At 39.3% G+C, this 122,015-nt stretch overlaps 4 protein-coding genes across 21 annotated transcripts in view; 1 reads left to right on the plus strand and 3 right to left on the minus strand.

Moving 5' to 3' along the window:
• LOC122835273 (copine-8-like) overlaps nucleotides 1-10,353 on the minus strand; it is a 98,053-nt gene extending 87,700 nt beyond the window's left edge. For all 4 annotated transcript variants that reach the window (XM_044124192.1, XM_044124191.1, XM_044124193.1 and 1 more), the window contains exons 1-2: nucleotides 10,312-10,353; nucleotides 6,040-6,216 (exon numbers count right to left, since the gene is read on the minus strand). In XM_044124192.1, coding sequence (XP_043980127.1) covers nucleotides 6,040-6,122 — 83 coding nt within the window. In that variant the 5' untranslated portion in view covers nucleotides 6,123-6,216; nucleotides 10,312-10,353. The remainder of the gene's footprint in view (nucleotides 1-6,039; nucleotides 6,217-10,311) is intronic.
• A 3,218-nt stretch (nucleotides 10,354-13,571) lies between these two features.
• Nucleotides 13,572-64,858, minus strand: kif21a (kinesin family member 21A). 6 transcript variants are annotated; one of them, XM_044124337.1, is made up of 35 exons: nucleotides 64,390-64,858; nucleotides 48,599-48,821; nucleotides 45,634-45,816; nucleotides 44,400-44,540; nucleotides 43,585-43,716; nucleotides 43,278-43,448; nucleotides 41,919-42,034; nucleotides 41,060-41,255; nucleotides 40,787-40,976; nucleotides 40,647-40,713; nucleotides 39,656-39,859; nucleotides 38,657-38,725; nucleotides 37,092-37,167; nucleotides 36,877-36,991; nucleotides 35,055-35,243; nucleotides 33,168-33,367; nucleotides 32,982-33,089; nucleotides 32,794-32,862; nucleotides 31,847-31,992; nucleotides 31,390-31,534; nucleotides 30,131-30,325; nucleotides 29,866-29,967; nucleotides 29,302-29,467; nucleotides 28,841-28,861; nucleotides 26,409-26,466; nucleotides 26,104-26,158; nucleotides 25,818-26,020; nucleotides 24,272-24,397; nucleotides 20,802-20,938; nucleotides 20,209-20,383; nucleotides 19,305-19,469; nucleotides 18,304-18,421; nucleotides 17,987-18,157; nucleotides 17,668-17,867; nucleotides 13,572-16,694 (listed from the first exon to the last, which is right to left on the minus strand). In XM_044124337.1, the coding sequence occupies exons 1-35, from the start codon at nucleotides 64,431-64,433 to the stop codon at nucleotides 16,604-16,606; spliced, it is 4,767 nt and encodes a 1,588-aa protein (XP_043980272.1). In that variant the 5' UTR covers nucleotides 64,434-64,858; the 3' UTR covers nucleotides 13,572-16,603. The 6 variants fall into 6 exon arrangements, with proteins under 6 accessions (XP_043980272.1, XP_043980274.1, XP_043980273.1 ...); XM_044124339.1 differs by lacking the exon at nucleotides 38,657-38,725 and having other exon boundaries at nucleotides 64,390-64,830; XM_044124338.1 differs by lacking the exon at nucleotides 28,841-28,861 and having other exon boundaries at nucleotides 64,390-64,830.
• A 1,610-nt stretch (nucleotides 64,859-66,468) lies between these two features.
• Nucleotides 66,469-75,603, minus strand: LOC122835619 (proton myo-inositol cotransporter-like). 9 transcript variants are annotated; one of them, XM_044124800.1, is made up of 13 exons: nucleotides 75,343-75,602; nucleotides 73,711-74,170; nucleotides 72,805-72,964; nucleotides 72,511-72,719; nucleotides 71,344-71,452; nucleotides 71,085-71,248; nucleotides 70,375-70,489; nucleotides 69,450-69,575; nucleotides 69,230-69,348; nucleotides 68,504-68,656; nucleotides 68,145-68,317; nucleotides 66,875-66,943; nucleotides 66,469-66,789 (listed from the first exon to the last, which is right to left on the minus strand). In XM_044124800.1, the coding sequence occupies exons 2-13, from the start codon at nucleotides 74,153-74,155 to the stop codon at nucleotides 66,781-66,783; spliced, it is 1,851 nt and encodes a 616-aa protein (XP_043980735.1). In that variant the 5' UTR covers nucleotides 74,156-74,170; nucleotides 75,343-75,602; the 3' UTR covers nucleotides 66,469-66,780. The 9 variants fall into 9 exon arrangements, with proteins under 9 accessions (XP_043980735.1, XP_043980731.1, XP_043980730.1 ...); XM_044124796.1 differs by having other exon boundaries at nucleotides 66,469-66,943; nucleotides 73,711-74,167; nucleotides 75,343-75,603; XM_044124795.1 differs by having other exon boundaries at nucleotides 66,469-66,943.
• A 1,584-nt stretch (nucleotides 75,604-77,187) lies between these two features.
• Nucleotides 77,188-120,487, plus strand: lrrk2 (leucine-rich repeat kinase 2). Of its 2 annotated transcripts, XM_044124484.1 has the most exons (53): nucleotides 77,188-77,544; nucleotides 77,666-77,832; nucleotides 79,934-80,019; nucleotides 80,386-80,495; nucleotides 82,579-82,667; nucleotides 83,101-83,235; nucleotides 83,512-83,646; nucleotides 85,098-85,229; nucleotides 86,239-86,358; nucleotides 86,995-87,152; nucleotides 87,231-87,310; nucleotides 87,394-87,500; nucleotides 88,192-88,321; nucleotides 89,453-89,577; nucleotides 90,661-90,788; nucleotides 90,904-91,048; nucleotides 91,374-91,513; nucleotides 93,672-93,797; nucleotides 94,318-94,488; nucleotides 94,592-94,853; nucleotides 94,980-95,168; nucleotides 95,738-95,853; nucleotides 95,976-96,045; nucleotides 96,216-96,412; nucleotides 96,511-96,761; nucleotides 97,265-97,413; nucleotides 98,247-98,340; nucleotides 98,433-98,619; nucleotides 98,705-98,886; nucleotides 99,897-100,111; nucleotides 101,232-101,359; nucleotides 101,448-101,666; nucleotides 102,355-102,556; nucleotides 102,741-102,829; nucleotides 104,145-104,332; nucleotides 104,424-104,578; nucleotides 105,166-105,312; nucleotides 105,514-105,705; nucleotides 105,899-106,045; nucleotides 106,135-106,247; nucleotides 106,427-106,617; nucleotides 107,869-108,029; nucleotides 108,107-108,277; nucleotides 108,380-108,480; nucleotides 109,600-109,809; nucleotides 109,898-110,091; nucleotides 116,702-116,774; nucleotides 116,849-117,039; nucleotides 117,360-117,512; nucleotides 117,579-117,781; nucleotides 118,659-118,727; nucleotides 118,885-119,016; nucleotides 119,796-120,487. In XM_044124484.1, the coding sequence occupies exons 2-52, from the start codon at nucleotides 77,697-77,699 to the stop codon at nucleotides 119,007-119,009; spliced, it is 7,587 nt and encodes a 2,528-aa protein (XP_043980419.1). In that variant the 5' UTR covers nucleotides 77,188-77,544; nucleotides 77,666-77,696; the 3' UTR covers nucleotides 119,010-119,016; nucleotides 119,796-120,487. The 2 variants fall into 2 exon arrangements, with proteins under 2 accessions (XP_043980419.1, XP_043980418.1); XM_044124483.1 differs by having other exon boundaries at nucleotides 77,188-77,832.
• The last annotated feature ends 1,528 nt before the right edge of the window (nucleotides 120,488-122,015 follow it).

Raw genomic sequence — 122,015 nt, forward strand, 5'->3', positions numbered from 1 at the left:
CCTTCAAATCCCCGCGCTGCAATCAGAGAGATGCAGGTAAGTGGCTATACAAAAGATGAAAGCCGGGGGAGCGGAGAGGCACACGGGGCGAGGCGGTCAGTAACGTAATGGAGCCGCCGCGGCTCTCTGGGGTAGCCAGGGGAAGCTCCAGCAGCAGGGTGGTGCATTAATTACACCAAATGACTGCTTCAAAAAAAAAAAAAAAACTCATTAATGTAACCACTTAGAGTGACTTCTGCTGAGCCTTGAAGTGGTTCACAATTCCCAACTGGGGCTGATCAGATCTGAAGACTTTGTTGCTATTGCTCTACTCCAGCTCTGTGCTAGCAATTTATTTGTGTGCATAAAAGTTATTACTGGGTTCAAGGACTTGGAAGACCTTGTTTTTCTTGTTAGTTTCTTTATGTTTCAGTCTGAAACGGTTTGGCAAATTAGAGTGTTTCTGGTGGTCGAGTTGATTCTATAAAAAACACAAAAACAATCAGTTTGATTTCTCAAAGCCAGCAGCTTTGGGAAATCAATTATTTTATTTTTATAGATTCAACAGTAACTATAAAAACAGAGATTTAAAAAAAAAAATTAGCAATTCTACTACAAACTGCAAATGTAAAGACATCTACACTGTTTTGTCCTGCTTTACAATTAAGGCAAGTATCAAAGGAAGCAACAATACGACAAGAAACAATGAGCTGAAGTTATTTCAAAGATAAGCCAACTACCAATCCATAGGTAGACCTTACTCACATCCTTTAAGACAATGTTCTATGTTCACAGCCTGTAGTCATGTGACTCCAACCCATCTAGCCTGGTAAAACTACCTCCTTGTTCAAAGCTTTGCTTCATCCAGAAGGTCTGGACTCTATCGAGAAACATTGCTTACTGGAGATTTTACATTTTACCCAATCGTTTGTCTGTAATGCGTAATGCACCAGTTCGAAGTTCGACGTTGAAGCTAACCGGAAATTGTCTGCGTTGTAAACAAACATCCTCCACTGTGATGAGGTTAGAATCCATCCAGTCATGGTGGATGTTAATGTCAATTCAATATTTGGATGCGTGGCCAACATGGACTGAACGGCTTCGTTCCTTCACTGCCTTTGCTAAAACGACAGGCGGACTACAATTCTACAACAGCAAAGAAAATCCATGTCATCGTTCACAACCTCTCCCTCTGTTTGCTGATTGGCTCAATTGAGAATCAAGCGAATGGGAGCAAACCCAAAGTGTAGATTTTAATCAAGCAGAATAGCACAGGACGGCAGTACTCAGGCCAGTCATAAGTATAAACATTTGCCTATATTGTGTGAATAGGAAACACATTAAGTGCATTATGACACCCAAACACGTTTGTAAGAGGGACGGGTCTAATTTGGACTGTGTTTTCTCTTTTGAACTACGTTTCTCCAACATAGAAATCTTTAATAAAAATTGCCTTTCGATCCTAATTACCCTGGCTTTATCCTATCACAATGTAAAACTAAACTGCAAACATACCCACATAGTTCAAATTCCCTTTTTCCCATCCATCCATCCATCCATCCATCCATCCATCCATCCATCCATCCATCCATCCATCCATCCATCCATCCATCCATCCATCCGTCCATCCATCTTCTTCCACTTATCCGGGCTCGGGTCACAGGGGTAGCAGCTTCAGAAGGGAGGCCCAGACTTCCCTCTCCCCAGCCATTTGTTCCAGCTCCTCCGGGGGAATCCCAAGGTGTTCCCACGCCAGCCGAGAGACATAGTCCCTCGAGGGTGCCCTGGGTTTTCCCCGGGGTCTCCTCCCGGTAAGATGTGCCCAGAACACCTCACTAGGGAGGCGTCCAGGAGGCATCCTGACCAGATACCCCTTAACTGGCTCCTCTTGAAGTGAAGGAGCAGCAACTCTACTCTGAGTCCCTCCCGGATGACTGAGCTTCTCACCCTATCTCTAAGGGAGAGCCCAGACACCCTACGGAGAAAGCCCATTTCGGCCGCTTGTATCCGCGATCTCGTTCTTTCTGTCACGACCCAAAGCTTATGACCATAGATGAGGGTGGGAACGTAGAACGACCAGTAAATCGAGAGCCTCGCTTTTTCCCATGAATGAAATCTTTTCAGCTCCTTTTTTTTGTGTCTTCCTTTGGGAAAGCGCAGGATTGGCTGTGACACATCGACCAACCTCCCAGCAGGTCAGAGACCAGCTTCAATGTAGCCACATCGGAACGCGTCAATTCTCAGAAAGAATACACTTCCTACCTCTTGTTGTCCAAAGGTCACGGCTATCTCTACGCTGTGCACCACTCAGATCAGTAGACAGTCACACCGCTAGAAGCACTTACGTCTCTCTGCACAAACATCCGCCCTCTGGGCCCCCCCACCACCCTATACGGCCTTCCAGACCCCACGGTTTGCAAGGGTCTTTTGATCCTGCGGCGCTAAATGCCTGCCAAGGTTGCTGTTTATTATCCAGCCAGGATGTATGAAGCAGCTTTGCGTGTGTGGGACCAGAACTGAAAGGTGCTCGTGGGTCAAATGGCCACGTGTTTGTGTAGAAACAGGTTGGAGTTAAATCAGACCGTTAGCTCTGCTGGTTTCGACTAGCAACGAGCCCTGAGACGAGGGACTCTTGATTAATTGAGTGAAGGAGGATGGCATCTATCTAGACCGAACGCCTTAGCGGTTTACAAAGATGTCAGAGTGGGAGAATCACACCGCCCACAAGCTGGGACGGCTAAGAATTATTAGTGCGGTTGTTAGGTGACAACTCGAGAAGCTAAAAATGCTTCTTTCCTCACTGTAAAAAAAAAAAACAAAAAAAAAAGCTACGCAGACGACGTGTCTGTCAAGCAGCTTAACTTATGCAGGTGTGTAGAGGAGAGCGTTGGCATCTACAGTAAACATGTCAACTGAAAGAGGACTGAGAGGATGAATAATAATAATTAAAAAAAAAACAAGTGGAGATTGAATGGTGTTTCACAGCCGTGTCAAGTTAAATGATTCATAGCGTTTCTAACCGCATTCAGGACCAGCTCACATCATTCATCGTGACTGAAACTGATTCTGTTGTTCAGAGCTCAGCGGCTGCTAACTGCACAGTCGCTTTCCACGCTTTCCAATGTCCTGTTAAAAATCTGGAACCTTTAAAGTAGGAATGCAAAGAAACTACTGTCAAAGCTTAGTAAGAGGTGTTCTATAGACAGAGAGCCATTTTAAAAATAAACTTATTATAAAAGCTGAGTTGTAAAAAGACAAAGATTTTGTGTCACACTTTACATTTTCCATTGTAGGAAAATCCTGTCGGTAATAATTTTCCCTCTGATTAGGAAAATTCTCCATCTTCCTCAACCACCTGCACTGGACGATTGTATCAATCTTGATGTTACAAACCGCTAGGGGCCGCAACAAAAAGAAAAAAAAAAAAAACAAGTCCAAGTACCACATATGGCCCTCGGGCCGCACTTTGACAGCCCCTGCTTATAGAACCTGACTGTAAGAAGGTTATTGAATCATTTCTTCCAGGTGTGTTGGACCAGAGAAACCTGGAGTTTGCTAGATTTCTACCCACAATCTCTTTCTCCGGTTTAATTCCCAAGAGCTCGAGCTGCTATGTGTCTCCTCATAACAACAATACATCGCCTAATGACTGTGTGACTCCAAATGCCTTTGCATCCATTAAAACGGCTCGGCTGCTCTTTGTCCATTTTCCGTCAGATCCGTCCTATTAGCTGTCAGGAGGACGTGGAAGCCCGGGCTTATGCATTACACTCGCATGAATAAAAGCAGCGTTTTTTAGAAAACTGAGATGAGTCACAGCTCAGATAAACAGTTTTTCTACTATGCCTTAAAAAACAAAAACAAAGAAAAAACCACCCAGATGGTGCCAGCTCCGTTTCAGGAAGCAGTGTCCACACTGGCTCTCTCAAACCATTAAGATCGTTACCAGGCTGACATTTTTCTGCTCAGACGTTTTCAGGATTAGTTTGGGGTTTTTTTTTCCCCAGAGACGTTACCTCAAGTGATGATTCACAGATTTAATGTCGCTAGAAATAAGATTTACTTTAAAATCTTTTTAGGTTTGATCAGCAAACATCTCACACCTGGCTTGCAGTTAATATTTGTGTGGGGGGCGAAGGGGTTCGATGTTTGTTTAAAAAAAAAAAAGCCAAAACTTATACCTAAACGATGGTGATCAAACCACACAGAAATCCAGACCCAACAGGATTACAGGTTGTTTTGTTTTTTTTTAAGATTGTGTGAAAGAAACATATATTTAAGAACATATCCGTCAGTCGCTCAGTTCAGCCAATAAAATGGCAACAAATGTTCCCTGCTTCCAGCCTTCGCCATAATGAGGCTGAAATTGATTCAGTAAATTGTAACATAATGCAGATTTTTTTTTCCTGACATGTTGTGTTTAGAATAAGACAATTACAGAAGCACAACACATGCTTTTAATTGTAGGTCAAACTCTTAAAGGAAACATGGAGTTGGATAAAATTTTCATGACAGATCAATCGCGATTCTCCTGGGATTTTTTTCTTCTTTCATTTCTTCCCGTCATGGTGATTCCCCCAACCGGTCTCTGTGAGCTCCGGCGTCAGTCGGTCTGCAAAATCCGAGGGAAATGCGTGCAAATATATCACGAAATCTAATGTTTAACAGACTACAACACTGCCCGAACAGCTGTGTTTGAGCGCATGAAGGTTCAGCAGCAAAATGCTGCAACTGTTGCATCTTTGTGCTGCTTCCAGTACAGCGGCAGACACAACCCAGACTTTGATCCAAGTCTGTCTTGGAATCCAGAGCTGCTCCGCCAAAATGTTATTTAGTTGTGCTGAGAAGACACGCAATTTTGGGACAAATCACAGCGATGGTCTGATCGCAGCAGAGCGCCATGTTCTGGTTTTCTTCCTTTCCCATCAAATTCAATTCAAAATTCACTGCTGTTTCTCACTCAGATCAGCTACTAAACCCTGTAGAGGTCTGTTGTTGGGAAGAAAATTATAGATAATCCTGAGTTTCTTCATGAGACTGTCATAGAAAAACAGAGGCTTCTACAGATCACTGTGCTACGGACTGCTACAGGTAATACTTCCTCCCATCACCATCTACAACACCTAGTGACGAATCTTGAATAATGAGTTGCAACAACATAAAGTTTCGCTTTGAGATAAATGAAATATGTTTCCATTGAACTGATGAACTAAACATTGTCCAGCTCTAATCATAACATATTTTATGTAATTATGCTGCTTTCATGAGCTATAAAACCCTGAATAATAAATAAATGTGATTCATTACCCAGCTTTAGCTCCAAGGCTGACTGTATTGTTATTTGCCAGTTCCATACATGAGTTTTCTGTTTGGATCTCACAGGAATCAGAACAGTTCTTCATCACACCTCCACATCTCAGACCCAAACTGGACAGGAAGTGTTTGCAATGACCAGAATCTGAATAGACTCTTCTATTTTTTTTTTTTTTTATTTATTTTTTTTTTTGGCTCTTTGGTTCGAACTGCAAGGTTTTAAAAATAATCTCAGATTTTTATTATTTACAATTTTCCAAGAAATTGATAATTACTCTTGCTTTTCCTCTCTCTTCGTTTTCCAACAGTTATCAATTTATTTGCTCGGCAGGGGGGGGTAAAAAAACAAATAAAACAAAACAAACAAAAAAAAACGATCCTGTCGACTAAACAATTTAGAAACAAAACTCCTTTATGCAGCAGCTGCGTGTTTTGTGCATCGTCAACACCTCGCTGAAACAAACACACACTCGGACTGATGTGTTTCCATGCAATCTCTTCAAGTCTCGATCCTGCTGTCAGCAACACAGCGAGAATATCTGCACGCTCAAAACCTCTTTCCTCACATCCAGCGGCTGATTTAGACCGACGCAAATCTTCCGACAAATGCTAATTTACATCCATTTGCCTCCATAAGCCACAAACCTCTTTCTTCCGCAGCTAGACAGACATGAAGACGTTCCTGTAGTGATGCGTTTACTCGCACAGGGAGTTCCTCCAACACTCCACGCATGGCTTGGCACTCACCTGCAGGAGACAGTCAGCTCAACTTTGGTGGCAGGTATCGCGGCGGTGAAGGGGTCCGCGTCCCCGATGCGCGCCATGTTCATGGAGAAGCCCGCTCGGTCCGTCACAAGTCGCCCCTTCTCCGGAGCCGTAGCGGCGGCATGAGAGGAGTGGGGAGTGGGGGGGGGGGCAGAGGGGCTGGAGGGGACAAAGAGAAGAATCTTTTTGTTCTGTTTAATTACTTTGATAAAAAATATATATATATAAAAATGTTGTAACTAAGCCTAAACGAGACCGCTGTTTTCTTCTGGAAGCGCGGAAATAAAACACCGGAGAGAGAGCGAGAGGGGGGGGGGGAGAGAAAAACACACACACACACACACACACACACGCGGTGCTGCAGCGCGTCTTTGTGCGCCTCCGAGCTCCGGAGGAGAGAGGATGGAGAGGAAGGGGGCGGGAGGACCCACGTGCTGACACACATACACGAGCACGAGAGCGAGACCAGAGACGGAAGAAATTCCCCGTATCCATCTATCAGAGCCGGACTAAAGGCTGGTGCCGGTGCACGGAGCCGGTCAGACTCACGTGTGACTGATTGTCAAGAGAAATGTCCCAACACAATTTCAACTATACAGCAAACATGGCAGTTGTTCAATGATTTTTTTTTTATGATGTTGTTATAAAACTAATTATTTATGTTTCAATTATTTAACCGTGCAGGTCATAGCGCAACACTGAAGAGGAGCGGTAGATATGGTAGGACCGCAAGGAAGTCCCGTTAGACTGTCAGTTCCCAAAATCACGGACAAACACACACTCATAAAAAAAATAATTTAAAAAACCACGTCTGAAAGCTTATGTGGGGTCAGTGGACACGCCAGACAGCAGGGGTGAAAAGTTCACTTTAGGAAGGTTAAATGCTGCAGCATGTAACTCTTTTTTACATTTACCACCATTATGTAATGACAGTGTAAGATATATAATCTGAAAAAAAGGAAAACTTCTGTTCTTCGGCTGTCTTCCAGTGCTCCCAGTGCAAACTGCAGAAATACACCACCATTTCTAAAACAACCAATCAAGAGCCAGGAGGAGGGACTTAATGCTGTCAATCACACTCATGTTCTCACCCTCCCCTTGGTTTCTGCCATGCTACATAGCCTGCTACAAATGCTAAGGCTAGTTCTCCGCCATGAGTAAAATTAGCAGCATAGATTGACAGCTCTAAGACCCTCCTCCCGGCTCTGATTGGTTGATTCTGAAATGGGGTATTTCTTCAAGTGGAATTAAGGGTGGAAGTTGAGGAGATTGATTTTTTCATAGATTATCTGTCTCATATTGTAGTGTCACAGCATGGTGACAGTTTTAAAAAATATGCAATGTTGTGACGAATTCCTGAAGTCGGAGTTTCAGAAAGAGCAGTAGGTTTTAAAGAGACAGAGACCCAATTTCAAAGCGTTAAATTATGAAATCAAATTTCATTTAAGTGGCACTTGCTATATGAAGGAATTTTTAACAACTGAAGCCAGCATAGACACTTGATTGTGCTATAAAATGTCACTATGTCCCAAATAAACACTATGTCCCAAAAGCTTTAGAAATAAAGGAAAAGTTAGTCAAAAGATTTGGTTACAGAGTAAAGTTGAAACCAACTCTGTTAATAGAATCACTTTAACAAACCAGAAAACTTTGAAAGGGATTACACTCCTAGATTTTCTGGAAGTGAAAATTACTGCGCTAATAAAGCAAAAGTAATTAAGGATTTGAAAACACCACACGAGGATCCACGTCCCCTGTAGTTTCCTCTTGCATTCTTCTAAAAAAAAACAAAAACAAAAAACAAAAACAAAAAAAAACATGGAGCTGCTTATCTAATAAAAAGAAAAAGGAAAAGGAAAAAAAAAAAGACAAATGATTGGCCGGTAGAAACAGTCAAACTGTGGCCAAAAGACCAAAGCCGCCTGAGCAAAGCAAACTCAATTAACCAGCCCAGCATGAACCTGAGAGCTAATTATAGGAGTATGGTTGTCATCTTGGATTAGTTAAGAGGATCCAGACAGACAGTTGTCTCAGCAGGTTGAGCACCTGCTTAATTTTTCAAATCAGGGGTTACACGCCCAGCACATGTTGCAGCTCATACTGAGGTAAAGATGGGAAAAAAAAGGAGCAATTTTTCTCAAGTAAAACTAATATTTCGGTAACACTAGTGTATCTTATTTCTGCTTTTATGTCACCAGAAGTCTCCATCAGTATCAATTGGAGACTTATGGGTGGGTGGGGGGGGGTTGAACATGAACTGTGGTCATAAGGTCATCCATACTTTGACTAGACAATTTTAAAATTTTCTTTTGGTCTTTACACTTTCAGAGCAGAACCCTCTGGTGTGCTTTGGATAATTGTCTTGCCACATGACCCAAGCGTGCTTGTGCTTGAGGTCAAATACTAACATTTTCACATGTCACTTGTCATTTGTTTTCCGTGAGTACAAACAAGTTGATGAGAATTAAAATCTTTTGTTAAACAGAATGTTTTGCTTTACAGTGCAGAAGCATAATTCCTTGTTTATTTTCTATTCCATCTGTGCAATCAACATACTTCCTGGTGTTTTCCTTGTAGACATATCTGTTTTGGTCTTTTTTTTTTATCTCTCTTTAAATCCCTCTGTTCTTAAGTGCATAGTAACACAAATGTCCTCGGAGCGATTCAATTTCACATTTGTTCCTGTTTTTCTGTATCTTTCTTGGAAGCCATCAGTTCTGTTTCTCTTCAAGACTCTTCAAAAAGTCATTCCAAGGCTCTCATAGAAACCCGAGTCTCTCCTGATCTCACCGCTGTCGAGATTAAAACGAGGTCGTCTTCACCTTCGATTGAGGGAACGCTGGCAGCAGGATTGATTTAAGGTTTTCTATGTGACTCTAAGTTGTAGTCAATACAGGGAGAGACGCTAACGGTACCTGCCAAAACTGAACTGCTGAGCTGTTCTGAACACTTGTTCATTGAAATAATAATGAGACTGAGTTGAAAAGTTTGGAGTAACTGGGAAGTGCACCAGTGACATGCGTGAAAGCTCAAGTTCTTGACACTTTAAATCGCCTTTTTCGTCCTCAGCAGGTGTTTATTTGTTCAGTTGACATTTAGTCTTCACGTAAGATTCAGCACCTGAGGACTTTGAATGAAATATAAAACGCTTTATTTTATTAACTAAAGTAGACCATCAGGCTGTTTGGGAAATCAACATGGCTAACGAGCCAAAATGAGAAAATTACTGCTGAGTGCTTCTGTCTTAAGAACAAATGCCGTATCAGCGGTCTACAGCATCTCAGGGAGCGATTCAGAGGTGTTGGATGTGGCTAGTTGCAAAATTAAAGTAGCAAGACGACTTAGAGACTGCAAAGTCAGACTCCTTCGGGGTGTAGCGATTTGACAAACGAGCTACATTTCTGGGGAGGCGTTTCATCACTTCCTCTACAGCTATGTCAAATAATTCTTGTTTCTGTTCCAAGAAAGCACAGCTTAAAAAGCACTTTCTTCAATTATCTGCGTGACAATTTTTCTGTTCCTTCCATATATTGCTAGGGTATTCGTGACTTTGCTCCACAAAACAGATCTCAAATGAGCAGGGCACAGAGCTGCTCCAGCTGTTCCTATAATTGTTGCCTCATCAGTTTCCGTCTTGAAGTCAGAACCTCGCTGAGATAAACACGCGCATGTCATTTGTCCTCCATTAACCAGTGCTCAACCTGCAGGACTTTACTCAAATGTAGATACCAAATCTTTAAAAAGTATACTGATAAAACACACTGTTGGAATGTAAAAGCGGCGTAATATTTTGCTTATTTTATTTTGGTGCATTTAAATCAGTTTTTTGAGTGTAAATGATTAAAATTTAGTAGATGAAAGACGGTAGTTAAATTTCAACCAATTTTGAACATATACCGGTACTTGCCTAAATTAAGCAATGGAGACAATTTTGCTTCCCTGGTTTATTTATCCATGGTTTGTGGTAAACTAATATAATATTACCGAAGCACTAAGCTTGATAAAATCTATTTTAACAAGTTGACATGTAAACCTATTGTCGTTGACAACCACAGCTTACGTCAGTTGAAAACTTTAGCTAGTTAGCATGTTTAACTTTAGCATTAGCACTAGCTAAAGCTAAGAAGGTATAAACTCTTTTGTTTTACGCCAACATACATACTTTCTAAAACCACACCTTTCAGAACTTTCCTCAACTTTTTCTAATTTAAAATATTCATTCATATTACAACCCATAGGATATATCCGGCTTACCGTTCTCTGCCTCACAAGACAAGCGACCTGACAGAACTAAAGATGCTACCTAACTGGCATTTAGGATGTCACAAAAATAACAAATGTTACAATTTAACAGTTACATTACATTCACAAACTATGCTAACTGGCTAAACATTCAATAATTTGGATGGATAAATTATAGCGCCCTCCAAAGTTACGAACCTAATTTAGTAAACACAGCATAAAATGTCAAATAAACCTCGGCTTGACTTTACGAAGAATTTAGAGAAACCTGGAGCCTCCAGTTTTGGGAGTCCAAATATTATTTTACATATAAAATAATATTTATATATATATATATATATATATATATATATATATATATATATATATATATATATATATATATATATATATATATATATATATATATATATATATATATATATATATATATATAATATATATAAAAATACAAGCCAGTTCTATTGTGAGACATTTCAATTTATTTGTTCTTTTATAAATGGAAGGAAAGTCTAGAACTAAATACAGTTTCTCTGATGTTCTGTTTCCCCTGTCAAGGCCTCTTCAACTCCAGTTTTTGCTGAGGTAGTTCAGCATCTCTCTCTCTCTATGAGCATCACAACTGGAGGTAAAATGTGCACATCTTTGCATCTTATGAAAAAGCAGCTTATGCTGTTTTTTGGAGAAAAAAAGAGCTATAAATAGACTAGCATCTCAGAAAGATTGCTTGTCATTGCTGAGAACATCAGATATTTGTGTAATGTGTGTCCATAAGGGGTGGAGTGCCTTGATAAACAAGACAAATGTGCAACACAGCCTGTTTTTTGTGAATGTATTGAGGGAAATGATTTTCTGAAGTGTTTAACCCATCAGGTGGCCGGTGATTGGCGCAGTCTGCCAAGCTGAGGATGAAGCTGCAGATCCTGGTGACCTCCTGAGATGTTCATTAAGACTTCAGACTCTGCTGGACATTTTAGAGACAGATTAACCAAATTAGCCACTTTTTTTCTCAGATGGGAGGAAAACTCCTAATTATAAAACCGTAAAGAGAAGAAGGTAAAAAAATATATATACTGTTTATGTGAAACAAACTTTAACTTGGCCCAGACCATAAACAAAATCCTAACTAGATCTGGTAAAAGCCAAACCACTGAAAGAACACAGAAGGAAATGAAATTGCTTAAATTTAGAAGCAGTAAATATTTTGGAATTGATGATTATTCCCAAGGAGCTGAGAGTATAATATTAGTTGATTCAGTTACCAAAATATTCAATCATCAAATTGCTTGAGAAATGTTTCAGAGTTTGTTCTCAAAACTAAAGATACTAACTGGTTTCGCTTTAGGAATGCGCTGATTATGACGGATTGGCCGGTCGCAGATCTTTAAAGTCCCTGATCTGTCGATTCTGATTTTCACTGATACCAATTTGTTTAATATGTTACTGACTCTGACGTGTTATAAGATCACAATTCACAATCCTGTTTTGCTGAAAAACATTGAACATTGCTTTTATGTGTTGTTGACAAAGACTCCAAACAGACTGAAAAAAGTAGATAGTTTTGTCCCAAAGTCACAGGAGGGGTTTGAAGAGTTGCTTTGCAGAGATCGGTTTCACATCGGCCAATCGCCAGTCACCTAAAAATAAAGCCTGAACGATCAGTGTGTACCAACTTCCCTTTATTGTTTTGTTCTCCAGTGTGAAACTAAGTCTTTATGTTTTTCCCACGTTTTGATATGCAACACCCTTAATTTCAGAAAGGATGTACTTTCTTTTTACCACAACTGACGGTGCAAACAATCTGAACAAAGACCAAATGCAAATATTAACTATGAACCTAAATAAACCTGAGGCATGTTTACAATCACTGTGCATCAGCGTTACATGAGCCTGTTTCAAATATATTTGAAAGCTTCGTATTTACTTTGATATTGGCTTAAGTTCTCTTTTACTTCATAATGATGAAACAGTTATTACAAAATAACTTGGCTTATATAAAGCTTTTAAAGAAGGATTTAAAGATTGGGATGTTTCATTCCACTGACTGGAAGTTGAAATCAAGTTAATCATTAATCTCTGGCTCTGTGTAATTCAGTTAACTCAACAAGACGGAATGTTTACAGTGCCAAATGTTTTGTCAGTATAGGTCCAGTGTCTACTTCTGCTTCACATGTTGTGAATAGATGCTAGTCAGTGATGTATGCGGGATGGTTGATGATTTTGTTTTTCGGCTTTCTGATGGGTAGAAGTGTAAAAATACAGTTATTTTTGTAGTTCTCGTCCCGGCTAGCTATGTAGATGTTACTACTGCCACCTTGTGTCCACTTCTTTTATTAGTTCAAACATAGGAAGAAAACAGAACGCGGCCGTGATGAAAGATCAAGCCTTTAGATTCACATTACTGATCTGTAGCTAGCTTTGGTAGCTTAACGTTTATTTTCACTGGAATTTTGAAACAAGTAAGTAAATAAGTATAGTACTTGCATCAATCTACTGAGATTTATGTACTTATATATATATATATAAATAGGTCCATATGCTTAAAACCATTGTCCTCTTATGGTTGTTATTGTTACCTCCAAATATCTCGATAAGGTGAAGTGAACAACAAAATCTCATTGTTGGTAGGTTGTCTGGACAACAACTGTCACGTCCTAAAAGTCACTGACATGACTGTTGGGACATGTCAAGCATCATCCGTGACTGTAACCATGGTGTATTCCTGGGATCATAAGGAACTTATCACAAAGAACAAGTTAAAATACTCCAGGAAGTGACAAAAACAAAACTGCAGGATTTAAGAAAATACGTGAGAACATAATACACTGTAGCCTAATAATATGTATTTAAGCTTAGAAGTATATATACGGTTTCTAATTGAGTTCAATTAGAAAGTGTGTCCAAACTTTTGGTCTGTACTGTATATATTGGTTTTTTTTTACACCAAGACATTTTGTGTGAACCTTCATATCTGTTGATACCGTTGCAGTTGAATTTCCCCTTTGTGGGACAATAAAGGCCATTTTGTATTTTGTGTATTGTCGATAACATTTCCACATTACAATGCGAGATGATCCCCCGCCACATTCCCTTCTAGGTCAACTCACATCCCCCAGACCTTTGCACTGGATCCGTGAACACATCCTGGTTACAAATTTTTACTAGAGCACTTTGAGAAATAAAATATTATACCAAGTTTTAAATCTATACAAGATGTTTGATGTGTTTTTAAGCCTTAAATTAAGCAAGCAGAAAAGTCGCACATGCTTTGGTGTTTTTGACAGATGGCATTTATTCTCATCAGGCATCTGACATTAGAATCGCTACAGTTTGCCATTTGGGGAATGGCTACTAAACTCCCATTTAAGGAACGAAAAGCAGAATAAAATAAAAACGGAAAATAACTGTAGTTGGAGGGAAAACTCCTGCTAATGCTGCCTGTTGGTCTTCCTGCCAAGTCTGGTCCTCTTGGTTCTGCTGTGAGACTGGATTCAGATCAGAGGTCTCACAATGCCAACATTCAGTCACATTTTTACATATGCAAGTCTCACAAACATCAGATATGAAATGCAACAATTCATACAGCTGCTTTTCCACCGAACATTCATAAGTAACGGCGCACAGTCGAGACAGACGGAGAGATTACAACAGAGACCAGAAGTCTTCAGCCACAAGGATCAGAACTGGGAGAGGAATGAGACGGACTCTGAAGTAAAACGGCGTGTTAGGGCCATTGTAGATGAGGCGTAAAAAAAGTAAATTTCTGTCAAAAAGAAAAAAAAAATCTCAAACCATCTAGAAAAACAAGGACATTCTTGAGCACGAGACGTCAAAAAATGCTGGAGAAATTTAGAAATTTAGATTAATCTCCGAAATGTCCTAGAAAAAAGTCTAAAACGTCTCGACTTTCAAAAGTAAGACAGTTACTTGTTTTTTCTGGAAAACGTCTGATTAAACTAAAAAAAATGTTTGAAAGTTTTTAAAGGAAAATTTCAACCTTTAATCTCAGAAATGATACTTTGTTTTTTCTAGAAATCTTCTGAGCTTAAACTCAGATCTTTAGTTTATTTTTTGCAGCAAATGTTAAAATTTTGAAACTCAAATGTCCTTGTGGGTTTTTTTTTTTTAATTTCTGAGAATCTCAAAATTTCTGAGTTTTTGGGGTTTTTTTGCCAGTAATTTGCTAATTTTTTTCCTCTCAAACAATCGCCTTAACATGTCATCGTACTGAAGGCCTCTCTTCTCTAACGAAAACAAAAACATATAGTTAAGTATTTACAGAGAGTGGAGCCGTTATATCAGGTGGAGTTCACCTGTAGCAAAGAGACAACCACTCATAAGGCTAAAGAAAGTGAGCAGCAATAGGACAGAAATCTAGTAGTGCGTGGTTCACAGATTGTCACACAATGACACAAGAACAGGTGGTGTGTTAATAGTTTAAACCTGCTCATATTTAACGATTACATTAGCCTCAAAGCTTAACTGTGTTACTGTTTTTTTTTTTTGTTTTTTTTTACAAGTGCTCAAGTGTTAAAGGACTAGTTCCACAAAGTTGAAGGAGACTTCCACTCTCATTACATTAGGAGGCTAAAACTAAGAGCTTTGCCCTTTAAAAGGTCTGCGGTTTACTTAGAGACGCTCAAAAAAAACGAGGGGCTGACTGGAAGTGAACGATTCTGGATGCTGCAAATGAGTGAAGACTCAAAGTTAGCAGTTTTTCAAATAGTTAGTGTGTTTAAAGTGAGAAGAAGAGGTGGAAGGGTTTTTTTTTTCTTAGGGATAAAACCGAATCTATTTTTCATTGAGGCTGTGGGAAAGCAGAAGTTTCAATAGATAATAGGAAGGCTGACAATTTCATAAAACACATTGTTTTATGTTTACCGTGAGTCAGAACATGCTAGATTTAGAAAATGTTGGCAGCCTTTTGGAGATCTCCATAAACATAAATATCTACATTCTCTAGGATGTATCCATGGAGGCTGGTTTTAGAAACGCTAGCCAAGCTAACGGTGCTGCTGCTAATACATGATGCTAAGTCCAGTTTAAAATGATTTTGTTTTTTGTTTCGTTCTTTGTTACAAGAAAGAAACAAAGACAAAAAAAAAACCCAAAAATAAATGCTGTTTTGTACATTCTTGTTTTGCAGTTCTTCAAAGTAATTAGTTAGCCAAAATCTGGACCGGCAGATTGAAGCTTTAGAAAATTTTAAGACTTAAAATTGGCCACAAATTTCTGAACTTTCACGGTAGGGAGGCATTCTGTAAAAATGGGTTAAAAAAAAAAAAAGGAAGAAAAAGAAACAACCAAAGAAATCGATGCATAAAATCCTGAAAATTCCAAAATTGTACGAGACATAATGACTTGTTTGAAATTAATAACTTAAAAAAAAAAGAAAAGGTTGATGTAGCTTCAGATATCATTCATATTAGTGGTAACATCTTAACTTCACATATGTTGCACAGATTTGCTTGGTGGACTGAAGCTGCTACAACAACAGCAGAGCTGAGATGAGATGAGACAGTGTCCTGTTAGTTTCCCCTCTGGGATTTTCCGTGTGAGAAGTTGGTTCTGATGTGAAAGAAATCTAGTGATCGCTACCAACTCGAAATCTACCAAATTTTTCTCATACAACAGTCTTTCTATCAGTTCTTCCCAAATTTGAGAAGTCTTTTGTTTCTGGGTAAGAGTTCATCTGTTTCCTAGAACAGGATTTACTATGCTGAGTTGAACAGTTACTCTAGAACCTGCATCGTTGTGTCTGTTCTCAAAGTACAAGCTTCTGTGATTACTCTTCTACGGCACAAGCAGAAAAGGCGTTTTTCCTTGAAACTGTAATTGAGAGGGGACAGAGTCAGAGTCTATGGCACGTTTCCACAGCATGGCATGGTGCAGTTCATGCTTGGGTTTTCTCTGCGGTTCAGAATCCTTTCGATGCAGGCCGGGGTCAGGCGGTTACTGTGTCCTTGTTGGACACAGTAACCCCCTTCGAGAGCGTGTGTCAGCGGACTCTTTCGAGAACTGGAATGAACTCGTCGTTTCAATCGACAATCTGGAGAAACTCACGATGCTGCAGTTCGTACAGCGGAAAACCTAAAACGGAGCCGTCCCGAACATTGAAATGAAAGAAATACCTTAAGAGATTATGAGATTACTGAGCGATTACGCTACGATCGTATGGTCAAGACAGTGAGCATATTCAGAGTCAGCGCTGGGTTAAGATGTTTGAGAGCAAAGTGCAAGAGCAGCAGCGTCACAGATTGCAGTTCCATCCTCCTGGAGTCAACACAGGCAGGTGGCGCTGCGCTCAGTTACTGGCCACCTCGTCTGCATTGTCCACGCCCTCTAAGGTGCTGTCCAGTCCGCCGCGGGCGCGCCAGATCTTCACTGTGCGGTCGCTATAACGCAAGAAAGAAGCAAATAAGAATAAATGGAGTTAAAAATTTCTTAGAAAGAAAGAATGCCAAAGTTTATGTTAACCTGATGCAGCTCCATTTCTTATCTTCTGTCATAAAACCACTAAAAGAAAGGTCTTATCTACTAGCTCTACTTAATCAGTGGATGTGGTGTAACCACCATTTTTAACTTTGAAGAGGCAAAACTGAACAGAACTGAATCTTGAATTCAGACTGCAAACATTTGAGGTTTTTCACCTGTTCTGACCTCACAATCCAATATGGCTTCCTTAATGTAACACACACAGTCTATCATACACTCAGACCTATACAAACACCTTAACCCAGGGGTCACCAAACTCGGTCCTCGAGGGCCGGCATCCTGCTCGTTTTAGTTCTCTCCCTGGTGGCACCAACAACCTTTTCAGCAGGTCAATGTTCTTCTTAGGCCTTCTAACGAGCCATCATCTGATTCAGGGGCGTTAAACCAAGGAGAGAACTAAAACATGCAGGAGGCCGGCCCTCGAGGACTGAGTTTGGGGACCCCTGCCTTAAGCTAACATGTTGCTACAGTGTTTGCAGGAGGTTGCAACAGTGAAATGCAGAGAAATCACTATTAGCTTACAGACCGGCTAACAGCTGAGCTAATTTTTCATTTTAGATAACTTTATAATAATAACATTGAAATATATGCAACAAGTTCATGAGGTGGATGCTGTAACATAAAACTAAACCTGATTGTTTGATTTTTTTTCCCCCCGTCCCCCACTCTATAGCTCAGTAGTTTCAGATGTTAAAAACGTGGTTAAAAAAGTGAAACAATCAAAAGTATCAGAATCTAAAATGGAGCAATACTGTGGCAGCTTGAGTTGTATTCCACACAAACTGGCCAAAACTCTTTCACAGAAAACTGACTCTCTAAGCTCACTGCAGCCAAAGCGTGTTTGGAGTGAGTGTGTGTGCGTGCTGGACTTACTCGGAGGCTGTAAACAGGTGGCTGCTGTTTGCAGCGATGCTGTTTATGGGGCTCTCATGACCCTTGAGCTCCCCCAGAGGCCCCAGTGTGTCTGTGTGCCAGAGCTTGAGCACCCCTCCTCTGCAGCCACTCAGCAGGGCCGGGAAGCTGGGGACGATGCCGAGGGCGCAAACCCAGTCACGATGAGCATTTGGGACTTGCTATGAATGACAATGACACATTTTATTATTCTAATGATGCAATTCATAATAACAGCGTTCGGGCAGCCATCTTAAAGCAGCCTCTTGAACAGAATGTTTGAGGGATTGGCGTTGTGTACCTGCAGCAAGTCTTTCCGATCCAGATCCCACTTTTTGATTCCGTTGTCGCGGGAACCGCTAAAGAAAATGTCCCCCTGGACCACCAGTGACTCGATACCATCATAGTGGGGAGGCTCAAAGTTGTGCGCAGGGCTGACGCTCCCCAGAGAGCCTTCACTTACATCGAACAACTGCAACAGCAACAGACGTCTGAACAACTGGCTACTGTTTTGAATTTCTACTGGGGTTTTTTTCCAATAAAATGCTAGATTTCAGAAAGAAAACAAACGCCCATCAGAAGGTCAGATTGTATTATGTTACAAGCAAAGAAACCCACCTTAATGTAATGATCCTTGGAGCCAGTGATCACCAAGTCTTGATTGTTTCCAGACTGATCCACAGTCAGACACATGACAGGACCCAGGTGACCCGTTAGCTTTCCGGTGGAAATGAATCTGAGCAAAAAATGATACGTATTGCCAACAGGAAACCTGATTACATTATTATTCATCATATAACAAAGGGGAAAATGTCACCAACGCAGCAGGAGGTTTATACACCACACTTTGTAAAACGTAGCTTGTTCCAAAAGTTCAGAGAACAAGTCTGGCTGTTTCCTCCCAGAAAATGACAGCATATTTCCATCTTGTGTTGTTTTACTCATCCACAGTGACAGCTATTAACACATTTATTTTTCAACAACGGATAAACAGGCGATCCATCAAAGCCAACAGTGGGCAGCTGACAGTAACTGATGGAGGCTGAAGATTGGATTCCGTCTGGTTTTCAGTCTGAATTAAGTTGCTTAAGCAGTAAAAACAATCAGCCTTCAAGTCTCTTAAGCATCTCCATGTTTTGTCACATTACCACCTGAAACCTTAGAGCACTTTGTTGGGATTATGTGTTACAGGCCAACAGAGAAGGTATAATTGAAGTGGTTAGAAACTGAGGCCAATCTTAATTTTTGGAAAGAAAATCTGAAAAATGTGACATCTATTATGTATTGAGAAAACTTTACAATTCCAGGTGCAAGTCTTTTGGGGCTGCGTCTCGTCTAGAGAAGGAAATTGTTTGAGCCTCAAAACACAAGAGCGCAATAAAGACGCAAACGATTGACAGACAAGTCTGTCGAGAAAAATAAAAAAAACATAGAATATACGAGGTTAAACAGTCCGACCACCATAAAACTTAAGAGCTGGGATTACTTTATTTAAGGCCAAATTAGATTTTTACAAAACAAATGCAAGACATTTTAGATACACAAATGTATGTGGACGTCCTGAGAAGGTAATTCAACATACACCAGTGGTTTAGAGGAGAAGCGTGAAGGCAGCTCACCTCCTCAGATCCCACACCCGAACTGAGTTTCCAGCAGCAGCATAGAGGACCATTCCATTGGGATTGAGAGCAATTTGGTTGATCTGGTTTTCCCCTGACGGGATGGTGACCGTCCGGCTGGTGTTAGATGCACAGATATCCCCAACGTTGACCTGACCAGAGGACCTGGACACAGAGATGGGAACTGGTGAACATCTGTGACCAGAAATGTTTCAGCTCACTGAACAGGGTCTATCAGATTTCGCCCCAACCTTCTTACATGAGATTGTCATGTGAGACGGTTGATATTAAATTCAACTCAGAAATACTTTATTAATCCCAAGGCTAAGTTAAATGTTGCTCTAACTCATTAGCCAAGTTTCTTGGATAATTTCTTAAAACCTTTTGCTGGCAAACGTTCAAATTTTTTCAAGGAGCACAAGGGACAGTGGTAGGCAATCATAAACCTTAGCTCCACCAACACTAAACGGCTGTGTCGCCATAGTATTTTGCAGAAGCTAAAGCACTAAATCGAACCATTTGTCATGAGGAGAACGTGAGAAGACTCTCAAAACAATTCAAATGTGAATTTATGCATGGATTCATTCGTTAGTTATATACTACATGCTATTTGCTTGATAAAAAAGACAGAGGAGGGGAAACAAAACTGCTGAGTAAACAGTTTCCACCCAGTTTACAATAAGAACATGAAGGTAAAAGTCTAACTACTTGAACCATTGTAAACAGTTGATAACCGAGACTTCAGTAGATGTTAAACTTTCTTCACCTGAATGTAAATTACAGTCTTGTAATTTATCTGGAATTTTTTTTTATTTAGGGGAAGTTTAGTGCACTAAATGTTTTCAAAGTTAGCTCCACTATTAGCAGATTAGCGGAAATTGAACACATTGACGATCCTGCTTACGTTAGAGTCCTGATGCATTTGGCCGAGTCCCTGATGTCCCACACTTTGATGTAGGAAGTGGAGACGGTGAAGACTAGACTGGAGCTGTAGCGGACCGACACCACGTTGTTAGGGTGGCCTCCCAGGGACATTATCTCCTGACCCGTAACCAGGTTCCACACTTTACAGGTCCGGTCTGCAAGAGGATCCAAATCTGTTAATGCTGCCACCGTATAAGATCATCAGAACTACAGGATTTAATAAAAAAAATGCAGCAAATATCGATGTTAAGACTGTTAAATGTTCAAAACATTCAACTCTTTTACCTTTAATAATCAGTGGGAAAAGAGTGAGCTGTTCTTTAATAACATGCGTCTCTTTTTATTATGTTGAAAAGCCTCTTCAGGATGAGAATTTTCCTTTTACACAGAAAGTTATATTGTTTCATTACTTCATTTATCCACAGCCTTCAGCCCTGTCAGTCTTTATCTAACAGCTTATCAAGGAGTCAAGCACTAATAAACGAACAGGGGAATAACATGGAGACATGAATGGAGTCTTGATGAGAGATGTGACGGCTACAGCCAAGAGGAGTGAGAACTAGAAGCATTAACCTTTGGATCCGGTGAACAAAAGGTCGTCGGTGCAGTCTACGCACAGCACGGCTTTGCTGTGTCCCTCTGCCACGTGAACGCACTGCAACGTCGCAGAGCGGCTGCTCTTAGTGGACGGCACTGGATTGATAACGCCCCTGAAAAACACATACGTACATCACTATAGCGATCAGTTAACTAGTCACCGTGTAGCCCAATTATCAGAGAGGAGAAGAGAAAGGAAACACACGCAAAAACATGCAAGGTACCGAGCTCTCAGAGCCAATTAACACACAACAAGAGTACAAATATTTGCTGTGCTGAGAGGAAAAACGACTGAAACACAACTCAGCAGAACGAGATAAATGACGTTAATCGCATTAGCTGGTTTGGTGTGGGTCACTGAGACAGAAAGAAACCTGAAAGAGGGCAGTCTGTGTTCAAAGTCCACCTCAAGTGATGGAACATGTTTACTAGATGTTTACATTTGTTTTTTTTAAAAAAGGTGCTACTTTTGTGGGCTGATGGAGAAGGAAAGGAAGAAGGTGGAGGATTCTGTTGGAGAACAGGGTAGGGCATTCGTGCATCCTGGAAAGGAAGGGAGAGTCCAGCATTCCTGAGACGTGATTGGCTGCTGGTTTACTCAGCAACCAATTCAATTTCCTTAAGGTTTGTGACATCATGGTGGCAGCTTACGCTACACTCCATGTCAAACATTAGGAAGCAACTTTAGCTTTCTGTCCTGCTTCATGCTAATAATTTGGCGAGACGATCAGAGATGTTATTTACACACCATGTTGTTTTGGTCTTTGTGTGCATTCAGAGATACACTATGCTTGGTTTGGTCACTAACAGTTTTTGTCACACCATCCGTATGGGGTAAAGTTGACTTTAGCTCGAAGTGAATTGTCCAAGGTTTCCTTCAACTGGATTGCTGCTCGGTGCTTCTCCATGGCAACCTGTTCAACATTTAATTGCCAAATATCTAGAAGTCAGTTCTAGAAACATCTATTTCAGAATACGTAGAATGGTGTTGTTCCGACCTACAAGTTAAAAAAGGTATTATTTTTAGTCAAATTCTTTGTTTCTGTTCAATAAATCAAATAAAGCTGATTCTGCATTCTAGGACAAGTCTTTGTGACAGTTGGACGTTTTTTTTTTTGTGTGTTTTTTTAAAATTTATGTTAAAAGCGTCTGTTCAGATCAGCTGGTTCAAGTCTCTAAGAGCAGAATAAGTGGAATTATTCTGTGTGGTTTACTCAGAAATCTAGTATATTCAGCTCAGGTTTTGTTATATATCTTATTTTAGTTTGCCAAATCTGTCCAAAAAACAACAGTAAATATTTTAGAACATTCTCCATCACCTAAAACAGACCTAAAATCAATTTCAGTACTTGCAGAATTCCATTCTTGATTTTTCTAAAAATGTTTAATCAATAGAAATTAATTAGTGTGAAACAGAGCGACTCAACAAGTGTTCTCCGACTATCCATCCGGTTGTCAATTATACCAAAATAATAAAAAAAAAAAAGTTCTACACTGTTACTGTAATAACATAGAATTTTAACAGTTTAAATGAAATTGTTGCCAATCTGTTTTAAGTCAAAGCTATTAGATAATGTCCTACATTATTTCTGCAAATATTCTCATAAAAAAAGAAAAGACTAAAAAAATAATACTTTTTCAAGGTCCTATAGTCATGCTGTTCCATGCCTACTTCATAATTTGTTATGCAACATACTTATGCTACATTTGACTTGATATTTGCGCACTCCAGTTAAATCTGTTAAAAACATTCACAATTAAATGGGAAATTAGGCACCAAGACAGAGTTGGAAAGGTCAGCAGCACTTCCCAGTTCAGCTGCTGCCTCATTGAAAGGTGTGCGAATCCGTTTACACTCAGGAGGAAAGAGTGGGAAGACTGCAGCAGGGCAGCAGAGAGACACATGAAACAATAACGTCACTTCTAGGATGGGCTCTCAGCCAGCAGTGTCTCTCTACAACACACTTCATGTTTTATTTAAGGTATACAAGGTTTAGTCTGGGTCCAGCAAAACATGAGGTCAACTTCAAATAAATCCATCTTGTATATCTGAATGGTGGTCTGCAACATCTCATGATCTTATCCAATGTTTTCAGATGTGAAATGAAAATCTGAAACCTATCCAAAACCTATCTGAAGCTCTAATGTTTGTTACACACTAAGAAAATTATTAATGATGACAAATAAGAAGATTTGCCATATGAAATGTCAGCGATAGCTTCAGGCTGGTGCCAGTGTAAATGTCATGTTGAAGTCTGGAGGCTTTTTTTTTGGTTGGTGTCCTGCTAGCTTAGTGGTCAAAACACAAACTGTTTAACCGCTTCTGTTCCACGGCAGAAACCTCAGGAGTGGTTATCTATACCCGTGTTGTTATTGGATCACCTTTCTGGAAGTCAGAAAATATTGAATCAAAGCATTTATAAAGGGGCAGGATTATGTAATTTTCTAGCCACATAAGTGTCATTTTATAGCACAATCAAGTAACTATGTTGGAATGGGTGTTAAAAAATGTATATTGCTTTCAAATATGGCTTAGAAGAAATATTACTTTGTAATTTAACACCTTGAAATTGGAGCTCTGTCTCTTTAAGAAATCCCTGTCCTTTCTGAAACCCTGCCTTCCAGAAGTCACATGGTTCCTCTATTAACCCTTTAACAATGTTTTTACCAGAGTTGCACTGATAAGTAGCTCCTATAATTAGCTCAGCAGATACTTGGTTCCACCAGGTGTTTGCTAATTGCTGCTGACTAGTCTGAAGGAGCTGAGAGGGGGAGAGGCACTCTGTGAGGTGAACTCTCGGAATCCTGAATACTGCAGCTCAGAGGAGGAGCTTCGTCCAGGAAGGCGGAGCTAGGTCCTCCCAGGTGTCTTACACAGCTGAATGGTTGCTACAGGAGATTAAAGAATTTTTCAAAAATGTATGAAAGAATCAAAGCAAAACTACAGGTGAGGACATAACATTATAACATGATGTAAAGCTAAAAAAGATTTACTTAATTGTACACAATATTGCCCCTTCAGTAGGGAGTTAGTGTCAATGGATTTTATTTTGGGGTGTCAAATTAGACAAGATTTGATGCAAGTCTGTATAATTTCCTTCCATTTTGAAGCTATGGAATACTTTGTGATTGTTTGAACGTTTAAAAAGAAATCAAGACTCATAAAAGTGAATTCATAAGAAAATATAGATCCAAGGAGTATCAGATGCAAACTGATAGGCCAAAGTCAGAGCCAGCAGGAATGAAAAGAGTCATTATGACTCAAGGAAGAGTCATAAGTTCAAGGTTAGGGAGCAAAATCATGTTGAGTTCAGAGCACAACTGGTTTAGGAAACGCTTCATGCTTCTCGACAGCAGGAAATTGACAGGAGTATTAGTAGAGTTAAGGTACTGTAGCTTCACCTTCTTACAGCTTTCCAGCCAAAAGGCTGGCAACAAGCTCTTACTGTTTATTCTCCTTGACCTTTGCCCTGTCAGCCGCTGCTTGTGCCTTGTCATAGGTCTTCCTGCGAGAGAGTGGGGATGGCTCTGGGGTTCGCTTCTCCAAACCTGACACAGTTCTGGAGCCAGAGCTGAGTGTTCGGTTGGACCAATTGTTCAGAAACACAAACAAGAATATTTACAAAGCAGCATTTGGGACACTTCAATCCAAACAAAACGCCGTAGAGACGGAGCATGCAGCAGTGTACACAGAAACACAGTTACCTGGTACTGTAAGGCCCAATAGAGGGGGTGTTCCTTGCCAAGCCCATGTTTACTAATAAAGACTCTGCAGGTTTTTGTTGTGCTCTAGCAGTCAAAAGTGTAACTAATGTTGTGAAGTAAATGTGCAGCTGGTTTGAAGCGGGGATTTTAAAAAAATAGGAGAAAGCATTCTGGTTAGTATTTTTACAAGAGATGCACCGAGAGATAAGTTGGTGTTTTCACACCTGATAGTCAAGCAGATTTGGTTTGATTGGCGACCAAAATTGCAATATTTGTTACATTTCTAACTAGTGTGTTTCTCTTTCACACCACACTGCATTAAATGATTCAAACCTTTTAAAAAAACCTGTTCCCCTCCTCGCCTGTGTTGGCGCTGCACCAAGAACCACTGAAGAAAACGAAGACACAGAGCACAACTTCCTTCTTCGTGAAACAAACAAAAATGGCGTACCATCAGATTTTAGCGGTTGTAGGATTTCTCTTTTGTCTTTGGCAAAAAGACCTCTAGCCATTTTCCCTGCGAGCGCCAGTTCATTTTGGTTGTATTTACCCAGAATGCCCTGCACTGTCGTCCACTTCCTGCTTATGGAGTGGAGAAGTCTTGTATTAGTTCACTATCTGTATCAGTAAGGTGTTTAAAAATAAAGTTAAAGAAAAAGAGAAAAAACACTACACAGCACAGGAAATACACAAAATGATTGCTGTTGGTAATGCTAACTATGCTAAATGCTAATAAAAAACAGCTTAAGACAAAATATCTAAGATGTCAAGAATTTTATATCTTTGTTTTTGAATATTATTCAAACCCAGAGTGGTGGCAAGCCTCTGCTCCTAATAAAAAATAATTATTGATCAAACGTGATGGAAAGGCTATAAGGCTCCTGTAATGGAAGAGATGAGCAACTAAAAAGTAAGTTGTTAAATATTTTAAATGATCTTACAATAAAAAGTGTATATGTCATGACAAATGGACACATTACGTCACCAAGTTATTATCTATATTCAGCTCTTCCCTGTATTGGAAATCAGCATAAAAATCTCTGACCAGTGCATCTCTATTTTTAGCTCTGATAAAGCCATAAATAGCTTGTTTTTGCATGGGACGTCAAGAAAGCCATGCATTTTATTTTGATTTATAAATCTTTTCATGCTTTTATACCGGCTGGGTGAACAGGTGGTGTTTTAAAAGAGAAACCAAACTAATAAAGCCACAGACTCCACCATGCAGCAGCATAGAAAACTGTAGAGCTGAACCTGTATGTGGAAGAGAGCTGGGCTTGGACTTACATGCTGCCCATTTTAGAGGAAAAGCCAGGGGAAAGAGCTGTGTAGTCTCTGACTGATGGGCCCGACAAGTCCATGTCCACGCCACCTCCATCTGGGGTTTCAGCCAAAGACAGCATGGGGCCGGAGAAGTCAGTGGGCGCATCACCGGCAGATTCACTGTTTGCATACAGGAGCTCCATCTGAGTGGTGGTCCTCCTGCGGGCCTGTATGGAAAAATCCACCCAAAAGATTAAGCCTAGGTAACATTTATAATCAATCAGGCATTATGACTACAATTGAAATGTACCTTGCTCCTTGTTTTGGACTCCCCACAAAGTTTCATAAGGTCGGATGCCAATGTGCTACAGAGGAAATGGAACAAGCATCAAGAAATGCACTTAAGGTTCACTGCAAGTAAAGCGAAAAAGGAACTCATACAAAATAAACCAGGAGAAACTCCAACATCAAAAATCAATTACAGCACACACTGCCACGATAACGTAAAATAGAAAAAGCACAAGAGACATGACAACCCTCAAAATAACCCACAATAATAAAAGCATCTTAAAAAAAAAAAAGCAAGAAGCTGTTTTTCTTGAAACATTAACTCACGTTCCTTCTGCTGAGGGACTCTGGGCTGACTCATCGCTGCTGCTATCATCCCCATTTTCTGTCAAATGAGATCAGTGAAGAACATCAGAGCTCAGTAATAACCATCATCAACTGTGATGACAGGCTTTCTTGGTAAAAATAAGATTCCTGCTTATCTCCATTAACATTGCATTATTTATTGAGTTTTCATATCCCATTTTTTTCTGCTTTTTTTGATGCAGCTGCTGAATTAGGCTTCTAAGCAGATTAGAATATTATGAGAAAAGTTCATTCATTTCAGTACTTCAAGAGTAAAACTTGTTACACAGATTCATTATGCACATAGCGATATATTTCAAGTGTTTGTTTCTGTTGACTTTGTGAATTAGGCTTCTAATCTAGGACCAAAGTCTGAATATTACCAATTTAAAAAAAATCCTAAGAAATCTTAGGACCATGACTGCTGAAGACATGAAAGTCTTCAACAGTCATGTTGAAGACTGGTGACAACTTGGCAGCTGTCCAACAGAGAGTAACAGACAACTTCAACAAGTCACAAAATATTCTGAAAATGTTAAATTCCCTCTGGTATTGGATGTTGTTCACTAGTCTTACTGGATATGATGTCATCAGCTCAGTTGTTGCTAAACAACAGACATAACACCCCCAGTAAGTTTGTTACAGTATCTGGTGATTGTAACAATGCCTCACTCTTTGCCACACTTCCAACAGCTAATCTATTAGGGCAAGTAAGATATCGGATTTGTTTCATGCAAATCTCAAGGATTCAAGCATCTCCAAAGCAAGACCTCTTCCTAGTAAATAAAATGACCAACTTTTGTGTCTTTGCTTGTAGTGTAAGCCCCTTGTTCAGAGGTAATGAAAAAAAACTTTAAGAAGGAGGTCATGGGAAGCTGAAGAAGCCCTGTAAGGTTATTTTGAGGCTACAGATTGGGATGCACTGTGCCAGCCACATGGAGAGGACAACACCACGACTGAGTGTGTGACTATCTAAAGATCTGTCTGGACAGCACCCTCCCCTCTAGAACAGTGAGGTGATTTCCCAATAACAAACACTACGACAAACCATATGGCATTCTATTTCCCCAAGTGCTGTAACATTTTATTTATGTCTGGGATTAATGGAATATTTCTGGATTGAAAAAGGAAGTTGTTAAAAAGATGCACAAACGACAGAAATATCAGCAGCTTTCACAGGTTTATGAAGCAAAGCACAGTCAACAGTTTGGAGGGGTTGTGGACAGTGGATGGAGTCAGTGCTTCAGGAAAACACCACACACACACACACACACACATGTATCCGAGAAATGGGCCTCAGCAGTCACCCTCCTTGTGACAACACTAGGAACTTTGACTACACCACAGCAGAGGCACAGGATGATTGTCTCCATGCCACGACACATGCAAACAGAGCCGTCCATTGATCGTCTGTCAGGTCATCCTTGTGAAGTGGCCCCCCAAACAAGTACTGGTAGCATGTTCTGTGTAGTACATAGACATACTTTCAGCAGGCCGACATTTCTATATTAAAAATTTAGTTTTAAAATTGTTTGTATGCAAAACAATTTTTCTGGTAAACGGAAATTTTGATTTTGATTTCATACAAGTCATTAAATTTTGTCACTTTCCAAAAATAATGACCTAAATCTTTTTTTTGCCTAAAGTTGTCTGGGCAAAAAATAAATAAATAAATAAATAAATAAATCAGCTATTTCTTGTCAACAGATATATTTATGCAAAAATAATAATAATAAAAAAAACACTTTTAGAAAAAATGATTAAGGCCAATATTTTAGGAAGGTGACATTATTAACTGCAGTAATGCTTGAAATATATCACTCTTATCACAATGAATTTAAGATTTGAAATACATTTTGTTTACTGAAATAAATCAACTTTTAATAATATTTTAATTCATGGAGAGGTACCAGCAAAATGTGAAAAGAAAAGAAATAATCGCCATGCTTTTTTTTGATAGTCAACCTTGTTACTTGCTGGATCCACTGGGATCAACGAGCAGGAAAAGATGTGAGGTCGGGGGTCAGAGTGTGACCCGGTGTGTGAGGGCTGGGATGGAGGTAAGAGGTCAGAAAGGTTATGAGTGTGAGAAATTATTAGGTTGTCCTGCTGTTGAGACCGGAGAGATCTGAAAAAATCCACGTAGTTATTCCTGTAAAAAGTGTTTGTACCGGGGTTAGCAGGTGCTAAAGCATGGAGGCCGTAGCACATATCAGCTGGAAGGGAGGCGGAGGGGAGGAGGAGTGTTTCTGAATTAACAGGGGTAGGAGGGTCAGCTGACAACTGGAGGGAAGCATGGCTGCACTGCACCTCATGCACCTGCTTCTGTTAAGTTTAGTTAGTTCAAAAAAAGTGCCGAAAGTAGGAACCATGCATTCATGAGGAGCATTAAGGTCTAATGTGATTTCACTTACCAACTGGGAAGTTACCTAGCTCTGTGAAAACATGAGAAAGCAAAAAAGAAAAACATGGGGGAAAACAAAAGTGCACAAATCAAAAAACAATCCCCCAGTAAAAAACAAAAGGAAAATTCAGGAGTAAAAATGGCTAGACTAAATATATCATACTACTGAACAGGCTGGCGAAATACAAACATGAAAAAAACAATAGGTAGAGCAGTGCAGAAATGTTTTTTCTGCTGTAGTATCAGTCGTAAATATAGAAACTAGTAAGACCAGCTTCTGTTCAGCAGATGGCAACAAGCAAGAGCATCTCTCCAACGGTTCAAACATGCAGCTGACCAGCAACCCAATCCTCTTCCTGAAAGCACAGAAGGCTTTCTAAAACTAAACTGAGAAATGAACAAACGTGTCAGCGTCCTACTTTCTAAGATGAAATTGGATATTGTCAGATTAAAGGTGAGGATTTGTTGTACCTTGCAGAGCGTTTCCCAGCAGCGCGTCCAGCTCCGGGTTGAACTCGGCCTTCTCCTTCAGCATGTGAAACAGCAGCTGGTTCTGTGTGGCACTGGTGATTTCAGTCTGCTTCAGGCGGCCCTCCATCACCTTCACCTGAGACTCCCGCTGAGCCGCCTGCAGACCCTGAAAAGTTCACACCCTTTACATTAACCACCGTTTTTTATTTACCCTTAAAAAAAATAAAAACCTATTGATTTGTCTTTAGAAATCCCTGGTTCTTTCGTAGGCACATATTTGTATCCAGCTAAATTATAAATCTAGAAACCAACTGGATGACTTCTCTTGTTATTTGAAGAGCTAAAAAGCTTCTTCAACGACTAAAGAGCACTTATTACTATCATGTCCTAAATGCCTGAAAATCTCCACCAGCTTATGCAAAATTATAGGTTATAAAGCATATTGTCCTAATACATTATTATGCTTGGATGCCTTAAATCTCCACATTAAGATCAACTATTTTTACATGTAGTTACTGCTAACAGAGCAGTATTGGTGTCTCCTGTTAAGGTGCGGAGTGGTACCTTGTTAATTGCCATGGACATGAAATGATCCAGTAGGAAACGAGCTTCAACCAGAGTGGAAGAACCAATAACAGCAGAGACATCCACAGTGTCACCCTCCTCCTGCAAAAAAACATAGTTATTTAGTTTTTTAATTATTTTGAATTCTTGATTCTTTTGCAGATAAGTCCTAAGCAGGCTTTAGTATTTATGTGGCTAGTTAAGCTATTTGAAAACCTCGACTCAACTCCTCCAAACGTACTTCAGAGCCAGCAGCCCTCCTCACCTTGGTTTCCTCCATCTGCATGATGTTGGCCTGACAGTCGGCGATGCTGTCGTTAATGTAATCAATGTTGGCCGTCAGCGCATCCACTTCCTCGTTGAGGGGGAGCACGGTCTTCTCTGCCTCCAGACCCTCTCTCAACAACCGGTCCCGCTTCCTGATCACCTTCTCTTTTCGCTTCGTCAGCTCCTCTCGTTGCTGTGTTGAAAACGTCAACAACGGTTATTTAAGTCTCTTTATAGAACAACTTCTGAATGTGATCAGTGTTGAAATTGATGGGGAAGAGCAGAAATGAAAGATATCAGAGGATTCAGCTGTTCATTCTGTTTCATTCTGTTTTTAAACCATCATGCACTAAGCATTAGTATTGCTAGTGCTAAAGGATTTTCAAAGTTAACCAATGAGCTAATTAGCAGAGTGCTAATATGTTTTAAGCCAATATTTTACTACACGGGCCTGAAAACAAGAACAGTTTTAAAAAATTCATATGAATCAGTCTGGCCATTAAAAATAACAGAACTTTGAACAGATGTGTCTAGAGTTGTTACCAAGTTGTTGGCAACAATTTATTGAAAACAAAATTTAACATACCAAGTGTATTTAAACATAAGCTTTAAAAAGAAAAATGAATAGGACTGCATCAGTCAGAGGGGCTTTGATGTGCCTCTGAAGTGAAGAGAACTTTTATACAGTCTTATTATAACCTTCAACCTAAAGTAATGCATCATGTCCTCTTTTACTTTATTAATAACAAAAATAGCAAAGATATTACATATTTTCTGCTGGTTTCACCAACTTAAATTTAAGATCTTTAAAGACCATTATGAATGAATTAAAGATTTATCTCCACAATGATATATGTCACCTAGCCATCTAGTGATAAATAAGCACATACCCATGTTAAATGTAAAAGAGCTAAGTAGCTAGCAAGGGTCCGATAGCATATTGAGTATATTGAGTTACCAATATACGCCACAGTTTTGAGGTTGAAAAACCTAAAAAATCAAAAAGAAATACATGGAATGTACTGGATTAAATAGTCCGGCCATGACAAAATTTAAGATTAACGTTTTAAGGCCAGCTTTTAAATAAATTTTAGACATAAGATTTTGATTTTAGATACATGAATTTAAGACTTTTAAAGGATGAATTAAACTGTCCCCGCATGTCCGACAACCCACAGGTAGCGTTCTGGCTCTTGTCAGCTTCATTTAAAACCAAAGCGGAAATAAAACAGCCCACTGGGTGCGTCGTGACTTCACCTTGAGGAGACGGTTCATGTCGGCCTCCATGTTAGAGATGGTCATCCTCTGCATTATGACGTCTGAGATGCGCCGCTCCAGGGTCTGCCATTTGTTACGAGCGACTCTGGTGGAATAAACACCAGCTGTGCGCCTGTAGGAGGACCTGGACACAAGGCATCGTTCGTCAGTCATTCAGGCTCCTCAGTACATAGAGTACTGAGGAGGCACACTTCAATATGTAGCTTGAAGGTTTTTTTTTAAAAAAGAGAAGAAATGTGCCTCATTTTCCTTACACATCACAATAATGCACTATTTGGTGGCAATGTGTCGAACGCAATTTGTGGCTGTAACATGATAAAATATGAAAAAGCTAAAAAAAAAAAGTGTGACTGAACTGCACATGGTACTGTATTGATTAGATCAAATCAGATATATTCAGTTATATCTTGTTAGTAGGAGCCACTTGTAGCCTCACCATGTGCCGTTGGCAGCCGTGCTGCTGGAGGAGTACAGGCGTCCGGAAGGCGGGCGGTGACTGGAGTCCTGAACCGTCTCTGGAAGGTTGACTTTCCGGACCACTTTACCTGAAGTGGGCCTCACCTGCCTTCTCAGAGCAGTCACCTGACAAACACACACATGCCAGATGTAAGCTGATGCAACAAGTTGGCGAAAGAGGACGGTACTAAGCAGGGCTGGTTTTAAAAGGATGTGGGCCCCTGGGCTGGAGACACTTTTGGTGCCCCATCCACTTATAAATGCAAATTACAGTTATGAACATGTAGTACTATAAATCAGTAGGTATGCACTGATACATTGTTGGTTTAATATGTCTTCTAGCCAGTAACTGCATGTTATTCTCATGGCTATAAATTGACTATAATATTGATTTGGTATACATTTTGTGTTTTAATAGATTTCTTTGAATGTAAAGCACTTTGCAACACTTGCTTAAAAAGGTTCTATATAAATAAACTATTATAACTTCATAGTTTTGAAATACTTGTTTTTATTAATAACAAATCTAAATGATATAAGTCACTATTTGGGCCTATGAGATTTATACAAAGTGAAGTGGTTGCAAAATATGCATTCATAAAAAAAATATATTAAAAAAAAACACAAAACTCGTAGGGACTCCACTTAAAAGTTGGCGCCCTGGGCTACTGCTCCTTTAAGTCAGGCACTGTTGACTTTGATATGAATAAATATTTCTACAGAGGGATTTTTACCTGCTAAATAAATGTAGTAAAATTCAAAGTTGATTTTTTTTTTTAATCATATCAATATAAGATTATGCCATTAAATTAAAACTGGATTTTGGTCTGTAAAGCTTTTGTAAAAATTTGGGACTGCATTTTCTAAATCATATGCAAACCTCTTTGAAAAGTTAACCAACTGCATGCTTGATACTTAGCCTATCACCTCCTCAGTCTTCCTCCTCAGAATCAGCTCCTGCTGCCTTTTCTGAGCCTCCAGCAGCTTTAGTTGATGCTGAAGGAGGAACAGTGTTGTTATCAGCAGACGTGGTTAAAATAAACTGAAGCATTTCCTATATCGTTTCATGTTGCTGCTACAGAGTTGCATTAAAACACTGAAGTGAGAAAGCTGACCTCTTGCTTTCGCTGGTCCTTTTTCAAAGAGGCGATTTCTCTGTTCCTGCGTGACTCATTCAGTCGGTTTTTCTCCTGCTGCTCCTTCATTTGCTTCATGAGACGAACCTGAAGATGTCAGAACCCACAAATGTTTACATAATGAATGGCAAGAAAATCTACACCTGAGGGGAAAAAAAGCTGTACCTTTGTCTTCTTCATTTCAGTCACATCCATCTGGAGCTTCTTCAGCTGCTTCTCGTACTGTGATTGGTTCTTCAGCAGGCGGGCGTGTTCCTTCTGAGCCGACTGGAGCTTCTGCAGCTCCTTGTTCATGACGCTCAGCTTCTTCTCATATTCAGCCTTGATTTTACGAGCCTTGTCCTCTGTGCCACTTTCCACAGAATCTTTAAACGTCCAGCACAAACAAGAAGGTGGATTAAAAAAAGGACAGGCTGTCAACCTTTTTAAAGAGGCATTACACAATCTCTTGTTTTATAGCGGCAGTATTGTGTAAAATAAACTGTTTTTCAATTTCACATCATGTTATAATCTTATTCCCTCATCAAAAACCTGCCCGAGGTGTTGATTTGATTTTTTCATTATGGATGTTTGAGAAATACCTTAATTTCCTGTGCAACCATCCAGCTGTGCAAACGCCTGGGTAGACCTAGCTCTGCCTTTGAGGAGGAATCTTCTCCTCAGAGCTGCAATTTCCAAGCTTCTGTGTTACAGAGAAGCTTTCCCCCACATAGCTCCTTCAGACTAGTGTTACAATGCTCACATTTGCTTCTATCTCCGGTTTGTTTTTATTTTGGCATTTTTGATGGTTCACTGGTGGGAGGTGGGAGGGAGGAGGTGGGTGAGGGGGCAGGGCACAGCCAGCCGGAGTGTTTTTTTTTTTTTAGCTGGGCTGGTAGTGAGTGATGTGTGGTGTGTTTGAAGCCGCTGCAGCAGTGCAGTTTTTGTTTAACAAAATAACTGAAAGTACGGTGCGGGAAGGCTCTGGAAGGAAAAAGAGTATCTTCACCTCGGGATGGACCAACCCATAGAAGAGCGTCGGATGTTTAGGCCGGGATGAAGTTTGTTTTCTTTTGTTTTGAATTTTTTGGAAAAACCGGCTGGACACTAAAGGATTTTAGCACCGGGGAGTTTACACGCCTGCTAAGACCAACCACCGACAAAATCACAAGTGGTGCATTTTTAGGAAAAGAGAAAAACTTTATATTCAAAGAACGAAAACTATTGAACAGAGCGTCTGACGGATGAAGGATAGAGTGGGCTCAACGGATGTCAGCTGGCTGAGTAACTCTGACCGGATATCTAAAGTAAGCCCCCTCCACACTGTGGGTTCCGTCACGTATCCGTTTTGTTTCTTTTATCTTTTTCCTTTTGTTTACATCAATACATACCTACTGTTGCGGCCCTACTCTCCCATAACCAGTCAAAACAAGAAGAATGAGCAAGGGTGAGAGTAGAGGTACGTGACACTAGCTAGCAGCAATTAGCAAACACCTGGTGGAGCTGTGATGTGGAGCATGAGCTCTTTATAGGAGCTACTTCTCAGTGCAATGTGGGTAAAAACGTTGTTAAAGGGTTAATAGAGGAACCATATAGTGATGACTTCCTGAAGCTGGAATGTCAGAAAGAACAGGAGTTTCTTAAACAGATAGAGGCCCTTTTTCAAGGCGTTAAATTAAGAATTACATTTCTTTAAAGTCATATTTGATATATACAACATATTTATAAGAACTGACGGTACAATAGTTACTTCATTGTGCTTTAAAATGGCACTATATGCCTGGAAAATACATGATATTGCCCCTTTAATAATTTCTAGAATAAATACTTTAATTTTTCTTCTAGGAAAATTTTATCTACTACTGTTTTCAAGCCTAAACATAAACCGTCTCCATCTTTTGACAGACACTGGCTTCATTATAGGTCTATTTGGAGAACAAAACAGCAGTTAAATTTGGGTTTTTCTGAGATGATGTAAGAAACAGCAGCTCAAAAACATATTTGTCTTCTTGACTGTCACCATCTGAAAACAATACCACATGCGCCACCTAGTGGATGATCTGTCGGTCTTACTCATGTTCTGAAGGACGCGGTCGCGCTCCAGCTGGGTGTCCCTGATCTTGCACTGCAGCATCATCAGCTTCTGCTCGTACTGCTGCTTGAGCGTGTGCAGACGCCGCTGGCTGTTCTCCAGCTCGTCGATCAGTTTCTGCTTGATGGCGATCTCGCATGTGATGTTGGCCAGGTCAGCCTGGTAGTTCTCTGACGGACACAACACAAAACTTAAAAGAGTCTGCAGCCACAGACATATTTCAGCCTTTCTAAAGGTTACGGAGTTTGCAGGACTTTGCATCTCATCTATCTAACAGCCCAAATCCTGTTGGTATGCAGACTCTGCATGATTGGCACTTGAAGTAAAGTGTTTCAACACAAATAGTAGCAAAGCTACTGACGTATTTGGTGAGTTTGCGCCCCAGAATATGATGTATATTTTTAGTAGCTTGGGTGCTAAATGTTGCAAAGAGAGGTGTAGAAATTGGACTGTTGTACAGAGGAGAATTAGTTAACAAAAATGTGCGTTAATCAAATCTGTAAACACAATTTTCAGTAACGGCATCATAGCTAAATTTGTCATGAGAAATCTAGGAATCTAGGAGTTGCTAGAGCAGAATTGTAGAGAAGCAAAAGATAAAACTTATCAGTTCCTGAGAAAATAGATTTTTTATTTTTTGCTAAATATCACCTTCCTAAAATAATGGGCTGTGTCCCCCCTCCCTCCAAACCCCAAAATCCCTTTTGGCAAAAATGACTTAGGCCATTATTTTAGGAAGGAGACGATACACTAGTTGAAGTTATGAAGAAAGCCTTCCATGCTCTAAGTAGCAGTCTGATGTTTAAAAAGGTAAACCTTGCGGTTGAATTCAGTTTTTTACAGAGTAAATTTGAGGCGTTTTGGGGAAAACTCACAGCTGATTATCCCAAAGCCATTAGAGGAATCTTCTGTGGATAAAAAGCCAAAGCAAATGGTGACGGTGGCTGAACCTCAAATGGAGCTAATATGTTTGTCTTCATTTGATCCTGTTTGGTTTGCCTGAGTATTCCCCATTAATAAATGAGAAAAATCCTTTATTCTTCACGGATAGAATGATCTGATTTGCCAGCAGTGGTAGAAGTATGAATTCTTACTACTTTAGCTCAATAACGTCTCTCTTTCTAATAGCTGAATGATGGGATTTTATCCCCACTTCTTCCCCCTGTTTGACCTCATTGATGGAGTTAGTACTGCTGGAGCATGCATGGTAGGGCTGGATGGATTGACTGGGCTCATAGTAGCTCTACCATCATGACACATTTTAGCTATAAGCACCCAACATAAACAATACAAATGTTTGTGTGAAAAATTCAACTAATCCGCATTTGATTTGTTTTATTTTCATTGTGTGTTGTCTGTTTTTTTAGATACACATTTTGTACATTTAAAAAAACAATTCCTACTCCGTTGCATTCCTTTGCCATTTTTGATAACAGCACAGCCTATAATGTTGTCGTTTTGCCTTTACTGTATGGTATGTTAATTCTGAAATATATTTGCTTCTAATACTCACTGAGAAAGCTCACTGTGTTGATCACCTTTACCAATTTATCCTCTCTTTGATATTTTGGTACACAGAACCTGAACTTTGTTGACATGGTGTATTTTCACCACCTAACATCGTCATCAGTGATGTGCAGCAAGAGGAAACCAGCACCTCCATCCACACCCAAACTGATTAAACAGACAAATGTGAAGACATCACAGCAGGTTGACCTGCAATAATGTTTCCTGACTGTAAGAGAACAGCGCCACCTTGTGGAGATATATCGAACAATTTCAACTACTTAATGATCTTCACACCTTTTTCATCAGACTCCGAGTCAGAATCATCAGAGCTCTCCTCCACATCCATCTCCTCTTCATCCTCTTCCTCCTCATCCTCTCCATCCTCATGATCACTGGTGTCTTGTACATCCTAAAACATCAAAATCAAGGATTCTTTTTTTTATCAGCAGCATCCATAAGAATATTAAGGTCTCTGTATATTACAGCCTGATTTGAAATCTTGATCTCACCATTTCAGTCTCTTCGTTCGTTTCCTTCTCATTTGGTTTCTCCTGTTCGTTGTCAGGAACTTCTTCTTTGTTTACGCTGAGAGACACACAGATGACAGTGAAAAGATGTTCATTAATGACAAACTGAAGAAAAGAAACCGGCAGCAAACCTGGAATTGCAACTTCATGTAAGCAAGGACCATCTACAAAGCAAAACCCTTATTTTATTATTTCCAAAGGCACAGTGGTGAACAGAAATATGCAAAGCACATCTGTTAACGAGGGTTTAGACTGTCTTTTTGACAAATAAGCTTTTAAATAAATAAAAAACTACTAACAGAGCAGAAAATCTTGATGCATATTTAGGATTTCCAATCACATTTATTTCTAAACCAGAACGCTACAATTAGCTGAGGAAACACATCGTTGGACACTGTTCTGTTTTCCATAGCTTTATTGTGGAAAAGACAGTGAATAATGTTAAAATGAAGAGGCTTCCAACTCTTCCAACTCAATAATAACAGTAAAGCAGCATTTTGGGACCAGTGCAACACAAAAAACACACAAATTCATGAAGCGCATCAATTGGATAATTGTTCTATCCAATCAGGGATCAGCTAACCTGTCAGGCAAAATAAAAATGTGAAATGAAAGATCAGCTTAGTAAGAAAGAAAAGGGGTTTAGTTTGGACTCGTTTTGAGCTGAAGGTAGAACTCCCTAGAATAGTTTGTGACTGGGTTCTGCTGTGTGGAGTCCAGACATTAAATAAAAGAAACCTAGAAATGCAAGAATGTAGAGCAGCAGGTAGTGAGAAAACAAAGATTTAGGTTTTACAATTATCTAGAACAACCGTGCAATAGGAGCAGCATTTGCTTTGCTAAAGTATTCCTACTCTTGAACTTCTTCATCTTCTGTCACATCACAACCACAAAGTTCAATAGTTCCCAGTGGGACTTGTGGTAAAACAAATCAAAATATTTTGACTATACTTGCATTTATATTTCTCATTCATAGAAAAAACTCTATTTTCAAAATTCTGACAAACTATGGTGTGAAAAATGTGTCAATTTTCCTCACATCAGGGCTGCCATCTCAGCTGTTTAACAGGAATTCCACACAGATGGAAGAGTGAACATTCTCCACTTTCATCCTGAACACTGGTGCACCACAGGGGTGTGTCCTCGGCCCATTCCTCTTCTCTCTTTTCACCCAACACTGCTCCCACATAGTTCTCACTTACACCACCATCAAATTTGCTGATATCACCGTCCTTGTCACTCACTCTTTTTTTACTTTCCCATTTTGGGAAGAGATACCTGGACGCTCAGGGAAATGCATTTGTAAAAACATTTTAAAAACCACGCATCCCTTTACTTCCATTTCCCCTGATGAACTACTTTAAGCTCCGATGATCTACATAAAACACTTATAGTTGTGGTGTGACGAATATGTGAAAAAGGTCAAAGAATGTGAATACTTTAGTAAGGAACTGATATCAGTCCAAAATAAATAGGTCAGTGACATGAAATCAAGATGGAAGCAAACGATGTGGGGCAGGAAAAGGAAGGTGGAAGCTTGAACAAACCTGGCATCCACCTCCTTCACCACCTCCTCCCTTTCCTCCCTTTCTCTGTCCTCCAACAGCTGCTGGAGTCTTCAGGGAGGAGAGAAGGGTGAAAAAAGAGAGATGGAAGAAGAATGGAAGGGAGAACGGTCAAGTGAAGCGCTACACTTTTGAGTCCAACAGTTTCACAGCAATCCACGTCTTTCACTTTAAACGTCAGCAATGTGTCGTGGCCACAGCTTCCCTCTTGGTGAAAGTTTTCCAAACAATATTTTCAATTTAAAGTTCTACTAGCAGCCAACCTGCTACAAATCATGACGCTCCCACCGCAATTCTTAACAATTACAGGCACGCCATGTTCAGTTACTTCCTGGTCAACAGAGTTTTATGGAGATTGTGGTAAAAACAACAATCGCTGTGAATTCTGTCCATAAAAGGAATGTATTTGTAAAAACAGATATTCACAAATTATAAAAACAAAAAATACTTTAGGCAGAGACCAGGCTGACTAAAAAACTAGATCTGCAGAAATGAAGTAGAAACGCAGAACCCAAAGCTTCAAGGAATCAGTCAGGAGACAAACACCACAGCTGTGAACAAGTCCTTAGTGTACGACGGAGTCAAAATACATTTTTCTGATAGAAATAGAGCAAATTCACACTTTTGGCATTCTCTGGCCTTCCTGTAAAGATATTTAAGTTTCGTATTTATTCTTCTCACAAATAGAATACTTTAAAAAACCTTGAAACAATAATGTTATGACACCAAAATCCGCAAAGACAAAACAACAATGATATATTGCGACATTAGCTGTATAAAGAATGGCCACAATATGGTTTTGACAGCAATGTAGCTGCAAGTTCTGAAAAAAATGTTCAGAGTCAGATAAAAAAGGAGACCCTTAGCAGTTATAATTTTTGAAAATTGTGAATATGTTTGTATAAAGCTTACTGAAGACAAAATGATGAACTCTTATGTAAATCTAAATAATCCAGTTGACCCACATCCTTCTCTTGTTACCTTTTCTTTTTCTTTTTCTCTCGCTTCTTCAGTTTCTCCAGGTCTTTCTTAGCCAGCTCAATGATGTCGGCAGTCTCTTTCTCAGGGGCCATCAGAGCGTTGGAGAAGGAGCCGGGCCCTCCGTAGAACGACTGACGGGTGGAGGCGCGGGACAGATTCTTCCTCAGGTTCTCATTCACCGCTTCGCTCTCCAGCAGCTTAGCCCTGAGGAAAACATCCAGGGACAGGGACCAGAAAACTCAACTTAAACTAACAAAACTAAAGTCCAGTCCACTTAAAGCTCCACTTAGTAACTTTTAGAAACAATATGGTTTTTTTTATGTATTTGTTAAAATTATCATTATGTCTTAACAGTATAACAAATAATGTATGAAAATATAAATAAATCAGGCTCCTCCTCGCTTTGAACTGAATGCAAGGTCTAGACTTCATCGAAGAAAAACAGTTACACAAGTAGCATCTTTCTTTTTTGGTGTATAATTTCATCTTGTGATTTTATTTAGATAGCTGCTGAAGACCGAAGTCCTTCATGTTGGTTGTGCACTAATTAGAGTGATTTAAAAAATATATTTCTCCAACTTTAGCTTTAGAAAGATCCCTGTGCCTTTATTTTCCCCACCGTTTTGAAAACAAAGTGAGTATTTTACTTGGTTCAGGTAAATGGACTGAACTTAAACAGCGTTTTTCCAGTCATTTTGACCATTAAAGTGATTTACATCAGAGTCACGGTGAACTATTCATACTCACACATTTATACACCGATACACAGATCAGTAGGCAAATTGGGGTTAAGTGCCTTGCTCAGGGGCACATCGACATGTGGAAATTGGAATTGAATCCACGACCCACAAGCACAGACGACTGCTCTACCCACTCAGCTGCAGTTGCCCCATTTGATATGAGCAAAATGTAAATATCATCATAATCCTAATACTAGAGCTTATGCTGCACTAAACATATAAAAAGTAATTAAAGAAACACAGTAATTTACCGAAGAACTTCGATTTCTTTGATGTAACTCTGTATCATGTTTCCAATTTCCTCCGTGCCTCCTTCACCTGGGGGAGAAACAGGTTCGTGATGAGGTGTTTGAACAGCGAGTGGAATGGTGACAGGTGACTTCGGTCCTACCTGCCCTGGCCAGAGCCTGGTTGGCCTGATCGCTGAGCAGCTGGGTGAGGCGAGCCCTCTGGGCGTCGATGGTCTCCTGCATGGCTTTCACCCTCACCCTCAGGTTGCTGTTCTCAGTCTGCAGCATGGAGTTCTCATGGAACATGTCGCTGAAGCTCTCCACGCCGTCCTCGCCCACCATGCGTTTACCCTGCAGGAGAGAACGGCTCCGTTACATCCCCACGGCGGGAGCCTACGGAAGCCCATGAGGGCCTCGACCCGGTTCCCTCTCACCGTCTTATACTCCATCAGCTCCATCTGCAGTCGGGCGATCTCGGTCCTCAGCGCGCTGATCTGCTGGCTGGCCTTGTCCTGGTTCACCATCACCTTGTTCTTGATGTTGCGGGCTCGGTTGGCGTACTTTAACGTGTTCAGGGTTTCCATGAAGTCACGATCGGATGGACTAATGCATGCAATCATAACCGTTTGGCTGAAAAGAGAGTGGAAAAGTTTCTTGGTTACCTAAAGGGGATTCATACGGGAGGTTGAGGCGCAAGCTCAAAAGCTTGGAAACTGGAGATTCGAGGAGGCGCTGGGTCCAACCAGGCCATGGGAGACTTAAGGATTTCTCAAACATGCATGAAAGAATCAGAACAACACTCCAGGTATGTTTTTAATGTGGGAATAACATTATAACACAATGTAAAGCTAAAAAAAAGTCAACATAATTTTGTCCTTTTAAATTTGTATTAGCAGTGGCAAAGAAAGCCATCACATGGAAATGGGTAAGTTGAACTCCAGTCCCACCTTAACCAACTGGATGGACATAGTGGAGGAAATTCACAACATGGAGAGATTTACATGCCTTCTAAGTCAACAAAAAGCAAAAGCTGGAGATTGTAATATGTTGTCACCCGTCACTCTGTTCTGTTTTGTTAATATATACATGTTTTAAATATTTAGATGGAGTTAAACATTTAGAAGATTAACATTATGTAACAAATGAAAGTAAAAAGAAAAAAGAAATTTCTGGGTGATGCACTTGAACAACTTTACTGTTATACATTTTAGTCATCTAAGACAATTAAAAGCAGATTCGACAGACGTAACTTGCACTACTTGCTCTGATTGACATAAAGAGTGATCCACCAACCTGTTTCCTCCCAGCGAGTCCTGCAGCAGTCGGGTCAGTTTGGAGTCTCTGTAAGGAACGTGAGAGGTCCGCTTGCTTCGGTCTCCTAAAGCACTGATTACATTCCCCAGTGCCAGCTGAAACACACCCAGGGGAACCAGAAGAATGGTTAGTTTTTCCAGTCCTGACTGTTACCGACATGTTTCGTGTATTAGTAAGATAAAAACTTTACAGGAATTAGCAACGGCGCTGTAATGTCATTACAAAATAAAAATCAGGAAATAAGCCCAACTCAAACACAACCTCCTTCCCTGTAGAGGTCAGGTACAAACAAACAGCATTGTATGGAGCTGTTGTTTTTTCCCAGATACGACACTTAACGATGTGCATGTTGGTGTGTAAATGTATGCACGTCGCTCACCTACTAAAAATCTTAACACAATATTTTGTAGTACTATTGTGATAAATTATGATTGAAAAAAAATTATTATTTCTTTTTTAGGTAACTGTGTGTCTAGGACTGAATGACATCGCACTCATAGCACCACAACCTATTGTTGAAAAACATTCGCTTTGGAAACAGGCTTCTTCAGGACGTCACTGACTGAAAGTGTGATTTATATCATTAAACTGCTCACTCTAACTGCATTAAAGCACATTTTCTAAATGATTGATATTTATTGATGCTCTCATAGAACAAAAGGTGGAGAAAATAGTAAAAGCATCTCAAAGAAAATGGTTTGTTCTTTTTTTTAATCATATATTGAAGCATTCCAGAATCTTTATTGTTATAGCAGCTCATCATGTTCATGGTACAAACTTCAGAGCCCAGTTTAAGGAGCCTAATAAATAAGTAAATATATGAAAATAAATAAATAGTGTAGATACAAAGAGTATGCAAAAAAAAGTAACGTTTATTGTGGTAACAATAAATCAAATAAATAATAAACGATGCAATAAATTTCCATCACTAGTGATTGTTTGTGAGTGTAAATTCTGGTGTAAAGTGCTTTAAGTGGTCAGTATGACTGGAAAAGCACAATTCAAGTTCAGTTAAGGAGAGCAGCATCCTTTCACAAAATCGCTCCACGAGGAAGAAGAGCCACAAATGCCAAAAAATTCAGTTCATGAGTTTAATAAACTTTCAATTTCAGCAAAAGCCAAAAAAATGCAACTAGATGGTTTGGCTCTCAATACAATAAACACAAAAACTACTTTACCCTTTCACTTTCAGCAGCTTTTATAAAACCACCCATGAGAATAAGTATAAGGTAAAAATTTAGTGTAACTTTACATACTGAACCACTAGGTGGCAGCCTACTTCAGGATGAGAAAGAGCACAGCTCAGGAAACTCCTGAGGCAGTGAAGCAGAACTGTACCAGTCCACAGTTGATGGAGATGCCCTCTTTGGCCCGGTCGCCCGTCGCTCCGGTTCTCTTCAGTCTCTCAGAACCAGCCAGGTCCACAAAGTGAAACTTGGCGGTCAGCGTCTCGTATTCGTCCATCTCCCCATTTCCATTAGACACCTTGTTATCATTCTCACCTTCTTGCTGAAAGATAGATTTATTTATTTATTTTTTAAATGTACAAATTTAAAAAGTGAGAAAACTAAGCAAATTTCCAAAACTAAATCTAATCAAACAATCAATTTGTGTTTTCAATACGTAATCATAGTCGCTCACTAACATTGACAGAGGCACAGACGCGAACTTGGCAGAGGTGGATGGTGAAGATGGCGTGGGATCGGGAGCTCTGGACATTCATCTGAGTGCTGGCTGTCGTACGAGACAGAGCGCCCAGCTTCAGGCACTGCATCATCTGCACACACACACACACACGCGCACACACACACACAATCACACACACACACGAGAATAGGTATTACTAGACAGAAATATTTTGTTGATTAAACAAGGGGAAATAACATTTCAATGTTGAAAAAAAAGCTTTATGACTTTAAGCCTTAAGGCGTTAAACTGAGGATTGTATTGACTGAAATGTCACTGAAACATCATGGTGTCAATAGTACACACACGTTTATGTGGTCAGATTTATATATTAGTTATGGGTAACCCTACCTGTAACCAGGAAGCATGCGCTTTTATTGTTTAGCATTAAGTAAACTGCATCTAAGGCAGGTCACACCAAACTAAAGCAAGTTTTGAACCTAATAAAGCTTTTTGTATGACATGTCGCCCATTAGGTCACATATGATTCAAATGGGGGGACGTTTTGAAGATTTTTTAGATTTTATAGTTAGTTTATGAGGAGATTAATTCTACTTTCTGAAAAACCCCCTCTATTTTCTAATTACAATAATCAAAACGAAATCCAGCACTGTAGTTGCATCTGTTTATTGTTGCTTTTGCACCAAAAGGTGACCCAAAAACCTAAGATGTTCACTGAACAGTGATCTTAAGTGTATTGAGACCATTAATGTCCAGAATCTGGGTAAGTTAAAACAGTCCTTCATACAAGCACTTGATGTTTTTGTATTTTACCTCAGCCTCTGAGGAAACAGTCCGTGTGGTCACTCCAACCGTATAGATTCCCCCGTTGGCGTCTTCGTGGATCTTAATGTGAGATTTCTGCTTCATGTCTCGTGTGGAGTCAAACAAGTCCAGGACCTCCTCATTGTAAAGCTAGAAGCACACAGTAAAGGCAAAAGACAGAAAAAAAATCAAATCAAGTCAATTCAGTTTACTTATATTGCGTCAATTCACAAAATGTCATCCAAGACATTTCAAGTATAGAAATAAAAAAAAAAAGAGTAACTACTGTAGAGGGGCTGCTGCAGTTATTAGCAAGTAGTTTTGAGTTTACTTTAATTATGCAGATGAGACTGTCCTAGACTTCTAACAAAAAAAGGTCCAACTAACATTAGCTATAGACTTGCAAAATACTTTCAACCAAAGAAAACAAATGTCTAAGATTCCACCATTGACACCAAAGGAAATTAAACGCAGAAATAAAGAAATCTTCTGGTGACTCTTTGACAATTGTTTCAGTATTTTAATCTAATTTTAGGTGGTTACTAAGCGGTCTTCCCAAATATATGTACTAATATATTCCATGACGCTGGGTGTAGGATTGGTTGTAGTAAGCCTAAAATCAATTTTTTCTTTCTGATACATTTAGGTAAAAAAAAAAAAAAAGGCAATACAGTAAGCACTGCTAGTCCCTCTCAGTGAGGAATGAACTTTGATTTACTTTGATTATGTGTAGCTTTCAAGAGCAATCGCTGTAATCATCTACCGTGATGTAAACGGAATACAAATGCACAATAAAAATTATTAGGACCTCCATTAAGAAGAATTCTCATCTGAAAAGTAATTAGTAAAGAAACTGACTCCTAATTAATGTACTGAAACACTGACTAAACAGATTTTAACAGTGACTTATGGCAGCCAATGAACGCCTAAAAGAATAAGATAATAATAGAAGGAAATTATGAACTTTGGAGATTTTAGAACTAAAACTAAATAAGTACTGCAGTCATCTATAAAGTGTGCAAAGGGTGCCAAAGTATTGTGTACCAGTACAAATGATGATTTTTTATTTATTTCAACTCCTCGTGAGTCGTGACAAAGATGCAACCTCCCCCAACCCCAGGCTAATCCCTTAGCAGCAGCTGTAGCACAGGAATTGTCAGAGATTTTGAAGTGACTGAGTCCTGCTGTCACTGTTGGTTCAGAAATACTGAATCTCCATAAGTTGTATTCATGCGGCGTGTACCTCGAGGAACTGTGCGTTGATCTTGAACTCTGGTACCGGACGTCCCTGCTCCTGGGCCACCTGCCGGCGCTCCTCAATGCCCTTGAAGAGGTGATGGACGGCACGAGGAATGATCCCCAGCTCCTCCTCCACTATATTGACATCAAAGCCGGTCCCCATCGTGTACGTCTTCCCTGATCCTGTCTGGATGGGAAAGACGACATGTTCAGCACAGGCTAATGAGATATCAGCTCAGTTAGCTAAAACATGACTCTCCTACTTTTCTATTTTTGACAAAAAAAAAAAAAAAAAGTTGACGGTTTGAAAACAACCGTGTTTTCAAATACAAATACAAATTCAAATTCAAAATACAAGCAGTTATGTAAAAACTAAAGAAGCACCAATAACTCCTATTACAGCAGCTCTCTGTTAAAGCTACAGCTAGCATGCCAAGTCTGAAAAGCAGCTCACTGCAGGCTAGCTACCTGAATAACTAGCTAACGTCACAATGCATTTGTGCTATAAATAAAGAGCAGAACAGTAAAACATAATTTTCTGTCCAATAACCACTTGAAAATTAAATTTAGCTGGTTTAGTTTGTTTTATATATTTCTACAAAAGTGTACACATCTGAATATAGACAATAAATGTTATCGATATCTTAATTGTAATAATGGGTTCGTTTCGCAGAAGTTGCTTTTTCTGCTTTTAATTGAAAAAATAAAACATATTAATATTTATATTCCAATTCAAATGTATTTCTTATATTTTCACATAAGTTTATTACACTGTGAAAAAAATGGTGAGCATTTTCCATCTCTAATGAAAATTTTCTAATCAGGATAATTTATTGCCTCGATAAATTTCAATTATTGTTTAAAAAAAATAAACAAAATTGACAGTATTATCAGAAAATCTATTCTTATTATTTTCTCCACTGTTTGCTCCTCTTAAAATGGACAGAACATTTACATTCATGCAACAGGGGAAACCATTTTTTTCTCAGTCCATGAAGAGTGTGCTCTGTGTTTTCGGCTGCATTCGATCTGCCAAACGGAGGCTTAAACAGCCCGGTGATCTTTGGATGAGACAGATTTACTCTGCTCTGCCATGTCGATAATGTCTGTTTATATCTGCAGCCCAGCAGGGCTGCGATCTTGTGATGCAGCCGAGTGGGTCGCTCTAAATCTAGGTAAGTCCCTGTAAAGAGGGACACACGGGGGGGCAAACAGGCCGATCTGGGGCAGACCATCCTCTCTGTGGGAACACGAGTTCCAGTCAGAAGTAGGCCAGCAGCAACAACTTAACGCTGCCACACATTAAAGATGAATGGTTGAGACATGAATGCGCTCTGAATCACGCAAGTGCCATCCATCAGGAGCTCTGTATCTATGGCAACCTGAGTGGTAGGAGAAGAGAGATCTGATGGATTTCGCACCGTTATGATTTAGACTAAAGGTGGACTGGATGAGGAGATATTAGCTACAAACTATTGTTAAAGGAAGCTTTCTAATATCAGCATGACCATACAGAGAAACATAAAGTGGGGTTTCGTAAAAATATTTTTAGTGACTGGAAGAAAAACAACAAAAAATAGTATATTTTTATTTTATTTATTTTAAAGTTTTTGTTTTGTAACTTGTAGTTCACATTTTTGTCAAGTTCTTACTCTTGTTTGTTGGTTGGTTTATTATTTTATTACTTTTAAAATTTTATTTAATGTTTGATTTTTTTGCTTGTTTGTTTTTAAAATTGGAGCATCACATTTTTGTTATGTTTGTTGTTCTGTTAGAAAATAATTAAAAAAAAGAAAGTTACAAAAAATATATAACAAGAACAAAATGTTTTTGACCTTGCAATAAATTTCTATTTTAAAAAAGTTGAATATTGTGAAAAAGTTTATTTTTGTCATTCATTTCAGTAAGTGAAACTCGTGTAGAATCGTTAAGCACACAAAGCTATGTACAGATATACAGAAATATCCAGATAATGACAACCCAAATTTCAGCATTTTAGAGAATTCAAATATGTTACAAAATCACGCTGAACTTCAAGCCACATGGATTCTGTGCCTCTCCTCTCCTCCTTTAGTTCCTCAGAACCTGGTTTCAAATTCAAACAAACACTTTACCGTCAGAACTTCGGACCGCTGAGGATCAATTCAGTTCTTCTTCTCTTTAGCTCAGGTGATTGACATCTGTTTCAGGAGTGGTTTGGAAAAAAAGGGATCCAGCACTTTTTCCTTCCACTCAACTTTCTATGAACATACCAGGATAAAGTACTTTGAAATCCCAGGTTCTTTAGCACTGATTTGTTGTGGCTTACTCTCTATGTTGAGAATGCCAATGGTTGTCTTGTGTACATCTGTTCAGTCAGCAGTTTTATCCATGACTGTGTAAAAAATGCTTTTCTAAATAGGTGTTGTGTATTTTCTGAGACAAGGGAGTTTGTGTTATCGTCTATAAGCCAGAATCCTCAAAATTACAAGAATTAAAGGTTGAAAATATTTTATTACGCAAGTGTATTAAATATGAGCTTTTCTTTCTGAAATGAAAAAAATATTTTTTCCACAATATTCACATTTTTTAATATGTATCTGTATGTGCAGCGCAAACAAATCAACTTATCAACTCCAAAATAAGCTTCAACTCCCTCCCATTTTAACCTACTGGTTTCCATAGCGACATCTTAAAACTAAAGAGATAATCCATGTCACCAATTGTATATAATAATCTCATAATCTGAATTTTATGTTCCAAACTCACATTTCTAGTAAAACTATCAGTATCCAGTCAGCAAGTAAAATGTACATTTCCAGTTTTTCTGCTTAAAATGTTAAACATTCTCTTTTATAGATTCCCCCAGCAACCTCTTCTCTTCATTTTCCTCGCAAAGAGACGAGCTCAGACAAAACTGTGTTCCACCAGCGAGGCTAAAAGCGTCGTCGGTGCTGCTGCAGCTGCAGCAGGCTGGAACAAAGGCTTGCCTGTCCGTATGCAAACACGGTGGCGTTGTAGCCCTCGAAGCAGCCCTCGATCAGCTTCTCGGTGCATGTGGAGTAGATGGCGTCCTGCTGAGAGTCCATGTCGAACAGAAAGTCGTACGTGAAGGCCTTGTCCTTCCCCAGGATGACCTGAGGCTCTCCAGGCATCACGTACGTACAGATGTGGCATCCCTCGATCTTCTCCCTCGGCAGCTGAGGACGGATCCTGTGGGCAAAGACACAAACGGTCTAAAATGGGATTTTTTTTTATTAGTGCCAACTGTTTAGGATGGGAATATGAAAACGGTCTGTACTTTTACAGAGATTTATCAAGTCTTAGGATGCAACTACTGACTTCTCAAGAGCAAACAGCATCAAAATATAATTATAGCTTCATGGATTTATTAAAGACATCACTGAATTTAAATTGAATCAGTTTAATCCACCAATCATATAAAGGTGACAAATCTTACAATAACAAATCCAATTGAAATATCTAAAAACAATGTAAAAGTATGCTTCAGGAAGCACAAATAATTTCTTCCTGTGCTGTTTGAGTCTCCTTTCCCACAGCAAGCTTCTTGTGTATTCCAAGTTTTATTGTCGTGGAAATCACAAAATTTGTTGAACATTTTGTTGACTTAAAACATTTAAAAGCCTTCAGGCCTGTTGAGATGCCCTGAAGACAAATGAACAGGTCAAGCATCACCATGGAGAAGCTCAGAGTCCACATCCCAGTCAATGGTGCTGCTTTCAAATAACTCTTCCTTTCCCATCATATGTAGCTCATCATAGCATAACTCTAAAACTCTCTCTGTTCAGTCCAGTCAGTCTGATGCTTTAATTTGAACTTTTCACCAAAAACGTGTAAAATATTCCACAAAATATCCGGGGTTTGCCTAAAACCACCTTACAAAATCACTTTTTTTAACCATTGCCAAAATGTGAAACCTTCATTTGTGGAAAAGAGTTATTTTTATAAAATGAATGCTTATGTATATATGTGTATTAGAACAGGGTATTGGCTTTCAGTGACAATATTTAGTGTTTACTGTACGTTACATAACATTAGAACAACAAAGCTGGGGTAGAAACAAGAAGTGATACTTTGACATAAACTGCAAGTGTGCGTCTCTCTTATACATTTTTGGTTAAAATATGTTGGTTCTTTCTTCATTGAAGTTACTTGTATTGGGATGGAGAATACAGAAATTTCACTCAAGTAGCACAAGTCATAATATGCATAATAATATAACTCAAGTAAATGTAAAACGTACAGTGCAGTAAAACTAATTTTTTTTTCTAAAATGTTACTCAAGTAAATGTAAGTAGTTACTACTTATCTCTGCCTGTGTGAAATGCAGATCAAAATGTAAGTCATTCCTGAAATCTGGACTAAATTGTAGCAACAAACACCAAATGCAAGAGAATCTTTTCTTGATGCTTTAGCATCCCTGAAACAGCAAACACAGTAAATCAGTCAATCACCTTTACTACATCTGCAAGCATAACTAAAACTTTTAGACACAAGTGTGACCGGACCCGGAAGATGCAGAACATCACGATCTACGTTTAGCATCATGCTTGTCTCATTTGTTAAACACACTCCAGATCTGAAGACTGTCTCCACCAACTTTTCACCACAATTACATCGCTTATCAGGTTGATGCTTATTCATCTCATCAAAGCAGATCATAGACCGTAACAGTTTTAGCAATAGAGGAAAGTATTAGGACAATGATCATTTCTCCATTTACTCCGAGCTAACGCTTTATTTGCAACCACACAACCAATGTTGATCCTTTTCTGCTTTTCAAACACATTCTCTTCAAGGCTTCAGCTCCCAAACAAGTTGGGAAGAAAAGCACCTGACAGCGAGTCTCTCTCAGCAGTGTGGATAAGGGCCTCATTGTGCCTCCAAATTCAGGAAAGAACAATACGGCCAGCGGACTACAGAGCCACCATTGTGTTCGTCTGTGTGATACTGGAACCCAGCAATGACACCAACGCCTCGGCTGGACGGAGGCGAGGGAGGAGAGGTAACGACCTGCGAGGCAGTTGTGACATTTAGTTACTCATGATGTGGTCGGAGATGTTTTCGTTAACGCCAAGATTCCAATTTTGATTTTGTTTTTATGCTGCTAGCTACCATGGATCATTTTAGAGTTGATTCATTACCTAAAAACTACTTAGTCATGGAGACCTTGGAGACGACAAGCTGTTTGAGCTATTGAGCAGATCAACAACCACGAACCCGTAAAGTATTTTAATTGGCTTTCATGGCAAATTTGCCGTATTTAACCAATTACATGTTTCCTTGGCCTTTAAGAGTGCTTTTGGAAGTGTAATCCCATTCAGTCCACACATAGGCCTGCGGGGGTATCTTTGTTTCACACCATTTAACTCACTAATTGGGTTTGTAATCCCGTTTTTCTGTCTCTCCCAGAGTGCCTTCACACCCGGGAATCTGACCACATTTCTTCCGTTCCTTGCTTCTCATCTGCAAGTAATCTCTACACTTTTGTTGCGCAGTCTGCTTTTTAGCTTTAAGTTAGCACCAGCCATCTTAAATCAGCGGCAGATTATTTGTCAACTTGCTGAAGACGTTTTATGACTGAGTTTAGAGTTAAGTTGGTAAAAATGAAGGGGAAAGGCATCCTGATTTTATCAATGAGGGCGTAGCCTATTTCAGAGTTGAAGAGTGCTGAGGTCAAGGTCAGCTGGGGGTCAGGATTGTAATGTTATCCACAAACTGACATTAAAATCCACTAAATAAAAAACAACAATAAGAAGAGACATATTGACTTCAGTGCCTCAAAAGGATAAATTCATCCAGCTGAGTACAGTCCGTGATTCCATATCATGTAGAACAATCTGTAGCAATAATAAAGTTTTCTTTCTTTTTGGTCATCAGTCTCTCACATCCGTGTAGAAGAGTTTTGTTTCACTCTTATTTACAATATTGCTTCAGTTCATTGCTTGCTGATATTTTTTGGGCAGATCTCATAAGCCTCTTCTCCATCTTCAAGTCTCACTCTAGCAGGCCGCTGTCCAATTTGGTTCAAGCCAGGCTGGCTGTCTCCAATGGCAATGAGTTCCTCACCAAAGTGGGCATAACTAGGGCTACTAACGTGAGCATGCAGTGAATGCCCAGGAGCTGAGGTTGATGTTCCGATAACATTGTTTTGTGCATGTACTGTTGAGTAAAATCTCTTGGTATATTTGTCCGTCTTGGGCTCCAGTTGACGCATGTAGCATCAAAAGGAAAGGGTAGCCACAATTGATAAAAGGTTTGGACCTCAAGATTTGATCATCTAGCAATTTGCACCTTGTCATAAAGCCTAAACCTGTCCCCAGACGCCCCACAACTCTAGAAATTACTGGCGGACCGGTATTATTAGTTTTCAAGTTTAAAGAAGTTAGTCATATCTAAATATATATTTAACAAATCATTTCAAAAGGAAATTCTAAGTAACAAGACATGAATCTATAGAATTATTGCTGACCAGAACGAAAAGGATCAGAAATATTGATGTTTTCTAATCTATTGCCAACGCAATTACCTTGTACAGGCAAAATTTCTGTATTTTTATTTATTTAAACAAGAAAGCTGCAGTGCAGATGACTGTGGTGGTGATAAAGGAGGAAGGAAAAACTGTTCCTGCCCTGCAGCCAACAATCTACAGCAAGTACACAAAAGCTGCAGCTCTACTCCCAGTGGTCACTGCAGAGTAAACAGGCTTGGTCTTTAAGAAGGGATTTGCTGAGTAGAGGACTGTAACACCTTGAAAAGAGAGCGCTACGTCACTCTGTCCTTCACAGAGGAATACATCAGGTCTGGGGGAAGGACAGAGCAGGAAGCAATTACAACAAAATTTATCACACTTCGACTCATCACCAGCCACTGCAGGCCATTTTACATTCCTTGTCCTCCTGTAAACAATGAGGAAGAAGTAACTGCTTATTATTATTTTTTTAAAACTTAAAACTCATTCCTAACTGGATGTGGGCCAGGAGGGAGGAGCTTAACTTTCAGTGTATCCAGTTAAACAGGATAGTTAATTACTGAAAACCAAAGTGAAATGCCGCTTCAGCCTCTTGCTGTCATTTATTTTAATCTCTCTCTAAGGCAATCAAAAATGTCAAATTTCCTCCCTTTTGTTTTTAAAGTTGTCTTTAAAAACACAACGGGCTGTGAAAGGATTGGGTAAAACAACATGGATAGAATACACAGTTTCTGTAGGTTTCACCATCTGAAATTTAAGATGTTATAAGATCTTTACAAATGAAATATAAGACCTACACACAGAAATGTACAAACTTTGTTCCGCCTTCTTATGATAAATTTCACTTTATCCATGATAGATGCAGAAAAGAAACTAGCTAGGTTGTCATCGGTAGCTTCAACCGTCTTGAATCACAGAACGCGACAAAAGTCGTCCACATTTTTGTGGACAGGTTTGTCCTGTGATTAACATATTTAAGGTCAACTTAAGTTTCTCATTAATTTAATACCAGTCAATCAAGGAAAACCCTTCAGACATCACCAAGATAGTAATTCCAGCATAATGGATATGCTGGAATTGGACAGCTGTTAAAAAACACCAGGTATTATTTCTGCAGACATTACAGAAACAGAGCAGAGCTGATTCCTGCTGACCACACAACTTATCTAGTACAGCCAATACTTTTGCAGGAAAAAAAAATAAATAAATAAAATTATATATATATATATATATATATATATATATATATATATATCACTGACTTCAGCTGTAGCTCCATTTCTGCTACTACTGAAACAATGGGTTGGGTCTTTGAGTCAAAGGGGACAGAAATCTGTCGATTCAATGCAACAAAAATGCATGGCAAATGCCAGGTAAAAACACATTGGCTTTGGTGCTTTGTCTGTGCAGACAGCAGGACCACCACAGTGGACAAAGAGCTCAGATGACAAGCTGGCACACAAACAGAAATGAGCAAAAACATAAAAAAACATTAGAACAGGAAAGCTCTGGCTGAATCAAACTAACTCCCTTCCTGCCAAAAGATTCATGAAGTCATAATCACCCTGCATGTCTGTGTGTCCGGAGTGCATTTACTCGGTGTGTGACACAAAAGAGGAAGGTTGCCATGACAACCCATAACAGAAGGACTGAATTAAAGTGTTAATCCGATCCCAGCAGGATATAATGCTGCTCTGGCTGTCTAGGAGATGCCAAGGGGAAGAGTATCAGGGAGAGGAAAGCAGTCAGCATCCTGCCACCAATCAGGCTGAAGAGATGCTGCTGACCCAACAGATCAGACAACATGAGGCTCAAAACACAAGCAAAATTATTCATCTGTGAGATATAAGGATATATTTTTTTCTTAAAGGAGAAAATGTATGCATGTATGTAAAATCCAAGCACAGACGGGAAAACTAGACAGTCAAGAGGCTGCTGCATCATCATTAGCAGGAGTGTGAGTGGAGGAGAAAGATGTTATGTCTCAGATGTATTGCATAACCCTGTTCCACTAGATTTCAAACAATCACATCTAAAAAAAACAGCGCATTAAACACGTATTAGTAAAAAATTAAATAAAAATAAAATCAGGTATATTCCACTTTGCAAGTATACTCCTATTGTATAGAGATCAGTGGTGCACCAATTGCCATTTTCTGGTCAATCACCAATTATAGATCTTTTAAAAAGCTTAACTTGCTGATTCCGATTTTGACCGACACCAATTTTTTTGGTTTCAATATGGCAAGAAAGTTGTACATTTGGCAACAGTGGGGTAACTATTGTTAATTGTAAACATGCAGACAAAAACTTGGTGGGCCGGCATGTCAATCAAATCTTTCTCACCGGAGGGCAAAAGAGGGCAGTGGTCTTAGTCCTTTGCCAAGCTAGATAAGATTGGTGGATAAGATCGGCTTCACATGTAAAAACCGGCGGATCACTGATCTCCCAAAATTAAGGAAATCAACACTGATAACTCACCTGGCTGATAAATTGGTGCACCCTTAATAGAGATGCAAGATATATCAGCATTAACATCATAATTGACCTATGTTGGTCATTTTTAGCATAATAACAGTATCAGTTTGATAAGTAAAAATGTGCCAATATCAATAACTGATATTTACTTCCATCTTATTACTGTTTGTGTATGGCTTCTTGGAGCAAGAAGGGGTTGATCATGTGGTATTTGTATGGTAATGTGATCATAACAGTGACAGCACAAAATTTGAGGAAATTTAATTGAAGTATTTTGGTGGTGTGGTTAGTTTTTCCTCCCAACATAGTGTTCAAAGGGCAGGGGAAATGTTTATAATATTGGTAAATATATGATATTGCTCATCACAGCAAAATTAATATGAACCCAAATTTTTAGATACATGTATCTCTAGTCTGGGCCTCCCTTCTGAAGCTGCTACCCCAACGACCCAACTCCGGATAAGCAGAAGAAGATGCATGGATGGATGGATGTATCTCTACTATTTTATGATCCAAAAATGCATTGCAAACTGAATTAGTAGTTGTGTTAAATATCATAATTTTGAAATGGACCAAAAATAACTATGTTTTATTATTTTTAGATTACAGTAAAGCTGTATTTACCACCAGGAAACTGACTGTCCCCTTCAGACAAAACCATTAAGAGAGCAATAAAAAGTCCAATTTTAGGAGCTAGGAGGTAAATCAAACGTTAAAAAATACAAAAAAATCTGTAAAATGAAAATGATTGAAAACCTTCCAGTAAATCCACTAATGGGAATGTTGATGGGAATTTTACATTTGATCCAGAAACTGACATTTCTTTTAAAGTTTAATAATTTTTTTTTTTCTAAAATTAATTTGGAAAAGTTGCGGAATCTCTGTTAAAAAAAGAAAAGCATCTAAATTCAATTTCTACAAATGAATTGCAGTTAAGCCATTTTCCACTGAACGTTATCTGACAGCAGTGATTCCTTATTACTGGACAGAATGTGTATTAAAGTACCTTTTGCTTTAATAACATGACCTCATGTTGAAGTGCTTACCAGTGCAGCAGGATAAGATGGAACAAAATCACCACATATTTTACAGAAGGGCAGAGCTTACAAAAACAGGCCAGACACCCAGAACTCTGCCAGGTCACAGGGACTTGTTTAATCTGCATGACAGGTTCATGAAGGCCGACGCCATCCTGACCTCACTTTGTTCGTTTTCCTCTAATATGCCTCAAATTCACAGCAGTTCCACAGTTTTGAGGACTTAAAGGGAAATGACCTTTTAAAAACACAATGGGGGCGACCTGAAATGCTGCAGCATGCTGATAACTATTTCACTAGTTCCTGTAGGTCAGAGGTCAGGGATCTGACCGCCCATTAATAAGCAGGGAGGGAAAGCTTGGCCAATAGGAGGCGTTTGCAGGCGGTTGTTCAAAGTTAGATATGAAAAATGCCAGGGTCAGATGGGTCCCAGTTATAGGGAACATGGACTACAGGTACTCAGTGGTTCAAAACTCTACTTTACAGAAATGTTGCATTTCACTTGGGAGTCGAGGTCCCACAGTGGAAAGGCACAGAATGCAAGGTGCTTAGGGAAGTTTCCAGGTTCAATAGCTGTTTCTATTCAATTGACATGCAAGTTTTGAACAAAAGTTTAAAATGTTGCAAAGAAGAAAATGCTAATAATGCCTTATTTATAGAGCAGAGCATTACCGTTTCTTAGTACCCCAGTAAACTAGCATAACCCAACAGATAATTTATGCAGCCAAGAGGAAGCTGAGACACATGTGCATCACCAGAGCTAATGATGCACATGAGCTGCAGGCTAATATCCATGCCACACTGCACTGATGAATTCATGTGAAAAGGAACCTTGACTAAGTATTGAGTGCATATACTGCACAGTAAATTAGTAAATTTGCCTTCTTACTGACCACAATAACATTAAATGATTCCAAGTGGTTATTTTTAAAGCTTCCTTTTCTTGACTTGTTGATCCACTTCATATGGACACACCAGTGTGCTATGACTGATGCATCCTTTTCAGGAGTGGAAATTGGAAACCAAACTCTTGGGCCTATTATGAGACGGGTTTAGTTACAATTAGATCATCTAACTTGGTGACTCCCAGCCTGGGCTTCCTCCTGCCTAACGGGCGTGTGGCAAAAATCACAGAGGGGCGGATGAGGTTGCCACCACACGGAGTTTTAAATATAATTATACACATTTATAAAATAGGGCAGGAACTTTATCACAAAGAGGTTAAAAAATTTTATAAAAATTTTATAAAACATTTTTTAAAACGTTAGCTTTAATAACATAAAGCTACATCATTTTTAAAGTTTAATCAGTAATACTTTTAAAACAAATTTATGTCAGATCATGATTTCTTGGTTAATGTCAAGTTGTCATAACAAAGACATTTTGAATGATGTCATTTTTGTATTAAAAGTGTCATGATTTACTGAATGACACTTTATGACAACAGTCATAAATATTCATGAAGACGTATTCATGTTCATGACAGGTGTTATGTCATGTTTATGACGGAGTCATGACAGTCTTATTCACAACTCGTCAAATAAAGTGTTACCAAAAACAGTCTGTGTGCTGCACTCAAAACACAGATTCCTTTGATGCATCAAGGAGTGATGTCATCACTGCTGATGTCATCGTTACCATAGAAACTGAACATTCTAATCGTGCATTCACACCAAACACCTTTTGAGCGTCAGGTGAGTCTGGTTTACATTTAAAGTGTATGTGGAGCACTCGACGCATCAAACGATCCGAACGGCCGCTAGACGCTCGAAACGCGCCACAACGGCCCTCGACGTTCCTCCACATGAACTTTGAATGTGAACCAGATGCGCTCAAAACGCGTTTGGTGTGAACACACCATTAAATGTTCAGTGTCACATTAGTTCCATCATATTAAGACCAAAAACTGGTCTTAATATGATGGACTCATTGCTTTGGGTCAAAGGTAACGTTTAGAGGTAAGATGTGAATTAAGTTTTAGTGTTAGGGTCAGGAGTAGACTAGTATTGGTTAGAGTTAGGAAAAATGAAGACCATCACCAAAGGTCTTCAAGTATAAAACTGAATGGGTATAATGACACTTTGCACCAATCTGATGGTTGAATAACCTAAACGACAAATGAAAGAATCTTTGTTGTTGAGGTCATATTTAGTGTTAATAATTTGCAGCAAAAAAAAAATTTTTTGTAAGTTTTAGATTAAAAAGCAACTAATTGTGATTAATCACAGACCTGGCAAATAACTCTGTTAACATATTTAATGGAGTTCCATTATTAAACTATGTAGGTTTATTAAATACATTTATGTGCTCATGTCCAAAATGTAGAATTGTAATTATGATGGCCGTTCACACCATTATTATGAATCCCACAGGCAGACACAGAATCCTAAAATCAGTGTGGGGGAACAGAGATAGAGATAAAAACAAGACAGGATCATGACATGCTTGCTCTAGCTGTCTGGCATATGTGTATGAAGGAATATTCAAACCTTTGTAAATAATAATAATAATAATAATAATAATAATAATAATAATAATAATAATAATAATAATAATAATAATAATAATAATAATAATAATAATAATAATAATAATAATAATAATAATAATAATAATAATAATAATAATAATAATGAGTGCATTTCCACCAAAGAACATTTGAGATTAATCTCAGGTATTTTCTGAAACAACACTTCTGAGATTGAAAAGTCCCAAAAAAATTTTTTAGAGATGAATCTCACAATTTCTGAGGTTTTTCTAGCAAACGTAAACTTTTTGCCATAAATGTACTTCTTTTTTTGGCCCCAATATGCCATAACATAAGTGTTTCAAACATCATTACTGCTTTTGTACTAAAGAAACATTATCTTGACTTTATATGAAAACATAAAATTATTACTGTGGGGTTGTTTGCCTGCCTTTCCATGAATAATGTTTGCTTTAAGGCAGGAAGAGGTGTGTAGCTTTTTATACGCAGATGTAGGGAGGATTTCAACCAACCTCAGACCCAGATTGCCTCGTCACTGAACCACGTCCTGTTGACACAACACACATCTCTGTGTCAACTACAGGCCAGCGACACAAAGGCCAGCCTCGAAAACACAGCGTGTGCATGTCTCTGTGGGTTTTGAGTGGGAAAGAGCAACATCAGCTATCTGCTGTTTCTGAGCTAGAAGAGACAGAAGGTACCAGGATAGCTAAAAAGAGTGGAGTTAGTTAGTTAGGCACTAAGTGGACTGTTTAATATCTGATATTTCTTCGTTCAGCAGGTGGCCAATTAACACAAGATATAACAACAGACATGTCAACTGTTCACACTCCCCTGGAAAATAACTACCGCCTCATAAATATGGAGATTCAGACAGCTGCCACATGACGCCAGCAGGTGGGAAGAGTTCATTTGCAACTTTGCTTTAGCATTGTTTAATTCACACATTCGGGTTAGGTGCAACACCGTCTGACACAGTGAGGTATTTGGAAACTAAACAAGTAGTCAAAGTTCAGATATTAAAACAATTTTCACCGCAAAAACACAGGAAGTTTCACTCATTGAGATTCGAGTCCTATAGTTCATGGTAAATAGCTGTTTAAAAGAATCAAATTGTTCGTGAACTTCACTACTACTTTCTCTTTTCAATTCTTTGGAAGAGGGACGTGAGCTCTCCATTTTACCTGTGATTGTACTCAAAGCTTGTTCTTCAGCAGAACATTTAGCCTGTTTTATGGTCTCAAGTCGCCTCGTAAGACAGTAATTTGAGTGCAACCCTCAAACATTTACAGTGTTTGGTCACGATGACCGGCTCTTCCCTTCTATGATGCTAACCATAGCCTACACTTAAAGTCAACTCGCCTCAAAATAGACTCCCGACTGGCTGCAGCATTGCTGGAGGACCTCAGTTATCTATATCACTACCTAAAGAGTCAGCACATTTCTGCCTGTTTGCATCTGCCCCATTGCAGGGAGCCTACAGCTGTGGGATCCCCACATGTTGACATTGGTTTGACAAAAAAAAAAAAAAGCTTTCACACATCCTCCTCCTTCTAAATTGTGCGGCACTTAAGAAAACAGCTCATGCTCAATGAATTGGATGTAATTACAGAGCAGCTTTATGTACACCACACCCTTCAAAATATGTTGTTTCCTCTCATGTTAGGTTTATATTACTTCAGTGTTACGCATTTCCTCTTATTATAGTCATTTTCTACGATATTTGTTTTCCCCCTGTAATCTCCAGCTGCTTGATGCCGACACCTATCCAGTTAAAGGTTCAGCTAAAGTGGATGAGGCTTAAATCTGGACCTGTTGCCACAAATAAGACATGGATGCAACTTCATATCCATCACCAAGTATGAAAACAGGTCACAAATAGTATGCAGACGGCCACAAATAGCTGCATTTTAACACCAAGCAGCCTCCACATGCATGCCAAGACAGCCTTTTAGTGGTTTCCTTCTATAAACTGACATGTCCTTTTCTATCCATCATGTGGGTCAAATCCAAGAACTTACCAGGGACACATTTCTATACATCACTCATGTAAAACACAATTTGCATATTATCTTTGTAATGCAATGCAGCAAAATCCAGTTGATGTATTTAAAAAGTTATGAACATTAGTACGAGGTACAGTGACTTGGAAAAGCATTCATACCCATTGAACTTTTTCATGTTGTTGCATTAAAAACACAAACTTCACAGGGTCTGTTTCATGTGATAGAATGAAAAGTGGTGCATAACTGAGAAGAGGAATTTGGAAAAGGTGGCGCAAAAATCTGGGGAGGGTTTTCCCCATTGAGCTCCTTTTAATCTCCCACCCTATAAATGAAGTTCAGGGTAAGCAATTGCCTTCAGATGTTACCTAATAGAGTTTACCTGTGTCTAATTTAATGTCAGTGAAAATCCACCTGTTCTGCAAAGCCATGAGAGGTTTCTTAAAAACCATTTATGAACAAGTAAAAACAGCAGATAGTTTGGAGAAAAAAGCAAAAAGAAGTTTAAGGATTGTTTCTCACCTGATAGTCTTGTAGATTTGGTTTGATTTGGGGCCAAATTTGCAGCATTTGTTTGTTTTCAAGCTGGTGTGGTTCAGAGAGTGAAATGAATCAAACCTTTTGGAAAAACCAGTTCACCTCTTCGCCTGTGGCGGCGCTGCACCAAGAACCACTGAAGAAAACAACTCAAAAACACCAGAAGAAGACGCAGAGCACAACTTACTGCTTCACTAAATGTAAACAAAAATGAAGTGGCATCAGATTTTAGGGTTTGTAAGATTTCTCTTTCTTCTTTGGTAAAAGATCATGAGCCATTTCTCTTGTTAGTGTTAGAAAAGCATGTTTGTTTTGCTTGTATTTACCCAGAGTGCTCTGTGGTATAGTCCGCTTTCTGCTTTTGGAGTGGTCTCCGGTCCACTTGGTATTCGAACTGGTATTCATTTCCTTCAGTGGTTCTCAGCGCCACCGGAGGTGAGGAGGAGAATAGGATTTTTTCAAAGGGTTTGGATCATTTGACACAATGTGTTCAGAAACCACAGCAGCTCAAAATATAATAAATGTAGCAATTTTAGGCCCCAATAGAACCAAGTCTACTGGACTATTAAGTGTGAAAACACCCAGAAACTCGTGGAGTACCCCACTAAACCTGAGAACAATTCCTCAAAGAAGAAGCCAAGAGGCCCTTGGTAGCTACGTTTAAGGAACTTACAGAACATCTTGATAAAGATGCACTTAATGCATTTACAGAATCACCTCGACACCTCCTGACAGACTGCTTCAGCTCAATGGATGCGAACAAAGCGAGAGGCCAAGAGACACTTTAAGTCTGTCTGGAGGTTTTATGTTTTGTGTGGCGCTGCCATGGGTGACCAACACTCATCCAAACATCCTGCACTGAAGCTCAGCCTGGTTTCTAGGGTTCTACTGTGTACTTTCCCAGATAAGTTATTTTGTAATCTTAACCCTCCCAGGTTGGTCTTTCAGGATAAAAACATGCAGGTCTTGGTAAAGTAGTTAAAAACTTTAAACTGTTATGCTCCAAACAATATTGTTGTGACAACTTTAAAACAGATATTTGGGAATACTTGTGGCTGTTTTGCCATATTTTAAGCAGTTTACAAATCTGCACCTCACTTATCCTCTCAACTGAGGGGCCCCTAATCTCAAGCCCCCCCACCCCCAGCTTTCATCAGCTGTTGTCTCTTGTCAACACACATGAAGTCCATTCTGGTCAGTGGGTATCAGCCAGTATCAGCTCTAATCTTGGAGCTCTTTTTAACAAGATTTTTAAACCACAGTTGTCTCTGCTGTTGGCTTGTGAACTCCAAGCCGAGGCTTAGACTGAGCCACTTATACCAGTTGCTGCATGCCTCACCACCATTACATGTAAGCACGCCTGCAACCTAAGCCTTAAGAGATTTAATGATCTATTTAATTTCATTATCGTCAAGTTGATTGCCTCAAGAGGAGAGACGACATCAACAAGCCCCGACACAGGAGAACAAAAAAGGTGACTAAAGGGAGATTTTTCTTTAAATCTTGTGGGTTGCTTCATGGTTAATAAGCTTGGCAACAGCAGCACACCAAGTAGTTCCAACCCAAATAAACAAAGCTGAAGTTACTCCCTTTCGCTTTGATCTATGCTGCTCCTATCACCGCCAAGAAAAGAAATGATAGTTACTTATTGTTTGTTCTGTAGTAGGCGCCCAGCAGGCAGGTTTAGCAAGTCCTCCTTCCCTCCAGCTACACCTCCCATTGGAACATGCTCGTGTGTGCTAACACACCAACTAAAATCCATTTTATGTCGCCTCAGAGTTTCACAACCGTCTGTTTTGCTGTAAGGGCACAGCATACGATCCTGATGCAGATATGTGCAGCTAATGGTTTGGGGGTTTTTTATTCTGTGCAGAATCTCTGGGGTCTTAAACCAGGGGCTAGCAGGACCCTTACTCACCAAGACCAGCCTTCCTAATGTAATATGTCCAACTTAAGTGGCTTTTTAGTGCTGTATTTTTTATTTATTTTTTGGTCTTTTTCATGGAAGCCTGAACGGCCCAATTCCAATATTTTCACTCAAAAAAACAAAACAATCCAATTTGTGCCACTTCTATGAATGGTACTAAATCGATAAATGTGCGATACTTTTCAAAATGTCTGCAGACAGAATGGTCATGTTGCATTTTACCTGACTTTTTTGTAATTTCTTCTGCACCAGAAAAACAGCACAACCAATAGCTGACTTCTTCTGGGGTGTATTTTTCTGATTTGAACAGAAGCCAACAACTCGTCAATAGAACGTCAATTTACTTTATCTTCATCTAGGCCTGTCACAAAAACACATTTTGCTGGAAGATAAATTGTCCCAGAAGTTAATGCAATAAAGGATAATATTATTGTTTTGAGATCATTTTCAAGTAATAACAATGTAATGGCCAAATGATGCAAGAACACATTCTCAGAGATCATTAAACTTTAAGTTCCAATGAACATTTAACACTGGAAGACATTTTAAATATGCAAAATAAATCAACAAAACAGAAACAACAAATAAAATGAATTACTTAAGACTCTGTAAACAAAATTTTCCTTCAAAAAAAGAGTTAATTGAGTCCAGAGTGAAGACTTTTTTCATCCAGCTTTTGGTAGAAAGAAAGAGAGAAATAAGAAAAAACGATAAATGAGAATTATCAAGCTAGTCCTAATACATCATGTGATTAACTGATTTATTGCCTAGTGGAGCAGGCCTCAATCAGTCTCTTAATCTATCTCTTCCTTTCTAAAAGGAAAACTAAGGAAAAGGTCCAAAACATAAAGATTAATTACCACAAAACAATATATTTTTAGCAGCATCCTAAAGTAGATTTTACCCAATTTCAGAAAACACAAAATTCCCCACAAAGCAATATTTTATATTGACGCACTTTTATGAGCAAGTACAGACAGACATGGTGGAAAAGTCATCAAGTGCAAGCATGGCAAAAACTGTATTCAAAACAACAAGAAAGGAGAAGAAGAAATCAACAATGCATCGTTTTTATGGTGACCAGAACAGAAACAAAGAGACACTGGCTTCTCCTTAACAAGTCCATCTCTGCCTCCTTACCAGATGGATGGGAGTGGCTCTTTTCAACATGACAGCACGCTGTAATGTAATCATTCCCTAATCTCTACATTTCCTTGCAAAGCAAGCTCGCATGTCTGATCTGATTGGAATAAGGCTGAACAGTGCGATCCATCACTGGATTCTCTACTGAAAGTGCACAGACAAAAAGTAGAGTTGACAGATGCACTGAATGCTCCACCGCCCCTCCTCCTGAAACGTGGCTGACCGTGAAGCTCTTCTTTCAACGATTATCCGTCTCTCTGCGGGCGGCCCTGAGGACAGGACAGGCCAGGCTGCTGGACAAACGGACTCATTCTCTTTGTCTCACCGTGTCTGCAAGCTGAGCCGCTACAACAGATAAACATCACTCCTCCCAGCGCATGATGCCGAGTGCAAGGGGATGGAGCTTGTGCGTGCGCACCTGAGCTTAGCGAAAAAGTGCTCCTTTGTTTTGCCACATCCCACATAAAGCCTAAAAATCTCAACCTAAACCACAATCTCTAAAAGAAATGCCTCCCTCGCAATAAAATGATGGGAGGCAAAGGACGTCTCTGGAGCAGCATCCGCTGCTGATGACCTGCAGATGTTTGCTAGGCCCGCGGGATGACTGACAGGTGGCACCGGGCAATGAAGAGAGCTACGCATTTAGGAAAATGATGGAGACGTTCAGAGACTTACCTCAGTGCCACGCGGACTGAACTTTCATCCTGTCCCGTCGTCATTGCTCCGTAAAAAAAAAATAAAAAAATAAAAACTGTCGAAAAACTATTGTATTGTAACAAAAGCAAAAAAATTATTTTGGCTTATTTCCCTTTGGATAAAAAAAAAAAAAGGAAAACCAGTGCGCACTCACTCCTCGGTCCAGCATACGGCGCTTCTCACCTCGAGTTCAGCGTCGTCATTTTGAGACTAGCGGAAAAACAGCCTTGAAGGTGTTCAAACCATGGTATGAGCTAGAAGTTAGGTGTTGCACCGCATCTTTGTGCCGCTCGGACCGGGTGCTTCAGCTTCGGCTGAAGCTCGACATGCACACTGAAAGAGAGCCACTACGGCTTTAGCTACGGAGAAAGCCATGCGCGCGCGCAGACACGCAAGTAAAAAAAAAAAAACGCATCCGAGCGCTGCCGTTCCTCTATTTTTCTGCTCTGTACACACCGGGAGGGAGCCGCAATGCGTCAGCAAGCCACGCCCTCTTACTTGGAAAAATTGCCGGCGGAATGACGTCATAGAACGACTTTGGGAGAAAAAACAAATACAGGTGTTTGAAGGAGTTTATTCCATGTAGCTTTATTATTCACACCTTCCTCTTCACTGTGACTGAATATCAGCATTGTAAGAGTCACAGCTGTTGCAATTTAAATTTTTGATAGTTTGAAATGTACATTGTTTTATCTTTTTTCCTATTTCTCGTGCTTTGTACAAATCAATAGAAGCATGTTTTTAATCCATTTATTCCCCATCTTCTATAGAAAAGCATAAATGTGAACACATATTTTTTATTATTAAACCAAATGAAAACTTTGATAAGTTGATTTTCTTATCACAAATAAAACAAGCGGTCCTTTACTTATTTATATATATTTAAAAACAATATCAGTTGACATATATGCTTTTTTTCTTATTATTTTTTTTTTGCCTATTAAACCAAAATATGTCATTTTTCCTGTTGTGGTAAAATACAGTAAGTGAAAAACTGGTTAGATTTCCTTGTAATAATAATAATAATAATAATAATAATAATAATAATAATAATAATAATAATAATAATAATAATAATAATAATAATAATAATAAAAACACAAAAGAATATTATTTCCCACTATAAAATAAATATAGATGAACAAGATAGTATATCTTACATTATATCGAAGATTTTGATGATTCACAGCAGTTAGATGTGGAGAATGTCAGAATTATAAGAAACGGATCACTTATGTTCTTTTTTTTTTATTGCCAGTCATTTTATAATCTGTTTAAACATGAATAGCAAATCAAGCTAAATTAATTCATAAAAATCCGATCCAGCTGCAAGCTCAGAGAAAAGTGAGATATTGACATTTTCAAATGAAAATAATATAAATATGACTCATTAATGCTGATTCATTATTACAAAGCATTTTCTTTTCTTATTCAATATCAGAAGATCATGTCAGAGGAGCCAAAAATGGGGCCACTTTTCAACAGACGAAACCAATGGTGCCATCTTGTGGCTTCAGAAGGGGTAAAAAACAGTGACACTTACGTTACGATTACTTACCTTACTTACATCCCAGTACATCATGAGGCTACCTCTACAGCCCAACATTTGTGTTCTAATGAGATATATTATTTGTCAAAATTAAACTGAAATCCTCTCTGATAATGCTAAATACCATATTCTGTAATTAACTCGTTTGGTTGTTTAATTGAATTGGATGATTGACAGTTGGAGAAACACAGCATACCATTCCTTTGTGCATGGGAGGACAGCACTCAGCCTGGCACTTCCTCTTCATGCTTCTTTATTTTTGTAACATTACGACTTTATTCTCGTAGTTTTATAATTTTTATTTTCTTAAGAGTGGCCATAAAACAAATGTGGCAACATTTCAGAGAAAATAAGAGACTTTCCAAACCGTGTGACATTTACTGGCAAAAGTCATTGTCACAAAGGCAAAAAAAAATAAAATAAATTTTTTTTTTTTAACCAAATTTATGTACTTTTTGTAGCAAGTTCATTCCTACCTCAGACACAATTATGACACTAACAGAAAAAGGTAACTGTAATGTTTTATTTTTGCACTTGGGACAGAGTTTGCGTCGTTTTACAGCGCAAAGCGTCGGCATGCGTTCGTGGTTCGTAGAAAACAGTTGCCACCATAAAACATACAGATACAAAGGTCTTCCAGTGTGTTGGACATTTTGTGCAATTTGCAAACATCTCAAAATCAACAACAAAAGAATGGTTTAAGTAAGAAATCTTGTACAGTTTGAAAGTGCCCACAGTACTACATAATCAAAAAATCACAGTGTTAAAAAAAAAAAAAAAAGACTCCTGTTTTTATCTTGTTCAGGGACACCTGGCCATGATTATCTGAGCTGCAACAACAAGGACATATGATTCATAACAATATTACAAAATAAAGGCAAAGCTTTTAGCACTTCACCTTGAGCCTGTACTTACAGTGATATAGGCTACGGCGCAGTTTGAGGTCACTGCTCCATAATGTGCCGGCCTGTAATCTGATGATTGCTATAAAAAAAACAATAACAATGTAGGAACACAAACACATTCCAAAATGTAAAAAACAGTAAAAAAAAAAACCAAACAAACAAAACATTTGGCTTACATAGTGCAGACTTTCACCACGAAAACAGCCAACCACAATCGGTTGTTTTCTTTCCCCACCAGCGCAGATTAGGAGAGTAAACCCACGTCAGAGAATTTGACAAGAATGTGTTTTGCAACGTGACGGAAATCATTGGGAATCTGCATGGATCTTACGAGCAAAAACACATTCTTGCTGGTGTCCCATGTTTGAACTCTCCCAGGCGTAAACCACAGAAGGAGGTGTCAGACTGAAATCATGCAGTTAGCAGGAGGTGGAAATCCACGTCTCTTTACGCTCCAGAATGGCTGAGGAGAACTGAAGGTTTGGTCCCTCTGATCTTTTTTTTTTTTTAATATTTCTGCAGCCAGATGATTGTTCCATTCATAGAAAAGAGAGTTTTCTGGATCACAGCAATGATCTGTTTCTGTCACCTTTAGAGGCTTGTTTCCCTTTTTAGGTGGAAAACAACAGCTAACGTATTAATACCTTGAGCAATAGTCAGCCGTTAGCTGCGTTTCCATTACAAATGTCGGCAAAACTTGGTTAATAATCTGCTAATGTCGTATAAGCACAATTTCACAATTGTGGTGTTTCCATTAAATAGTAAATACAATTAAAATCACACACAAATGAGTTTGTTCACATGAAAAGTCATTAAAAAAAAGCATTCTTCTGACGGACTTCTTGCCATCTTCTTTGTCGTTTCTGCCAGTAGTAACTGCTAGATGTTAATCATGTGACTCGTATAATGCAAAAAAGGTTTCAGTTTTGAGAAATCCACCAATCTTGATACAGCAGATAAACCACCTCGACCTAGGGCAAAAGCCTTTTAATCAAAAAAAGTTTTTGTCGAAATTGCTGTGCTTTCATTAAGCAAATTTATTTTTGTGATCCTGATTTGCGCAATTGCATGGCCAATGGAAACAGTTGATGATTTCTACGGCAGCATGATTGTCTTTCCTCCCTGCATAAGCAGTCTTCAAACCGAACAGAAAGCAGAATCAAAAGAGAGAGAAGATTTAAAAAAGAAAAGAAAAAAACCCAACCAGAAATAAAAAGCCACCCGCTCTACTCTGCATCTGAGGCGTCGTTGTCAGAATGGAGGTAGTTGTTGCCTTTTACCCGGATGTAGTGGACGTGGCGGTCGTCGCTCGCTGGCAAATCTCCGCAAGAGCAGAGCTGCCTGGTGAACAGATTCTCGATGTCCTCCAGCTGTAAGCCCTTCGTCTCTGGCAGGCAGCAGAGGACGAAGAGGAGCCCCAACACCACCAGGCCCGCGTACAGGAAGAACACACCTGGGAGACAGGAAGTCAAGCGAGGGTATCTGGTGATGTTGTTTGTTTTTTGTTGGAAACCCTCAGTGGATTATTATGTACACACCAGAGCAGAGAGTAAATACTCTTGTGGAAACATTTTAAATGAAGACAAACGAATTACAGTTTAACAGACCGATGTGCAAGTGTCCTGAGCATTACCCTTACCGTAATACGTCAGATACTCTGCAACATGGAGAAAAGTCAAAGACACCAGCACATTGAAGATCCAGTTGACGCCAGCAGAGCAGGCGTTTCCGGTGCTGCGTGCCCACAGCGGGTAGATCTCTGAGTTCACCGTCCAGGGCATCGTGCCCATACCTACAATACACATAGCGCCTATATTAATTCTATATGGCTGAAACAATTAATCGGATAAATCGCGATGAATCGAGGAATTTTCTTTCAACTGCAGATGCATCTTTTGCCACAAATGATCAAGCATGCACTAAGAGAAAGCTATGTTGTTGAATTTTAGGCGATAAAATTGTTATTTTCTTCTTTAAAAAAAAGAAATTGAATTATTTGGGGGCGGGTCCACATTTCTAATCTTGCATAAAACGAGCTTAAGTTTAAACGAACAATCTGCAGAATCTGCCAATATTTGTATCAGATTAACCGGTCACAATAATCAATGGAATAATCTATCACTAAAATAATTAATTGCAGTATTTGCTAGCTGTTAGTATTTTACTGCAGGGAAAAATTTTTTTTGTTTATTTATTTATTTTTTTTCTCAATTTTATGTTATGACAATTCTTGCCATTTTGTGAGAAACCAAAGTTTTGTAACTAATTCCTATTAAACATATGTCATAAAAAAACAACAAAAAAGACTCATCTTTACATGATAAGCCACTTGTTATCTGTTTGAAAAGAAAAGAGGTGATCTGACCTGGAGCAAATGATGCGAGGTAGAGGATGAGGCCCAAAAGAACAACCCAGGAGTACGATGTGGGACAGTAATTGTAAGCCCAATATGGGCTGAAAGATTCTTCCGTCCGATTAGAACATCTGGATGAAAAAAAAAAAAAAGAAGGAGGAAAGCAGACTGGTTTTAGATCTTAAATAACTCTACAATACGAACTCAAAGCACATGTGGACGATGTTGTGACCTTCCCCAGGCTGCGTTGTCGGGTGATGCCGGACTGACAGGAACGCAGGAGGAGTTGAACACGCCGGCGTCGTTTTCGAGGTAACAGAATCCACAGTCTGGATCCAACATGCACGGTTCACAGGACCTGGTAGAAGGAAACATGATTAACCTAAACATGCCTGCAGAAAAAGAAGACTCTCATAAGAAATTAAACATTTATTTAAAAAAAATAAATAAAAGCCAGCTAAGTACTTAGAAATACGGAAAATTTCTGCCCCTTCCACTCGTGTTTGAAGGGGCAGTATTATGTGCCTTCCACAAACATAGTGCCATTTTATAGCATGATCAAGTAGCTATGTTACCTTCAATGTTAAAAGAAGTATTCACTGCCAAGGGGAGTGAATACTTTTTACAGGCATTGTATGCAGCCACGCTTTATGAAAGGCAAATTGTGGGTCACCAGTATTTGTAACTTGCATTAACTTACAATCTTGATACATTGCTCTTCACCCCAAATATGCGGCATAAAATGTTTTGACTTGCTTCGCTTGTCCTTTTAAAGTCAGTGTGTCTTTTTACTGCAAATGGGAAGTTGGAATTTCAAATAAACACACATGTGAAAAGGAAACCCAGACAGACAGGTTTACAGACTCAGAGGAGCAGCTTCCTTTGCACATGTATTTTATTAAATCAATTCCTCTAAATATACCATGTTAAATGCAGAGAGCATGACTTTACTTTCATTCTCAAGCAAACCAGAAAACGGCTGAAATTAATTTGTGGGTAAAACCAAAAGTAAGAACAAAAGTTTAGCCTTCTGAGGAACAGCCACGGTTTCATTTAGTGCAGCAGTGGAACTTAAGACGCCATCTTTGAGCAGTCGGTTTGCTAGAATTGGAAACAGAAAAAGGGAAGTGACTCCTTTCTGAATTTGATTTTCTCACCCATAAAGCCTGCAGGTGGAATTGTGAAAGTCGATGGGGTGGAGCGTAACAGGAGGAGAGTGTTGGGCCGACAGCAGGAACCCGACAGCCAACAAAGTCAGACTCAGTCCAGTTCCTACGTCAGAGTAAACAAAACCACTAAATAAAGCTTTGAGACAAACATTTCTGAAATTTAAAGGGACAGTATTATGTGCTTTCCAGGCACATATTGGCTTTTTATAGCACAATCAAGTAACTATGTTACCTTCAGTTATAAAAAAAATGCTCTATATATCAAATATGACTTTAAAGAAATTTTACATTGTAATTTGACGCCTTGAAATTAGGCCTCTGTCTCTTTAAGAAATTCCTGTTCTTTCTGAAACTCCACCTTCAAGACGTCATCACAACATGGCTCCAAAATTAACCCTTTAACAACATTTTTTACCAACCTTTCACTGAGATGAAGCTCTCATAATGAGCTCCACTGATGCTCAGTTCCACCAGATGTTTGCTAACTGCTGCTAGCTAGTCTGAAGGAGCTGAAAAGGGGAGTGGAGAGTTTCTCTTTGAGACAATATTCCAGGTATGTTTTTGAAGAGGGAATAACATTCTAACATGGTGCACAGCTCAAAAAGGCTGATTTCACAAAACACTGCCCCTTTAAGAAGTCCTCATGCCATTCAAACTACCTTTCAAGCTAAAATGTGATAATCTGAGCAGTTACAAACCTAAAAGACTGCCCAGCGTCAGCTTCCTGCGGCCTACCCTCTCCACGAGCCACACTCCCACCAAGGTGAACACGAAGTTGGTAGCTGAGGTTGCAGCAGCCAGCCAGATCGCCTGTTTGTCTTCCCGCACCCCGGCCATCTGCAGGATGGTAGCACTGTAGTACCTGAAAACGAACAAACAGAGCGGTGAGGATAGCAGAGAGAGGTAAAAAAAAAAAAAAAAAAAAGTGTTCAATGTGACAAGACAAGCAGGGCATACATGACTGTGTTGATCCCAGACAGCTGCTGGAACATCTGGAGGCCACAGCCAACAATGAGAGCCCTGCGAGTCGGTCCGTAGCTGAGGATGCGCAAAATGACGATGCCTCCTGCAAACCAGGAGTTAGAGTTTCCAATGTGACATTAAAGCTGCAGTATGTAACTTTTATGAAAATGCTTTTTTTGTTTTTACATATTCATTAAAGCCGTCCCCCTGTCGTGACAGTATGATATGAGACAGATAATTTGTGGAAAGATCGTTCTCCTTCACCTCCTCCCTGAGCTGCTATGGCATCACTCTGACAAAAAACAACCAATCACAGCCAGGAGGTGGGGCTTAGCGCTGCCACTCATCCTCATGTACGCGGCTGATTGAATGATGGTTTGGTGTTCAAAAATAGCAAATTTAAAGTACTGGCAGAGGGAGAATAAGGGGTAAAATGTATTAAATTAAAAATGAAAAAATTTGTTTATTGTGATTTTTCTTTTTGTTGTTGTTCCTTCCGTTTTACTATCTCAACAATAAACAAAATGTTTATGAAAAATTTATATCATTAAAGATGCAAAACATAAAAAGGACTTATGGCTTAGTAAAAGAAAAATAGACAATTTCCACATTTTCCACATTTTTTGGGTCATCAATTGTTTTCTTTTTTTTTTGCCAGATCTTTACCATTCTTGGCTTGCGGTCAGGAGTCAAAGAAAATCATGTCAAGGGCCACAAATCACTTAGAGCGCAGGGTTCCCAACCTTTTCCGTGCCATGGCCCCCTAAAGTTCATTAGTTTCTGGCCAGGGACCCTTTTGCCAACCCACAGACAATGCTAATATGTAAAGAAACATCAACTTTTAGAATGTTTTGCTTTTATTCACTATTCAATAATCATTACATTTGTTTGACATAAGTGCTGCCTCATCCTTCCTTATTTTAGTCAGTCAGGAGCTATTAGGGCTTATTTGTACAAGGGCAGTTCCTTTGGTCTTTCTTTAATCTAAAAAGTCATTTAAAAACTTACTAGATTCAGATGTTTTATTTTGTTTCCCCATTTCTTCTCTCCATCTTTTTGAGGCCCCGTAATTTCCCATGGTGGCCCCTACTTTAAAAAACACTGGTCTAGAGAGCCGCATAAAAAGCTACGGGAGCCTTGAGTTGGACACGTCTCTCAGACCTGATCCCGTTTCGTTCTCCTCCTCCTCGATGCTGGTCCTGATGGTGTCATACTCCTCCTCGATATTCCGGTCCCCCCAGATCCGGCCCAGGACTTGGCGGGCCTCCTGACTCCGGCCTTTCTGCAGGAGCCAGCGGGGGCTCTCCGGCAGGAAGATGAAGCCGAAGAACTGCAGCACGGCAGGCAGGACGGACAGACCCAGCATGTACCTGGGATCGATCGGGAAGAAGTGGGAGGAGGACACTGGTGAACAGAAATCATTAGAGAAAAAAGGCGACATTTCGGGTCAAATACCTCCAGCCGTCATGACTCAGGTAGCTGAAAGCCCCGTCCACCACACTGGCTATGAACTGGCCACCAGTGATGAAGAGAGAGTTGATGGTGACCAGTTGACCTCGCAGGTGTGGAGGGGAAACCTCGGCAATGTACACGGGGACCGTCATAGAAGCAATGCCTGTTGGGAAGAAGAGGGTTTTTTTTTGTAACATATAGAATTTGAGAAGATAACCTCTGCCTTATAGCAAAGAGTGGCAGCATCAAGGAAAAGACTTGAGACTAAGGCGGAGAATGACAGTCCAGGAAAGCGTCAATCCTTAACATCAGGACCTGACTTCAGGAAGGGCATACAGGGGAAGCAGCGTGGGGCCCTGATTTTTGAGGGCACCAAAGACTTTTTCTTTTTTTATAAATTAAAGCATATTTTTCAAATGTTGTACTTCATATCAAACTCATAAGCCAACATCAGGTGAGTTGTATTGGGATGTGTCTGAAGAAAAACAACATCCACTTATTTGAAAGGTATTAAGTTGTTGCTGATGTGTAGGAAAAACTGGTAAATATAACCCTAAATTTACTCGCAGCAAAAAGTGGCCTTAATGTACTAATGTGTTTTATTATATATTGCAAGTAACATTTTGGGGGGTGGAATAGCTAAAAAAAAAAAAAAGAAAATAATAAAAAGATTATGTGTATTTAAATACAAATTTATGTAAATTTATATAGAATCTATGTTTTTTATGTACTGGGTATTACATTTACGTCTTGATTGAAGAAGATAACTCTGTATACCTTTGTGTGAACTGAGAATGATTATCTGGGGGGGGACAGAAATTTTCTGGGGTGGGGGTCATGGTCCCTATGTACCCTGCTTGAGGTCGCCACTGATTTATACTCTTCACTTCACCAATTGGAGTTACTCACCGATGCCCAAACCCACTGTGATGCGACCAACAAGGAGGACCACTTTGCTCTGGGCGACACTCATAACAATCCCACCGCCACAGAAGATGAAGCTGGCGATCAGGATACAAATCCTGCGCCCCAGCCACCCATTCAGGAAGCCCCCGCTGAGGGCGGAGAGCGCCGCGGCTCCGACGGTGCTGGACACCAGCAGCTCCTGCCACAGGGCGCTCAGGTGCATCTCCTTCTTCAGGAGCAGCATCGCTCCGGAGACCACCCCCGTGTCATACCCGAAGAGGAATCCACCAAGGGCAGAGAAAAACGCCAGCAAGTAGACGAAAAACGGGGTCGTTGAGGAGTCTTGATCCCCGAGGCTCTCCCCGGCGTGTCCGGACGGAGGTCCAGTGAGACTCCGCTCTCCATCCTCTGCAGCTGTCTGCCTCCTGCTGCCTGTGCGGTTACTCATCTGTCATTGAAGCTGCTGGACACAGGAGAAAGCCGTGGTTAGTTAGTTAAACAACCTGCGCTTTTTAGGAGGCATGACAGCACCAAGTTAGTCAAACTTAACCTACTATCAGGTTAACAACAAGCGAGAAGGTAGCGTTTGCTATTTCTGCTTAATATTCTGTCACCGCAGCGGCGACAGTCGCAACGTCGTGAGAAAAAAAGCCCAAACTGCACTTTGGCAGTAAACTGACAGGGGTCATTTGTTTATTTACCCATCTGATAGGAGACTGCTAAGTGCTCGGGGCGGCCATGTTTGCGTGACGTAAGCAGTCTACAAAAGCGTGTTAGTGAAAAAGAGGAAGAAACGCGTTTTTAACTAAATACTACTGAATTCCAGGCATCAGTAAATCCATTGGTACAGTTTAATTACAAATACAGAAAAACATTCTTTCTCCCTGAAAACGTGACTTTTTTTTCTTTAGGGAATAACGACGTTATCAGAAATTTTCATTATTGATGCAAAGATTGAGATTTAAGATTAGTCTAGTCTTTTTGTGGTTTACAGCTAGCCATAGTTAGTGAATGTTAAAATAGCTTGTCTGAAGAATTTAACCTCAGCAATTCTATCTTACTGTTATTTACACAACTTTAATTTATAACCTTAAAGCCGAACTATGTTTTACTATGTTCCTGCCCCTCACAATATGGCGGAGATATTGACGCACGACCTCCGGAAGCTCGTCGCTCGTCTGTTTTTCGAGTTCAGTCAAAGCAAGTACACTTCAACAACCACGGTCAATGCAGTGACTGTGTCACAGTTGAAAATCGCTGCTTTTCGGTACGTTTCATTAAACCAAAGTACATTTGCTGACACCAAGTCAACATCCGCAAACGTCGACTCGATCAATTTTCTCTCACTGGTTGTTTCCATAACCACATTAAATAGAAAACATTTAAGAGCAAGAGCAAGAGCATTTAAGAGCAAATAGAAAACTATTTGCTCTTAAATGTACACATTTAAGAATGTCTTCATTTGTAGAGAGCTCATAAACTAATTTAATAGATCCAAATTCGTTGGACATAAAATGTTCAATCCTCAAACTGTTTCTTTGACTCAGACGAATGATTTGCTTTGCTGTAGTTATTATTTTATATCTATTTTTTTCTTTCTTTCTTGTTATAATTGTATTACTTAGATCCACTTACCTCCTAAAAAAACTTCCAACGCTCTGCTACACAGCATTTCTTCTTTGGCAAACAGGAAGCTTCTGTGGGGTCATATGATATTGCCGATTAAAGGGACAGAAGGAAGGCGGCGGCCGTCCAGGTGACGTCGTAACCATGGTCGTAACCTGTTCATCTGGATGTTCAGCAAGAGAGACTCAATAAGGTTTAAAGTTGTTGTTTACACAGACCGACGGACTTCGACTAATCATCCACGACTGAGTTGCTTTTTTTTTCTTTTTTATCTGCACGCACTTAGTTCCAGTTTCAAGACGTCATGTTTTTTCGTATTTTATTTATAAAAGGACAACTTTTATGTGCTCATTCCACAAAAGTTTTATTTCTTTTTTTTTTTAATGTTCAGAATGTATGGGATCACCGTAGTGCCATAAAACATGAATATGAAATATGAAGAAAATTTAGAAAAAAATAAAGAAACTCTCTATTGTTCAGTGAGATATTCACAAGTCATTGCTGACTTGCTGACCCAAGTCCAAGACTACATACAGATACATGTATTTTGAAAAAAAGATAAAGGGTCAGACTTGTTTCATTAATAAATACAAATATGCAAAAAAAAAAAAAAAAACATTTAAAATAAAAAGAGTGCATAAAATCTGTTAGGATTTTTTTGCTTAGAGAAAGCCATGTCCAAACCTTTACAACTCTAAACAGTAAGCAAGTTCCAAGGTGGGCTACGAGTTACACAATAAATACATTAGAATGTTGAAAGTTGCCATAATGACATCATCGTCATATCTTTATTCCAGACTCAAACAGACAGAATAGGCAATGCTTTTGATAAAATTAATGCTTATTTTGCTCTGAAACAACCCAAACATTGCATTAAATGCATCCATTTAATGCAATGTTTATGTTAATGCTGACATTAAACTCATACTGAAAAGTTTGAATCTTTTAGATAAGGTAAACCCTGACGTTCAGCTTCCAGAAGGATGTATATGTCTTGCATAATTACAGTTATAGGTTACAGAACAGCAAAAATACCTTGATTAAGATTTCCTTTGTTAGGTCTTGTCAAAATGTTTAATTTGAGCTATTTTTTCTCAGTTTTTAAAACTATCTAATTATTTTCAGGCGTTCAAGCCTTCCATACATTGCAACTACCGTAACACTTATATTTGCGCGCCAAGGAATTAAACACTTTTGAGACATGATACACGGCTGACAATTTTGTGGTTGTTTTTAAATATACGACGTTCTAAAAAAATATCTAAATATGTTTAAAAACTATTTAACACCGAATTTCAAAGAAGGTAATAAATATAAAATAATGATTGCGTACTTGCACATTTTCTTTCCTAAAATACAGAGATTTGTTGTCTAAAAATGAAAAACAAGCCATAAATAGTTATTTTCAATTCTGTTTTGTATTTTGTTTTTGGATTGATTATTTTTTTGTCTTTAGTGATGCTGGGATTCTGAGACGCATTCTGACTACCGTAAAACTTGTGAATGCGCCGCAAAATCCAACTCTTTTGACGGTGACGTGAGAGTAAGTGCGGAAAAGTTGTTTTCTCTCTTAATTCCAGATTATTAACGAAATAAATGTTGTATGAAAAATGTTTTCAGACATACAAAAACATGTCTAACGCTTGTTCTTCACCCACGGACTAATTTGCTTTGTCTTTGAGTAAGGCAGATTGGGAAGTGATGTGAATGGAACACGGCGTAAATCAGTGTCGAGTATTTATAAATTAGCAAACTATCATGCAACTTAAAAAGTTTTAGAGGTTGTTTATTTTTAGGGTTGCCTCGCTTATCAGCTAATGTTGGCATAGTTCCAAAACATTCCTCAAGAGACAAACTTGGTTCCTAACTTGTGTCGGTGTGACAGCTGCGCCCTCGTGCTGCGCCGCCGCGCGGTGTCCCTTTCCAGCCTCTTCTTCTCTAAACGGGAAGCTTTTTTTTCTCTCTCGCTCGAGTCATATGATGTGACCGCGGAGAAGCAGGAACACGCCAGTCAGAGAGGAACCAGCGGCGTCTCCCACAGAAACACCGGAACGTGTCCGACTGGACAAAAAATGGGGAACACGCGAAGGAAAGTTATGAGAGGAAGCTGATGTCAACGCTAGGACCGAAACTCCTCGTCACTGACAGCTTCCCCATCGTCATGATAGAGTTGTAGCTCTACTGTAGCTACTGTAATATCACGCAGATAAGGTAACATATAATAATATGCCGTTATGATACGCGTGGCTGTCGGGGACAACTTGGCCTCACGGTACATGTTCTTGGCTCTCACTGCGAGAGAGTGCACTGATTGACCTAAATGCACGTCAAGCCTTCAGGAGGAAAACAACTTTTCAAAGACCATGGTTAACAAAGAAGAGCTGGAAAGAAGGCTGAAGAAGCTGCTGGTGCGGCTGAAAACCCCGCAGGAGGACAGACAACTGTCCACGCTGATCCAAATCCTGCAGGATCTGCGGTCCCTGGCGGCAACGGAACATGGTAGGAAACCCCCCCATTGTTCCCCGCATGTTCACCACACTGCTGGTAACAAACAGGAAAACCTTTAAGTAACCATGCTGCAGCAGATTAAAGACATTTGTTATGTTTTATGTTTTACTCCTTGTAAAAACCTAGGGTCCAGTCAGTTGTTGCATGATGTAAGATGTAGTGCATAGTGAACTTTATGCAATTGTTACAAAAATCACAGGAAGTGGGGTTTATTGTCATTCTTCCAATAAACCCCACTCCCTGTAGTGGCTATCGTTTGTCAAACCAAACCTCCAATAAAAGTTCCATCAGGCTCTATGAGGCACTGGGGTCAAGATTCTTCACGCAGGCAAAAGAAGTTTAATGACTGTCTTGGTTGCTTTTATTTTCCTTTTCAGCAAACAATTACAAATTTCCTTTGTTCTCCTGTCAACTTCTCTTGCTCTGTTAAAAACCATAGGCCCCAAATGCCTGCTGGTCCTTTACCAGGCCCCTACACTTATAAAAAGTGGACTGACCCACATGACTTCCTGTCTGACTCAGAAAAGATAAATAAGAAAAATAATAAAACAAAAAATAAACGGAACCAACAATTATTCCCCTGCAAATAAACTCCGTAAATAATATGAAAAATATAAATTTAAGAATTAACTAACAAAATTCAAATGGATAAAGAAATAAAGAATAAATAGCTCTAACACCCACATATGCATCCTAAAACACTTCATCTTTTTTTTTTTTATAAGTGGAACAAATGTTTGATTATTGTCAAACCATGTTTAAACAAATAGTTGTGCAGTATAAAGGACCAGTCTCAGTATTCTTCTTTCACATATATGTAAACAATCATACTAGGTTACCTCTAAAACATGGCAGTAGTCCTATTTTTGCCAATAAATTAGAAGCTGCGAATCCCAAGTTTTATTCACTTGAAATGAATTTGAACTTCACTCACAATCACTGTGCAAAAAATCAACTCTTGAATGCAGTTAAATATATATATTTAAATAAGCATGATATATACATATATAAATAAACTTAAAACATATATAGCGAAATCAACCAGAAACAACCAGGATGTTAAGAAAGTTAGTGCTTTGCAGGTGGTGCACACGTCCCATTTATCGGCAACGCAGCAAGCAATAGGAAACTAGTTTGGAGCACAACTGGCATGGATTTTCACTTTCATTTCCTTATCACTCCCTGCCCCCCAAGAGTTTGCTGCCCATGGGGGAGAGCCCATTTGCCAATATCCCCTCTCCTGTCAGCCTACTTTCATATAAGGGACACTAGAGCCCACAAAACACCCCGTGGAGGGGTTAAAAAAAATTTTTTTTAAACAAAAAACGGGTTTCCTTTAGACCAATTTACTCTTACAGACAGGGGGAAAATGTAACATTTCCCTGATGAGCTGACTATCAGCAAATGCGACTACCTTTAGTAAAAAGAGGAGTTTTCACAGTGTACTGATTAACAGTGTATGTGATGCCAAGAAGAAAAGATATTTGAGAGGCAAATTTTGCAAACTGTCAATTAGGAGCACATTTTCAACAAATCAGATTAGGTCACTTTGGGTAAGTTTTAAGATGTTTTCAACAAGCTTACTCCAAATTCAGGTCAGATTTTAGTGTTTCCAACTGTGTCATACACACAGTCAGTCTTTTTCCTGACTGTGTGTATGACCTCATTAAATTATAAATACTTCACCTCATAGCTGCTGAGGGAGATACTAAACTCATTCAAAATGCTTTAGGATTGTTGTCAATCTTGTATTTCAGGATATCTCTGTTCTCTCTCTCTCAGTAACGTGCATCTCTGTTGCTACAATATTTAACATTTCCAGGTTTATTCTTAAAATATCTGACGTTGTAAAAGCTGAACTAACCCACAATTTAAGCTAAGTACATTAAAAAAAACTTCTAAAAAGTAGATTACTGCTTCCTTTGACTTGTTCTTGATGTAACACTGGTCTTTTTATTTATTTATTTTTTAATCAAATTTGAATTCTATTTTTATTGTGACCTCTTTCCAGTCACATTGAAAATAGAAGCAGTCGTGCGTTTAAAGCTAACTTGTCAGGTCTGATGGGTTTTTTTTGTTCTTGTTATTGCAGCAGCTGAGCTGTTTGAAGACAAAGATGTCCATGTTCCCCTCACAGTGGTGCTTTCATCTTATACAAACAGCAAAAAAGTCCAGGAGGTAACCCTTCACATCTTGACCCGTCAAACGGCCTCACCTTTAGCCTCTGTTTGGACAGTTTTTGTGTGAAAAGCATCAGAAATGTGAAGTTAAAAGCTTGCTTTAAGTGGTGTGTGCTCACTTAGGAAATGACTCATCTGTAAGCAACTTTTCTCTATCCGATCCAGCCACCGTATGGCATCAGGTGTACCTTTGCTTATCAGGCTAAGAAATGCAGTACAAACTGAAAGTATGATTGTGAGACGATATGACACACTCACCTGGCTTTCCCAACAGGTTCTGAAACCAAAAACACTTTAGTCATTTAGAGAGGGGAAAAAAAAAGGTTGTCTGATTTGATTCCTCTTTCACCTCTTGTTACCTCAGGTTGGCTTGTCACTGCTGTGCCGGCTCATTGAAATACGGCCGAACACGCTGGAGGAGCTTTGCAGTCCTCTGCAGGCCAGCAGGGAGTGGGAGGTACTGGCAGTGCACCAGTAAGTGAAGACAAACCTATTGGCTAGGGATTCATATCTTTTTGCAGACCTGTAAAATATTTCAATAGTCCCTATGTTTGGCGGGCTGGAATGTTTGCCGTGTACTCACACCGTTAATGCAAGTGAGATATTTTCTCCCAGCCAGTAGCTGCGTTTCAATTACAAAGGTGCGTAAATCTTTGTCGATGTTCCGCTAATGTCAAAGGAACACAATTCCAGACCAACTAATATAAACCACCTCACCATCCCACCACTCTTGGCTCCAACATCGAATGCAGACACACTTCTCTTCAGAAGTTGCAGTCAATACTCCACACAAGGCTGCTGCTATTAGAAAGGCCTTTTTTTGTTGTTTTTAGCGTCCTTTGTGTTATGATCTTGTGACGTTACTGTCTGCTCCCATTGTGCATGTGAGTCGCTTTGGGTTGTAAAATGGATTTCAGCAAAAAATCAAAATTGAGCATCAAGACCTGCTGTGTGTATGTACCGTTATTATAGCATACAGTCTAAAGAATTGTTCAACACAACTGGATTCCACAGAGTTGGATCGTTGAAGGCCTTGTAACTGGGTCAGGTCCAGCTTCTTTGACAGTCAAAAGCTTTCTTGACAGTTGAATTCAGTCTGTATCAAAAGTTCCTGGCAGAAGAGCTATCAACATTCTGTTCTAACTAAAATGAGAAATTGAAATATCACATTGGCAAATTTGGACTTCTTTAGAGCAAATGAGAGAGAACTTGTACAAATGCAGATTAGTGATATTGTTTTTTTTTATATATATATATATATATATATAAACAGAATAGTGCAACAACAGTTTGGAAAAAAACCTCTGAAATATAGTAGTTATTTTTTTGAAACTAGCTGTATTTGCCTTGTATTGGCTGATCCACAAAAAACAGTTAAAGCGGGCAGGAGAGCAAAGAAAGGCCAAAGCTGGTTCATGGTACTTGATTAACGGACCTGTCTTCATCGACGAAAGGACATAGACAAGAGACAATGAAATGCCACATACCAGTAATGTTCAAATAATATGAAATCATTCAAGTAGGTTATGTACCAATGTGCCATTGTTGGCTAATAATTTACAGAGCCTGCTCTGCCCTGGCCTGGGTTTATACCAAAAGCCCTCTGCCACTGAGAGAGAAAAATGCTTTAAAATAAGGAAAGCTGACTCCACTCCTCTTGTTATGAGCAACCTTTAATCTCTTCCGTCAACACAAAAAGATATAAAATCCACTCATGTGTGTCGCTGCATTGATATTTTACAAAGCAGACAACCAACCACAAGTGTACAAGTTAGCAATCTAGCTGTCGTGAAAACACGGAAAGTGTGCAAAACAAACATTGCCTGTTGGCAAAACATTTTTGACTATGAACTTTTCCGTTCATATATTTATGATGCAGATTGCAGCCCTCTGGGCAAACATGTTTCCCTTCCCTTCCTCAGACATTGAACCCATTGATCTGGTTTCCTCTCGTTTGTTCACATGTTTTGAATAACCATCTCTGAGTTTTATAATTGGTTCACACAATGCAAATTTTGTCAGTTTTCAAGTTACCCAAGCTTAATTTAACAACACGACCAAACATGCAATCTGCCGTTCAGGATTTTCATCTCATACTACACCTTCCACAATTATTTGAACTCGTAATAAAGACGTGCCTTTTAGACATTTTTATGCCTGTTACAATGGGCCTTGCTTTGTGTCATATCTAAATAAGATCAGCGACTTGTTCCTTAATGTCCCAATTGTTTTAAATGTTTTCTTATTGCTTCAAAAGTAGAAATGACTGTGTATTTATGCAAGTAGCCATTTCCTAACTTACTGCCTTACTTGATCGGTATGCTCTCTCGCCTTTTTGCCAGTAAGAATCGGTGTTGGTCTTGCTCAGACTACAATACCCAAGATGCAAAAGGAGTGTTAGAAGAACAGCTGAAAAAGGGAGAATTAAGAAAAAATGTGTATTTGTCACAGCAGATAGCGACATTAAACTATTTTACCAATATTTTTGCCATTACATGATTTTATCAACGTCATGCGGCTCTGTTAACACAATTTCTCGTTCTGGTTTTGTTTTCAGGCAGATCCTGAGGGTCTTATCTCAGTTTATTGCAGATCATCAAGTAACCATTGTTGGACTCAGAGCCCTGGCGCTTCTGCTCACATCAGGTACATTATGTCTGTGTGTAGGACCAAAGATCCAATACAGTATATGTTTTGAAAGTGCCATAACTCCATTCATGTTTATTTAAATATGTTATATATTATAATAACATGTTTAATTAAAATGAAGCATGGTCATTGATATAATCAATACAAAAGTGACAAAACCCCCACATACCCTATAGGCTTAAGGAACTCAAATGACTTGCAACTATCTTGCCTATTAATACACTAGTTATTAAACAATCAGCATTGAAATCAATAAAAAAATTGTTGGCTCCCAATACTGAACCTTGTGGAACACCACCTTATATTATTCTCTTTACCCAGGATTCTGTAACATGCACAAAGCTGATTTATTTAAATAACTTTTGTAATCCTCTTGATTCGTTTCTCTAATTTCTCTCTGTTTCACATGTTTGCCTACAATTTTGGACAGATCCAATTCCTCTGCTGGTGCTGGATGAAGAAGAGGACGTGTTTAGCCTGGTGGTGCAGGCGATGAAGGCATTTCCCACCGTTGAGGAAGTTCAACTCCAAGGTTGTAGGGCTCTGCAGCTGCTGCTGGACAGAGGTGGGCTGACAACCTTTTCTTGTTTCATGGTGTTAGAAGAATAAAAACTTGTTTCATTTAAAAGAAAATAAAAAAATCTGGTGGTTCAGTTACATACATCAAATAAAAACCAATCACAATAGTTCTGTAACTATGTCCAATGTGGAAATGTTTGGCTGTATTGCACAATGGATACCAGTAGAAAGCAGTTTTTGTAAAGTTGGTAGTGGAGGACTGATGTTACTTAGCTGTATATTAGTAATCACAACTTCTTGGTCCTTTCTTTTCTCTTTATAGTAAGTGACGACCATTTGGGCGAGTTTGTGGAAAACCAGGACCATGTTGTGGTTCTCTCAGCTCTGCAGAGGTTCTCTGACAGCCCCAAGCTTCTCACCCAGGCCATGAAGGTGCTACTGCCCTTAGCTCGCACAGGTACGCCACTAATACATCCCCTGATGGGACGGAAAATGGCTGACTCTCTGAGTTGTTCTCTGAATCTAACAATAGAAAGCTGAAACATGGGTTACACTGACCTTTAAAGAAAGAGTAATTTATCTCAAAAAGGCCATTCTGCAGCTGTGACAACATTTTCACTGTAAACCTGTAAAGCTTGTTTGGCTGTCCTGATGTAAATCAGGCTGCATGGTAACATGAATGATGTTATTCTGCCCCATTGCAGCAAACAGATCTATTTGGCAAAACAACAACTGAAAAAACCCCCCAAACAAACAGGAGTGAGTCCTGTAAAAACTGACATTTATTTGCCAGCTAAGTGGTTTAAGGCCTTTTCAAGAAGGTTTTCTTCTTATCTTGTTACATTAAATGAATATGTGAAAATCACAAATATGTCCAAATTCTGACAGGTCGTACGTAATGTGTTGCTTTAGGTTGCAGACTTAACAAAATCTATATTTATGGACTGACCAAAGAGAGAGGGTGTAAAATTACTTACTGATTTTTATGTTTTACTTTTGTTTTAATCGCGCTTAAATGTTTCCGATTTCAAACTGGTTTTAACATCGGATGAAGATGTCTTGAATGAACACAAAATCTAGTTGTCCAATAATTTCATTCATCCAACAACTTGACTATGTGTGAAAAAGTAATCACCACCTCTTGTTAAATAATAAATTAACTATAACTAACCATATTTTCTGTAAACCCTGAATTAAATCAAATCTTTAAAAAGGAACAGGGATGCACAATCCAACTTTTTTCACTTCCAATACCGATATCTGAGGTGTAGTACCGGCCAATACCGATCCGATACAGAAAAACAGTTGAATTGACTTACAATGTTTTTTTTAACACAGACATAAATGTACTGAATTAAAAATGTATTTGATGACTCTGTACTGAGCCTGGTCAAACATGTAAAAACCACTTTGATTACTTCAGTCAGTATAATTGTATTACAGCCAAGGTAAAATATATGATAAAGAAACTACAACTGGCAAAAACAATAAGTTGACTACCTTTGTCAAACATGAAAACATGAACAAACAAACTTTCTTTCAAATTGTTCAGAAAGTGTAAACATCATGTAAAATAAATAAAGCATGACGTGAGCACAAAACAAAGAAATACACTGAATAGATCTGCCTTTATAGATCAGGCACATTGTCACGGTACCCCATCTAGAATGTTTTTAAATATCAGGACTAATACAGATATTAATATTGGACTGGTGCGTGTCTAAAGTGAAGAGATATTTTTCCTTTTAATATGTACAATTATGGTGAAATTATTACATTTCTATTTTTGTTTTTACTGTCTTTGTCCATACCTCACTAGTTTGTGAAGAAATGCTCTCTGAAACATGTCAGCTCTACCTTAGCATGACCAAAAGCTCGTGATGAGGTCGACATGCGTTTCTCCTGCAGGCAGTAACGTGGAGGTGTTGATGTCGGGAGGCACTCGGTGTTACGCCGTCATCATCGCGGCCATGGACGCCTTCCCTGACGTGGCGGAGCTGCAGGAGACGGCCTGCCTGCTGTTCAGGAGGTTCACATCAGGTCAGAGCTCCAACTCTGAAGGCAGAGCAAGACATAATGTTTGTCGTTGTGTTCTAATCACTCTCCTCCTCAGCAGCAATAGTCTGATATAATTTCATATTTGTTTGTAAGTGGTGTGCATCTATCCAAAAATGTAATATATGTATTTTTTTATGAGTTTCAATAAGATAACTCGCACTTAAACTAAGACAAAATCAAATAAACATCTCCAGTTCACATCACTAAAATAATTTCTATTCGGTATAGAGTTGTTTTTCTAATTTGAATTCAGAAGTTTGCATACACTAAGGTTACTGTGCCTTTCATCCAGTGATTTCCAAAGCGCGGCCTCGTCTACTGGAAATTGACCTGCCAGTACATGTTGGCCGATGCAAACATTTTTGTGTTTTGGTATGTTTTTGTAGTACTATTTTTCTAGGGTAAGATTTCACACACAAAAGAAATGTAAAAAAAAAAAAATTAAAAATCCTGTACTCACTTGTAAATTTGTGGGTGGACAGCCAAAATGCTTGACAAAGTCATACAGTTCAAAGGCTACTACACGAAATAATGAGAAAATGTATGAATACCTTTAAAAATCATCATTTTGAGTTTAGTAAATAGAAACAATTTTGGTAATCCTAACAGACCTAAAAGAGGAAAGCTTTAGTCTGTGAGGAAAAGTGCTAATACTTATTTTTATGCAATATGTTTCATCATGTGGCTTCTTCTATGTTAAATATTTTATTGTCCTGACTTATGAGAGAACTTGTGCTTCTCTCAGTTAACTACTGTCTGACTAAAAGGAAACCAGAGTAAAACAATCATTGAGATTCCTTGTCAATAAATAACTGCGGTATCTGCTCACATATTGACAGATGAAGATAACATTGCTTGTGAAATCAATGCACTACTGCTTGAATTTGATCCACTTTGATAAGCTAATGTGCTTTTTAAAGCTGATAACGTTAAAAGAAGCTTCCGTTTAACTCGGATGTTTTTGGGGTTTTTTTCTTTCATTTTCCTGCAGAGAGCTTCTACGACATCCTGGTACGGAACGGCGTCCAGAGAGCCGCTCTTAGAGCCTGTCGGAGTTTTCCCAACAACCCTGTCCTGCAAGCTGCAGCTCTCTTCTGCCTGGCTGAACTTAGTGAGCACACACCTTCACAAATTAGACTTTAGTCTATACTGTACTGGAAGTCAGTCGACGCAACGTAGCAGCAAAACGTTGCTGAAAATAGTTGAGTTTCCATTGGCGACAGAATTGCACAGTTTGATATTTTGGAAATAAATGTATTTAATAGCAACACGCTAATTAAAAAAAAAAAAAAGAGCTAAATTTTTGATAAAAGATTTTTGCGCTAGGACGAGTTTTTTTTTTTAAATTTTTTTTTTTTTTGGGCCATTTCGAAATTGTTTTATTTCACAAAACTGTAATGGAAACCCTTTCTTTTGCATCACATAATCGTCAACTGGAGGTTGCCACTGCTGCAGACCACAGAGAAGGAGGCTACAGGAAGTAGTTAGAGGATGACGGCGCTGCATATTTTTTAATTGCTTATCACGTGATCAAACTTTCACACGTGTGATTTTGATTTCGATTCTTATTTACTGGACACACTGCAATCGCAAAGTTGTGTTTCTTTATTTTTTTTTTTACATCGGAGGAATTTATTATAAAGTTTTGCACACATTTGAATGGAAACACAGCTGGTGTTGCGTACATCTAAACAAGATGAGATTTCTTCTACATAATGCATTATGTTGTCCACTTGCCACATTGCAGCTGCAACCATCGTACACAGCAAAGCGGTGGCGGAGGAAGGAGAGAAGGAAGAGAAGGAAGAGGAGAGGGTCACAGAGGAGGTGCAGGACCTGGGCCTGGACTGGATGGAGGACTGCTGTACTGCTTTGGACCTCCATGCAGCCGAGCCGGCTGTTCAGGTCAGTCCTGCAGCTCCTAGCCATTAGCGCTTTAGAAACTCTTAAAGTCACCATCTAACTCGCTTTTTCCCATCTCAGGAAGCTGCGAGTTGGGCCATTCACAATCTGCTACTGCATGGAGCCCAAGTTAACCCTTCAAAAGAGGAGCAGGATGGCAGGTATGCAGGAGTTTAAAGGGGGGAAAAAAGCCTTCGGAATGAGTTAAACTCTGTTTCATGGAAGCTGGATGACTGTTTTTCAGGACTCCTGTTCACAGACAGTTAATGGCTGCCATGCTGGTTCATTCCTCCTCTCCCAGTGTGTTCATTGCTGCTACCAGCGCCATCGCTACGCTCATTACCAACAACAGTGAGTCTTCAGAAACACATATTTACTTCGTATGTGCTGAGGTATGCATCTAATTGTTGCATAATTACAGATATTCACTTTGATAGTCATATTCAATATATATTATTGGAATCAAATATCAAGTTTTTCTACTCCATGGTCATGGAGTAGAGGTTTGTTTTGTTTTGGTGAAATGTTGTGAAGGTCAGATGAAGGACATTAAGTTCTCTCCACTGGCCTTGAGCTAATCTGAAGACCAGATTCTGTGACGACCTCAGGGCATTTTAGCGTGCCAGCATCATATCTGGGAGCTCATTTTTTTGGTTATAGTCCATATTCAATGCTCACTACACTCCTCAAGGCCCAGTTTCCTGCAACCACCAGATGTCTTTCTGCTTCAGCAAACATGGCTCCAATATCAGCTCATGAGCAGAGCGCTGCAGTGCCTGACTACATGCATTTCATCATTTAATTCAAATGTGTAAGACCTGAATGTTTTAGGACTCTGGCCCTTGAGGAGGGCAGTTTGAGACCACTGCCACAGGGGATGTCCAGGAAGTAGACAGACAGACCAGTAAATTCATAGCTTTGCTTTCTGGCTCAGCTCACCACAACTGGCTCATTTGGTTTTTATCTTCATTCTTTGGCAAAAGACTTCAAAACCAGTTGGTGCTTTGGCTGCTTCTGTAGAGAGTTTCCACTTTGCTTGCAGGTAAAATGAGCTTCTTGCTGCTGTCCGGCGGCCTCCATGTCAATCTGGTAGAGATGATGAAGAGACATGCAAGCTCAGCAGAAGTTTCCGTCAGCGCCTGCAAGTTGTTAAAGCTGCTTTTCCACGGAAGGTTTGGACCAAATAATATTCAGTTTTTTAGAAATATTACCAAAAGCCGAAGTTTTAAAGGGAAATGCATCAAAAAAAAGCCTTACAATGTTTGAGTAAAGTCATCATTCTTATGTGGAAGAGTTCAGGATCAGATTTTGAAATATCAGTGCTTTCTAAAAGATAATAATAAATAAAAAGCCATAAAGATGGGTTAGCTTGCTGTTTTAAATTGTCTTTAGTGTTCAGTTATTTTTGAAAGATTGTTTCTAAGATGTTATCCTCTACATTGGGGTTTATTACAATATTCCTTATGTATACATAATAATATTCCTTATGTATACAATCTGATCAACGACGTGATTAGTCAAAGTTTAAAGTTGATTTGAATACAATTATAAGATAATGGGATTTGATTTTAAATTGGCATCTATAATTTTGTATGTTTTAATGATTGGATGTGATTGGTCAGACATTTTGAATACTCTCTTAAACAGGAAGTGACTATCTTTAGACTGTTTCCTTGATGAAGGTCTGTGACTGAAACGTTGCGTAACATTTTACAAGATCGAGAGTCCGTGTCTGTCTCCCTTTCTTAAATGAATCAGCTATTATTTAAAATAAGGGAATAGAGGTTATTTCTTTGCTAATTTAATGTTTAAAAAAAAAAAAAAAATACATCAGTACACCAAATTTATGCTTATTAAATTGACAACCAAAGAACAGATTGCCACTGAAGAGCAATATGAGGTACAACATTTCACTTCCCAGTGGTGTAAAAAGTTTTTTCTTAGTTTCAGAACAAAAATAATCTTAACAATTGACAAACCATAAAACGGCCAGGTCAGCACTCGTCTTATCAAAAATAATAATGTAAAAGTTTCATAGAAGATTTGCTAATACAAACATCCTCAGTGGTGACAGAAACAGTCCTAACGAACAAAGAGCAGTCATTCACCAGTGGCTGTTAAATGAAATATTTCTGAATAGAATTAAATAAGTTGACATTTTCTATTTTTACTTTTCATCACGTTTTAGCTGTGCAGTGCGTTAATTGCGTTGACATTCACAGAGGATCAGAATTGTGTGCTGAGTGTAGAGTTCCCATGAGTTCTGCTTGTTTTGTTGGTGAAAACTGTCCGTGTGTTTCTAGGTCCGCCAGCCTGGATGAGCTGAACATGGCCATGAATCAGATCCTCACCACCATGAAGATCCACAACTTCCAGTCAGAGGTCCAGCTGGCAGCACTGGAAGCCAGTCTGATCTTCCTTTGCCCAGGTGAGCTGCCGGTCTGCTGGCAGGTTTATTCAAAGCTCAGGTGCTACTTTAAAGATTATCTGATAAGGTAAGATATACTTTATTGTTCCTTAAGGGGAATTTATTGCTTTTGGCAGGACAGCCACAGCGAAATGTATAAACTCTACAAAAACACAGGAAATATCACAGTGTGGTCAAATTTCAGGAAAATGAGACTTGGCCTGTCATGGTAACAAATTTTATTGGATGATGAATTGTCCCAGAAATGATTGCGATAAACGATAATGTTGTTGTTTTCAGACCAATTTTCAAGACCAATGCAAGTTCACGCTCTCAAAGAACTTAAATGAGCCAGCTGTAATAAAACATGACAATAAAATGACTAATTTAACAGGAACTGTTGCCCGTCCCAAAACAACTGTATTGCTGTTGTAGTATAAAACAAAGCAATGAAATATTTAAAATTAGATTTTAAAAAAAGAGCAAATACAGTAATTGAAATTACTGAATTCTGAAATGACAACCACACAATCCATATAAATGGCAATGATTTATTTTTTTGTCCATGTGTGGAAGGATAGATTGTAAGACACACTTTTATATGGAGCAGATTACGTTTTGTTTTCTTGATTTCTACAATTTTGTATACAGCATACCTTAACTACAATTCTGAAAGTTGTATTTCATGAAAATGGTCTTAATATAGTCCAAAGACCCGACATAAACATGGACCAGGATCAGGTCACTCAGTCTTAAGAGGGTATAATTAATGTGTGATATGTTGCGCTCTTGAAAACTGCTTTATGCTTTCATTTTTCTGCAAACAAGACAAAAGACGTCTCTGTACACGTTTCTGATGCTGTAAAAGCATCAGAAATTTGCTTTTCCAGCATGTTCTCTGTTTGGAGGAGGAATGCAAAGCTGATTGAGTGCTGCGGCTTTGTTTTTCTCTGCCTCTGCTTAAGAAAGTCATCCACAGTGCTGGTTTAGGTTTAGATTAGTCATTGAGCACACTGAGGTTTTTTTTTTCCTCAGTCTGACTTTGTATGTTTTCTTGCCTTCATTTTGTATGAACGTGTTTCCTTACTGTGTGGTAATTCCCAGACAGGAGTTTAAGGGAGAATGGTTCCTCCATCGCGGATCCCGACATGGCCGACGTGTCGCTGAGAGTCCTGAAGAACCAGTGTGTGGTGGAAGGGGCTCACACACTCTACCTGGAAGCCCTCAACAGGGTGTGCAGCATAATTCTCTCTCAATATTCTCAGGATATTCTCAATATTTTTTACTTTTTTAAATCAAGCATTTACTTGTTACTTGGAATAAATATTTATTTCTTTGTGTATGTAGTTTATCAGCAGACCCGTCATACAGCAGTGCGGCCTAAAGGTGCTATCATCCCTGGCTGATTGCTCAGGTGCAGTGGACCTGTTGTGCCAGCAGGGGGCGATAGACACCGTACTTCATACACTACATGCCTTCCCAGAGGATCGAGGTATATCATTGCCTTTGACAGAAATCAGTCAGAATGAACTAAAACAAACTTTTGTCATGGTTTCGTTCTCACTAAAACCAGGAAGATCGAGCACATAGCACCAGTTTTAAAGTCCTTACACTGGCTCCATGTAGCTCAAAGAATAGACTTTAAAATACTGTTGTTCAGTTTTTCAGCATGCTACATGGTAGTGAAATCCAGTGTCTGGTCAACAACCAGTCTCTATGCTCTTCATTAATTCTGTTTATGAAGCCTTCCAACTAGGAGAGGATAAACTAAAGGAAGCTGTTAAAAGATGAAATCTGATGTTTCCAATTCCTCCCAGAGATACACTATTGGGGTCTGACCCTGCTTAACTACCTTGTGACGAAGAAGAAGCTCTCCAGGATGATCGTACCAGTCCTGGCTTTCGTTGTGGTCGCCTCCCTAAGTCGGTACAAAGAAGATTCTGAGATTGTGCTGAAGGTGAGCCATTTAGATCAATAGACATCATGTTAATTAGCTGTCTGGTGATTGAAACTCTCAAATAAAATCCACAATAGGTCATAAGTAATTCTTTATGCTTCTCCTCAGACAAAAAAGTTTTCCTAAAAGAGGAAAACTTTTTTGCAATATCTCTTGTCAACAATGTGTTGAAGCTACTTTCCAGATTGTGTGTTTCATCTTCTTGTTTTAGAACCAGCTTGTAGTTTTTGCCCATTTTCAGGAGCTGCGTTTCCATTCACCATATAATTGCTCAAACTGGAATTACGAAATTAAGTTTGCTTCATGGGAACATGGTGATGGAGGAAGAAAAAGCTTTGATAAAAGGTTCTTGCACTTTTCCTTTATTTAACCAGGTAAATCCCATTGAGATCTGGATCTCATTTTCAAGAGGGCAGAAATCTGCAATACACAACAACCTGGTTACAAAATAAAACAAATTAATACATATGCACAAGTGTAAAACAATAGAAAACAATTTAAAAGCAGTGACACTGTTTAATAGATAATAATAGATAATAGAACCGCTCAAAATAAATCCAATGAAATCAGTTCTGACATCTTGAGTTCAGACTGGAGCTGATTCCAGGCTGAAGGAGCCAAAACACTGAATGCTTTCTTCTCCTTCTCAGTTCGAACATGTGGAACTTGCAAAAGAAAAATGTCATTTGAGTGTAAAGAATGGGAAATAACAGATCTATGCAAGAGAGAGCTTAAGTATGCTGGAGCCAAGCCGGTTAGAGATTTAATAAATCAGGATCTTCAGGTGATTGTTTCTCTGTACGCTTAAAGGAGGCAATTCAACTTTTACATACAACTCAAAATGATGTATAAAACCTTAAAGCACAATAATACACAGTATTCAATGATTGAAGACATTTGGTCGAAGCATTCATATATAAAACATTTCCATAATCCAGAAGTGGCAGGAATGTTGCTGCTACCAAATTACTTCTAGCTTTGAGAAGCCAATTTATTGGATTTACGGAAACTAGCCTGTATCACAAAACCATAGGCCCCGCCCTGCCCGTCAGCTGGTCCCCTCAGACGTTTACACAGGCTGCACGCAACTCTGACAATCCATGACTGACATCTCTCTGTGTTTATATGCAGACAGAGGTACAGATAAAACTTACAGCACTAATATCTGGACTAAATCTAAGGCTCCAGATCATAACAGTCACCCAAAGGTTTACGCACATGCGGCAGCTTCGGGTCGGGTTGGGATCAGGAACCGGTCTGACACCTGAAAAAAAGGCTTTGGATCCGAACCAATTCTGCCTAAAAATTAAATGAGATTTCAGTATTTGTCACCATTTACAAAACTGTGACGGTGTTTCCTTTCTAATGGCGTTGGGATGGAAAAAAAGAAGAAGAAAGACATCGGGTCCGTTCTAAGATCGGTCATTTGGATCGTGCCACAGCTTTTTACCTTGTGCACGGTTCTGGCGGGTCGCCGGTTTATGAGCTTTTTGTGTGTGTGTTTGGCAGGCAAGTCAATGAAAATACAACAATTGTGAAAAAGCACAGTTGGCTGAACAATAGCTGACTATCGACATGAGCTGAATGTCAACAAAGATTTGCATACATTTGTAATGGAAACGCAGTTACTCACAGTCTTAGGGTGATGCTGACAAAAAAAAGCGAACTCTGGTCCACCTACAAACCTAAGGCTCGGGTTGGTTGAGGTGAACTCTGATGAGGTCCTAATGCATGTGTGAAAGGAGACCGCACCAAAAGCAGGAAGCAAACTGTGGCACAGGGCATTCTGGGTAAATGCAACCAAAACAAACGCACAAGTCTGGCATTAGCAGGAAAAATGGCTCGTCATCTTTTCCCAAAGCGAAATCCTACAGCCGCTAAAATCTGACACCACTCCAATTTTGTTTACATTTCGAGAAGAAGGAAGTAGCGCTCACTGACTTCTTCAGAGGTTTTTTGTGTCATTTCCTTCAGTGGTTCAGGGTGCAGCGCCATCACTGGTAAGGAGGGGGAACAAACGGTTTGGCTTGTTTGACACAGTTCATGGTGGAAGCCAACTGCACCAGCTAGAAATGTAACAAATGTTATTATTTTAGTCTACTGGACTAGCTTATCTCATGTGAAAACACCCTCAGTGTTTTAAATGTGGATCTTCCAGTGTTTTCTGGTGGCCCTGAGGATGTTGGACGCCTGCTCGGGGGCAGCAGCTGAACTGCAGAGAGAAGACTTCGACAGGCAGCTCTTCCAGCACCTTATCCAGGAGAGGGATCAGAGTGTCAGCCCAGTAAGTTTATGTTCAGCTATATTTTGAGTGCAGTGTCTTAGTTTTTGGGGTTTTTTTTCACACCTGAGGTATTGAGTACATTCAAACAAATTTTGGTTCATTTCACAATTAGTGTGGCTTGTTTGTGTTAAACCAATCACATTATTGCAGTACTACGTTAAGAGATCACCTACTCCAAATGGTGTCTGTACGGTTCCAAACAAACTTCAGAGCAGTTTGTTTAGAGTTTGAACGTGAACCAATGCCAATCCAAATTTTAGCAGTAGTTTGCGTGCTTCCTCATGAAATTTTTACTCAAAATCTTATCCTCCTTCTTTTTGCTTCCGTGCAGCAGGTTGTTGTGTTTCTCGTAAATCAAGTGAATGCTGCAAGCTTGATCCAAACGCCTTCCCGTAGGCAGTAGAATTGTGAGGTGCCGTTTTAGAGTAAACCCTCTATCTCTTCCGCAATGCCATAAAACCCTATGTAACTGAAACAAGTTCCTTCTTCTACCCATGACTGTCTCTTCTTCTGCCACTAGCTGCGGAAAGCTGTGTGTCTGGCTTTGTCCAAGATGTGGAGCGACTCGGAGCTACACTACAGCATGCTAGAAAAAGCCTGCATGGACGGCAACACGCTGATGGCAGAGTGCCTCATTGAGCTGGGCGCCGACATCAACAGGAAGGCAAAAACAGAGTCTCTCATCTATCAGGTTAGTCCCTAAAAATGTTAGTTCAAAACCGTTTTTCCGTAGGTCCAGGTCAGTTTTGATAGATTTGATATGCGGTGATGATGCTGTTCTGTGAATTTTTAAGGTGTGTGAGAAAGGAGGTCCTCTGGAGCTGGTGGAGCTCCTGCTGAGCAGAGGTGCTCCGGAGCAGCAACTCCGCAGAGCTCTAGCTGTGAGCGTGAAGAGGGCCGACGGGCCCATCGTCATCCTGCTGCTCAGCCGGCTCGGTCTGGACTTCAACAACAGCGCCCTCTGTCTGGGAGGCTTCCGACTCGGCAGATTGGACGCCGCTTGGCTGAGCCCCCTGCTGGCAGAACGGAGCAGGGGATACAGTCTGCGCTACAGCAGTGAGAAGCATTCGCAGATTCGGTCTTAATAGTGCTTCCTGTTATCTCACAGCTTTGGAAAAATGATTATGTTGTTGAAATTAGCAGCACAGCTTCTATCTGATTGTGCTGTTGTCACTCTTAAAGGTAAAGGTGTGAGTTTGGCCAGGTACATTCAATCCCTGCAGAGATCCAAGAGCGTCGGCGGTTTTTCCAGACCCATGTCAGACCAGTGTCTGACTTCCGGCTACATTTCAGACGAGAGCGATGACTCCAGCTTCAGCGCCGTGTCAGTGGATGACAGCTTGTTTATGAATGACGAAATAGAGAGTGATGGTAAATTCCTTTTGCTTCTGCTTAGTTGTTTCTCTATATCACATAAAGATAACTCGAGTAAATACAAAAAGCTGTTTTTAAATTATGTTTGTAATTTCTTAAGAGGAAAACAAAGACCTATCCAAGCTAAACTGACGATTCCTGAAAAGTCTTTGCCCCTAAATATAATTACTGGTTTTACCATTAATGGAAGTGAGTCTTTTATGTTGCTATGAAGGAATATTGGCCAAGTCTTTATTGCAAAATTGTTTTTAAACGGACATATTTGAGGGTTTATAAGAAGTGGCGACCTGAGAAAAATTTCAAATGGCTGGCCAAATAAAAATATGTTTTATATTATATTATTGTGTGTGCGTATATATATATATTGAAGCTATAAATGGGAGGACAGGCTTTTTCTATTTGTCTAATATTAACATTTGTTTGATAATCTGAAACACCATAGTGCACCAAAGACGAGAAACAAAATAATCCTGCATATTTGTCCATTTCACCGTTGGGTATGAATGGAAACTGTTTGTGTTGATTTTGCTCAATTCTTTCTTTCTTTTGTTCCTTAATTGGTTTAGGAAGTGATTCCGTGTCGGGGACTCTGTCTCCAAAGTCAAAAAACAGCTCCGTTGAGGAGCTGAGGGGAGACTCCTTCAAAAGGAAGCAGGGACGTCACAGGCACTCCAGTTCAGAGGTCGGCCCTGGGAATTAACGCTTATTCTTTCTCACTCGTTACAGTTCAGTTTCCCTGCTTGCTTTACTTTCTGCAGTGTCGGATTCAGGGTCTCCTTTTCCATCTGTTTGATAAATATGCAGAGTCCTCAACCTGAAAATGAAAATAATGAATCGATTAATAGAAGATACATACGGAGAAACTCTAAGCAGGGTAAGTCTGTCCAGAGGAAAAAAAGAAAGAAGGTTCTAGCAAATGATATATTGTTTTGAGTTAACAATTAATCGATTACTAAAATTAGTTGATGATTATCTCAACAATTGATTAATCACAATTAATGATTTCAACCCTTGTGTAATTATGTTCTGGTTCGCCGTCCTCAGTGCTGGGCTCTGGTGAGAACTCCGCTGCTCTTTTCAAAGAAAAGGAGAGGATCCGCCTGCTGGACCTGTCAGGGAACGAGTTGGACTCCCTGTCCTGTTTCCTTGACGATGCTGTTGTCCAGCAGCAGCTGTGGCACGTCCATCGCCTGGACCTGAGCAGCAACGTTCTGCTCGAGTTCCCCTCTGCCATCTGCCAGGTAACGCATTTCCGCCAAATATTATAATTGGGTCATATAACAGAGGAGAATTTGACTCTTGGCGCTCGTTTCTCGTTTTGGTTTCTGTTTTGGCGCAGAGTTTGAAGAGTCTGACCCGTCTGGACCTGCAGGGTAACCAGCTTCGGTCTTTGCCAGATGATCTGCTGGCTCTGCCCTCACTGAGCACGCTCAACGTCTCCCGTAACTGCATCGGCCCCGTGCTGACCTTCGACCCCACTGTCACCTGCCCCTCACTGAGGCAGCTCAATCTGTCATTCAATAAAATCACCACATTCCCCTATGAGCTGGGCCAGACCATGGGGAAGCTGGAGGAGCTGTTTATGGACGGGTAAGCTGTCTGGAAAACCGGTCATTTTATAGAGTTCAAAACCAAAATACTTATTATATTTCAAACATTTAGTAAGGTGGAGTCAGATTTCTTTTTACCATAACTTTATGGAGTTATGGTAAAAACTTTTAAATTCCCTTTTAAATTCAAAAGGGACAAAGGTGTTTTATCCTTAAATGTTTTCTATAATTGGTATTGATTGTGTCTTTTTAACTCTTTTGTTTTAACGTTTTAACAGTTTTCAATTAATTTAGTCAACTTGTTTTTAGGATTTATTTTGTCTTACTTGTTCAGCACTTTGTTTCAGCTGTAGCGGTGTTAAAATGCACTACAAATAAAGTTGATGATGAGGATATTTTATCAAACGTTTTCTTTTGCACTTTTGGCAAAAAATAACTTAAGCACAGCTGTTGTGGAGAGAAAAAAATACACTCACAATTTTGGCTATTATTTAAGGAAGGTGATTATATGGAAACATGCTTTTCTTTTCATTTGTTTTCCAGTAACGGTTTAACTGAGCTGTGCTCGGCTCTCTATCTCCCGGAAGTCAAGCTGCTGGATGTGAGCAAGAATAATGTGGAGAATATTTCTCCTGACTTTCTGACCACCTGCCCTAAACTGGAAACTTTGAATGCTTCAAACAACAAAATATGTAAGCACCAAAGTGAGATGGATATTTTTTTTTTGCACTGCCAAGAATGACGTGATACTTTTTGTTAACGTAGACAGACACTGAACTGATTTTAGCAAAAATTATGTGAAGGTGCGATCAAGAATACGGTGAAGTACAGTATGTTTTATTCAGTTAGCTATTCAAGCAGGAACCAGATCTGTAGAAATCTGTATTTTTGTAGAAATTCAGATGAAGTCGTATTTCTACAGGAAACCTTTCCAAGTAGGCAAACCATTAAAGTGAGGAACTAGATGTTTGACATTAAGCTAAATTGTTATTTGCACTAACCCCAAAGCACTAATTGTAAACATTAGTTTCGCTAACGCTAAAGCAATACACCAACAAGGTATTTAGTAGAAGCTAATACAAAAATGCTAACTTCAATTAAAATTTTATATGGTCTTGAAAGAATACAACCCTTGAGCACCAATTTAATTTTAACATCATAATTTGCATGTACTATTTATTTGTTTAAATATTGTCCTCTACTGTCTGTGTTTTTGCCCCTGTGTGTTTCTTGTTTGAAATAGTTATTTGGAAAACTAGAGAGGAGAGAAAACAGAATTGTTAAAAGTCTTCACTCATTTCAAAATAAGAGCATGAATGTAAACGTTTAACTACTTGAAGAAGCTTTTTAAGTCAATAATCACAGCTTCAACACAGATGTCAAACTTTATTCAAGACATTTTCTGACAAGTGAAGATATTTTTTGAGGGTCTGGGTTTAAATCCCTTAGTTATTCAGTTGCATTCGCTTTACATTCATGTTATGCGATATGAATAAATCAGAAGGTGTTACCTATGCCTGTCCAGGTTCCCTTTCCCAGCTGCCAGCCAAGGTCACAACATTGAAATTGGCCAACAACAAGTTCACTCGCGTTCCCGAGGCCATACTGAATCTACCAAAGTACGCCCTGGAAAATAAAACGACATCTTTTCATGTCTCATAGTCAGATGAGCGGATTGTGCAATATGTAAGGCCTCTTTCTCTCTGTCCAGTTTACGTTCAGTGGACTTGAGGACCAACAGCATCGACGTTCTGCCTGGTCCGGCCTGCTGGGTGTCCCACAACATCCGGGAGCTGATGTTCAGTCAGAACAGCATTGAAGGTTTGGATCTGAGTGGACCGATCTACAGATGGGCCCGACTGGAGAAGCTCCATCTGAGTGACAACCAGCTTAAAGAGGTGAAGCTGCAGAAATGAAGAATGTTTGTGGCAGATTCCAGAACAGGAGAACATTGTTTGAACACTTGGTGTTGTCTTCTTGCAGATCCCGCCGCAGATCGGCACGTTGGAAGGCCTGAACTCTCTGGATGTGAGTCGGAACGCCAGACTGCGGTCGTTCCCGGATGAAATGGGAAAGCTGGGCAGACTGTGGGACCTGCCTCTGGATGGCCTTAGACTGGACCTGGATCTGAAACTTATTGGCAACAAGACCAAAGACATAGTCAGGTCAGCAGCGTTCTTATTTCTAAATATAAACTTCACTTACACCAGTTGTGTCCAAAGTGTGTCCTGGAGGGCCGGCGTCCTGCATGTTTTAGTTCTCTCTCTGGTTTAACGCACCTGGATCAGTTGATGGCTCATTAGAGGCCTAAGAAGAACATTGACATGCTGAGGAGTTTGTTACTATCACCAGGGAGAGAACTAAAACACGGAGGATGATGCCAGCCCTCAAGGACCCACTTTGGGCACCGCTGCCTTACACTGCAAGTACTAGTTATAAGTGACTTAATCTGCTAGTGGAACAAGGTATTTTTCTCATATTAGAAGCCAAGTTCCACTGGTGGATTATTTCACTTACAACTACTGTAGTACTTTTCATCATTATTACGGAACTATTGTCTTAAAGAGGCACTATTATGCATTATAAGAGGTCTTTCATAGCACAGTCAAATAACTATGTTACCATCAGTTTTAAAAAATACTATAACAAATATGACTTTAAAGAAATTTGACTTTGTAATTTAACGCCTTGAAATTGGAAATCCGTCTTTATTTATTTATTTTTTTTATAACACTTGCTTTTTCTGAAGCTCTGCTTTCAGGAGGTCACCACAACATGGCTCTTCTATTAACCCTTTAACAATGTTTTTACCAGCATAACACTCAGAAGTAGCTTGTATAATAAGCAGCTGTGCAGTTCCATCAGGTGTTTGCTAATTGCTGGTGGCTAATCTGAAGAAGCTGAGTGGAAGAGGGCAGATCTAATGAGTGCAGCTCCAAGGAGGCGGGGCAAACTCCATGTTTACTTTGAAGAGGGACTAACTTTATAACATGATGTAAAGCTCAAAAGCATTGATTTCATATAACATTGCCTCTTTAAAACAAGCCGTTATGCTGAAAAGCTAATAGTAAGTTAGTTTTGTCTTATTTGAAGTGTACAAAGATATTTGCACCTTGTGTTCTTGTTGTGTACTTAGTCACTTTCAGAAAATCAAGTAGTCTGTCCCGTTTCCCAGGTTCCTGCAGCAGCGCCTGAAGAAGGCCGTGCCGTACCACCGCATGAAGCTCATCGTGGTGGGGACCACCAGCTGCGGGAAGACCACCCTTGTCAGGCAGCTGATGAAGATGAAGCGGTCCCAGCTGAACTCGGGGCAGAGCTCTGTGGACGTTTTCGACTGGACCGTCAAGGAACGGGACAAGAAAATGTTGCTGAACGTCTGGGACTTCTCAGGTTGGCTCACATCGCAAACGTGACTCAGGAAATATGTGTGGGCAAAAAACGGTGGAAGTGCTGCCTGTCTAACATGCTGGATGGGGAAAAAACATATAAAGGTGCAGTAACCTGAATCCAATAAGTGTGCTTACTCACATATTTTCTAAAATGGATCAAAAATCGAGTGAAACAGTTAGTTTTCTTGGGAATATAACATAAAACTTATAATGAATCTAACTTAAAGTACAGTTCAGCTGTCCTGGAAGGACTTTTGTGACATCGGCTCATTTGCATCATCCAGCTGACACCATAGTTTGCAGAGAAGTTACAAAAAAATCACATATTAAGATATAACAGGAACACTGAAGGAACTTCTGGTGTTTCTGTACTGTTTTTTTTTTTTTTTGTGACAACAATGTCTTGTTTTCTTTTTGAGACAAGAGATTTTCTTGAAGACGGAGACAATCTGTTGTCTCCGTCAATCTATTATCTCCATCTTCAGAGGAAGAAGAGAAGACTCTTCTTCTTCTGGGCTAATAAGAAGAGTCAGACAGAATCCTTTTCTTCCTGAAAAAGCCTGTGGTATAGGAAAAACATGAGAAAACATCTTTTGGTCTAATGAAAGCAAGCTAATATTTTTTGGCTGCACAAAAAGCCTAAAACAAAGAAAGGAAAAAAACATGTTGGTGCTGTGGAGCCATCAAGGCGTGGGATTGCTTTGACATCAGATGGAATTGGGTTTTTGTTAAGGTGAATGAAATAATGAAAAGTTTCACAGGCCAGTCAGTTTTGACCCCAAATCTTCACTTTCAGGTTAAACAGAGTTTTAGTTTTTTACCATCTCTTGGAGCCTGAGAACTCACTCAAAATCAAGAATGGAATAATTTCACCTCTGCAAAATGGAATGGACAATATTCCCAAGTAAAAATGTGGGAAGGTGACTCTTACAAAAGAAGGCAAAATTCTTAAACTCAGTCAAAGTCCTTATATTAGCATAAGGGCATGCTATTGCACCTTTTTCAGCCACATTAAAATGTTTATTCATGGTTTCGTGTTTTCATTTCACAAAAACTTGCCATTTTACCACAAGTAAAAGGAGTTTAGAAGCACTTCAGTTCTAATCCTGTTTGCTCCACAGGTGGAGAGGAGCTCACCGGCTCTCACCCTCTTTTCCTCACATCCAGAGCGCTCTATCTGGTCGTCTTCGACCTCAGTAAGGAACCCAGTCAGGTGGACGCTCTTAAGCCCTGGCTCTTCAACATTAAAGTGAGCCACACACTAAACAAACAATACATTTAATTTTATCACATTTTCCCCAACACATCCATTTGTTATTTTGTTTTTTTGTCCTCAGGCAGTGGCTCCGCTGTCTCCAGTCATCCTTGTTGGAACCCACACCGATGTGAGTGAGGAGCTGCAGATCCAGTCGTGCCTGAGTAAAATCAGAGAGGAGCTGCTGAGCCATCAGGGCTTCCCGGCCATCAGAGACTGTCACCTGGTCTCGCTCTGCGAGGACTCGGACTCCATCGCCAAACTCCGCAGGGCGGTCATCAGAGAGGTCACCAACTTCAAGGTAAATGCAAAGAAACCAGAAACTGGGCATCTGACTAGCCACCCCACTACTTACATTGTTATGTAAAATCAACTTTTTTGAGCTGTACATCATTTAATATGAAATAAAATTATATCACATTTGTAGAGCGCTTTTAAAAAAAAGTTGTATTAACTCTAGTGGCCTTTATTTGAGAGCACACACAGGAAAATGATTAATGAGAGAGGGGGAAGACATGCGGCAAAGGTCACCAGGTCGGGATTCGAACTTGTGATGTTCAGGTTGAGGACTAAGGCCTCAATACATGGGTTTTGCTTTACCCCTATTCCACCTCAGTACCTCATATAGCAATTTTAATAGTTTTTATAATGTTATTTCCTCATCAAAAACATATCTGGAGTGTTGCTTTGATTCTTTCATGCATTTTTGAAAATTCCTTTAATCTCCCATGGCAACCATTCAGCTGTACAAAACACCTGGATGGACCTAGCCCCGCCTTCAAGATCCTCCTCTAGTTGCAGTTTCCAAGCTTTCGCCTGGCTTAAGCTAAGAAGACATATATTTAAATAAATTTAGTCATATTTTATATATATAATTTTTATATCAACTGGAGGCAACATAATTAATTGATTGTGCTATAAAGTGGCAAAATATGCCTGAAAAACACATAATACTGCCCCTTTAACACACACCTCATCTGTTTGTCCAGATCCAAGGCCAGCAGGTCATGGGTCAGCTGGTGCCAGACTGCTACGTGGAGCTGGAGCGCAGAATTCTCCAAGAGAGGAGCAGAGTCCCGCCAGAGTTTCCCATCCTCAGGCACGACAAGCTTCTGCAGCTTATCCAGGAGAGTCAGCTGCAGCTGGAGGAAGCCGAACTCCCCCACGCCATCCATTTCCTCAGTGAAGTGGGTGAGTTAAGAACTGGACTTTATTTCTGACACTAACACTAGTTTCCAACATATAATGACAATGTCTAAAATCAGTTTAAATCCCGTGTTCTTGTTGAGGTAAAATTAGTTTTTGTACAGCAATATTTTGTGTTTTTAATATTTAAGCCCTCCCTCTAACAGCTTGTAATTTATTTTAATCTAAGGAATTTTATTACACTTTGACGACCCTGCTCTCCAACTTCAAGAACTTTACTTTATTGACCCACAGTGGTTGTGTAACATTCTGACTCAGGTAAGCATGTGAAGTACATAATTTTTCCCCCTCTGTACATTATGACACTGAAACCATCCTTTATCAACAGGAAGCACACAGTATTATGTGGTATATAGATTGGGATTAATTAATATTTTACTCAGAGCCCCCAATCTTGGAAAAGTCTAGAATTGTCCCCCTCCAAAAAAATAATAATTGAAGAGATATTTGCTTTTAAATAATATCAATTTAAAAAGCCAAAAGAAACAAAGAACAAAATAAATCTGCCATTTATCTCAGAAAAAATAAGAATAAATTTTTAGGTCCATGGCAAAACGCAAAAAAGGCTTAAAAACAAAGCAACTTAACAAGTTATAAGTTAAATGGTCCATAACTTGTATTGGGATCCATTTCAATAAATCAATGTTTATGAGGAATTTTATTAAGAGCAGTTACTCATTAAAGCTTTTGTATCTAGAACCTTAAATTTTTGTAAAGGTGTTGCAGAGATTAGATTATTGACTCTGAACAAAACTCGTATAGAAGCAACATTTGAATTTTAGTTTTATTTCTCAATAGTTTGTTTACTGAGAATAAAACATGTTTGATGTGCATTTCTAGTCATTTTTGGTCCTGCAGCTTGAATGTGATTTAAAAACTTTTTAAACCACATTTTACGTTACATTTCACTGTAACTTTGCCGACCTCCCCCAAAATAGCTCTTAAGACATTTTCCTGTTTATGGTCCCCCCAATAATGAGATGGGATTTACACTCTAACGGTGTAAATCCCAAAGGTGTGTTTGATGCGCTAGCCCTAAAGCACTAATCATAAACATTAGTTCTGTTGACGCTCTAGTACTATGTCAACATGGTATTTAGCAGAATAATTAATTTAGGGGAAGCTAAGTGTGCTAAACATTATCAAAGTTTGCAAAAAATGCTAAGGCACTAAACTCAAAATTAGTTCTGCTGTTAGTGGATTAGCAGACGAGCGCCTACCAGTGAAATTGGTGTTCCGCAGGGTTCAAAACTTGGACCTTTTCCATTTATTTTTATACATGAATTACTTCACCATAGTTCTATTTTCTGGAAAGTTCTATTTTACCATTCAGTGTTTATATGCAAACAAAGCAATGTAACTGCTTTTCCTTAGAGCTCAGTTCAGTCAACAATGAGAAAAATAAATTGGACTTGAAGCTTCATTGACATTTTCATAGTCATCCTACTCTTCAGGCTGAAAATCTGTGTCCTACTTAATGAAATCTTTGAGTTTGTGCTTCAGTCGTATCTGAACACTCTCAGAAATGTATGTGAAAACTGTGGGACACATGCCGTGTCTGTCCTCTCTGCAGAAACTGACCTTGAAGAGCTGTGGCCTCTTGGAGCAGCCAAAGGGAGTGGTCCAGCGTTCTGTTGTGGAAAGGTTTCTGCTGGAGACCAAATGTTTCCCCAAGAGCCACATGCTCCAGTTCTTCAAACTTTTGGAGAAGTTTCAGATTGCCCTTCCCTTTGGTGAGGACCAGCTACTGGTACCCAGCAGGTACGTAGATAGTAGATTTCTTCATTTGGAAACACATCCATGTAACGCTGCCGAGTTTGTGATATTCTCTAATTGGTTCTGTTTTAAACAGTTTGTCCAAACAGAGACCAGTTATAGAACTGCCTCACTGTGAGAACTCTGAGATGATTGTGCGTCTGTATGAGATGCCTTACTTCCCCATGGACTTCTGGTCTAGGCAGATCAGTCGCCTGTTAGAGGTCTCCTCGTATTTGCTCTGTGGAAGAGGTAAATCCAACAATGACTGCTAGCATCAGTGCTGCTCACTGCATTTTGTCTTAATGTTGGAAAATAATCAACCCCCATCTTTGTAATACACATTTAACGTTGTAGCACACACAACTTGATCATCACATATGCTAAGCCTGGTTGCCACTGTTCAGTGCTATACTGTACAGATGCTTAACTCACCTTTGGATGTTGGATGCTTGAAACTGAAAGTGAAAAATAATCTAATATTGATCTGAGCTCCTGAGGGCACTGCATGAACATTGACATTTAATTCCTGGATGGTCAGTTGACCTTTTAAAATAAAAGAATAAAGTAAACGACACAAGAGCATTAAAAATAGTAACGTACCTGGGAACACTGTGAATGCCATACAACAGATTCCTGTCAACACGCCGATCACGACAGAAGTGACACAAATACAGGTTCTGATGTTCCTCAAACTCCACTTCAATTCCTTTAGCATTCCTTTAGTGTAGACTCACTTAACAGATGTTAAGAAAATGTTGGGAATCAGCGACGGAAGCTTAATATTTCCAGGAAAGATAGATAGTGGCTATTAACGTTCACTTTTGTTTTCCCTCCAGAAAAGGTTCTTCGACCCAACCGTATTTACTGGAGGCGAGGTATTTACCTGAACTGGTCCCCTGACGCGTATTGTCTAATGGAGGCTGCTTCAGAGGAGCAGAGTCCCTCCAGCTTTGTGAGGATAACCGTTCCCTCATCTCAAAAAGGTACCATAGGGTGCAAAGGATACTGTTTGGTCTCAAACATGCTAAAAGAATTGTAATTCCAGATGGTTATTTGCATCAGCAATTTATTCCATTTGATGCCTCTTACTTTTTATTTTGCTGGACTGTCTCTAAAGATAAGCCACATAATTCCATCCCTGATGGCATTGCTTCCTGTTTTCCCCATTTTCTCCTTTTGTCCAGGCCGAGTGCTACTGGGCCAAGTGGTGGACCACGTCGACTCCGTACTGGAGGAATGGTTTCCTGGTCTTCTCAACACCGACATGCATGGCAATGGAGAAGCTTTGCTAAAGAAGTGGGCTCTCTACAGTTTTGAAGATGGTCAGGAGTGGAGCAAGATTCTGCTAGAAGACCTTTGTAACCATTTTGATGAAGGTACATCCCTTTAATTCTCAACGGTAAATTCAGCATGTATGCCGATGATATCGTCTTCTTTTTGGTTTTCTCTTCTGATGATATTTGGTTGCCAAATATGAGTTGACTTCCTAAAAGTGATTCTAAAACTCCCAGTGCATAGTCCCAGCATTACTCAAACTAAAAACAGACCTAATGACCGTGGTGATCTTAGATTTCTTGATGGTGAGCCCAGAGAAACCGCGCTGCAAGCTTCCCATCTCTCAGATCGCCCCGGACCTGGTGCTGAGTGACCAGCCTGCAGGAATTTCACTGGATGGGGAGGAATTGGAAGTAGACCTCTCCAAAGAACACAGACTAGGTACTGCTTTTTGTTTTTTTAGTAAAATAAGTCTCTTTAAATCGTTTGTCCTATAACAAGTTAATGTTTGGAAATCTTTTATTTTAAAGGGGACGGAGGTTTTGGAACAGTTTATCGAGGGATTTATAAAACCGAAGAAGCTGCCGTGAAAGTTTTCAACAAGCATGCTTCTGATCTTTACGTCCACAGACTCCTCAGACAGGTACTGCTGGAAGGGTTCTGCCGCAGCAATGGATGTTACTGCTGGATTTTAGACATCTGTAGAAGTCGATGATTGGCTGTTTTTATTTTTTTCCTGTTATAAAAACTGTTCCATAAAAGTAGAAAAAAAAACCAACATTTTCTTTCACCGATTAAACCCATTTGCTGTTTTTTTTCCAGGAACTGGCAGTCCTGGGTCGTCTCCGACACCCCAGCCTGGTGAGCCTGCTGGCCGCCGGCTCCGCTCCTCCGGTCCTGGTGATGGAGCTCGCTCACAGAGGCTCTCTGGACTCCCTCTTTAACCATGAGAATGGCAGCCTGAACCGGAAGCTGCAGCACAGGATCGCCCTGCATGTGGCAGATGGCCTCAGGTACAGAGTTAGAAAAAACCTGGATTATGTGGACCAGCTTCTGCAGTCTGTATTTGAAGTTTCCCTAATCATATTAAAACATTACAAAGTTAAAGTGGAAGTGAAGTTGTCCAGACTCCAAAAATCAGGATGTTGTATAATATTTAACATGTTAATTTTTTTGATTTGGTTAAATTTAGGGTACACTGGTAAATCAACCAGCCGATAAGTCCGCCACATTTCCTTAATTTTAGGAGAGTGGTGATCGACCAATCACCATTCTCATGTGAAGCCGATCTTATCCACCAATCTCAATTACCTCGACCAAAGTCTAAAAATAAACCTCTGTCCTAATATGTCCTGCATTTTTAGGTGTTTCTTACCTATCCAGTAAATTATTACTTTACAACATTTTGGAAACTCCTTGATTGAAAAGGTTCAAAACATATTTAATTTTCAGCTCCAGATCATGTGATCATTAATTAATGGAAAAGGAAAAAGGAAACCATGACATCACTGGAAAAAGTAACTCTTTCCCTACTCAGAAGCAACATAAATTGTTCACCTTTATATCACAATAAACACAACAGGAACACACAGACAGTTTCTAGGCATGGTAAAACTTGATTTTTCACAAAATGTGCTTCATTTCTTCCTGCCTTTTCTTTGTGTGGAGAAAATACAGACAAATCACAAATTAGAAGCTTCCAACAAATTGAAACATGATTACCATAGTGTTGCATCATCCGTTCTTTGAATGTGCTTTAACCGTTTGAGAGGAAACCCCTTGCTACTGCCTGAGGAATCTGTATCTGTTCTTCCTCAGTACTAGATTTAAACACTCTGTATTCTGTATGATTCTCCATATCAAGTCGATATTAAAAAGGCTGGTCAAACACAAACACACTAAATGATCTTTCTGGACCACTCAAGTCTTCTGGTTGACAGGTTGTCAACCCGTCTTCTGGTTTCCAGTCTTTCATAATTGGAGACAGAATTATGTTTGCTTGGTGTAAAGCACTGTGGACTGCCATGATGCTGAAATGTGCTATGCAGATAAACTTGACTGAAATAGGTAAAGGTAAATAGGTTAAATTTGATCCTTTTTTTTATCCCCTGGAAATCACATCTTTTGTAATTGTAATTATTTTAAGAAGGTTCATTCATACTACAAATTTAGTTTTTGCTGTCTTGGTTCCACATAAACAAACCTTTGACGTAGAATGACTAGATGTGATATCCATTCAGGCAGTGATTGATCTTTATGATTAGGTACCTCCATTCCGCCATGATCATCTATCGGGACCTGAAGCCCCACAACGTGCTCCTCTTCAACCTGAAGAGCGACTCGGAGATCATCGCCAAAATCACCGACTACGGGATCGCTCAGTATTGCTGTAGCATGGGCGTGAGGAGCTCCGAGGGGACTCCAGGTCAGTCAGAGTTTCTTCTCTGTGGCTGATTCAGGCTGAAACAAGAGTCCTGACGGGTCTCCTCCTCCGTCTGGCAGGTTTCCGAGCGCCCGAGGTCGCCCGGGGCAACGTGATCTACAACCAGCAGGCGGACGTGTTCTCGTTCGGCCTGCTGCTGTACGACTTGCTGACGAGAGGCGAGCGCATTTCAGAAGGCATGAGGTTCCCCAGCGAGTTTGATGAAGTGGCGGTGCAGGGAAAGCTGCCAGGTGAAGAAAAAGTCTGACTCTGGGTTCACCTCTGATTTTTACGAAAATTCATTTTAAAAATGACCTTTTTTGTATTTATTTATTTATTTTATTTTTACACAGACCCAGTAAAACACTACGGCTGCTCACCTTGGCTCAGCTTCCAGGCTCTGATGATGGACTGTCTGAAGGAGAGCCCACAGGATCGACCCACCTCTGCTCAGGTGAGGTGTTGAGCAGCTGTTCCCTGTTCTTCAGTTGTCCTTGAGAGTAAAAATAATTTATAGTAGAACCAGGATGTAGGTTGATTCAGATCCTTATGGAGTCTACAGGGTTTTTGCAGGTTTCACTTAAGACTTTTTAAGGCGTTTTAAGAACATTAGGAGATGAATAGAATACCTGTATCATGACAGAAGTTTACAAAAGGTAATTTCATATTTTACATCTATATATATATGTAAATGGGAAGCTATTGAGGAATAAATGGCACTACTTGTGAGACCTATAGATATTGTAATATTCATACTTTAGTTTACAGTTCTTTTTATTCTTCTTTCTCTATTCTCTTCAGGACTTCTTCTCGTACTTCTCAGTTGTAATTCCCTCCACGGTGACAGCTTTGTTGAAATAAAATAAGACTGGTGTTTGACCACCTTGTTTAAAATCCACTAAGCCTCTAACTTCAGTGTTGCACCACATGCTCCTCTTAAATCAGTGCTCCGGCTAGTGATCCACATGCTGTTTTCTGGGACGCTTCAGCCAGACCAGGGGAGAAAAACTTGAATTTCTGGGGTCTGTTTTTGGCTCTTGGGAACAGCTTTGTGGATTTCACACTGGATGTGGGTCTCTATCTCCTTAACCCTCATAGTGCCAAGCTTTTTTTGCACAGGATGCATGTAGCATTGTATAGGTTAGCAACAGAAATGAGGCGAAGACAAACATTGTCCAGCTAATTTGTCCATGGTAGGCACAAAAAAGCTAGCTAGTTAGCTAGCAGGTGGCTGTTAGCAGGTAGTTAGCTGTAGCTCCAACTGCCTCTAGTCACAGGATGCAATGAAGATGTTTGCAGCTGACTTAAACTTTTCCCTGACAGAGTCCTGCAAGAAAAATTAACAAACAATCAAAATGCAAGAGCTGTCATTAACGTATCTAGGGTCCAGTTATTTTTAAAATGAATTTAAGACATTTTAAGGCCTTAATTTTAGCTATATTAATTGAGATTTTTTTAAGGATCTGTCGGTACCAGCTAGGTTTATGAATCCCAAGCACAAGGAAACGGTTTTATAGATCAAATCCTTTTTAACCGTCTTTATTTATTCATCTTGCATTTGTGACGTGTCCAGGTGTTTGACCGGCTGAATTCGGGGGAAATGCTGAGCTTAATAAGTGAAGTGAAGTTTTCCGGCATGTTTACTGCTCAGTGCATCACAATGAGCAGCGGCGGCGACCAGAAGACATCAAGCCACACAGCCTGGCTCGGTGGGGGCAGCAGCTCCAAGAGGAAGGGCTTGGTCACAGCTGTGGACCTGCACACCAACGGGGTCACCACACAGGTACAAATACAGGTCCCAAAAGTTGATGCCTCATGTTTGACTTCTTTTAAGCTGAGGTATTTTAACTCTTTCCTCTCCTTGTGAACAGGAGGTCGATACCAGCCCCGTCCTTTGCCTCGTAACAGTTCAGATCCCAAATGAGGAATCTGATTGGCTGGTGGCTGGCATGCAGTCTGGCTCCTTACTGATCATCAGCACCCAGGACGTGTCCACTTATCACCACCTACAGAGTGTCACCGATGCCGTCACCTCGCTGTACTTCCATGCACACCCTCGGCGCACGTAAGTTCGTACAGAACCACTGAAGCTGATTCTATAGTGTAAATCATTGTCTGCTGCTCTAGATAATTCTAGACAGGCATGTGCAGGGGGGGCCGAAGGGGGCTTGAGCCCCTGCCCTTTTTATCCTTGATGCCCTAGGGCCCTTTTTGAGCTTTTTGGGAATTTTTTTCCAAAAAAATGTTTCTTAATTTTTTTCTTTTTAATCTGTATGTCAAAATGCCTGTTTGTGCCCCTCAGCAATAATATTTAGCTAAATAAAATAGTTTAGTAAAAAAAAAAACAACAAAAAAACCTAGTCTGCCTGCCCTCAGTCTAATAATGACTCTCAGAGCCTCCATGTTGTTCAGACATCGGGTCCATGGTGAAGAGGAGGAGGGGGCGGATCTGTGTCTTCTATCAAATTATGGGCAAGAATATTTTTTTTCATACACTGGTTTGTGAATAAAAGCGTAGCTCTGATGTTGACGTTAAAAAAACTGTTTCTTTTTATATTTTTATAATCGTCCTTGCAATAGCGGGACAAAACCCGCCTCGCCCCTAAACACAGAAATGCTTCAGCTGTAGAGAAAACTTCTGACTTTAACTTAATCATTCTGCTAAAAGCCCGGTTCGCTACAGGCAGTCTGAGTCGGTCCCACCGACAGATGGAAAGAATGTCTTTAACACACAGTACCGGCTGTCGCCAGGTAGATTCCAGGTAGATTCCAGGTAGATTCCAGAGATGCGCATCGCAGCGGCTGTTCATGCAGGGACGGCCCAAGATAACATGGGGCCTTAGACAGAACCCTCCTCCCCCCAGAACCCGTCCTATTAAGAACCTCAGCATCACTAACATGTTTAAATATTGATAAGGTGAATCTGTGAGAGGGAGACCAGGTTTATTGGCTGAGTTTAAAATCAATCATTGATTATTGGTTATTTGCTGTGAGGTATTTGTGAACAAACCCAATTCAAAGACAAAGATTACACCATATTGTAGCCATGGTAACACAACAATCAAACTATCAAGATGATTCTTTAAACTTTTACAAAGTAAACTTCCTAATTAAATCCTAAGTGTACTATTTATTTGTCTCAGCTGAATGCATTAAATAAAATATAATAACATTGTCATTCTCTATAAATAATGCTACACGTTTAGATCTATGGTCTGTGTTACAATTAAATCATTTCTAGGGGCCCCTGAGTGTCTGGAGGCCCCTGAATGTTTGGAGGCCCCTAAATGGTCCCTACCAGCAGCTACTGAGTTTTCTTTATCTTGATATTCCAGTCTTATAATTCTAGGTCTCAAAGGTGCGAACATCAAACTATTATATAGAGTTAACCCCTTAGAGCTCTTTAGATCTATAAATCTCTCTGCATCCAGGTTGTTCTACAAGTTAAATAGATATCATTGAGGCTTAATTATTAAAATGGCAGCAATTTTGCTTATTTCATAACTTCATAACCAGAGACTTTCTCTCCTTTGATTGGAGGAGCTACAGTCTCAGATCAAGTCAGCCCTCCAGAACTCTCAGCAGCAGAAACAGAAACTATATACCTGTTGGGGAAATTTTAGACTATATTTACTTTGGATTTCCCCATGTGATGGCAATGATGTAGTAGGACCTAGTTAGATTATTGATTAATATGGGTTGTTGGTATGTTGTTGTACAGTGATTTTGTTCAATGTGCTCCTTTTATAAATTTGAGCCCCCGCCCCTCCAAAGTTCTCTGCACGGCCCTGAGATACGTAGTATTTTAAAAGAGCAGAGGAAATCTTATGTTTTTGGAACAATAACAATATTTGTTGTTAAGCTGTTGCTAAGAGATGAAAGCGTTGTCTGGTAACCAAGGGCCACAATGTAAACATTAGATATTTTAGTTTTGCAAAGTTTACAAACTCTAAATTTGTTGTCTAAGCATATAAGCAATATGTCAAAACAACTTATGTTTTATGAACAATATTAGTCCTTATTAATTTGATGCTAATAGATGAGCGTTATTTCTTTTTCTGGTAACAATCTGCCACGAAATATAAATCAGATTTTTACTTTTGTATTCAATGTCTGTTTACCATTAATGGCAAAAAAAACATTTTCACTTTTCTCCAAATTTCACCAACTTGACAATTCTTTAGTAGAATAAGATGAGTAGTATTTTAAAAGAGCAGAGGAAATCTTACGATTTTTGAACAATTACAATATTTGTTGTTAAGCTGTTGCTAAGAGATGACAGCGTTGTCTGGTAACCAAGGGCCAGAATGCAAACATCACATATTTTAGTTTTTCAAGGTTTGTTGTTTAAGCTTATAAGCAGTATTTCAAAAGAACTTGTATTTCATAAACAATAATATTACTTATTGATTTGGTGCTAGGAAATGAGCATTTTTTTTGTTTTTCTGGTACTAAACTGTCACGAAGCATAAATCAGGTTTTTACTTTTGTGTTCAATGTCTGTTTACCATTAATGGAAAAAAAAAAACATTTTCACTTTTCTCCAAAATTCAGCAACTTGACAATTCTTAAGTAGAATAAGATGAGTAGTATTTTAAAAGAGCAGAGGAAATCTTATGTTTTTTGAACAATAACAATATTTGTTGTTAAGCTGTTGCTAAGAGATGACAGCGTTTCTGGTAACCAAGGGCCACAATGTAAACATTACATATTTTAGTTTTGCAAAGTTTACCAGCTCTAAATTTGTTGTTTAAGCATAATATGTCAAAACAACTTATGTTTTATGAACAATATCGTTCCTTATTAATTTGGTGCTAAGAGATGAGCGTTTTTTCTTTTTCTTGTAACAAACTGCCACGAAGTATAAATCTGATTTTTACTTTTGTGTTCAATGTCTGTGTACCGTTAATGGTAAAAAACATTTTCACTTTTCTCCAAATTTCACCAACTTGACAATTCTTTAGTAGAATAAGATGAGTAGTATTTTAAAAGAGCAGAGGAAATCTTATGATTTTTGAACAACAACAATATTTGTTGTTAAGCTGTTGCTAAGTGATGACAGCGTTGTCTGGTAACCAGGGGCCACAATGTAAACATCACATATTTTAGTTGTGCAAAGTTTCCCAATGCTAAATAAGCAGTATTTCAAAAGAACTTATATTTTCTAAACTATATTATTACTTATTGATTTGGTGTTAAGAGATGAGCGTTTTTTCTATTTCTGGTAAACTGCCACAATTTATAAATCAGATTTTTACTTTTATGTTCAATGTCTGTGTACCATTAATGGCAAAAAAAAAAACATTTTCCAATTCTCCAAAATTCACCAACTTGACAATTCTAAAGTAGAATAAGATGAGTAGTATTTTAAAAGAGCAGAGGAAATCTTATGTTTTTTGAACAATAACAATGTTTGTTGTGAAGCTGTTGCTAAGAGATGACAGCGTTGTCTGATAACCAAGGGCCAGAATGCAAACATCACATATTTTAGTTTTTCAAGGTTTGTTGTTTAAGCTTATAAGCAGTATTTCAAAAGAACTTGTATTTCATAAACAATAATATTACTTATTGATTTGGTGCTAGGAAATGAGCATTTTTTTTTGTTTTTCTGGTACTAAACCGTCACAAAGCATAAATCAGATTTTTACTTTTATGTTCAATTTCTGTTTTATAGTATATGTACCATCAGTGATAGAAAAAACAAACTAACTTTTCTGTAAAATTCACCAACTTGACAATTCTTAAGTAGAATAAGATGAGTAGTATTTTAAAAGAGCAGAGGAAATCTTATGTTTCTTGAACAATAACAATATTTGTTATTAAGTTGGTGCTAATAGATTTTTTATTTTTCTGGTGACAAACTGCCACAAAATATAAATCAGATTTTTACTTTTGTGTTCAATGTCTGTGTACCATTAATGGCAAAAAAAAACATTTTCACTTTTTTCCAAACTTCACCAACTTAATAATTCTTAAGTAGAATAAAATGTGTATTTTAAAAGAGCAGAGGACATCTTATGTTTTTTGAACAATAAAAGTATTTGTTGTTAACAGTTGCTAAGAGATGACAGTCTTGTCTGGTAACCAAGGCCACAATGTAAACATTGCATATTTTAGTTTTTCAAAGTTTATTCACTCTACATTTTTTGTCTAAGCATTTAAGCAGTATTTCAAAAGAACTTATATTTCATAAACAATAATATTACTTATTGATTTGGTGCTAGAAAATTAGCATTTTTTTTGTTTTTCTGGTACTAAACTGTCACGAAGCATAAATCAGGTTTTTACTTTTGTGTTCAATGTCTGTTTACCATTAATGGAAAAAAAAACTTTTTCACTTCTCTCCAAATTTCACCAACTTGACAATTCTTAAGTACAATAAGATGAGTAGTATTTTAAAAGAGCAGAGGAAATCTTATGTTTTTTGAACAATTACAATATTTGTTGTTAAGCTGTTGCTAAGAGATGACAGCGTTGTCTGGTAACCAAGGGCCACAATGTAAACATTACATATTTTGGTTTACCAACTGTAAATTTGTTGTCTAAGAATATAAGCAATATGTCAAAACAACTTATGTTTTATAAACATTAATATTCCTTATTAATTTGATGCTATTAGATGAGCGTTTTGTCTTTTTCTGGTAACAAACTGCCACGAAGTAAAAATCAGATTTTTACTTTAGTGTTCAATTTCTGTTTTATAGTATATTTACCATCAATGATTTAAAAAAAAAACAACAAAAAAATGTTTCCCCAAAATTCACCAAAGTGACGATTCTTCAGTATTATAAGATACGTAGTATTTCAAAAGAGCAGAGGAAATTTTTATGTTTTTTGAACAATCACAATATTTGTTGTTAAGCTGTTGCTAAGAGATGACAGCTTTGTCTGGTAACCAAGGGCCACAATGTAAACATTACATATTTTAGTTTTTCAAGGTTTACCTACTCTAAATTTGTTGTTTAAGCATATAAGAAATATGTCAAAAGAACTTAGATTTTATAAACAATAATATAACTTATTAATTTGGTGTTAAAAGATGAGCATTTTTTCTTTTTCTGGTAACAAACCTCCACGAAGTATAAATCAGATTTTTACTTTTGTGTTCAATGTTTGTGTACCATTAATGGCAAAAAAAACATTTTCATTTTCTCCAAAATTCACCAACTTGACAATTCTTAAGTAGAATAAGATGAGTAGTATTTTAAAAGAGCAGAGGAAATCTTATGTTTTTTGAACAATAACAATATTTGTTATTAAGTTGTTGCTAAGAGATGACAGTGTTGTCTGGTAACCAAGGGCCACAATGTAAACATTACATATTTTAGTTTTTCAAGGTTTACCTACTCTAAATTTGTTGTTTAAGCATATAAGAAATATGTCAAAAGAACTTATATTTTATAAGCAATAATATTACTTATTAATTTGGTGTTAAGAGATTAGCGTTTTTTCTGGTAACAAACTGCCATGAAGTTTAAATCAGATTTTTACTTTTGTGTTCAGTGTCTGTGTACCATTAATGGTAAAAAAACATTTCCATTTTTCTCCAAAATTCAACCACTCGACAATTTTTAAGTAGAATAAGATGAGTAGTATTTTAAAAGAGCAGAGGAAATCTTATGTTTTTTGAACAATAACAATATTTGTTGTTAAGGTGTTGCTAAGAGATGACAGCGTTTTCTGGTAACCAAGGCCACAATGTAAACGTTACATATTTTAGTCTTTCAAAGTTTACCAACTCTAAATTTGTTTCTAAGCATATAAGCAGTATTTCAAAAGAACTTATATTTTATAAACAATAATATTACTTATTAATTTCGTGCTAAAAAATTAGTGTTTTTTTCTTTTTCTGGTGACAAACTGTCACGAAGCATAAATCAGATTTTTACTTTTATTTTCTCTTTTATAATATATGTACCATCAATGATAAAAAAAAAACAAAAAACTAACTTTTCTGTAAAATTCACCAACGTGACGATTTTTAAGTATTATAAGATATGTGAGGCACCTGTAGGGGGGGGAAGTGAAGGGGGCTTGAGCCCCTGCCCTTTTTATCCTTGATACCCTAGGGCCCTTTTTGAGTTTTTTGGGGGGGTTTTTCCCAAAAAATGTTTTTTAATTTTTTTCTTTTTAATCTGTATGTCAGAAGGCCTGTTTGTGCCACTCAGGAATAATATTTAGCTAAATAAAATAATTTAGTAAAAAAACAACAACAAAAAAAACCTAGTCTGCCTGCCCTCAGTCTAATAATGACTCTCAGAGCCTCCATGTTGTTCAGACATCGGGTCCATGGTGAGGAGGGGGCGGATCTGTATCTTCTATCAAATTATGGGCAAGAATATTTTTTTCATACACTGGTTTGTGAATGAAAGCGTAGCTCTGATGTTGACTTTAGAATACAAAGATGCGTGTGTATGTTTGTGTCGGCTCAGAACTGAAACATTGCAGCTTTTTCCAAAACACCAAAGCGTTCATCCTGATCGTCAAGAGAAATGAGAAAAAGAAAATTATTCATTGATGAAAATTTTCAAAGCACCACTATAATTAGCTCATCGATCTCAAACCTGATTATTTAGAATATATACAGGTATACTGGAAATAGGCAAATATGTTGAAAATGATGTTATTGTTATGGGAATAATACCTTCTGTTTTTCATTTTTGATTCCTTTGCAGCCAAAGGACGAATTATTTGCTGGTCGGCACAGCAGATGGAGTTTTGAGTGTTTTTGAGGAGTCTGTGCTCATGGTAACCATTCACTCAGAACCGTCGGGTCCAGTGTGTTGTTTGGTGATCACAGCTGTCTGCTCTCCTCCTTCCAGCAGGAGAATGGCCAGCCAGTGAAAAGTGCCCCCGTGGGAAACGCCAGCACTCCGCTCATGTGTTTGGGCCAGTCGACCCACTCGCTGGACAGCAGGTCAGTCTGGGCCGGCTGTGGGACCAAGATCCTCTGCTTCTCAGCCGACTACGACGTCTGCAAGTCCATCGACACCAAACCAAACCTCGTCTTCCGGTGAGCCTCGTGTCTGGACCAAACAATATTTTGGATCTTTAAAATGTCTTCCAGTTCCAGTGTTAATGTTTATTAGAATTAAATTTATTGACCTTTGAGAATGTATTCTTGCATCATTATGCCACTACCATTATATAACTTAAAAACTGCCTTAAAACAACAATATTATCGTTTATCGCAATAACTTCTGGGACGATTTATCGTCCTGAATAACTTGTCGTCATAACGGGTTCAGTGTCTATTTAATGGGTTTAACAGATAATCATACTCATGTAAGTTGGCGTAACAGTGGTGCTGCATGTAACCCCGCCCTCCTCCAGTCAGCAGCGGTGTCAGAGCAGCGAGGCGTGCGTCTCCTGCATGGTGGTGGACAGACACGTGTATCTCAGCAAAGCCAGCACTCCGACCGTGGAGGTGTGGGACAAGAAGAGCGAGAGGATGGTGGACTGCATCGACTGCGCGCAGATCATCAGGTACGCTCCGTTGCACTTTGATTGAATCCGTTGGGAATCAGCCAGTAACTGGGCCGTCCCTCACAGGCGGGGCGGCGGGACGGAGCCGCTCTCCGAGGCTTCGCCCTCCTGGGCCACCGTGAAGACCTTGATGATGCAGAACACCGCAGCGCTCTGGATCGGCACCAGAGGGGGCTACCTGCTCCTGCTGGAGCTCTCCAAGCACCAGGCGCTGCAGGTGGTGGCGCCGTCCTGCGACTCCATCCGCGCCGTCGTCTCTGCAGTCATACGTGGGTGATCAACGTTTTACATTTCACTGCACGCGCTGCAAAAACACAAACTCTTTCCAAGTATTTTTGGTCTAGTTTCTTGGTACACTTGAAATAAGACAAAACTAACTCAGAGGCAACTTTTCAGCAAGACATGGGAGTTTGTTTTTAGTAAATAATTCCTTAACATTGATTAAAAAAATACAAATAGATTATTTCACTTGTAACTTGGGAAACATCAGTGCTTTTTGATCAATATTACATAATTATTTACTTCAAACAAGGTCACATACATTTCTGAAAAGTTACTTTTGAGCTAGTTTGTCTTATTTCAAGTGTACTGAGATAACTGTACTAAAAACTAGACCAAAAAAACCCCGAAACTTTAAGATTTTGTGTTTTTGCAGTGTATGTTTATTCTTTGAGAACAATGTGTATCCTATTATCTTCTATTTGGAAGGTGAAGCAACTTTAGACCTCCGTCTGAAACATACTGAAACAAAACTTTTGTGGTAGTGTCTTAGTCATGACATAGTTCAACATTACGTAGGAAGTTTGCTAAGTTTTGCTTGCCAAACTTCCAACAAGAACATAGATGTTTCCTGAAGTGTCGTGTTCCTCAGGCTGAAGGTTAACTCACCACCGCCTCAGATTCAGAGCAGCTCCTATCTGCTGTGCAGCAAGGAGAGCGTGAGAACAAAATGGTGAAAAAAAAACAAAACAACAAAAACAAAACATTATGAAGCAGCTGGCTTTTTGTTTGGCTTTTAGATTCACCGTTCTTCTGACCGTTTGCGTGCAGACGAGTCGACGAGCCACTCGCTGGGAGTTTTGTCCGCGTGTAACGGTGTTTGCACAAATGTTCCTTTTCATTCTTTTTTTTCTTTCCTTCAATCAGAGTCGATGAACTGGAAGAACGTGGTGCTGGTTTTGGGCCGGAGGCTCCCACGAGACCGGAACCAGGACGGTGAGCGTCCTCGTTTGGCCCCGCCGCTTCTCTGTGAAAAATAAAAAACTACATAAAAAAAACAGTGGCCTCGCTGCGCAACTCTGTCTGCAGAAAGTGACATGTGTCTGTGTGTGTGTGTGTGTGCGTGTGTGTGTGTGTGTTTGCTGTCTCTCAGATGAGGAGTCGGTGCTGATGGCGTGGAGCAGCATGCTCCCTCTGGAGGTCAAAGACCTGAAGAAGCACTGTGAGAAAAGGGAGCGGGCCGCGGCCAGGATGAGGGAGCAGCTCCATCACGCCTGAGCGACAGGTCCTGGTCGGCTCTCGTTGTTCTAACCTCTGCGTCGCATATGTTTCATCTGAAGATTTGGTGAATTCGAGCTCAGATCAAGTATATCCTTGTTTCTAAAACCCGATACTTTGGTGCTGACCAGACCACGCTTCGTGTCCTGGTCTGCTGACCTTTACCGCATGTCTTCTCCCGCTTTCTTTGTTGACTTTCCTGTCCAGATTCTCTCGAATAAAAAAACCCAATACTAAAGCAATACAAGACGCTCAACAATTCACATTTTGTGTTTGATAAATGTTTCCTGGAAGAATTACCATATAATCACTACTTTATTCTCCTAATATAGAACCCTATGGTTTTAATATTATGACGTCATTCTGACAGCATTATGACTGTATTCTAGTTTTCTGACTTTATTCTGATAATGACTTAATTCTCGTTTTATTCTCACCTTATTCCACTAATATGACATTACCATTGTATAATTACAACTTTATTGTCATTATATTTGGACTTCATTGTTGTATGACTTTATTCAGTTTCTGTTGTATGACTTTTTTATTTCGAAATGAAAAACAAGTCTTTGCCTGGCCCTAATGCTCCGTCATAGACGATAGGACACCGGCGAAGTAAAATTCTTATTAAAAGCCCAAAACATGATATTGCTGCCACCGGTTTGTGGAGGTAAAAGTACTCCAAAGTATCTTTGGTACTATAGAAAAGCAGTTATTGTGAAAGTTTTGTTCGCCAACAGCAACAATAGTGACTGAAATCTCACCTCAGTGTTTTGTTTTAAACAGAGGAGTCAGCCAAAGGGATGAACTCTTCAGCCGCACTGAAGAGGATGTTTTACCTCAGCGCCTGACAACCCAGCCGCACTTTTCAGGACTCTGATGTTCAGTAAGGAAAGACTGGAGCCGCTCCCCGAAGAATCGCATTCTTTGTCTTTTCTTCAGCAGAGCACGAGACCGGAACCAGGACGGTTACAACCTGGCATATTTCATAAGATAATGACCGACTTTTAATTTTCAGGAGATTTTTGTAAAGGGACACTGTTTGTTTAACTTGTGTGCTTCAAGTCTGACAGCAGAGGAGATGTAAAAAAAATATCCTGCTTCCAATAGATATGGATTTTCACCCTGTGTGCTATGGGTAAAGTGGAAACTGGAGGGGGGGAAGCATGAAGCCATGAAAAAGTTGATTATTTATTTGTGTCTGTCAATGCATGTTTATCAGTATGGTAAGCCACTCAACATAGATGGGGAAATTAGTTCTTCTAATGCTGCCTGCTCTGCACATGTTGAGTTATTTTATTATTTTTTTGTACAGACATTCTTATAGCTGAAGTCATTGTGATGCCAAGAAAAGTTATTTTGTTTACAGTTTTAATTGTCTGCGTCCTTTACACTTAAGGGTCATGCATTTGGTCTGGTTTCTTTATTCTGCATGTAAACAATATCTATGTATAATAAAATTATTGCTACTTTGTGTATACTGCTACAATGTGTACAGTCCTGTTCACAAAATAACGTGTAAAAAGCCTTAAACTGAATAATTTTTTAATTGCTGTGTCTTAATTACCTTTGACGTTAAGAGTCTGGATCAAGGATACATCATGTTCATTTGGTGCTTTTGTAACCGGATCCCTTCTGCGTTGTGCTGGTTATTGGTTGTTAGTCAGGTCGTGACTCGGTTTGGCTTTCATCGATTTATTCTGACAAAAATATTAAAAAGAAAAGCAATCGTTTTACAAGCTGCCCGCTCCAAGTCCTACACAAACAAAAATACATAACAGAAATTAACTTAATAAATCTATAAATAAACCGGGTGTATTTAGATAGAAAATAAATAGGACACACCTCTCCCGCAGGACAACATGACAAAAGGGGAGGGCCTAAGGGACGCAAACATTTTAAAGACAAAACCATAAAAGAAGAAATAAAAAGGAGGGGCTACGTTCTTAAAGTAACACGTTCAAAACAATGACAGCTTTTCGGTCAGGTGGAGAACAATACAAACAACCAAAAAAAAGAAGACATCTTGTGTAATTATAACAACAACCAGGTTACATTCACCCCCCTAGAATTACACAAAATAAAAAACAGTGATAAAGACACTTAGTAGCAGTACAATTTTATTTTATTTTTTTGCAACAATGCAACAACAATGCAACAACCAGGTTACACTTTTCAACCTGGTATGTCATGTGGGTTGTATTATTCTCATTTATATTTATCTAGTTATCTAGCTAGGAATGATACCTAGTTATCTAGCTATCAGCTAGCTAGCTAGCAATGACCTCTAGTTGTAAGCTAGCAAGCAATGACCTCCACTTGTTAGATAGCTAGCTAGCTAGCGATGACCTCCACTTGTTAGATAGCTAGCTAGCTAGCGATGACCTCCACTTGTTAGATAGCTAGCTAGCTAGCGATGACCTCCACTTGTTAGATAGCTAGCTATGACCTCCACTTGTTAAATAGCTAGCTAGCTAGCGATGACCTCCACTTGTTAGATAGCTAGCTAGCTAGCGATGACCTCTACTTGTTAGATAGCTAGCTAGCTAGCGATGACCTCCACTTGTTAGATAGCTAGCTAGCTAGCGATGACCTCTAGTTGTTAGATAGCTAGCTAGCTAGCGATGACCTCTAGTTGTTAGATAGATAGCTAGCTAGCGATGACCTCTAGTTGTTTGATAGCTGACTGAAATAGAGATGCCTAGAACTTGGTAACCAAAATTCTAGGTAAGCAGAATAACTAAAAACAAAAATTTTTCCTTTCAAATTCCAGAGGTGACATATAACTAGTTACATTTCCTAGTAGCTTTTTGGGGTGTAGTTTTTCTACATTTACTTTTAGTTCAGTATTCCTATTATGAAATATCACAAGTCTTACGTTTGTGCATATTTTGGCTACTATAGCTGTCAAACACTGTAGCAACATTTTCGCTTCAGGAGGTTGTACATTACCGTGTCCGCAACATATTTCAGCTAAAACAAGTTACAAATGGTAGCCATATTGGA

Source organism: Gambusia affinis, linkage group LG08 (assembly GCF_019740435.1).
Source record: "Gambusia affinis linkage group LG08, SWU_Gaff_1.0, whole genome shotgun sequence".
Lineage (NCBI taxonomy): Eukaryota > Metazoa > Chordata > Actinopteri > Cyprinodontiformes > Poeciliidae > Gambusia > Gambusia affinis.

Coding starts and splice junctions, on each gene's coding strand:
- lrrk2 (XM_044124483.1), top strand. CDS start 77,697: ATGGTTAACAAAGAAGAGCTGGAAAGAAGGCTGAAGAAGCTGCTGGTG. Junction 105,313..105,513: donor CGTTCCCTCATCTCAAAAAG/GTACCATAGGGT, acceptor CCTTTTGTCCAG/GCCGAGTGCTACTGGGCCAA. Junction 105,706..105,898: donor TTGTAACCATTTTGATGAAG/GTACATCCCTTT, acceptor TGGTGATCTTAG/ATTTCTTGATGGTGAGCCCA.
- LOC122835619 (XM_044124796.1), bottom strand. CDS start 74,155: ATGAGTAACCGCACAGGCAGCAGGAGGCAGACAGCTGCAGAGGATGGA. Junction 70,490..71,084: donor GACGCTGGGCAGTCTTTTAG/GTTTGTAACTGC, acceptor ACTCTGACGTAG/GAACTGGACTGAGTCTGACT. Junction 66,944..68,144: donor GCCACGTCCACTACATCCGG/GTAAAAGGCAAC, acceptor TTTTTTTTATAG/CAATCATCAGATTACAGGCC.
- kif21a (XM_044124337.1), bottom strand. CDS start 64,433: ATGACGACGGGACAGGATGAAAGTTCAGTCCGCGTGGCACTGAG. Junction 26,021..26,103: donor AGTCCAAAACAAGGAGCAAG/GTACATTTCAAT, acceptor TTTTCCATACAG/GCCCGCAGGAGGACCACCAC. Junction 19,470..20,208: donor AAATGCATCAGGACTCTAAC/GTAAGCAGGATC, acceptor CTCTGTGTCCAG/GTCCTCTGGTCAGGTCAACG.